The sequence below is a fragment of the Furipterus horrens genome, unplaced genomic scaffold (genome assembly GCF_987537825.1).
Source record: "Furipterus horrens unplaced genomic scaffold, mFurHor1.1.pri manual_scaffold_17, whole genome shotgun sequence".
In the NCBI taxonomy this organism is placed as follows: Eukaryota; Metazoa; Chordata; class Mammalia; order Chiroptera; family Furipteridae; genus Furipterus; species Furipterus horrens.
The window spans coordinates 54,308,462-54,452,640 of NW_028327187.1; the positions used below are offsets into that span (position 1 = coordinate 54,308,462).

At 39.4% G+C, this 144,179-nt stretch overlaps 2 protein-coding genes across 3 annotated transcripts; one reads left to right on the forward strand and one right to left on the reverse strand.

Moving 5' to 3' along the window:
• The first annotated feature begins 299 nt into the window (after positions 1–299).
• MORC4 (MORC family CW-type zinc finger 4) lies at positions 300–91,700 on the forward strand. Of its 2 annotated transcripts, none has more exons than XM_090263978.1 (17): positions 300–646; positions 765–837; positions 9,014–9,146; positions 14,990–15,207; positions 15,924–16,071; positions 18,899–19,031; positions 19,343–19,471; positions 21,955–22,074; positions 23,445–23,545; positions 53,500–53,598; positions 58,122–58,250; positions 60,949–61,017; positions 61,419–61,470; positions 62,851–63,026; positions 88,666–89,359; positions 89,655–89,938; positions 90,252–91,700. In XM_090263978.1, the coding sequence occupies exons 1-17, from the start codon at positions 545–547 to the stop codon at positions 90,403–90,405; spliced, it is 2,814 nt and encodes a 937-aa protein (XP_090120104.1). In that variant the 5' UTR covers positions 300–544; the 3' UTR covers positions 90,406–91,700. The 2 variants fall into 2 exon arrangements, with proteins under 2 accessions (XP_090120104.1, XP_090120105.1); XM_090263979.1 differs by having other exon boundaries at positions 89,655–89,900; positions 90,252–90,406.
• An 11,364-nt stretch (positions 91,701–103,064) lies between these two features.
• CLDN2 (claudin 2) lies at positions 103,065–105,862 on the reverse strand. Its single transcript, XM_090264558.1, has one exon. The coding sequence runs from the start codon at positions 105,722–105,724 to the stop codon at positions 105,032–105,034; it is 693 nt and encodes a 230-aa protein (XP_090120684.1). The 5' UTR covers positions 105,725–105,862; the 3' UTR covers positions 103,065–105,031.
• Between the last annotated feature and the right edge of the window lie 38,317 nt (positions 105,863–144,179).

The window sequence follows — 144,179 nt, forward strand, 5'->3', positions numbered from 1 at the left end:
CATCACGCAAGCCTGCTATCTACCCAGATAGCACAACTATGGTCTTTAGAACTTGTAAGACTTGTCTTATCCTGCCCGTTAGTCATGCAGCCCAAGTGGAACTCCGTTCCAGAAATCCCTACACACTCTCCCTCTCCTCGCCTTATTCCCGCCCCTCCCCACGCACTCGCCCTCCCCCCCGCACGCTTTCCCGCTCGGCGTCCTGGCCTATGGAAAACGCCAAGAATTAATTAGGGGCGGGGATCAAGGAGCGGCTGTCAGGAGGTCGCCATATTTCTGTACGGCCCAGAGGACGACCGGCAATCAGTGGGTCTGGAGAGGTGCTAACAGGGCGGGGCCGCCGCTAAGCTCTGCTGGCCTCACCACTCTTGCCTGGGACAGGTGGCTGGAGCGCGCTCCGCCCCCGCCAGCTGCGGGTGGGAGCTAGGGAGGGCGGGCCTGGGACAGCCGCCGCCAGCTGCGAGTGCGAGTGAGTGAGCTCCAGCCCGGGACGGCCGGGCGAGCAGTCCGGAGGCAGCAACCGAGTATCGTGGCGGCCAAAAAAATGCTCCTGTACCGAGGGGCCCCCGCAGGCCCTGGCGCGCCGGGCAGCGGGCTGGCTCGGCTGGGCGGCGGCCCGCAGGCGTTTGGGATCCGCCTGAGCACTGTAGGTCAGGGACCCCAGGGGGCGGACGCACGCGCGGGCCCCGGGGATGCGGGGGGTTCGCAGGGAGGGCCCGGCGGGCCGAAGCCTCACGCGGGACGGGACCTTCTCTCGCCCCCAGATGAGCCCCCGCTACCTACACAGCAATTCTAGCAGCCACACGCGACCCTTCAGTGCCATCGCGGAGCTACTAGGTGAGTGGCGAGGTGGGCCTGGCCGTGATCGCCCAACGCAGTGGTGCCAACGTGGTGCCGCAGACGCGAGAAGAATGTGCGGAGCCGTGCGAGGTGGGCCAGGGGCGGAGCTGGGGTGGGGGCGTCGGGACTGGTCTCTGCCCCGCCGGCGGGAGGGGGGCAGCTCTCTATCCAGGGACGGAATTCTGCGAATAACGCTGAGGAAACAAGGTGAGTCCAAAGAGTTAGGACTCCTGGGAGGTATTTCTCTCTGGCTTGTGATGTTCCAGACACTTTAGGATAGCTTAGTTAATAATCGAAAGGAGATGAGGCCCTAAGGCAGCTGGGCTCCACGGGACCTGGCTACCGATGAAAGACGTCAAGCTAGCAAAGGGACGTTGTAGTGGACACAGTAGGGTCATGAGGAAAGGTCTGGAAAACAGAGTTCTTTAACTTTGGGGACCAGAGAATCTGGGAATGATGGGACATCTCTTAAGAGATGACACGAATGCACTTGGCTCCCTGTGACTGCGGAGGGCTGGGTACGTGGTCCACGAGCGCCCTCACACCGCTGGAATGAATACTGAGCACTTAACCTCTCTCATTCCACCGATGTTTGCTTTTAAAGCGTTTTGAGTTGATCCCTTGAAGGCAAGTACACCAGCTTTTGCAGTGGTGTCCTTAAATACTATGTGGAAAGCAAAGAAGAGAAGCATTCCTGGATAAAATGCAGCAGTTACAGAGCACACTATAAATGTCACATAACACTTAAAGGAGGGAGAGAGACTTCTGGGGCAAAGTTTGGTTTCAGAACTCCCCAAATGAGACCCAGTTCCTACTTAAGCAATCTCTGTGGCCATGCAATGTGACTTGTCTTGGGCAAGAACTCAATGGGCAGCAAGAGGAGATGGTCATGAGAGTTATTTGGAAGAGTGACAGGGAACTTTGATGATTAGTTTGACCATAAGGCAGAATGCTTATAATATGTATGACTGTCCATTACAAGCTGAAGGGGAAAAAGTGGCAGTGACACATTTTGAATTCTAGAGACCAGAGACTATATCTTTAAAGTTTTGCACCGTGCATTGAGTGAAACTGCACAGTAGAATGAGATCTATGAGCATGTAACTGAAAAAAAGCAAAAAGAGGTAAAAGTAACAACTTGCTTAGTGGAGAAGGAGAGACAAATGTGTTTTTCACTCCACTCAGTTCACAGTGATGCTGTGCAAAACCATCTGTATTGACTATGTACTGAACTTAATGGGTGATCTGTAATTCTATATGCATCTGATTTTTGTGTTAAGTATTAACTGAACCTAAGCCTGACCTAAGATGTCCCACATGAGTACAAATTGTTATGAGTATTATATATACACACACACACACACATAAACACACACCTACCCACACATATACAAAGAGGTTTTAAAACAAAATCACAACTATGTGTGGTCATGTTAATAACAGGGAAAAGGAAGAGCAAAATGTTAACTGGTAATACAAAAGTTTCATTGTAGGTTTCCCTTCGACAGTTTTCTCCTCCGCTTGTGCATTAATTTTCTAGTGAATCATCCATTCCATATTTATTGAGTACTCACTGTGGGCAAGGCCACCATGGTAGGTACAAAAAAGTACTCTTCTAGTAAGGGAGATAAAATGTGTATAAAAGGTTTATGCTGTGTGTAACAACAAAATAAAAAGTGATGTATCAGTAAAGATAAACATATTGATTGCTGTGGAATTCAGTTGAGAGAGTGATGACTTCTTGCTTACCAGGAAGAGGAGGGTTAGAAAAAGCTTTGTAGACATGACATTTGAGCTGAGATTTGAAGGATTGGGACATGTGGATATGGGTGTGGGGAGGGGAGGGCATTTCAAGCAAAAGTAACAACTGCATGAACAAAGGCATAAAGAATACAGAGTAGTTGAATTTAACAAGAGCATGAAGTTCACAAATAGTAAAAACTCTAGGTCCTTAGAGAGTTTACAAAGAACTTTCACAAATACATTTTAACTTTACCCTTTGAGGGTCTTATTATTATTGTTGTTATAATTATTCTCATCACACAGACAAAGATACAGAGGCTCTGAGCATTTAACTGACCTTTTCAAGGTAACATGAGTTACTTGTGTAGTAGATGGCAGATCCAGGTCTTTTTTACACCAAGTACCAAGTAGAAGATGGGGTTAGAAAGGCCCAGTGGGACCAGGAGGTGACTTAGGAGACTTGGACATTTGGACTTTTAGTCTGAAGTTTTCTGAGCAGGGGAATGTCATGATGAGAGCTGTGCTTCAAGAGTTAATCTTGCAGCAGTGTATAAGATGGATTGGCAAAGAGAGAGATATGGCTTTAAAAGGCTGCTGAGGAGTTTATTACAATAATACAGGTGAGGGAATTAACTTTAAACTAAGAAAATGACAATGGGAATAGAAATAGCAAGATCTGAGAGGACTTAGGGATATATAAGGTAAGAAAAAGGGAGGGATAAATGACTTGATTTTCAAACTTGTTGTCATTTGAATGCTGATAGTGTGTGTGTGTGTGTGTGTGTGGCACAGAGGAAGAAGAATAGCTTGTGTCAGAAGATAATGATTTTAATTTTAGATAAGAGAATACTGTTAGATACTTGCAGGATTTCTATAGGCCAGCAACTTGGCCCTGGCAAACTTTCAGGAATCCACATAGACCATCCTTCTGGGACAGGAGAGGATAGAAGACTTGTGAAGCACTACCTCAAAGCCATCTCTCCAGGTGGGATAAATGGGGAAGAAAGGAAACTTGAAGTTGGGGTGGTGAACACACAATACAATATACAGATGATGTATTACAGAATTATACACCTGAAACCTATATAATTTTATTAACCAGTGTCACCTCAATCAATTCGTTTTTTAAAAATCCAGAAAAATAAAAATCCATATCCCCACTCACCAGCCGGTGTCTTGAGGGAGGCTATCATGGGGCAGTTTCTCATTGCCTTCCAGGTTTTGATGAAGAATGAGGCTTCAGTTATAATTCTTTTTTAGAAGATCAGGGATTGGATGGACCAGGTTAGGGAATAAGATAGATTGCCTGCAACCTGGTTTTTCATGTTCTTGCCTAAGAGGTGGGTGAGGAAAGATAGAGAAACTGTCCTCCCACTAGGGGTACAATGGGCCAGGTTAGAAGAGGTAAAACTCCTTGGGATCTGGTAGCATAGGAGATTCTGTGGGCCAGATTAGGGGATAAAGACATTTCAGGATCTGCTAGTGCAGCTCTTTCCTTAGTAGTGGGAAAGGGGAGAGGAGTAGGAATTCTCTCATTGTCCTACCTGTTCATAAGGCTGGGCAGGTTGGTCCATGGGGAAAATAGATTCCCGGGATCTAGCAGCAAAAATTTTTGGAAGGGTAAGCATCAAGAGATAGGATTGAAGTCAGCCATTAAGATTGGTGCTTTATTATTATTATAAGTTCATTTGTTGAGGCCAAGTGAACGGCCACTTAAAACCAAAAGAAAGGGCAACGTTGAATTTAACTGCTGGGACTGCCTGACTGATCTCTTCCCTACTTCTCTAGCTGACCCTGGCCTCTTGCATGCCCTCTCCTTCCCTACTCCATCAGCTTCCAGCCAAGGAGATAAAATATCTAACTGCCCCTGGCAGCTACCTTGTAACTCCTGAAGTGCCTGTATTGAAAATTCTTTAGTGTGTTCCTGTAAAGAAGCACCTAGTAAAGTTTGGGCAAATTTTACAGTAAAGAGGGAAAAAGTAAGATAATTTTATGAGAGACCTGCGAGCTGATTCATTGAATGCACTTCTGTGTGAACACAGAATTGGAATTGATATGTACTATGCATTTGAATCATGAGTGTTCATAAAGTGTTAGAAAAAATTTCTCTACATGCAAATTTTTTAAAGTAGACATGATGTCCTTTTGGTTGACAAAGGTATCACTGTCCATGGCCCCGGCTTTCTGCCAGGACAAGAGACTGATAGATCCTAAAGCAATTCAAGGCCTGCTTGCCAAGTAGTTTCTTGAAACAATGTAGGCAACTTCAAAATGCTGAATTCTTCTGTCAGTGAAAGAAAAAACTGCTGCCTCTTATACAAAGTAAAGCCTGTATTTCTGACGAAGCTGCTCTTGCATGTCAAACTTATAATTCCTGCCAAAGTTGGTCTACTTGATCTGCAACATAGCACAGGGTTTTGGAACCATCTAGTCCTTAAAAATTGACTCCACCCGAACTCTTAACCCCCTTCCGGGACTAGTGGTGATGCCATACTGCTGTTATGACTTTTTAGGGTTACAATCAGTGATAGTGTTATCACTGATTCTGGCAACATCATTGTGGTCCTTGAAATTGGTCCTTGTGTCTTGTTTTATTTGATGGACACTCAACATAAAGAAATGGTTATAACCAATGCTGTTAATTGTAAAAATTGATATTTTAAATGTGTGTAATACTTCTCTTTCTTGATAAGGATGTTCCCAGTGGAGAATTGCCACAATTTGAACAATGATAATGGGACCAGTATACAGCCAGTCCCATGCTGGATCTCTCAGCCCAGGCACGTGTTATCAGTAAAGCAGTATAGGATGCCAGGGAAAAGGAAATAGGTGGAGGGGAAGGTCTCAGTCTTGACTAAAGAGCTAGTAGAGACAGGAGTGCTTAAGGTACCTATACAACAGACTGCACGAATTGCCCTCCCACTCAAGCCAGTGAGTCCCAATGAGACAGTTGCACCACATGTGTCACTGACTGACAGTTGTGTAAACTAGCACCTATGGCAAAAATATGTGGCCACTAGACAAAGGCTCCCCCTGAGGTTGTGGACTTGGCTCATATGTTAGAATATGACTATATTTGATGTCTTTAGAGTCCTTTTTTAAAGTATATTTTATTGATTATGCTGTTACAGTTGTCCCATTTTTTTCCCCCTTTGCTCCACTCCGCCCAGTACTCCCCTTCCCTCCAGGAATCCCACCCCCTTAGTTCATGTCCATGGGTCATGCATGTAAGTTCTTTGGCTTCACTCTTTCTTATACAGTAGTCCCTCGCTATAACACGGTTCACTTATTGCGGCCTCACTGTATCGCGGGATTTTAAAAAATATTGTATTTAATTATTTATCGTGGATTTTTCGCTATATCGCGGGATTTTGCAGTACTGTATATGTATGTTGTTAAAGTTACATAGGTTTAAGAGTGTAGAATAAATGTAAAGTTCCTGCTTCGCGGAGCCGGGGGGCGGGGCGTCTGGAACGTAATACCCACAACAAGTGAGAGAATACTGTACTATTCTTAACATCCCCCTGTCTATTTTGTACCTACCAATTATACTTCTTAATCCCTGCACCATTTCCCCATTTCTCCCCCTTCCCCGCTTCCCCCTCCTAGCTCATATCCCTCCAAATGATCCCCATATCTATGACTGCTTTTATTCTGGTTGTTTGCTTAGTTTGTTTTTGTTTTTTAGATTTTGTTGTTGATAGTTGTAAGTTTGTTGTCCTTTAATGTTCATACTTTTGATCTTCTTTTTCTTAAATAAAATCTCTTTAACATTTCATAAAATAATGGCTTGGTGATGATGAACTCCTTTAGCTTTACTTTGTCTGGGAAGCACTTTATCTACCCTTCCATTCTAAGTGATAGCTTTGCTGTATGAACTAATCTTGGTTGTAGGTACTTGCTTTTCATCACATTGAATACTTCTTGCCAGTCCCTTCTTGCCTGCAAAGCTTCTTTTGAGAAATCAGCTGATAGTCTTATGGGAATTCCTTTGTCAGTAACTCTTCTTTTCTCTTTCTGCTTTTAAGATTCTCTCTCTATCTTTAACCTTTAGTATTTTAATGATGATGTGTCCTGGTATGGTTGTCTTTGGGTACGACTTGTTTGGGCCTCTCTGTGCTTCCTGGACTTGTGTGTCTATTTCCTTTGCCAGAATAGGGAAGTTTTCCTTCATTGTTTTTTTCACATAAGTTTTCAATTTCTTGCTCTTCCTTTTCTCCTTCTGGCACCCCTATGATTCAGATGTTGGTACATTTAAAGTCATCCCAGAGATTCCTAAGCTTCTCTTCATTATTTTCAATTCTTGTTTCTTCATTCTGTACTAGTTGGCTGTTTATTTCTTCCTCATGTTGCAAATTGTTGATTTGAACCTTGGCTTTCTTTCATTCACCATTGGTATCCTGTGGATTTTCCTTTGTTTCACTTAGCATAGCCTTCACTTCTTCCCTTATGCATTTGCCATACTCAATCATGTCTGTCAGGTTTGTGAGCATTGTTATCACCAGTGTTTGGAATTCTGCATCTGTTAGATTGGCTATCTCTTTGTCACCTTAGTCCTCCCACTGGAACTTTGATCTGCTCCCTCTTTTGGGCTATACTTCTCTGTCTCCTCAAGTTGACAGCGTCCTGTGTTTGCCTCTGTATCTTAGGTAGAGCTGTCACACTTGTTATGTTGTAAGGGGTGGAGCTTTAGGTATTCGTCAGTGAGGGGTGACCCGTCAGTGAAAGGCGACCCGTTTCACCATGTTATGGCTCTGTATGCGGGGGAGGGGTCTGAGAAGAAACAATGCTACTTGCTCAGCATTCACCCCTTTTCCAGGCACTTCTCCTGATTCCCATATGGGACTGGCACTCCTCTAGCTGTTGCCCTGGTGGTGGTTCCCAGAGTGGGTGGATTTGTGGACATTCTAGGACCATGGGTGCCCTCTAAACAAATGGATTCTGCTGAGAGACCGGAAGTTTCTTCCACCATCCCAACCCCTACTGGTTTGCACAGTCAGAAGCAATGAGGCATTATTTTCCTTGGCACTGGAACCGTGAGCTGCGCAACTTAGTCTAGTGCTGGGATCGCTCCCCAGGTGTCCCTCCTAACTTTTATAATGTGACTGCACTTTCAGCTGGCCGGCCACAGCCAGTGCCTTGCTGCTGCTGCCGCTGCCACCACCACCACCACTACCACACCGCATCCTTTCCGCCCTGGCTCTGCCCCTTCTACCTGTCTGGATGAGTATTACATTTTTTTTTTTTGTAAAATTGTTGTTCCATTACAGTTTTCCCATTTTCCCCCCTGTTGCTCTCCCCTGTCCTGCCTGAGTATTACTTCTTTATATCTTTATTTGTTGGACTTACACGGTTTGATTTTCTGGTAGTTCTGGTTGTTTTTAGTTTTGAGGTAGTTGTATTCCTTCTTATGGTTGTGGAGGAGGCAAAGCATGTCTACCTATGCCTCCATTGTGACCAGAAGTCCTAGAGTCTTAAATAATTTACCTATTATGAAGAACTAACTCATAAGTAACTGTGAAACATTAGCTCTATATTTTTTTCTACTTTAATTCTATCTTCCCCAGTTCATGAGGGCTGGACAGCCTCATCTTTAAGACTATTACAGAGTACCTAAGCAGAATGACTCTTTCTAAGCAAGCTTGTTACCATCACTGGGATCTAAAAAGGCAATTAAATGCTTTGATTTTAACCTCTAACTCTTTTAATGCCTCCTATTCTATAAACAATGATGGTCATAATATCTGTGTTCTTTTAAAAAATATTTTATTTTTAGAGAGAGGGGAAGGGAAGGAGAAAGGGAGAGAAACATTGATCGGTTGCTTCTTGCACACCACCAACCATGGACCTGGATCACAACCTAGGCATGTACATTGACTGAGAAACAAACTGGTGACACTTTGGCTCAGAGGCCGGTGCTCAACCCACTGAACCACATCAGCCAAGGCACTGTGTTCTTTAACATAGGAGGTGATGTAAAATAGTAGAAACTAAGTTTTTCACAAGTAAGCTGTAATGTGTTTGATATGGTTCTATTTGTACCAAAATTGTGATTGAGCTCTCCTGCAGAGCCACCCTTTACTGTATGTGTTTATGAGCAGTAAAGTGGCTAAAAGGCAAGAAGTAATAAGATGGAAACAGAGCAGATTGCTTTGTATATAAGAAGAGTTATTTTTCTCACAGACCTTGAAGATTAAAGGGAGAGAAGCAGATTGCATATCAGGCATTAAAATCAGCTTATAACCTCATCTGCCATCATATTTATTGTTCCCTATATCCTAGAATGTGCACTAGGCTTCCTGCTCACCTTCTGGGACATCCATGTGAAGGGAATAAAGGACATTTTCTGTGTCTTCAGGGCACTGAACTAGAGATCTTAACAGAATATTAGAAAAAGAGATATAATATCACAGATTTCTATCTTTTGCAGATAATGCTGTAGATCCAGATGTATCCGCCAGGACAGTCTTTATAGATGTTGAGGAGGTCAAGAATAAATTTTGTTTGACCTTTACTGATGATGGATGTGGAATGACGCCTCATAAATTACACCGAATGCTCAGGTAAAAGTGTCTTCATTCTTTGTCTCTTGTCTTGAGTTCAGGAACTATAGTTAAGGCTTAATGATTTTCTTTAATATTTTACTTTCCCTTTATCCACTCAACAAATATTTATTGGGACTCTATTACGTGCCAGGGCACTGGTAATAAAATAGACACTGTTTTTGCCCTCACAGAATATACAGTCCAGCTGGAAATTCAGACAGTTAAGCAGTAATCATAACAAAAATGATAAATATAACAATAGGAAAGTATAGGATGCAATGGGACAGGTCATCAGGGGAACCCAGTCTAACTCAGGAGGTCAGGAAAAGCATCATAGGTGAAGTGATATGTAAGCTGAGATCTAAAGGTCATTAATAGAATTTAACAAGGTAAAGGAACAGGGGGCAAGGGATGAGAGTTCTGGCAAAGAAAAGAGCAAGTGTAAAGATGTGAAGGGCATCACTGGTCCGAAACTTTCTCTAATTTATATATACCTAAATTCACTCTTAGATTAGATGTATTAGAATGTGCCTTGGTATAATCAAGCCCCCTGAAAGATAAATAGAAGACATTTATATGTGCAATCTTTGAAGGTTTTGCAGTAGAATTTCAAAGTCAGGAAATTCTCTTTTCTAGCTGCTGAAGCTGGTGATAATAGGTTTCTGTTGCCACTTTCAGTTCATGTAATTAAGAGGTTTGTAGTTGAAAATGTAAGTTTGTCCTTTATTGTCTTCACATATCACTCAGTGAAAGATGAGTATTTTCTTAACCCTTTCCTTCTCTATTCCTCTTTTTAGCAGATGAAATTGATTACTCTCCATGTGGCTTCCTGAACTAGTTTGTGAAACATGAGTAATGGTGGAGGAGGGAAAGGGTTTCAAACTATAGAAATAGAAAACGTTCACTTTGTTGTAGTTCTCTTTGTAGGTATTCTAATTCTGTAACCCTGTTTGTAGGGAAATCCCATTGATCCATCAAAGAAATGAAATGAAATTTGGGCATAACCAATTATAAATTTGGTTATGTTTTACCACTCAGAAGTCTGTGTACTTTGTATATCTTGTGTCTCAGACCCTCATAATTAGAAGAATATTTGAGGACAGTGTCTAGAAGTGAGATAAGAATGTGGCTAGTTTGTTGGTAAAGTTATGGAGCTGCCCTAATCTTTTAACTTTTATCTTCTAAAATTAATATTTTGTATTAACATAAATACAAGTTTAGATGGGATGGAACCAATATATATATATATATATATATATATATGTCTAATTCTTATGTACTAGTTTTTTTTTTTCTCAATCACTTATCTTGTTACCAACTCCTTCCCACCACACCTTATACCAGTGACATGAGTATCAAATAGTGAGCTCAGAGGATCTTACCACTTTCCATTTTGCCTGTGAAACTTACCAAGCAAACAGGGGCCCATTCACATGGCGCCTTGGTGCATGACCCAACAATTAGTGTTGAGAGAAACAGTCTTTATTTACAATATTCCAACCTTGGTGGGGGTGGGAGCACTCCCACTCAGAACCCTGTTCTCCCATGACACCCAGCACTTCCCTTGCTCCCCAAAAGGCTAGAAGCCAAAATCAAGCTCAGTAGTTCCCCATCCCTTATGTGCCATCTCTCTCCTTCAGGATCTGGAGTACGTTGTCATCAGCCTCCATATAATAGTCCAGGAAAGCATGTGCCATGTTACACTGGATCATGGTGAAGTCCTCTCCATGTGTCCCGAGTTCCAAGAGTCCAGATAGGGTCCAGGTCTGCAAGGCAGAGTCCTTGGTGGCTTCAGAGTCAGCTGGAGCAGGCACGATCAAAGCAGCAGCATGCCTGCTTTCTTACTAGTCAAGGCTGCATAGCCAGATCCTGACTACAAACTGCATAGCTGCTTGCTGCTTCGCACATGGCTGCTACAACATCCTCCTACATCATGGCACGCCTCCATCATGCTTCTCCAACCTGCTCCTTCCCTCAAGGCTGCCTGCCCTTCCTTTTAAATCCTGAAAATCCCTTACACCTTTTTGCCCAGGGGCGGTAGGATTTCTATTATCTAGCTACCTACATGCCATAGATATTCAAAGTACCTTAAATGCTGTATTATTTCCTTCCACCATTCCCCAAACCATGGGCTGTGGGGAAGATCTGTACCCTGTTTTGGAACTACATATGTGAAAGTTGGTGTTTATAGTTAGAAGTCCGGAGAAAGAAAGATAGTTTCAAAATAATTGCAACAATTTTTGTTCCGGATTCATTCAACAAATTTTTACTGAATACCTATGTGAAAGTCATTGAAGATAAAGTGATGGCCCAGGCAGACATGGTCCTTGCTCTCAAAGGGATGACAGTTTAGTGAAAAATATAGAAAAGGATTGATTAGTACTGATACAAGTAAATAGGCTATCCCACCTAGTGGTAACTGCTATGAAGGAAAAGTACAGTTTCTATGAGAACATATAATGGAAGGATCTGCTCTAATTTATGGAAACCAGAAAAGCTTCCCTGAAGAAATGACATTTGAGTCAAAATGTGAAGGATGTGAATCATTCATTTAAAATTTCACTTCTTTCCTGAGGAGCAAAACAGAGCTAAATAGGCAGAAACATCTTTAGACATAGCCTTTTTTGGTATTATCATGCCAAATATGTCTCTTACTAATCTGTACTGCAAAATTGTTCCTCATATTTAAAAATTAATTTTAGAGAATTTTTAATGAATTCTGGCTTATGTATGGTATATGTGCTGGATTTTATTTCTGATTGTATCTTAAAACAAACTTGAATTTGTTAAAAGGCCCCATTTATTTAGAAGAGATCATTTAATTCAATCATACCTTCTAGCCAAGAATTCTACTTTACCACAATTTCTTTTTTAAATAATTGAACTTTAGAGGTAGCTTTGCAAATTAAGTGTTTTATTTTTTCTTTTATTGGTTTGGGGCATACTGCTTTTATATTTTGAAAAATAGTAGAGGTAGTTATGCAAAGTTATTAAGCCTACAGCAACTCTATTTATCTGTAACATTTCTTATAATCCTATCCACATTTCCAGCTCTTTATGCTAATCTTCCTATTTTCAGGGTAATAAAATAGTTATGTAATTGCAGCAACAATTTCTCCCATAAATGCAGAATCTCATGAAAATCAGATTAAAAAGGAAAAGCCTATTATTGAATTTCTTTAAGGTTCACAATTCTCTTTAGATTCTGCAAGTAATGTGTGAACCAGCTAGTCTATATATTCAGCTGCCTTTTTCAGCAAGGTGGAAATCCTATTCTTTCAGAGGTCAAGGATTAAAAGCAGCCACAGATCCATGGATTGAAGGTATTTGCAAAGTCTGCTCAGCAGTGCATTTCCTAGTAGGTTTTTCCTAAACAACAGTCAGAGAATAGTAGTATGCTTAGCTGTCTTTCATTCTTTTATATTGCATATTACATCACCAATATATCTAGGAAACAGCAGTGCCTGCTCTTGTATGTACATGGATTTGCTAAGGTTTGTTTCATTGGTCAGAGTCCCAATTTAAATTTACCTCTTTGGATTGTAGAATCTTAATATTTTAATAAAGTCAGGAGCAAGCTACTATCTTCCTTGATTCCACTCAAAGAGCTGGTATCCAAACACTGTTGTCTCTTACACAGGAGGATAGAACAGGATTTAGTGAAGAGAAACCACCTATCTAAGCCAGGCTATCTCTGTGGAAAATGAGTGAGCTATCCTGAAATATATAAAATTCATCCTACAATTCTATAATTTACTGTGAGGCATTTTCTATTAGGTAGTTATTTGATTGGTATCTGGCATCCATTCTGCAATGTTCAGTTAAGTAGAATACCTAACATGGAACTATTAAGTGATATAAAAGAACACATGGGAGAAATTAAGTGGAACATAACTGCAATATCCGGAAGCTTCCAGATTCTCTCTTCTCATTATTCTTATCCTTTTCTATTTCTGGTTCTGTCCCTACCCTACTACTTACTTTCTCCACCTTCTATAGTCATTTGGTCTTCTTAAACTAAGTAACACAGTCAGGGTTTATACTCACAAAGGGGAAAAAAATGATAGATTGCAGAAAAGGCAGGAATGGCTAGGAAATTAAGAGAATGCTATATAGTCTCTATTTTCACCACTTTCCTAGACTTTGTAATATAAGAGAAAGTTTAAGTTCAACCATACGGATTCATTTCACATGGTAGATTACTGTTTATGAAGACCCCTGAGTTTTAGATATATTAGATCTGAAGTAGAGCTAGAGATAGCACATGACAATTCTCAGAGTGACTTCTAGAGTTAGTTTAAAAATTCAAGTTTGAATACTACTTTATAATGTGGATACAATATATAATTTAATCCTCATAATGACTGCATCTCTTCTAGCCAACTTTTTCATAAGAGAAATAGGAATTCCTGAATCTTACCAACTTCTCTAAGTTTATTTCCTGGACTACTAAGGCCCATAAACAGCAGAAATGCAACATTCTTTGGGGATTTTCAAAAGTACTACTGTGCTAGAAGTTACTTTTCTCTGTGGTTAGATATATTTGTAGGATGCACAAAGCTCTTGTAAATTGTGTACTCTAGAAGGACTTAATGGTATTATTGTATGACACTTTGAAATAGAAAATTGAAAGGTGGGATTCCTTCTTAGGAAATAGACACAAACCATAGCCTTCAGGAAGTGGAAACCAGGCAACTCAACCCTGCTCAAAAGTGTAAGAGCCAAGGCCACACTGCTCAGACATGGCATACAGAGTGTTTATTTTATTGATGTTGGAGAAGCATGTGATATGTAATATATGAAGACTTTCCTTAGACTGTAAACGGCAAGTGCAAGAATTATATCTCTTTTATCAACATTTTTGTCTCCAGGATTTAGCACAATGCATGGCACATAGTAGGTAATTAGTAAATATTTACTGAATGAATGGTGTACAACATTGTAAACTTAGTCAATCTGGAGAGAAACAATCCTAAAATTAGTTTTATTTGTGGTGAGAGAAGATCTATGAGGAGAATAATCATCATGTTCTCGATTTCATATCTTTAAATTTTTGGTTCTGTTATTTTGTTGTATGCTTGAATGGAGAATATGGTAAAGGGAAAGGATCTGGCTCCCAGATTAAGCTGATCATAAGGGGCTACAGAGATTGTTGAGGTGACTCAGTGAAACGCCCTTAATAGAACAAGAGAGACTTTATACTGCAGCTGTTTGCTGATATTCAGAGGCAGAACTACCTATTTTTATCCCTTGGCCACATTCCAATGAGCTGTCCCAGCAGATGGAGCAGAGGGTAAGAATTGGAAGGGTTATCTTTTGGGCGGAGAGTTGAAATTGTTAAGATATATAACCTATGACTCTCAGATTTCTAGAAGGTGATATAACCAGGTTTGGAGATGCCTAGTCTGGTGCCTCTGACCAGTGCAGCTCTCTGGTTCTTCTGCTGCACTCTATCCAGCATACTCAGATAACCACCATTTTCCACCTGCCCTAACCTTACTATTAGCAACCAGACCCATTTTCTCCAGAAAAAAAGGCAGCTACCCATGACCTTCTCCAGCTATCTTTGTTAGTGAAAAGAAACCACCTTTACATTGATAAAATGTGAGTCCAATATACTGTAAGTGTTAATGTACACACAAACCACACAGGAAAATCAGTCCCATCACCCCATAGTAATTTCCTCTGTTTTTAACTTAATAGTTTTGCTCAAAAATATCAAAAGAGAAAAAAAGGAGGGACTTTTTACAAGTGTAAATTCATTTGTAAACTAAAAATATTCTGCCTGTCATCTATCTTAGGATGCTTTTTATGTTTCTGATTTCTTTTTTTCTGATTTCTTTTTTCTTGTGTAATTACAGCTTTGGCTTTACAGATAAAGTAATAAAGAAGAGCCAGTGTCCCATCGGGGTCTTTGGTAATGGTTTCAAGTCAGGCTCCATGCGGCTAGGAAAGGACGCCCTTGTCTTCACCAAGAATGGGGGTACTCTCTCTGTTGGACTCCTATCACAGACCTACCTGGAATGTGTCCAGGCCCAGGCAGTTATTGTACCAATTGTTCCATTCAACCAGCAAAACAATATCCTTTCTGGAAATGGAGAATGTTGGTTAAAAATTAGTCTAATCTGATATTTTAATAGAAACCTATTTTTTCAGGTCAAATACAGCTATCAATTCAATTGTCTGAAATTTAACTTTAATTTCCCCCTATTAAACATTTAAAAATATATAAGTGGACTATTTATAGAAGCTTAGAAATGTTTTTGTTGTATGGGAAATTTCATTGTTATGTTATTGTTCTCTCTCTCTCCCCCACCACCACTCCCTTGGTAAAGTACCCCCCCCTCATTATTTTTCCCCTAAGGGTAGTAACATACTCCTAGAAATATACTATTCATCAGTTTATCTGATAGCAGAATCATTCACTTCCTCATTCCTGGACAAGCTATTATTTCTGTTAGATACCAGGTCATCTTGACCCAAGCAGTGTAGCAATAAAGTTTGAACTCATTGCTTCCAAAGAGTCTAAAAGTTCAGCCCTTGATCTATTTCTTAAATATAGAACTGTCTTTATTTACATTGTATCTTTGAAGCTATATTCTGCATGGGTAACAGATTTTTGTGTTTGTCTCTGCAATATTTCTTCATTTTGCCTTTTTCTTTCATCTATAGCAGTAATGCCCATGTTTTATGTCTCTGTATCTATTTTTATCTAAACATGGAACTCAAATGGAAGATCTAACTAATATCATTCTTTTAAAAGATTGTTTTTTCTTTGACTATATTTGATTTCACAAAAAATGATTGTTACTGAGGATTCCTTGCCCAGCCTAGAAGCCATCTTGAACTATTCGATTTTCAACAGTGAAAATGACCTGCTGTCTCAGTTTGATGCCATCCCAGGCAAAAAAGGCACTCGTGTTATTATTTGGAATATCCGCAGGTATCGTATTCCAAGAGTGATAGATTCTAATAAGTAGAGGTAGTACGATGAAGTACATTGTAATCTGTAGAGAAGTTGAGTAGTTAAATTTTGATAGATATTTGTATCTCATTGCATACTTTTTCTTAACTTTCATACAACCACAGCTCTGTTTGAGATAGTGGTTTTTTAAAAAAACTTTCTCTTAATCCTCACCCAAGGATATTTTTATTGATTTTAGAGAGGAAGGGAGAGAGAAAGAGAGAGAACCATCGATGTGAGAGAGAAACATCGATCGGTTGTTTCCCATACGCACCCCGACTGGGGATCGAACCTGCAACCTAGGTATGTGCCCTGACTGGGGATTGAACCCACAACCTTTTGGTGTATGGGATGACACTCCAATCAACTGAGCCACCCACCCAGGGCGAGATAATGGTTCTTATTAGTAAGATGTAGAGCTTGATAAGGTGGAAACATTCATATTCTGAGGCTATTGCCACAAATAAGACAGTTCAATGCTATTTTAAAATCTTTAGAATCCATTATAAATATATATTTTATATTCATGGATACTCTTCTGAGATAGGTAAATGATAGTTATTTAACTTATTCAACAATGAAAATAAAGTATGAAAAAGAGACATTACGGGTAACAAAGCACAACATGATCCTTAAAACTAAGTACCTCTGTATTAGTGCTTTAGAGTAGTTGAATTAGAAGTAGAAAAACCTTTGAAGTAGATAAATTTGAACTGTATTGAGGCTGGCTTCAGGTCATGTGTTGAGTGCTAACAAAACATTCTAGAAATACTCTAGAATACATGATATGTTTAATCTAGTTATATCAAATGGAATACATTTAAGTGTCCACTAAAACCTAAAGACCTTTCATATAAAACAGAGGTTTTTTTATGTTTAATAGAACAGAGTATTAGGTGTATTTATTCTTTTTCTCTTTAAGTTAAGAATTTTACCTCATTTCTTAGCTGGCTTAAACTTATATAAAAACCATGCTGGTTTGTATAGAAAGTACTTTCAACTAAAAAGAAAAAAAGTAAGGTTTTTCACTCATTGGTAATTTAGATCTTCCTTTGTCCTATTGGGGAAACCTCAAATAATATTTATATTATAAAGGATCTTTTTCCTTAGGTATTTTCAGTGATTTAAACAGATTAAGCAGACTTTTTCCTTTGTACATTGTTTCTCAATCATGTAGATGTAGGTATCATATAAATAAAGGATTCTATGGTCATGTAACTTCAGGAAAAGCTGGCTTAAACTAAGTCTGCCATGTTGCTTTATTGCAGCTCTTCTTAGAGGCTTTAATATGCTAATATTATTTCAATAGGTATTGAAAATACATAAGAGAGCAATATAGTATGCTGTATTACCCAATTTCAAAATTTTTTTCTTCAGACCTCTTTTCCTTGGATGGTGAATGGTGAGGGGCAAAGATAGGAAACCTTCTCAGAGCATGTGTTTGAGTGGGATGAGGTAGAAAGAATCAGGATTATCCTGGAAAATCCAGAATATACTATTATAGTGACATGGGCTTTATAAAAGCTACATAACATAATGGCTCTGGTCCAGCCTTGAAAAAGGAGCTACATTTTCACCACAGCAGCTCTGAGCTTACAAAACCTGAAGTATGAGAAAGGTATCACTAGATCTTTGAGGTGGCTCTGGGGGCCAGGAATTGTTTTTTAATTTTATTCACTCATGCAACCAACCTGCCTTTCCTTCCTTCCTTCCTTCCTTCCTTCCTTCCTTCCTTCCTTCCTTCTTTCCTTCCTTCCTCCTTCCCTCCTTCCCTCCTTCCTTCCCTCCCTCCCTCCCTTCCTTCCTTCCTTCCTTCCTTCCTTCCTTTCTTTCTCCTCCCCTCCCTCCCTCCTCCCCTCGCTCCCTCCCTCCCTCCCTTCCTTCCTTTCTTCCTTCCTTCTTTCCTTCCTTCCTTCCTTCCTTCCTTCCTTCCTTCCTTCCTTCCTTCCTTCCTTCCTCCTCCCCTCCCTCCCTCCTCCCCTTGCTCCCTCCCTCTCTCCCTTCCTTCCTTCCTTCCTTCCTTCCTTCCTTCCTTCCTTCCTTCCTTCCTTCCTTCCTTCCTATTTAAGAGTATTTTGGGGGACTACTATTCCACAGAACAAACTTTGGAAAGTGTTGTTATGATGTATATGTTTTCTTCACAACCCATCAGGAAACAAAGACAGGTCTTGGATTTTTTCCCTAGCTGTTGTTAGTGATATAACCCAGGGTCCGGGAATGGACCACAGCTAAGTGACCCAAAAGGACTATGAGAAGAAAGTTACTTATGGAAACAATATGATTAATATTATATTTAAGTGATAATCCCATAAATGATACTCTAGAGAACCAGCAAATATATGCTGTTTCTATAATAATCTTTTTTTTTTCCTTCTAAGAAATAAGATCTGGGGAAATCTCGGTATCTTATTAGTTCTTACATAATTTATGAAATTAGAAAAGGTAGGTTTTGATTCATCTATTCAGTTAGGGAAAATTATGTTGAATGACCTATCCAGTACTACCCAGAAAGTTGGGATCTGTTTTAAGGTCCTTCTTTGAAGATAGACGACATCCATTTGATTTATCAGATCACAGACACACACTCTCCATTTTTTCCTTGCCTTCTGTCCTTGGGGTTACCACCTCTGTGAAACATTGAATAATTTCTTCAAATTGAATAATTTGTAGTTTAGTACTGGTAGTCAGGAAAAGAAATAGGTATCTGAGTTTTGGCTCATATTGTTTCTTTTCTCTTGGGTTCCTAGTGAATTTTTGTCTTTTGGAATCAGTTTTTGTTAGATTGGTACTTGTTTCTTTTACCTAGAAATAAAGATGGAAAGTCTGAGTTGGACTTTGATACAGATCAATATGACATCCTGGTATCAGACTTTGGCACAGAAGAAAAAGAGATTGGTGGTGTTACCTCTGAACTGCCAGAAACAGAGTATTCATTACGGGTGAGTAAGAGTGCTTTTCCTTCAACAAGGAGAAATAAGATTTCCTATAACATGAAAATCTATATAATAATATCTCATTTTATTTATATAAAAATGACAGCCTTTTACCCCTCTGTTAGGATTCCTTTACACTGTCTCCACTAAAGTAGTTTAGCGAATAGATTCAATATCACTTTCGTATGGTAGTGACATAGTATGGAAACTGAGCCAAATATTTGCTTAGAATGCACCTCAGTTGTTAGCAATGTTTTAAGGGGATGTCAGTAGAATTGGCAATATTGTATTATAACTTTCCCTTCACTGTTCCATAGGCATTTTGTGGTATTCTGTATATGAAGCCACGAATGAAAATTTTTCTGCGTCAAAAGAAGGTGACTACCCAGATGATTGCCAAGAGCCTGGCCAATGTAGCATATGATATATATAAACCTACCTTTACAGTATCCTTACAACTACATAAAATTTACCTCTTTGTTTCAGGATTAGATTTCAACATTGGCACAGAAAAACAAAAACCTTTCATCTGCCTTTTTTTAAATGCCAATCTATGTACTATTTTTTTTTTTTTTAGAAACCACCTGGAAATGATTAAAATAATACAGAGTCCTGAGACTTGGGAGAGTCTGGTTCAGTAGATTCTGAAATCTCTTTTTTTTTAATAAGAAATATTATTTATTTTTACATTCTCAGCTGATTCTAATGAGTAGCCAGGTTTGAGACTCTCTGCTTTAAGGTGCCCACCATTTGGTTTGTATTGGAATTTTGTGATATGTTACATTGCCCGAAATAACCAAAATGTTGTCTAGAAGTTGATAACCTTTTGGACGTAGCATGATTTTTGTCATGACAAGTTCAGACTTATGTTGATTGAAGTTAGGAGAGTGGAAATTAAATCTTCAACAGGTTTGACATGAATTTCCTGGTACTTCTCATAATGGCAGCCACTCAGAGAAGTAAGTACTCATTTTCACTTGAGAAAATTTTAAGATTATGGAAATTAGGTCCATCTTTGTTGACGGTTTTAGGGCAAAAAAAAGTATTTGAGAAGTTGAAAATTCATAAGCAATTATGAAGAATTGTTGTTGTAATTTATTTTCTAGTAAATAAGCACAGTTCCTGGACTAAGAAATGTACTCTGTTTATCAAAGGTGTTATTATCTTGCTTTGTCTTTCTTCCCCTGACCAAAAATTAAAAATTGTTGTTTCCTTTTTAAAAAGCTATGTGGTTGTTAGTCCCAGCAGATTGGTTTTCTCTTTTTGGAAAAAAGACATCATCTATTAAGACAGGTTCTCTTTTTTCTTTTTTCTTGAAGCCCTAAACAAATCCAATTTAACAAAGCCAGAGATAGTACTGTTAGCAGCTATAGTTAAATTAGTTATATCACTGTATGTAGACTAGGATATTGGTGCCATAGTTTTAACAGAGCCAGTCTAAATAATTATTTCCCAACCTCTTTTTCAGAATATGCCACATTTCTGTCACTAACTTTTGTCTTTTATGGGATTATGGGTTTCTATCAGGATGACTCCTATAAATGCATTTTATATGTACCTTAACTCTTCTTAACTGTCCTTCTCATTAAACTAGTTACCTTTTCTACTAGAATTTGGGCTAAACAAATTCACTATAGAGGTGGATAAAATGAAACTCCTAATAATATTTCCCCCAAGGTCACAGAGGGACAATATCACTGATGCTAATTTGTTTATTCCTCAGTTATCAAAAGCCTCTTCTCTCTTCTTGTCCTCTCTAATTTGAGGAACCTCCTTCCCCAGTGTACTGCCTCCCTATAATTTAGAATTTTAAAAGTATACCATATAAATAAAGTATTTGTCAATCTTTACCTTAAGAATGTTAGTTTTATGGTGTAGAGTTTTAGTTTGTTTGGGAGAGGTTTGTTTTTGCATTTGAATAGGGTCTTATTCGTGGTTTAATTTGAGCTTCTGGAGCCCAGAACATTATGTTCTGAGCCAAACATTACTGTGTTCTATCATACCTGGCCCATTTGTCACTTGGGTTTATACAACAGCTTGTTATTTAGAGGGGAATATTGATATCACCTTTTGAATAAGTAACAAAAACAAATTTTTATTTAACTAGTTTGGACATGAAGATTTCTTAGTATTTGTTTTAATGAAAACCTCAGTTACTCAGTCTCCCCTTTATTTTTTTATTTTTATTTTTTACTTTCTTACCTTGGTTTTTAAATCAAATCAGACTTGTTAAAACTCATCATTGTTCATGGTTTATGTATAATAATTAGTACTCTTTATTTCATCTATGCAAGCATGTTACCTTCATCCCATGAAATATATTACAATGGGATTATTCATCATCCTTTACTTTTAAAAGTGATTTGGTTCTTCCACACTTTTGTTGTCATTATTTTATGTGATTAGCAGGACTTATATTATTGCTTATAATTGTGTAGATTTGTGTTGTACCGTTTATAACTCTTATCAAAACCTAGGAGACCTGGCAGAAAATTGATCAACTAGCAAGGGTTAAGACACATTTTAATTATTTATAAATTTTTAAAGTCACTTATGGCATTTTGATATATTTTCTTACAGTCTTTTAATTTTAAAGCTACATTATAGATCATGTTGATATACCAACATTTATTTAATCATTAATGTCAAACACCTAAATTATGTTTTTCTGCCATTATAACTAATTGATAAATATCTGTAACTCATAAAACTTTATGGGCTACCTTGCCTTTTCTATAGGATAAATTTCTAGAAAGAAAACTACTTGGTCAAAGCTTAAGAAGATTTGTAAAGCTATTAATACAGGTTTTTCAAATGTCCACTAGAAAGGTTGTACCAATTTATATCGAATGTTATTTGCTATAGTAGAATGCAAAACTTTTTTCTGCCAAAGCTGCTGCATTTGTCTCCTTAATGATTTTCTTCTCAGAATAAGCAGGTGAAAATAACTTTTGGCTTCTCTTGCAAGAATAATAACCAATTTGGGGTAATGATGTATCACAACAACCGACTCATAAAGTCCTTTGAGAAGGTGGGATGCCAGGTGAAGGTGAGTGGTTAATGTTCCTTTGTTATAGAAGGCTGAAAAGAGTAAGAAGAGGATTTAAACTTTGCATGGGGGATTAAGTCATTAGTGACTTTTACTCCCATCTTATGATGATTGTTAAATCCTAGAATTCTGTTACCAGTGAGCCATCTGTATTGAAAAACTCTACTTCTCATTCTTCATAGATGTCAGTCAACATGGAAACTTTACTGAATGCATTTTCTAGGTAGCTGTTAATAAGAGGTAGAATCAAAACACCAGCAACTCTGTCGTGTGTAAGTGTTTATTAGTGTTGATGGTAACTTTTTATATTTTCATGGGGAGACAATATGACATAGTGGAAGATACATAAAATTTAATGGTTGATGGCCAGGATTTGATTCCTGGCTTTTCCACTTACAAGTTGTGCAACCTAAGCTAAATCACTTAATTTCTCTGAGGATCGATTTCTTACCTGTAAAGTGGTAACAACAACAATAATTTTACCTGCTCTTCCTACCATACAGCTTACAAGGTTGAGAGATTTAAATGGGATAAATTATGTGAAAATACTTTATAAACTGAACTATACAAATATTACCATAATCTTTGATGTTTTAATGACCATTTAAACTGGAAATATCCACCAGTATTCCATTATTCCTATTTTACAGATAAAATTTGCTTTTTATTACACAGCAGGACAAGCTTATATTGGACCCAGGAGAGCTAGATTTTAGCCTGTGTTGATTTTCCTTGCTATATCATCTTCACACAACTCATGTTTGTGTGTTAGTCTAACTACCTGTTGACTCAGTTCCTTTCATTAAAGAATAAAAAAATATTTTAATCCAAAAATATCTTGTATCAACTTCTAATTAATAACCACTGCAAGTCTAACTCACTTTAGTAGTTGATTGGTGGCCTACATACAGAAAAGGTTTATTTTAATAGAACGTGATGATTATGTAGCATCCTTAAAACTTTTTCAGATGAAGTTTGGTTTCAGTTCTCTGAAACAGTAGTATATAACTTTGATTTTTTTAGCAGTGCCATTTATTGTTCTAATGAAATATTATGGCAATCCCAGAATATGAAACATTTGAAAACGGAGGTAGTTTGAGAGAAGTACAGAAGTCTATTAATCCTTGGAAAGTCCTAGAATATCTATAGATCATAGTTTGAAAATTTTACTCTAGAATTTTCCAGAGGTCCCAGTTCAATGTAATATTTTCAGTTTATTATAGTATACTCTGAGTATTTCTCTAGACCTTGCTAGCCTTACTTTGCCAATGAACATTATGTAAGCTTTCTGTTTTTGTTTGGAATCAAAAGGAAATAACTCCAGGCAGTCAACAGTAATGTGAGTGTTTCAATTAAATTTTTTTTCTAAGCCAACTCATGGAGAAGGTGTGGGAGTAATTGGAGTCATTGAGTGTAATTTCTTAAAACCTGCTTACAACAAACAAGACTTTGAGTACACCAAGGAGTACCGGTGAGTCACTCCCAATCTGAGGTGTTTCTGATAGTTTGTTTAGATATGATTCTGTTCTATGAAACTTCTAAAAGCATCTCTAAAACCCAGATAGATAAATTAACTGAGAATGCCTTCAAATCTATTTTCCAGAATGAGAGAAAAGATGATTGAATTTCTTGCCTTTTTTTTTATTGTTGTTCATTTACAGTTGTACCAATATTCCCCCCTTGCTCTCCCTGCCCCAACGACCCCCTTCCTACTCCTAGAGTCAATCCTCACTCTGTGGTACATGTCGATTGGTCATTTATAGTTGTTTCTTCCCCTTCTTTCTCCCCTTATCCCCCTGCCCCTCCCCTCTGATCACTGTTAGTCTGTTCCTTGTTTCCATGCTTCTGGTTCTATTTTGCTCTTTTGTTTGTTTTGTTCATCAGGTTCCTCTTATAGGTGAGATCATATAGTATTTGTCTCTCATCACCTGGCTTATTTCACTTAGCATAATACTCTCCAGTTCCATCCATGCTGTTGCAAAGGTAGGAGTTTCTTCTTTCTTTTGCCGCATAGTACTCCATTGTGTAAATGTACCACAGTTTTTTGATCCACTCATCCACTGATGGGCACTTAGGCTGTTTCCAGCATTTGACTATTATAAATAGCACTGCTATGAACATAGTGGTGCATAGGTTCATTTGAACAGGTGTTTCAGGATTCTTCGGATATAATTCCAGAGGTGGAATCTCTGGATGAAAAGGCAGTTCAATTTTTGTTTTCTGGGGAAATCCGCACTGTTTTCCACAGTGGCTGCACCAGTCTGCATTCCCACCAACAGTGTACTAGGGTTCCCTTTTCTCCACATTCTTGCCAGCACTTGTTCGTTGATTTATTGATGATGGCCATTCTGACCGGTGTGAAGTGGTATCTCATTGTGGTTTTAAATTGCACCTGTCTGATGGCTAGTGATGTTCAGCATCCTTTCATATGTCTGTGGGCCCTCTGTATGTCCTCTTTGGAGAAGTGTATTCGAGTCCTTTGCCCATTTTTTAATTGGATTGTTTGTCTTTCTGGTGTTGAATCATATGAGTTCTTTGTATATTTTGAAGATAAAGCCCTTGTCTGAGATATCATTGGCAAATATGTTTTCCTATACAGTTGGTTCCCTTTTCATTTTTATGACAGTTTCCTTAACTGAGCATAAGATTTTTAATTTGATGTAGTCCCATTGTTTATTCTTTTCTTTATATCCCTTGCCCTAGGAAATGTATCCACAAAAATATTGCAGCATAGAATATCTGTAATTTTACTGCTTATGTTTTCCTCTAGGGCTTTTATGGTATCGCAGCTTATGTTTAAGTCTTTTATGCATTTTGAGTTTACTCTGATATATGGTGTAAGTTGATAGCGTAGTTTCATTTTTTTTGCATGCACCATTCCAGGTCTCCCAACAGCATTTGTTGAAGAGGCTATTTTTACTCCGTTTTATGCTTCTGCCACCTTTGCCAAATATTAATTGGCCATAGAGACCTGGGTTAATTTCTGGGCTCTCTATTCTGTTCAATTGATCTATGTATCTGTTATTATGCCAGTACCAGTCTGTTTTGATTATAGTGGCCTTGTAATATAGTTTGATATCAAGTATTGTGATCCTTCCTACTTTGTTTTTCTTTCTCAAGATTGCTGAGGCTATTTGGGTTCATTTTTCTTTTGAAATATTTGTTCTAAATCTGTGAAATATGTCACTGGTATTTTAATAGGGATTGCGTCGAATATATAAATTGCTTTAGGTAGTATGGACATTTTAATGAGGTGATTTTTCCCATCCATGAACATGGTATATGCTTCAATTTATTTGTATTTTCCTTAATTTCTTTCTTCAGTGTTCTGTAGGTTTCCAAGTACAGGTCTTCTACCTTCTTGGTTAAGTTTATTCCTAGGTACTTAATTTTTCTTGTTGATATAGTAAATGGGTTTTCCTCCCTAGTTTCTGATATTTCATTGTTGGTGAACAAAAATGCCTTTGATTTCTGAATATTGGCTTTGAATCCTGCTATTTTGCCTTATTCACTTATTAGGTCAAGTAATATTTTGGTGAAGCCTATAGTGTTTTCTATGCACACTATCATATCATCTGCAAATTATGACAGTTTTACTTCCTCCTTTCCAATTTGGATGCCCTTTGTTTCTTTTTCTTGTCTGATCACTGTGGCTAGAACTTCCAAAACTATGTTGGATAGAAGTGAAGAGAGTAGACATCCTCGTCTTGTTTCTGATGTTAGCGGGAAAGCTTTTAGGTTTTGCCCATTGTGTATGTTGTTGGCTGCTGATTTCTGGTATGTGGCCTTTATTGTGTTGAGGTATGCTCCCTCTATTCCCACTTTTCTGAGTGTTTTTATCATAAATGGGTGCTGTACTTTATCAAATTCTTTTTTAGCATCTGTTGATATTGATCATGTGATTTTTTGTCCTCCATTTTGTTATATGGTGTATCATGTTGATTGTTTTGCAAATATTAAACCATCCTTGCATCCCTGGGTTGAATCTGACTTGATCATGGTGTATAATCTTTTTAATGTATTGCTGGATCCAGTTTGCCAATATTTTGTTGAGGATTTTAGCATCTATGTTCATCAGCGATATTGGCTTGTAGTTCTCTTTCTTTGTTGACTCTTGACCTGGCTTTGGAATTAGGATGACACTGACTTCATAGAAAGAGTTCTGGAGTCTTCCCTTTTCTTGAATTTTTTGGAATAGTTTCAGAGGGACAGGAGTTTGCTCTTCTGTAAGTGTTTGGTAAAATTCGCCTGTGTAGCCATCTGGTCCAGGGCATTTTGTGCCAGTTATTTTTTTATTACAGCTTCAATTTCACTAGTTCTTATCAGTTTAGTCAGGCTTTCTGCTTTTTCTTGATTCAGTTTTGAAATATATGTTTCTAGAAATTTGGTTTTTTGCCCAGATTGTCAAATTTCTGGGCATATAATTGTTTGTAGTCATTTCTGATAATCCTTTGTACTTCTGTGGTATCCATTGTAATTTCTCCTCTTTTGTTTCTGTTTTTATTTATTTGGGTCCTCTCTTTTTTCTTGATGAGTCTGGTTAAAGGCTTGTTGATTTTGTTTATCTTTTCAGAGAAGCAGCTCCTGGATTTATTGATCCTTTGAATTGTTCTTTTAGTCTCTATGTTATTTAATTCTACTTTGATCTTGATTTTTTCCTTCCTTGTACTTGCTCTGGGCTTTGTTTGTTTTTTCCTTCTTGTTCTTGTAGATGTAAGGTTAGGTTGTTTATTTGCAATTTTTCTATCTTCTTTAGGTAGGCCTGTATGGCTAGGAACTTCCCTCTCAGGAGGGCCTTTGCTGTGTCCCATAGGTTTTGCGATGTTTTGTGTTCATTTTTTTTTGTTTCCAGAAACTTTTTGATTTCTTCTTTGATCACATTGTTAACCCATTCATTATTTAATAGCATGTTATTCAGGCTCCATGAATTTGAATATTTTTGAGTTTTTTCCTTGAGGTTGGTTTCTAGTTTCTTGCTACTGTGAGCCAAGCAGATTCTTGATATAATTTCAGTTTTCTTGAATTTGTTGAGGCTTGATATGTGTCCTACCTTGTGGTCTTTGAAAATGTTCCATGTGCATTTGAAAAGTATGTGTATTTTGCTTCTCTGGGGTGAAAGCTTCTGTATATATCAATGAAGTCCATTTGATCTAGAATGTTGTTCAATTCCATAATATCCTTTTTGAGTCTTTGCTTGGAATATCTGTCCATTGTTGACAATGGGATGTTAAATTCCTCACTATGAGTGTGTTGCTGTCGATATCTTTCTTGAAGTCCTCCAAAATTTTCCTCATATATTTGGTTGCTCCTATGTTGGGTTCATATATATGTACAAGGTTGATATCTTCTTGATGGCTTGTTCCCTTATGTATTATGTGGTGTCCTTCTTGTCTCTTTTTATGGTCTTTGTTTTGAAATCTATTTTGTCTGACACAAGTATTGCTCCTCCAGCTTTTATTTTTCTGTCTGTTTGCTTGAAATATTTTTTTCCATCCCTTCAACTTCAGTCTGTGTAGATCTTTTGTTCTGAGATGGGTCTCTTGTATACAGCATATATGCAGGTCATGTTTTCTTATCCATTCAGTTACCCTACATCTTTTGAATGGAGCATTTAATACATTTACATGTAAGGTTACTATTGATAGGTACTTATTCATTGCCATTTTTTCCCTTTGTACCTGTGTTCTTCTCTCTCTCTCTCTTTTTGTTCATGTTCTTAAAGCAGCCTCTTTAGCATCTCTCGCAATGCTGGTTTGGTGGAGATGTATTTTTTTTAACTTCTTTTGTGTGTGTGAGAAACTCCTTATTTTATCTTCCATGTTAAATGAGAGCCTTGCTGGGTAGAGTAATCTTTGTTGTAGGCCCTTGCTTTTCTTTGCTTGGAATATTTATTGCCATTTTCTTCTGGCTTGTAGTATTTCTGTCGAGTAATTACTTGATAGCCTTATCTGAGCTCCCTTGTTTGTTACTAGCTGTTTTTCCCTTGCTGCATTTAAGATTCTTTCATTGTCTTTGAATTTTGCCATTTGCATTATGATGTGTCTTGGAGTGGGCCTATTTGGGTTCATCTTCATTGTTACCCTCTGTGCTTCCTGGACTTGAGTGACTTTTTCTCTCCTCAAGTTAGGGAAGTTTTCTGTCATTATTTTTTCAAACTTGTTTCCTATCCCTTGCTCCTCTTTTTCTCCTTCTGGGATCCCAGTGATACAGATATTACTACATTTCATGTCATCCTGCAGCTCCCATAAACCCTCTTCATTATTTTTCAGTCCTTTTCTGTTTTTCTTCTCAACCTGGGAATTTTTTTTCTACCTTGTCTTCCAGCTCAAATTTGATCTTGGGCTTTGTCTAGCCTGCTTTTAATTCCTTCTGCTGTGTCCTTCATTTCAGATATTGTCTTCTTAATTTCCTCCTGGCACTTATTTATAGTTTCTGTGTCCTTATTCATTATGTTGTAGTCCGCAGTAAGTTCTTTGTAGCTTCCCTGGAGTTCTTTGTAATTCTCGCTTAGCTCCTTGAGGATCCTTATAACCACTGTTTTGAACTCAATGTCTGATAGTTTGCATGCCTCTATTTCATTTAGGACTCTTCCTGTGGATTCCTCCTTTCTTTTTGATTTTTTTTTTTTTTTGGTCTTCCCTTTTTGGTGACTTGTCTTTGTTTCTGCTTCTCAGATTGATCTGCTTTGACTCCCTGTCTTTGTGGTATGACCCTCTGTTGTAGGAGACCTGTGAGACTCAGTGGTACAGTCTCCTTGATCTCCTGAGCTTGATACTCTTTGAGTCCTCTTATGTCATTTCTGTGGGCTCTCTGGTTGTAATTCGGTTTTGGTTGTTGTTGTTGGATTATTCTTGTGGGCCCTTTCCTCTGGCTAGGTAACTGAGAGTCACTCTGCCCACCACACCTAGTATGTTGTTGTGCAGGTGCACTGTCTTCTCTTTCTGGTTCTTCCCCTAGTGATGTCAGATCATTTCCCAATCTGGGCCTAGCAAGCCTATTTTAGTCTACCAGTAATCCACATTCTGTGGCTGTCTCCTTCAGTTGTTAATCTAATCAATTGGTAATCAGTAGTCAGGCTTAAACACCACAGGGTGGGGCAGGATAATTCCTGTGGGTGGGGAGTGGTCTGCCTGATCAAGATGGCTTCTTCAGTGTGGGGGATGACTCAGCATGGGGATCCCTTTGGCCACTCTCTCAGTTCTCTCCCCAAAGCCTTCATGCCCAAACTCTTCTCAAGTGTCTTTAGTCCACTCTTCCCCCTTTTCCAGAACCCAGGGTGAGTGGCTACAAATTAAATTTTGTGTGTTGGTTCTTTAAGAGGCTCTCCGCATCTCCAGCCATCTCTCCCTGGCAGACAGAAATCCTGCTCCTTTTCACAGGTGTATGTTATCTGGGTTCCTTTCTGGCTCTTGTGCTGTGGGATGCAGACCCCAGCCTGGGTTTTAAAACCCAAACTTCTCAAGGGGAACCCCTGGCTACTGAAATATCCCTCTAGCACTTTAGCTGCTGTCCGTATGAGTCCAGCCAGCCCTCTCGTGTCTCCTTCACACTCTGTACCTGTCATGCTGTGATGAAATGGCTTCTTCCATCTTTCCATGGTTATAAGACTTTTCTCCAGCCACTGCTCAGTTGGTCATTCTGGATGACCTCTCCACAATTCAAGTGAAATTCCAGACTGGTCCTGGGAGGAGGTCATCTCAGTTCTCACTTACTCTTCTGGCATCTTGGATCTCTTCTGGAAAGTCTGATTTGATTTTTATATTAAACAATGATACATGATATGTGGAGCTCAGCTGAGATAAACCTTACCTTTAAAAATTATGTAAAGAGCATAGGAGTCATTTAGTAAAATTCTTCTGGTGAAACAAAGAGCCTTGAAATGATCACTTAAAAATATATCATGTATATATTATATTGTTTCTTCGCCATGCAAAGTCAAATTGATGAGGTTTTTTTTTCTTAATCCCTTCACCTTTTTCACCTAGCCCTCAATGCTGCTCCTCTCTGACAGCTGTCAGCCTGTTCTCTATCTCTGAGTCTGCTTCTATTTTGTTTTAGTTTATTTTGTTCATTAGATTTTTTTAGTTTTTAAATTATATTTTATTGTTTATGCTACTACAGTTGTCTCAGTTTTCCCTCTTTGCTTCCTCTACTCAGTCCCTTCTGCCCCCAACTCCCTCAGGCAATTTTCACACCATTGTCCATGTCCATGGGTCATCCATATATGTTCTTTAGCTTCTCTATTCCCTGTGTTGTACTTTACATCCCCATGAGTATTCTATAATTACCAATTTGTATTTCTTAATCACTTCACCTTTTTCACTCATTCTGCCAAACCCCCTCCCATCTGGCAGCCATTAAAATGTTCTCTGTATCTATGATTCTGTTCTGCTTAGTTTAAAGAAAAGATATAAGTGGATCTGAAGGTATTGAATATGTTTGGGGGGAAAACACAGTTTGAAGTTTGTTCTAAAATGTTTTCTTGAAGCCAGTGAACAGATTGAGAGGAAATTATTGGAGCAGCAGAAAAGACATGTGTGTTTTCATGGAAGCTAATATGTAACACAAATAGGTAAGAATCAGAAAGGAACTGGGCATTGAGGCCAAACCAGCAAGGATATTTTTAGGAGACCAAGAAGGGAGTTGTTGAAGCTGGGATATAATAGTTTATTTTAAAACTTTGGGGAAGGAATGAGTCACTCATTTCTTCTCTCATCAAATATTATGAGATACATCCTATGGACCACGTACTATAGACATAATGATGAAAGAAGAATCCTTGATGTCTGTGAACAAATGGAATGAAGAATATGCAAATAATAAAGTTAAATACCTATAATTTTTTAATGGGGTAATATATGCAAAATGGAAAGATCCTTTAAATATGCCTAAAGGAATTGAGGAAGGCTTCAAAGAATATTATACTTGAGCTTAAACTTGAAGGAAAAATTGAAGTTTGCTAGGTTAATAAATAGGGGAAGGGCATTCTATGCAGAGGGAAGTATATGCAAGGACATGAAAGGGCAAGTGGTATTGGAAGTGTAGAGGGAGAAGATATGAGGACATTTTTGTTTTCCTTGAAGTCTCAGCAGCAATTTTTTAGAATGTGGAAAAAGTAATTCCCCAAATCTCCTTTGTGTGTGTGTGCCCAAAACTATTAAAAATTAGATGTGTTGTGCCTTAATTTATGTGGAACCATAAGAACTTTAGGATTAATGCTTGACTAAGAGTCAACTATTTGGATGGCAAACCCAAATTAATTTTAGGGTAATTGGTTTTTGGTCAGTAGGGCTACTCAGTGCTTATGGTAACTACCTGCCCTCAGTTTTAAGTAAAATGGTCTTTTATATATGAGTCTAGCACATCATGGAGATCTTTGACTGGGACTTGACTCTTAACAGTGAAAGTTTAGAAATGACATCAGTTTGATAGACATCCCAGAGCGAAGGTCATTTTATTTCTCTTGAGTAAAAAGAATAGTGACTTTCTGGTGATTAAGCAAGTAGTTGCAATTTGTGAAATCCAAATATTAGATATAAAAAATTACTTAACATCTTTCTTTAAAAAAAAACTTTTATAATCCTCATGCAAGGATATGTTTATTGATTTTAGAAAGAGTGAGAGAGAGATAGAGGGAGGGGGGAGACAGAGAGGGAGAGAGGGAGAGAGAGCAAGAGAGAGAGGGAGAGAGGGAGAGAGAAAGAAAGAAACATATCAATTCCTCCTGTATGTGCTTCAACTGGGTGTAGAACCCATAACCCAGGTGCATGCCTTGACCGGAAATCAAACCCTCAAACTTTTGGTGTATGAGATGATGCTCCAACAATTGAGCCACCCAGCCAGGGCACTAAACATCTCTCTGGCATCATCTTTGCCAAACTCCCATCTACCTTTTAAATTTTAGAGGTATTAGACCCTTGTTTTGTGGTGTTTAGTTTCAGTATGAGTTTGTGGTGATTGCAGGAGATCCAGGTATATATAGTCCAGCACCAGTAGGTTTATTCAGTTAAACATAAGATTTCTGGCTTAAATAGCTTAATAATCTGCTACACATTTTATTAAAAACAGAAAACTAGTATACTATCCTGCATATAGAGTCTTTTAAGGATAAAACTTTGCATAACTCTTGTTCCAATTCTTGCATCATTTTCCTTTTTCACTCTATATAAAATGAAAAAAAATATTCATTTAAAAAAAATAAGGGAATTTGAGTGGAGCAGTAAAGAGGGTTGTCTGTTATCACAAATTCATCCTAAGAGTATGATAGATATGAGAACTGCAAATGGTAAGAGATAGCAGCCATCATACTGCTGGAATATCTTCAAATAAATCATTTATAATATCAGTTTTAATAGTTGTGGATATCAGATTTCAACTGCATCTATCAGGGCTCAAACTTATAACATTATTAGAGTAAATTTCAGCTTCAGAAGTGTAATCAGCCCTGGCCAGGTAACTCAGTTGGTTGGAGCATCATCCTGTGCACCAAAAGGTTGTGGGTCCGTTTCCTGGTTAGGACGTGTACAACAGGCATCCAATCGAAATTGATCTCTCTCTCTTTCTCTCTCTCTCTCTCCCCACTTCCTCTCTCTCTAAAATCAATAAACATATCCTCAGGTGAGGATTTAAAAATGCAATCAACACATACTGAGTACCCCACTTTTACATCGTACAGTGGCTAGGCTTTGTGGAATTTTCTAAAGAAATTCAAGATATAGATCCTGTCTTTGAGGAGCTTATAATCTATTTGTAATAGTGGGTTGTCACACACATGAAACAATTTAGAGTAATAAAATTGCTGTTTGATCAATCAAAACCTAATTGGTATGGTATAGGAAAAATGTCCTGAGAAAAGAGATAAGGAAGGTTTTTGGTAGAAAGTATGTCTTAAGATTTGCCTTAAAGGACACAGGATTTAGAAAGGTGAGGGAAGGAAATTCCAAGGTGGAATTATAGCATGAGCTAAGGTAGTGACAAGAATTCAGAATGGTAAAAATATGGGGAGTAAGAGTAAAGGGATAATAACTGGGAGCAAGGGAAATAAAGGCAAATGGATAGAATAGGGCCATATTCTATAGCATGGGTTGGCAAACCTTTCCTGTGAAGGGGAAAGAGGTAAATATTTTAGGCTTTATGGGCCATATGGTCCCTGTCACAACTACTTAATTTTGCTATAGTATTAAAGCACCCATAGACAAAAACAGGCATTGGCCTGGATTGGCCCTACAGGCTGTATTTTGCCAACCCCTGTCTTAGAGCCATAGTTACCAAACTATGTGCCAAGCTATACATAATGAACTCACATGGGAACCATAAGATATTTGAAATTTTTGAAGGAAATGCAGTCATACTTGACTTATGTTTATACACAATAGCAATTGTTTTCTATTGCTGTCATAACAAATTACCACAAACTTAGTGGCTTAAGACAGTGCTAATTTTATCTTAAGAGTTCTGTAGGTTAGAAGTCCAACATGGATCCCACTGGACTAAAATCAAGGTGTTGGCAAGGCAGCATTCCTTTCTGAAGGCTTTAGGAGAGAATGTGTCTCTTTGCCTTTTTCAGCTTCTTGAGGCTGTCAGCATTCCTTGGCCCATGGCCCTCTTCCTCCATCTTCAAAGCCAGCAATGGTAGATAGAGTTCTTACTTCAGATAACTCCAGTGACCTTGCTTCTATCATCATGTCTGTGATTCTGACTCTTTTACCATACTCTTCCACTTTTAAGGACACCTGTGATTACATTGGATAATTATATATATATTTTAAGGCCAGCTGATGAGTAACCTTAATTTCAGCAGCAATCTTTTTTTTAAAATTATTATTATTTTTTAGATTGTATTTATTTTCAGAGCTAGGGGAAGGGACAGAGAAAGAGAGGGAACTATCAATGTGTGGTTGCCTCTCATGCGCCCCCAACTGGGGATCTGGCATGCAACCCAGGAATGTGCCCTGACTGGGAATCGAACCAGTGACACTTGGTTCGCAGGCCGACACTCAATCCACTGAGCCACAGTAGCCAGGGCCCAGCAGCAATCTTAATTTCCTCTTTCTGTGTAACCTAATATATTCATAAATTTCAGGGATTAGATGTCTTTGAAGGGCCATTATTCTGCCTATCACATTACACCCTCTGGCCCCCTAATATCTCACATGCAGAATACATGCCATTCCAGCATTCCCCAAAGTCTCAACTACTACAGCAATTCAAAGTCTAAACTCTCATTTTAAATTCCAAAATTTCATCTAAATCGGGTATAGGTGATTCTCTGAATCTGATGCATCATGGAGTAATATCCCTCTCCATCTATAAGTGTGTCTTTTTTATTTTCATGTTTTGCTTTCAAAACACAATGGAAGGACAGGCATAGGATACAAGTAATAGGTATTCTAGTTCAAATAGGGAGAAAATTGAAGGAAAAAAGGAGTCTCCGGTCCCAAGCAATTTCAAAATTGAGCCAAGCTAACTCCATTAAATTTTAAGGCCTGGGAGTAATCTTTGGGGGCTTGCAGCTCCACCCTCTTGATTTAAGGTTCTGCTTTCTGGGCTGATAGCTCCACACTCACCATCATCTTTTATTTTTCATGAAGGGCAGCATGTATTTACAGCTGATATGTTTCATCAGCCTGTTTCCTGACTATAGACTTTGGAGGCCTAACAGCCTTCTTTCATTTTATACTCTCTTCATCCCTTTCAGTCAAATCTAGCAGTTTTTATGCTAGTATGCCATTATCAAGAACCTTGTGGGTCTCATATGTATGTTATGTATATTCAGTCCATCATACAAGAGGTTTCTGACAGGTCTTTCCTAGATAATCCTACTACTTTTTATAAGCTTCACTGAGATGGCTGTAGAGATTTGAGTCACATGTTTAATTTTTTAAAAAAGAGCTTTCTGTGTGACTGAATACTTTGACCCTTTGATCTTTCTGATATATTGGTAAAAGGCTGTCCAGTCACAGCCTTTTCTTTTGCTCTAAAGCATGCTTTCCTGACAGCAAGTCACAAAATTTTAGCATCTTTTATAATCTAAAGAGGCTGTAACTTTCCAGTCATTAAGTCCTAATTCCTTTTGGTTGAGTTTATCTCCTTCCTCTCACATTTTACATAGGCAGCAAGAAGGCACCAGGCTACACTTTCAACACTTTGATTGGAAATCTAAGCTAAATGTTTCATCACTTATAAGTTCTGCTTTCCGCATAACTGTAGGACACAATTCTGCTAAGCTTTCTGCCACTATATGACAAGAACCACTTTTCCTCAAGATTTCCAATAACATGTTCCTCATTTCCTTCTTAGCCTTTACCAGCAACATCTTTAACATCCATAATTCTACTAACAGTCTGTTTACAATAATTTTGGTATTATCTAAGGGAATTTTTGTTTTCTCCACTATGCCCCTTCCTTCAGAGTCCTCAAAGTCTTCCACCCTCTGCCCATTTCTAAAGTAATGTCCACATTTGTAGGTATTTGGTATAGCAGCACCCCAATTTCCATGTACCAAAATCTGTTGCATTCCTTTTGATTACAACATATCTTTGTGAATCTTGGCTTTCAGTGGTTGCTGTGATACAAAGGAAGAAATACATGAAAATCAATGTTGACTAAGAAATAAAGAAAGCTGTGTCCAATTTGATTCCATGGTTTGAGAAGTACAGCACCCAATCAGGCATATACATCCCACTAGTAAATAATTATGGTTACTTAAGAATAAATACTTTTTAACTTCTATATATTATTTTTTAACATTGGATTCTAAATCTTAGTTCATAAATACTTACTAAATTGTTTATACCTACTGAACAAATGGAACTAGTACATATTTATTTTGACTTGAGTGCCATGAAAAACTTGAGACACTAAGGGTGCCATGAACCTAGGAGGTTTGAGAACTTCTGTCTTAGAGTGACATTAAGTAGAGTGGTTGATGCCTTAGGCAAGAAGACTTCATTGTGTGTTCTTAAGTAGGGGAGTGAATTGAAACAGTATCTTAAGAATCTAATGCAGCTGACCCTTCAATAATGAGGGAGTTAGAGGCCCAGACCACCCATGCAGTCGAAAACCTGCATATAACTTAAGTCGGACCTCCAGATATACAAATTCCCAACTACGGATCAAAATTACAGTTGGCCCTTGAACAATGCAGGTTTGAACTTTTCAGGTTCACTTATATATGGATTTTGAACAATGTGGGTTTGAACTGAACAAGTCCACTTTAATGCAGATTTAAATTTTAATTTTTTACATCCATGTATAAGTGGACCTGCACAGTTCAAACCCACATTGCTCAAGGGTCAACAGTACATTATACTTATGTACAGCTTTATGGTTTATACAGTACTTTACATAAATTATGTCAGTTGACGAATCTGGCAACAGGGTATAGGATGCGTTGAAGGAGGAATTAAAGGTTACTAGATTAATCTAAGTGTGAGGTAAAGGTGTGAAATAAGAGTAGCTGTATAAAAGGAAGTATATGACAGATTTTATGGAAGAAGGTCAAAAGAATTTGGTACTTTATTGATAATGGGATATGGGAAATAAAGGAGAAATAAGAATCAATGATCACTTCCAGTTCTTAAATTTAGTAGACAGGATCATTAGTAAAATAATGAGGTTGGGAAAAGGAACACTTTCGTGGAGTGGTCATGGTAGAAACTAAATTGCACATGATTAAGACAGGAGAATGAAGAAGAGGTAATGCATATAGACCGTCTATACCAGGATTAGGGAAGTAAAAGGAAGGAGAGTAATAAAACAGCAGAGTAAAGCCAGGGTTTTTATCAGAAGGAATAGGGTTTCAAAATACATGAGAACAGCATGTTAATTGAAGGTAAGTGATGGATGGTTACATGACTGCATGCAATTGTCAAAACTGATAGAACTACACACTTAAAAAGATGATTTTTACTCTATGTAAATTATATCTTAATAAATTCTACATGAGTACTTGAGAACAGAGGTTTATTTTTATTTTTAATTGAGATATAACTCATATACCTAAAAGGTCACGGTTTTTTTTATAAGTATATTTTATTGATTATATTGATACAATAGTTTCAATTTTTTCCCCTTTGCTCCCTTCCGCCCAGCACCACCCTCCCCCAACAATCCCCCCTCCCCAAGTCCATGCCCATGGGTCGTACATACAAGCTCTCCTGCCTCATCCTTTCATATATTCTTCTTCTTATTTTTAAAATTAATTAATTAATTATTTTAATAAAAAATAACAATCCCTCCTTCTCAGACTTAAGACCCTTTATAATCTTATAAAGGACAATGGGCGAAGGTCTCGAGCTCCTCTAGCTGCTTCAAGCTGGAAATGGTCTTCGTCCTACCTACCCTTGGGTCCAGAAATCCCTAATAAGAGTGGGGGTGTGGAGGTGGAGGTGGCCTTCCCACATGTGGAAGGATCATGCAGACTACAGGTCGGTTGGCTGTCCCCGGACAACGGCATGCGTGGTTTAACAGGCTGGCATCCTGGTTGTATTCTGGAGGCAACAGAATTGGCAACAGGGTTAAAAGATATCATTCAATCCATAACCACTACATGACAAAAGGCAGGTATTAATTTTTCAATGTCCCACATTAGGGAAAAGAAGCGCTTCTTTGGAGGAAGGTGTGCCAGGTACATCTTACCTGTCCAAAACCCTTTTGCCCATTATACTTAGTTTGGGCTGAGGGAAATAGTTTAGGTTTCCCCCCTCTCAGACCTCTGGGCTCTTACTGTCCAAGCCATTAGGACAAAAAAGAGAAACCAGTTTTAAAGTGAAGCCCACAGACCACCCCGTTCTTCACCAACCCAACCACTTAGTTCAGCCAAACCATTGAGTCTCAGGAGGCAGTGATGCAGACAGGATTATGTGAGGCCTATACGTACAGACAATCACTCAGGTAAAGCGGTCATAGGCTTATGCCCTTTGAAAACAGAAAACACATGTTAATTTATGTAACATAACCCACATACAAGTCTCTAAATCTGTAGGACTGTCTTATCGGAAAGACATCCAGTTGCAAGGCATTTGACATTCTTCTTGCCTGTGATAATACCACAGACATAGTTTAATTTTCAAATCAAAACAAACTTTAAATGAAGATAAACTTTAAAGACGGTTAGGTGCACTACTTTACAGTCTACCACTGATTATTGTGATTTTCCTTGAATCACGATTTTTCTCCCTAAGATTACCCTCCTTGTCATTAAAGGGACTGCATTAAGTCCATTTTTAATTTATCCTGTTCATTTGCATAAACACAATAAGAGCAGCAAATGATCACTTATGATGTTTAGTTCTGCTTTGCTGGAACTTATGCAAGGAATATTTAGGGTGACCTTCAGTCTGCCCTTCAGGGCACATAAGCAGAACCACATACCTGGCATTCAGCCTTGCCTGTAAACACCTGTCTTTTCCAAGTCCTTCTGGTTTTCCATTGTGCCTGAAGGTCCCTTCTAGCCGTCTTTCAGGAAAACAACCTTCATTCCTTCCCTGGAAAGATTGCCATGGACCGCACGTCCAACCAAGGTACCAGGCCTTTTATCTCGTATGCTTTTATTACCTTTGAAAGTCAATCCCAGTTACTCAGTGCTTTTTGGTAACAACCAGAGCCCAAGCATGTCTCCTTTAGGCATGACATTCCAGTCAAAGTCTTAGTCAAAAAAGCCTCTATTAACAACTGGTCTTATTAGTTTTATGCAAAGAAACTTATGTCATTACTTAGTTCTTTAGAATGCCAAACTCTGGAGGGATCAGATAGGGAGAAAAATGTACAGTGTGAAGGAAAATCCTTGTCCTAATATTCGCTGAACTTGCATTTCCATTCTTTGTATTTTTTCACCCACTAAATTTTTTTTTTGTTTTTTTCATTATAGTTGTCCCACTTTTTTCTCCCTCTTGCTTCCCTGCACCCTGCCCCCCCTTCTCCCACATTCAGTCCTCACCCAATTGTCCATGTCCATGGGTCATTTATACATTTTCTTTGACTAGACCCTTCCTCTTCTTACCCCTTCTTTCCCTCCCATCTCCCCCTTTGTTATTGTTAGTTTATTCCTTGTTTATATACCTCTGGTTCAATTTTGCTCATTTGTTTGTGTTGTTCATTAGTTTCCCATAATAGGTGATAGCATAAGGTATTTTTCTTTCATTGCCTGTCTTATTTTGCTAAGCATAATTCTCTCTAGTTCCATCCATGTTGTTGCAAATGGTAGAAGTTCCTTCTTCTTTAGTACTTATTCATTGTCATTTTCACCCTTTGTCCTCGTGTTCCTCTCTGTCTCTCTCTCTTTCTTCATTTTCTTAAAGCAGACCCTTTAGCATCTCTTGCAATGCTAGTTTGGTGGAGATGTATTCTTTTAGCCTTCTTTTGTCTTGGAAACTCCTTATTTCACCTTCCATTTTGAATGAGACTCTTTCTGGGTAGAGTATTCTTGGTTGTAGGCCTTTGTTTTTCATTGCTTGGAATATTTTTTTACCATTCCCTTCTGGCTTGTAGTGTTTCTGCTGAGAAATCTGATGATAGCCTCATTGGAGCTCCCTTGTATGTTATTAGTGTTTTCCTCTTGCTGCTTTTAGGATTCTCTCTTTGTCTTTGAATGTTGTCATTTTAATTATGATGTGTCTTGAAGTGGGCCTGTTGGCGTTTATCTTCATCGAGACCCTCTGTGCTTCCTGGACTTGCGTGACTCTTTCTCTCCTCATGTTAAGGAAGTTTTCTGTCATTAGTTTTTCAAAGAGGTTTTCTATCCCTTGCTCTTCTTCTTCTCCTTCTGGAATTCCAATGATACGGATATTATTATGTTTCATGTTGTCCTGCAGCTGTCTTAGAGCCTCTTCAGTTTTGTTCAGTCTTTTTTCGTTTTGTTGCACTGTCTGGGAGTTTTTGTCTACATAGTCTTCCAGCTCGCTGATCCAATCATTTGCTTCCTCTAGCCTGCTTTTAATTCCTTCTATTGTGTTCTTCAATTCAGAGAACGTATTCTTCATTTCCTCCTGGCTCTTATTGATAGCTTCTATGTCCTTTTTCATGCTGGTGTAATTCTCAGTAAGTTCCTTGTAGTTTTTCTGGAGTTCCTTGTAGTTTCCCTGGAGTTCTTTGTAGTTTCCGCTGAGCTCATTGAGCTTCTCCATAATCCATGCTTTCAATTCCATATCTGAGAGTTGGCTCCCCTCTATTTCATTTAACACTCTTTCTGGGGATTCTACCTTTCATTTCTATGGGGGGTTGTTTCTCTGTCTCCCCATTTTTGTGACTCCTATTGTTTGTTGGCGCTTCTTAGAATGATCCGCACCTCCTGGATCTGCTCCTGGTGGCATCAGATCCTGTCTAAAGGTCACCGTTTTAAAGTGTACAACTCAGTGGTTTTTAGTGTATTCACAAAATTATGTAACCATTATTACTAACTCCAAAACATTTTCATAACCACCAAAAGAAACCCATTGTTCATTAGCAGTCACTCTACTTTTCTCCTCTTCAACCTCTGGCAACCACATACCTACTTCAATTTTTTTTTTTACAGATATTATTTATATATTTGGTTCGGCTCAGTGGATTGAGCATCGGCCTGCGAGCTAAGTGTCGCTGGTTCGATCTTCCAGTCAGGGCACATCAGAGAAGGAAAACTCTGACCCCAAAAAACCTCCGCTGCCTTGCGGCATACCTCTTCAGGGGAAAGGCTAAGGGAGTAAACCCCGACAGAAAATCCGGAGCCGGAGTCCCTAAGGCGGTTTGACGTTGTAGTCAACACCGGCAACTCCTGCGGCGCACCTGAAGCCAAGCTGTATTGACTCCGTCTTTCCCTTGGACCCTTCAGCTGCGAAGAGAGGGGGGGTCTGCTGCATGGGCAACAGCAGACCCTCCATATCACCCTGCCCAGGCTCTGTAGCTTCAGCTTCACTGGAGAGGACACTCCAGCGTCATCGCAAGATGTCGATTCAACACGGGAGGAGACAGATACCGTGTCACTCCCGAGTCGGACTGCACAACCATTCTCGGCGGTGCAGATAGACTCTTAATAAGCTACACCATCGTCTCTCGAGACGGACGGCTGCCGACGATGTTTAGAAAGAAGGGAAGTGAGGGAGGAAGAAGGAGAGAAACATTGATGTGAGAGAGAAACATTGATCAGTTGTCTCTCATATGCGCGCTGACCAGGGACCAAACCTACAACCCAGTCATGTGCCATGACCGAGAATTGAACCAGCAACCCTTTGCTTTGTTGGACAATGCCAAACCAACGGAGCCACACCAGTCAGAGCTTAACTATTCATAAGTGTTCAGTTCATTGGTATTAAGTGCATTCATATTGTTAAGCAACCATCACTGTCCATCTCTAGAACTTTTCATCTTGCAAAGTGAAACTGTATACTCATTAAACAATAATTCCCCAGGCCCCCCAGCTCCTGACAACCACCACTCCACTTTCTGTTTTTGTGATTTTGACTATTCTAAATACCTCACATTAGTTAAATCATACAATATTTGTCTTATGTGACTGGCTTATTTCATTGAGCATAACGTCCTCAAGCGTCATTCATGTTGTAGCATATATCAGAATTTCCATCTCTTTTTAAAACTGAATATTTTATTGTATGTATATACTACATTTTGCTTTTTTCATTCTACCATTAATGGACATTTGGGTTGTTTCCATGTTTTAGCTATCATGATATATAGCCTACAGTAGTTCCCCCTTAACCACAGGAGATAGATTCCAAAACCCCCAATGGATACCTGAAACTGTGAATAGTAATGAACCCTATAAATACTATGTTTTTGCCTGTACATATATACCTATGATAAGGTTTAACTTATAAATTAGGAACAGAAAGAAATTAACAACAATAATAGAACAATTATAACAGTATACTATAATAAAAGTTATGTGGATGTGCTCTCAAAATGTATAATTGTACTCTACATATAGTTTGGATATGCTAGACAAAAGGATGATTCATGTCCTGGGTAAGATGGAGCTGGACAGTACAAGATTTCATCCCACTACTCAAAACAGTGCACAGTTTAAAACTTATCAATTGTTTATTTCTGGAATTTTTCATTTAATACTTTTGGACCACAGTTGATCTCAGTAACTAAAACTGTAGAAAGCAAGACCACAAATAAGGGGTGGGGTACTACTTTATTTTGTCTAATATATATTAATTAATATAGCCATCCTTTCTGTTCTTGGGTTACTATTCACATTAAATATCCTTTTTCGTCCTTTAATTTTCTACCTGTTTGCGTCTTTGAATTTAAAATCAGTCTCTTGTAGACATGGGTGGTGTGTATCAGTTGTTGGGCATCATCTTGTGAACCGAAAGGTCGTGAGTTTTATTACAGGTCAGGGCACATGCCTGAGTTGCAGGTTCAGTCCCCAGTCAGAGTACATGTGAGAGGTGACCAATCCATGTTTCTCTCTAACGTCAATGTTTCTCTCCTTGTCATTCTCCCTCCCTTCCCCTTTCTGTGGAATCAATAAAATAAAATAAAAAACATTTTTTTAAAAGTAATAATGTTAGTCTCCTGTTGACAGTATATATTTGGACCATGTTTTGACTCAACCAATCTCTATATTTTGATTGGAGAATTTAATCTATTTACATTTAAAATAATTACTGATAAGGAGGTACTCCTGTTATTTTACTCTTTGTTTTCTCTATGCTTTAGAGATGTGATGGGATCCTTGTTTCCCACATTACTGTCTTTGTGTTTAGTTGATTTTTTTATAGTGAAACATGTAAATCTTCTCATTTCCTTTGTGCATATTATATAGTTGTTTTCTTCATGGTTACCATGGGGATTACATGAGCCGATGATCAGGAGCAGCATACAGCTGTAAGAGCACAGAGCCCTAATATTTGGAGGACAGTTTTTTTGCTCACCCTGGCTCCTGTAAGCTGCTCTTAGGACACCTGTGTGTCACTGGGCGGAGGTAAAGGATGGAATCTCCTAGTGTGCTAAGAGCTAAAATTTGCCAATTTATCATCTAAGCCTTCCCCTGGAAGTTTCAATCCTTCAGTAGATTCCAGTTCCAAATAGTTACATCATACAGATTCAGGCAGTGCAATGGTTGTCTAGGTAGAGAATAAGATTCTTTGTGCTTTCTACTTCACCATCTTCCCAGATTATTGTCTAATTTACTGTTTTTAAAGTAGATTTAAAGTAGAATATTAAGAGAAAATAGGGAATAGTTCTTTATCTGTGGTTTTTTAAAATTGTTTTTCAATTACAGTTGTCCCATTTTTCCCCCATTGCTCCCCCTCAACCAGCTACCCCTTCTCCCACATTCGCTCCCCACCCCGTTGTCCATGTCCATGTGTCATTTATACATATTCTTTGATTTGACCCTTCCCCTACTTATCCCTCTTCTCTCTCTCCCTGCTCCCCCCTGATAACTGTTATTCTGTGCCTTGTTCAATTTTGTTCACTTGTTTGTTGTTCATTAGTCTCCTGTATCAGGTGATATCATATGGTATTTTTCTTTCATTGCCTGGCATATTTCACTAAGCATAATTCTCTCTAGTTCCATCCATGTTGTTGCAAGTGGCAGGAGTTCTTTCCTTCTGCTGCATAGTATTCCATTGTGTAAATAGACCACAGGTTTTTGATCCACTCATCTACAGATGTGCACCTAGGCTGTTTCCAGCACTTGGCTATTGTAAACAGCACTGCTATGAACATAGGAGTGCATGAATTCTTTTCAATTGGGGTTTCAGGATTCTTCAGACATAATCCTAGCAGTGGAATCGATGCTTCAAAAGGCAGTTCCATTTTTAGTTTTTTTTTTAAATATGTTTAATTGATTATATTGTTACAGCTGTCCCAATTTCCCTTCCCTCTGCTCCCTTCCACCCAGTGTCCCCCCTCCCTCCAGTTGTCCCCCCTTTTAGTCCATGTTCATTAGTTGTGCATAAAATTCTTCTCAACCTCTTCCTGTCTATTCCATTCCCTCCTACTATGCTTCTTAATTCCTGTATTATCTCCCTCCCTCTCCCCCTTACACCCCTGCTGACCTCCCCCCAGTATGTTCCCTGTACCTGTAGTTCTTTTTCCACTCTCATTGCGTATTTAGTTTGCCTTTGTTTCGATTTCCTAGCTTCTGTTATTGGTTCTCATGATGCAGTTTTCATTTTAATGTTCATAGTTTTGATCCTCCTTTTTCTAAACCAGTGCCTTTTAACATCTCATATAACAGTGGTTTGGATCTAATGAACTCCTTTACTTTTACTTTGCCCTGGAAGCGCTTTCTCTGCCTTTCTATTCCTAATGACAGCTTCGCTGGAAAGAATATTCGTGACTGTAGGTTTTGGATTTTTATTACTTTGAATATTTCTTTCCAGTCCCTTCTTGCCTGCAGGGTCTCCCTTGAGAAGTCAGCTGATAGTCTAATTGGGACCCCTTTGTACATGATTCTTTTCTTCTCTCTGCTGCTTTTAAGATTCTCTCTTTATCTTTAATTTTTGAGAATTTGATTATAATGTGTCTTGGTGTGGTTCTCCCTGGGTCCAGTTTTTCTGGAACTCTCTGTGCTTCCTGGACCTGTAAGTCTATTTCCTTCCCCAAGTTCGGGAAGTTCTGCTTCATTATATTTTCACTTAATTTTTCAATTTCTAGTTCTTCTTCTTCACCCTCTGGCAATCCTATAATCCGTATGTTCGGTCTCTTATAGCTGTCCCAGAGGTTTCTGATCCTCTCCTCACTTTCCTTACTTTCTGTTTCCTCTTTCCGCACTGGTTGACTGTTTGTTCCTTCCCTGTGTTCCGGTTTGTTGATTTGATCTCTGGATTTTATTTCCACACCATTTTCCTCGTATGTGTTTTCGTTCATTTCAGTATGAGTGGCTTTCAATCCTTCCTGGTCTTGTTCGAAATCTTTTGTTAATTCTGTAAGCCACCTAATAACTATAGCTCTGAATTGAGCCTCTGAAAGGTTTCTTATTTGTTCGTCTGTCAGATTCTTCATCTGCTGCCTGGTGAGCTGCATCACTGGGATTGCTATAGTTGTCTGCCTCATTTTGAGAAATTTGTGTTTTGCTTTGTTTCTGGGTAGGCTGTAGGGGACGGCCCCCTGTGTACTCGTCACTACCTGGCAACCAGCGGCGATCCACAACCTTTTTTGCCGCACTATGGTGCTTTGAGTGGGGGCAGGTGTCCAAGATGGATTCCTGCTGTTATTCTCCACAGGGAGACTGGTATCTATCCTCCCGCGCTCTGGGCCTCACCGTCTGAGGCAATGGGGGGACTGCCTTTCCCAGCGTTGGGGTCGCGAGCTGCCTGGGCTCAACTACATCCAGGATCTCTCCCCCTGCCGGTGTCCCCACTGCTACCGCAAACAGCACTGCCCGATTTTGCCACTGCTACCTGTCCGACGAGCACCACTGGTTTATAACTTCGTACGTTGGGCTTCTCTGTAGTTTTATTTCCTGAAATTTCTACTTATCTTTTGTTTAGAGGTAGTTATATTCCTTTCTAGTTGTAGAGGGAGACTGAGCGTGTCAGTCTAAGCCTCCATCTTGGCCAGAAGTCCCATTTTTAATTTTTTTTAGGAAATTCCATACTGTTTTCCATAGTGGCTGTACCATTCTGCATTCCCACCAACAGTGCACTAGGATTCCTGTTTCTCCACATCCTCGCCACTACTTGTTGTTTGTTGATTTGTTGATGATGGTTATTCTGACAGGTGTAAAGTGGTATCTCATTGTGGTTTTAATTTGCATCTCTCTGATGGCTAGTGATGTTGAGCATTCTTTCATATATCTATGGACCCTCTGTGTATCCTCCTTGGAGAAGTGTTTGTTCAGGTCCTTTGCCCATTTTTTAATTGGGCTTTCTGTCTTTTTGGTGTTGAGATGTATAAATTCTTTATATATTTTGGAGATCAGTCCCTTTTCTGAGGTATCATTGGTAAATATGTTTTCCCATATGGTTGGTTTCCTTTTCATTTTGCTGATGTTTTCATTTGCTGAGCAGAAACTTTTTAGTTTGATGTAGTCCCATTTGTTTATTCTTTCCTTTATTTCCTTGACTTAGGATATGTATCAGTGAAGATATTGCTACGTGGGATATCTGAAATTTTCCTGCCTATGTTTTCCTCTAGGATTTTTATGGTGTCACGTCTTACATTTAATCTTTGATCCATCTTGAGTTTATTCTCGTGTGTGGTGTAAGTTGGTGGTATAGTTTCATTTTTTTGCACATCCCTGTCCCGTTCTCCCAGCACCATTTGTTAAGGAGACTCTTCTCACTCCATTTTATGCTCCTCCCCACTTTGTCAAATGTTAGTTGACCATATAGACCTGGATTTATTTCTGGGCTCTCTATTCTGTTCCATTGATCTATATGTCTGTTCTTATGCCAATACCAGACTGTCTTAATCACAGTGGCTTTGTAGTATTGTTTGATGTCTGGTATTGTGATACCTCCTGCTGTGTTCTTCTGTCTCAAGTTTGCTTTGGCTATTCGGGGTCTTTTTTGGTTCCATGTAAATTTTTGAAGTATTTGTTCTAGGTCTGTGAAACATGTCATATGTATTTTAATAGGGATTGCGTTGAATCTGTAAATTGCTTTGGGTAGTATGGGCATTTTAATGACGTTGATTGTTCCCATCCATGAACGTGGTATTTGCTTCCATTTATTTGTATCTTCCTTAATTTTTTTCTTCAATGTTATGTAGTGTTCTGAGTACAGGTCTTTTGTCTCTCTGGTTAAGTTTATTCCTAGGTACTTTATTTTTCTTGTTGCTATAGTAAATGTGATGTTTTTTAGTTACTATCTCTGATATTTTATTGTTGGTGTATAGAAATTCCTTCGATTTCTGTATATTGACTTTGTACCCTGCTATTTTGCCAAATTCACTTATTACGTCGAGTAGTTTTTTAGTGCAGTCTGTAGAGTTTTCTGTGTACACTATCATGTCATCTGCAAATAATGACACTTTGGCTTCTTCTTTTCCAATTTGGATGCCTTTTATTTCTTTTTCTTGTCTGATTGCTGTGCCTAGAACTTCTAAAACTATGTTGAATAGGAGTGGAGAGAGTGGACATCGTGTTCTTGTTCCTGATCTCAGGGGGAATACTTTCAGTTTTTGTCCATTGAGTATGATGTTGGCTTTAGATTTCTCGTATATAGCCTTAATTATTTTTTATTTTTTAGTACGCTTTATTGATTATGCTGTAACAGTTGTCCCAATTTCTTTTTCCTTTGTTCCACTCCATCCAGTGACATCCATCCCTCAAGTGTCCCCGTGCCTCAGTCCATGCCCATTAGTTGTGCATATAGTTCTTCTCAACATCTTCCTATCCACTCCACTCCCTCCTACTATACTTCTTAATTCCTGTACCATCTCCCTCTCTTTCCCCCTTCCCCACTCTCTGCTGACCTTCCCCCATAATGTTCCCCATACGTGTAATTCTTTTCTCACTCTCGTTACCTACTTAGTTTCCCTTTCTTTCGATTCCCTAGCTTCTGTTGTTGGTTGTTGTGATACAGTTTTCATTTTAATGTTCATAGTTTTGATCCTCCTTCGCCTAAACAAGTCCCTTTAACATTTCATATAACAGTGGTTTGGATCTGCTGAACTCCTTCAGTTTTACTTTGTCCTGGAAGCACTTTCTCTGCCCTTCTATTCTGAATGACAGCTTCGCTGGATAGAGTAATCCTGGTTGTGGGTTTTTGCTTTTCATTACTTTGAATATTTCTTTCCAGTCCCTTCTTGCCTGCAGAGTTTCTTTTGGGAAATCAGCTGACAGTCTTATTGGGACCCCTTTGTATGTAATTCTCTTCTTCTCTCTTGCTGCTTTTAAGATTCTTTCTTTATCCTTAATTTTTGACATTTTGATGATAATGTGTCTTGGTGTGGTACTCCCTGGGTCCAGTTGTTTTGGAACTCTCTGTGCTTCCTGGACCTGTAAGTCTATTTCCTTCTCCAAGTCCGGGAGGTTCTGCTTCATTATTTTTTCACATAGTTTTTCCATTTCTAGGTTGTCTTCTTCACCTTCTGGCAACTCTATTATTCTGATGTTGGCCCGCTTATAGCTGTCCGATAAGTTTCTGAGTCTCTCCTCATTTTCCTCACTTCTCGTTTCCTCTTTCTGCACTGGTTGACTGTTCCTTCCCTATGTTTCGATTTGTTGATTTGATCCCTGGTTTTCTTGCCTTCACCACTGGTTTCATATGTGTTTTTGTTCATTTCAGCAGGACTAGCCTTTATTCCTTCCCTCTCTTATTTAAGATCTGTTGTTAGGTCTGTAAGCACTTTTATAAGCAAAGCTCTGAACTGTGCTTCAGAAAGATTTCCTATCTGCTGCTTCATTAGATTAGAAATTTGCTGTCTGGTCAGATGCGTCACTGGGATCTCTTATCATGATCTGTGCCTTCCTGAACAGTTTTGTGTTTACCTTTGCTTCCTGGGCAGGGCTGTCACACCTTCTATGCTATGGGGGGTGGAGCCCTGTGCACTTGTCACAACCAGGCGTTTTCTGCAGGGGTGGGGTTCCAAGATGGATTTCTGCCGTTCAATCTCCACTGAGAGACTGGGAGCCTCCTCCTCTGTCTCCACCCCCACCAGGCTGATAGTCGAAGGCAATGGGGGTCTGCCTTCCCCAACTTTGGAATCGCAAGCTGATGGGTCTGGTCTGCAGCCGGGTGTGCTCCTCAGGTGCTTTTTGCCTCCCCTTAAATATGGGTGTCTGTGCTTACCGCTTTCCTGCCACTGCCACTGCTGCTGCTGCAGAATAGCACAGCTTGACCTCTCGTCCCCGGCTTCGCCCCTCCTACCTGTCCAGATTAGCACCACTTCTTTATAACTTCATATGTTGGACTTCCATTTATTTTCTGGAACTTCTGGTTATTGCAGGTTTTGTGGTAGTTGTAGCGCTTCTTAGTTGTGGAGGGAGATGGAGCGTGTCAGTCTACACCTCCATCTTGGCCAGAAGTCTCCTGTGTTTGTTTGTTTCTGTGTCCCAGGGAGAGCTGTCGCTCCTACTATGTTGTAAAGGGCAGAGCCTTATATATTCGTCAGTAATGGGCGGCTATTTCACCACGTTGTGGCGCTGTATGCGGGGGAGGGGTCTGAGAAGGAACAATGTCACCTGCCTAGCACTTGCCCCTTTTCCAGGCACCTCTGCCACTTCCACACCAGGCTGGTGCCCCTCGAGCTGCTGGCCTGGCCGTCATTCCCAGAGTGGGTGGGCCTTCGGATGTTCTATGACCATGGGGGCCCTTTAAACAAACAAGCGGACTCTGCTGAGAGATCCGCAGTTTCTGCCTCTGTCTCAACGCCCACTGGTTTGCACAGTCAAAAACAATGAGGCTTGATTTCCCCCAGAGCTGGGACAGTGAGCTTCTTTGGTGAAGAGCTGGGACTGCTCCCCAGGTGTCCCTACTGACTTTTAAAAACGTGTAACTGCATTTTTTGCCGCCCCACCGCTGCTGCTGCCACCACCACACTGTGTCCTCTCCTCCTGGGCTCCACACCTCCTACCTGTCTGGATGAGTATTTCTTCTTTATATCCTTGTTTGCTGGACTTCCATGTACTTTGATTTTCTGGAACTTCTGGATGTTTCTAGTTTTGAGGTAGTTGTATTCCTTCTTAATTGTGGAGGGAGATGCTGCATGTCTGTCTATGCCTCCATCTTGGCCGGAAGTCTAGCCTTAATTATTTTGAGGTATGCTCACTTACATTTACATTTAAGGTTATTACCGATAGGTACTTATTCATTGTCATTTTCCCCCTTTGTCCTCGTGTTCCTCCCTGTCTCTCTCTGTTTCTTCATCTTCTTAAAGCAGACCCTTTAGCATCTCTTGCAATCCTGGTTTGGTGGAGATTTATTCTTTTAGCCTTCTTTTGTTTTGGAAACTCCTTATTTCACCTTCCATTTTGAATGAGAGCCTTGCTGGGTAGAGTATTCTTGGTTGTAGGCCTTTGTTTTTAATTGATTGGAATATTTTTTTTGCCATTCCCTTCTGGCTTGTAGTGTTTCTGTTGAGTAATCAGTTGATAGCCTTATCGGAGCCCCCTTTTATGTTATTTGCTGTTTTTCTCTTGCTGCTTTTAGGAATCTCTCTTTGTCTTTGAATGTTGCCCTTTTAATTATGATGTGCCTGGAGTGGGCCTTTTTGGGTTCATCTTCATTGGGATCCACTGTGCTTCCTGGACTTGCATGACTTTTTCTCTCATCAAGTTAGGAAAATTTTCTGTCATTTCTTTTTCAATCAGGTTTTCTATCCCATGCTCCTCTTTTTCACCTTCTTGTATCCCTATGATTCAAATATTTTTTCATTTCCTGTTGTCCAGCAGTTCTCTTACACCCGCTTCATTTTTTTTCAGTCTTTTTTCATTTTGTCGCATTGTTTGAAAATTTTCTTCTACATTGTCCTCTAACTCACTGATACGATCCTCTGCTTCATTTAGTCTGCTTTTGATTGGTTCTACTGTGTTCTTCAGTTCAGAAATTGTATTCTTCATTTATTCCTGGTTCTTATTGTTAGTTTCTATGTCCTTTTTTATGCTGGTGTAGTTCTGCATAAGTTCCTTGTAGTTTCCTTTGAGTTTTTTGTAGTTTCCCTGGAGTTCTTTGTAATTTCCCTGGAGTTTGTTGTAGTTTTCTTTGAGTTTGTCAAGTTCATTGAGCTTCCTTATAACCATTCTTTTGAATTCCATGTCTGATATTTGGCTTATGTCTGTTCTATCTATCTCTCTTTCTGGGGATTCCTCTTTTCCTTTCATTCTGAGGTTGTTTCTGTGTCTCCCCATGTTGAGTGTCTCTTGTTTGTTTTTGTTTCTTAGATTTGTCTGCTTTGATTTCCCACCTTCGTGGTATGAGATTCTGTATAGGAGACCTGGAGGGTTCAGTGGTGCAGTCTCTTTTATTTCCTGAGCCTGATGCTCTTAGGATGCCCTTTATGACATTTGTTTATGCTGTCTGGTTGTATTTCAGTTACTCTTTGGTGGATCCTTCCCTCTGGCTAGTTGATTGAGAGTCACTCTGCCAACCTTGTCTTGAGTTCTTTTGTGGAGATGCTGTTAAAACATAAACACACAACTCAGGCAAGAAACCCACACCCTCCAAAATATCCCCCACCCACAATCACACTATCAGCAGCAAATGAGCCAGTATTAATATAGATGTAAAGAGATTAAGACTATTGTACTATAAGAGAAACAGATGAGTTATTTTAAATGAAAGAAAGATGATTTTTGAGAAGGAAGATGATAGAATAATAATAGTAGCAAGTAGGTTCAAGGCTATGTGAGACAATAAGTAATATTTACATTGTATGTTGAAAAAGGAAGGGAAGGATGCAGAATGAAGTGAGAAAGTGGAAGTGTATGGTATTAGGTTTATATAGCAGTTATATGCCATATGTTTAGTGTGAGAGGAAGGATAAACAAAACCAAGAAACAAACAAAAAATTAAAGAAGAAGAACAGGAGGAAGAGAAAGTAAGAAACAGATCAAAGAAAGAGTTTTTATCTAGTACAACCTTTGGGTACTGTCTTCTTTTTCTGGTTCTGCCCCTGGTCATAATTTCATGGATTTCAAATCTTTTCTGACTAGGTTGCTGTGATGAGATCTAGCTTTATTCTGGGGTTTCTGTTTTCTCACTCGTGGGCCTGCTGCAGCTTTGCTGTTAGCCGCACTTAGTTGCATCCCTCTCCCCTGGTCCTGCAGCACCCTCAGCCCTCCTCAGGCTTGTCTAGCAATGCTATTCTGCTGGTGGGCCAGTGCGCGCATGTCAATAATCTCTGCCCAGCCTCAAGTCCTGTCTCCATGCCTCCAGAAAAGTCTCTGTGTTGCCTCCAAGCTGTGTCACCAGCCTGCGTCCCTGCCTGTATGCCTGCATTTGCTACTTTTCTGCCTGGGGTCCCTACTGAGTCTGCAGTTCTGCTGCAGCTTTCCCGTATGGGCCCCTCTCCCAGGCTCAGTTCTGCTTTTTTGGTTTGTGGAGCCTTGGTGCAAACGCCCTGTGCACAGAGTTGTCAGCTCAGGGTTGCCAGCCAAGGGAGTCCCCACCTAGACTCAGTTCATACAGTTTCTCACAGTCCAGGCTGTTCACTCTCTTCCCACACCTCTGGCTGTTTCAACCAAACCCTCTTGCTGACTCCCTCAGGGACTTTGCTGGTCGGTGCACCTATGGCAGGGGGAAGCTTCCAAGCAGATCATGGCTAATGAGCTGGTCAGCAGCTGCCCCTTTTTTTGTGAGCTGCGGCAGAGGCGCTGGGCTGGGATTCCCAGTGATTCCACTTGGAGAGCGTTGGCCGAGCTTTCTGCCCTCTTTCATGCCACTCCCAGACCCCCTTTCCTGTTCGCACTATCTGAAATCCGCACTCACTCACTACTCTCCCTGTTTGTACTCCATGTGCTTCTGCAATGGGAGCAAGCAGACAACACTGCTACCTACTCTGCCGCCATCTTTTCTCCTTTATCTGTGCTTTGAAGGAAGGATATAAACATAGAGGTATGAACATTAGTTCGTTGGAGGGTAAAATGGGAACTCATATATAATTACTTAAATCTTCTCTGTGTAGTCAGAATCTAATTTAATATGAATAAGGTGAGGGTAAGCAAAAATTCCTCTCATGGAGAGAAAAGGTCTGTAAAAACCTTGGGAAACAATCCAGAAACTCAGGAGATTTTAAATATACTAATCATGTATTATTTCATTTGTGCACAGTTGTACATGAAGTTGTAATCCTGGGTTGTAGGATTAAATAGGAATTAGGCATTAGAAATTAACAGTTTTTAAAGGTAAAATTCCAGTTTTGAATTTATACTTGTTACATTTTTTGACGCTGGGTCTACTGTTGTTAATTTGGGAAGAGAGATAAAGGAAAAATAGTGACAGCCAGAACTGGAGTATAGCTTCCACTAACAGCTGTGTAGTATGTAGTAGAAGGTTGAAGGCATTTTATTGTCCATTGGTGCTATAACTGCTCTGATCAGCATTTGCATGAAGAGAACTGTGTGGACATTTTTAAGTTTGTATTTGATTGACTGATAATAGATAAAGTGCAGTATTAGATCCTCTGACTTCCACCTTGGTCCTGAATCTTTATCTGTAGTCATATGACAACCAAATAACTTATCAGTATTTGACTCTCTCCTATCTCTGAAATTTAGTCCTTTTTAATTTCTATAATGTGAACTCCTCAGTCCCCTATGATTCTAATAGCCTCAAAAATTTGGAGAACACAGCACTTTTTAGGACTTGTGACCATTTTACCTTTTCAATTAAAATGACTATTCAGCATTTTGACTGTCACTTTGACATGTAATTTGAAAGGTAGTGAAGTCCCATCCTACTTGCTGTAAGTGTAGATGTTCAAACCTAAATTGTTGGCTTCTGTTAGATGGGAGTATCTCATATGTTGCAAAGTTGTTCAAGCAATTCTCACCATTGACACGTTTCTTCTTGCTTTTTCTTTCAGGTTGACAATAAATGCCCTTGCCCAGAAGCTCAATGCTTATTGGAAGGAAAAGATTTCCCAAGAGAATTTGGAGACCTCAGCCATAGCCAGGACAATGCCGTGAGTAGTAATTATAGAATATAAAAGCATTAGGCATAATGTCCATAGAGCAAATGGAAGGAACAATAATAAGATGGTGTTTTTCAAATAAGGAAGTTTAATTAAACTGGGAAATCACAAGTACTAATTTTATCATTCTTTAGATCTCTTCATTCTGGTTTAATACTTGTGTGGTTTGGATTATAAATATGAAGAATTTAGTATGTTCAGTTTATCCGATAGGAAGTATGATATAGAAAATGATGGCCATTTAAATTAGGTACTCTTGGGTTGAAAATCTGATTCTGCTTCTTAATAGTTGAGTGAGTTTGGGTAAGTAAGTCACTTCTCCTCTGAGTATAATAAATTAGATGTTATAACATTTTTAGCATTTGGCATATAGTAGGTATTCAGAAATGTTAGAAAACTTTCCTTCTCTTTATTCCTAGTGGACATTGTTGAAATTATACCACGAAATTTGACAGCAGAAGTAGAGAACCCAGCATATCAGAAAAAAGGTAGAATTTATTAAATCTAAGACAGGGAATTACACACAAAACTACCATCAAGATGAACCGCCTCAGTAGGCCAGGAAAGGAACATAATACAGAAGATAGAATGTGCAATACATATACACAGTCAGTTACACCACCATCAAGGCAAAGATTAGAGTATTAAAAGTTCATTTTGAGGTAAGTACCTACCCGTTTTTTTAGTGGAAATTATCAGGAAAAGGTATGATGTAAAATTTTGTTTCAAATGCAGCCTGATTTCTGTATAAATATCGCTATCATATTATAATATCTTGTTCATGTCCAACCTTCATGGTTTTCAAAGACATGAAAATTAATGATATGCTATTTTTTGCCCTTTCAAATAAGCAATGATAAATGCAATAAAACAGATGTTCATATATTGCTGGAATGCATATATGTATGTTGCATAATGTTCCTGGAAGCAGAATTATTATAATGATTATTCTTTATTGACTACTTATCTATGTACCAGACACTGGTCTAAATTCTTTACTTGCATTTACATGTATTGTTTCATCAAACAATCATATGAGATAGACAGATATTATTACTTCTTTACAAATGTAGACAGTGATACATTGAGAGCTCAAGTAACTTGCTCAGGATTAGACAGGTATAAAGCGGTAGAGGTTCAAATATAGGCAGTCGGGCTCCCAAACCCAAGTTCTTAACCATGATGCTCTTCTGGAACAATGCAATGAGGGTAATATGGTATAACCCCTTCAACTATCTATGTATTGTAAGCCCAAGCTAAAAAGTCTTTGCTGTCTGTCTGGATAGAAGTATCTACTATAGTCTGCATATAACCTGAGGCAGGGAGTTTTTGTCTTCAATGTTTGTCCCCGAGAGAGTAATATTGACATGCTTCTGCCAAAGACTCCTCTGTGCATGTGCATGTAAAACTAAAGTAATATGACTTTTCTCTCCACTCCCACTACTGCTGAAACTGCTTTTTGCTGTTCTGGCTTTGAACAAAACAGTGGTTGTATAGAAATATATAGACACCAGAGGTCAGGCCTGAGCTTAGAGCTTAGAGGTTGCAGGGCTGGAACAGCCTGAAGCTGGGAGTTAGGAAGCTGTATATCCAAAAATATGTATGAACTCTCTTTTTATAACCAGTTTTAAACAAGAGGAGGATATTTCATTTGAGTACTAGAGCTATGAGTGTCTTTTCTTTTTCTATCTTTCTGTATGTCCCAGTTTTTTTTTTTCTATAATGAGTTGATACTATTATTTTAACTAGGAAAAAAAACACTATAAGGATGAGAAACATTGAACTAAGACATAACAAATCACATCACTATTGAAATGTCTAGTAGAAGAGCAATATAAATGTAAGCTAAATTATGTTTTTCAAATTGGTCCTAGGTTTCCCTCTGCCCTCTTTCTATGTCTTTTCTCCAGCCTTCCCCTTCCTACTCTTTCAAACCTTAGGTGTTGGATATTTCTATTATACATGGACCACCTTCTTTCACAGAGAAACAAATTAACTCTAGGGTGAAGGTGACTGGATACACTTCCTGGGCAGGGGTGGGGAGGGGAGAGGGAGAAGGTATGTGTATTAAGAGTAGAACTCTAGAAGAATTTATCTTAATAATTTAACCCAATTGTTGGGCTGGAGCCACCATTTGTAGTTATGAAATTTAATGAAATTTATATTAGTTTTTATGATTAACCTTGAGCATATTGACCTAATAACATTTTGATTAAAGTATACACGAAGACTGGTTTTGAAAGGAAAAAGGTATAGGGAGCCTGTAGCAAAATAGAGAGGGAGTAGTTTTGATGCTGATTCTTCAGTGACTCCCACAAATTCATTTTAAACTTGTCACAGGATTGCATAGAACGAAATAAAATGATTCTGTGTGTCTTATTTCTTTTAAATTTTTCTATTAATTTTAGAGTTAAAATTATCCTCTTGCTTGCTAACTTAGAATAAGATTCTAGGATAAATATTACTGACCTCCATAAATAATGGTGGCTCACCATGTTAATATTTGCTGCTACTTTTCATGTCCATATCTGGCATAATTCTGTCATTTTTTTCTGTGAAATTCGAGATATATACATTTTAACTTTCGGCCAAGATGGAGGCTTAGACTGACACACTCTGTCTGCCTCCACAACTAAGAAGGAATACAACTACCTCAAAACCAAAAATAACCAGAAGTTCCAGAAAATAAAACTACATGGAAGTCGAACGTATGAAGTTATAATCCAGTGGTGCTCATCTGGATGGGTAGGAGGGGCGAAACCAGGGCGGAGAGGTTGGGCTGTGCTGTCAGCGGCAGCAGTGGGGATAGCAAAGGGACTGAGAGAAACGCCAGGGGAGCAGTCCTGGTGGCAGTCGAGACCCGTCATCTTGCGATTCTAATGCCGGGGAAGGCAGACCGCCATTGCTTCAGACGGTGAGGCCCAGAGGGTGTGGGGATGGAGGAAGAGGCTCCCAGTCTCTCAGTGGAGAATAGCAGCAGGAATCCATCTTGGACCCCCGCCCCCACACAAAATGCCACAGTGTGGTGAAAAAGGTCGCCGGGTTGTGACGAGTGCTCAGTGCACTGCACCCGATAGCATAGGAGGTGTGACAGCCCCACCCAAGAAGGAAAGAGAAATGAAAACGGTCAGAATGACAGGAATAATGATTGAAATACCAGTCATGAAGCTAACCAAACAGCAAATAAAGGAATTAACCGATGAACAAATAGCAAAACTTTCTGAGGCTCAGTTCAGAGCTATAATCATAAGGCAGCTTACAGAATTAACAAAAGATATTGAACATGACAGGGAAGGAATGAAGGCTAGGCCTGCTGAAATGAACAAAAAGACATACGAGACAAGTGGTGAGGAAACGAAAACGAGAGATCAAATCAACAAATTGGAACATAGGGAAGGAACAGTCAACCAGTGCGGAAAGAGGAAACAAAAAGCGAGGAATATGAGGAGAGGCTCAGAAACCTCTGGGATAGCTATAAGCGAACAAACATTAGAATTATAGGTTTGCCAGAAGGTGAAGAAGAACTAGAAATGGGAAAATTATGTGAAAAAATAATGAAACAGAACTTCCCTAACTTGAGGAAGGAAATAGACTTACAGGTCCAGGAAGAACAGAGAGTTCCAGATAAACTAGACCCAGGGAGAACCACTCCAAGACACATTATAATCAAATTGTCAAAAATTAAAGATAAAGAGAGAATCTTAAAAGCAGCAAGAGAGAAGAAGAGAATTATGTATGAAGGGGTCCCAATTAGACTATCAGCTGATTTCTCAAAGGAGACCCTGCAGGTGAGAAGGGACTGGAAAGAAATATTCAAAGTAATGAAAATCAAAAACCTACAGCCACAAATACTGTATCCAGCGAAACTGTCATTCAGAATAGAATGGCAGAGAAAGTGCTTCCAGGACAAAGTAAAACTGAAAGAGTTCATTAGATACAAACCACTGTTATATGAGATGTTAAAGGAACTGGTTTAGAAAAAGGAGGATCAAAACTATGAACATTAAAATGAAAACTGTATCACAACAACCAACAACAGAAGCTAGGGAATGGAAACAAAGGCAAACTAAGTAGGCAACGAGAGTGGGAAAATAATTATAGGTATGGGGAACATACTGGGGGAGATCAGCATATAGTGGGGAGGGGGACAAGGGAGGGATATGATGCAGGAATTAAGAAGCATAGTAGGAGAGAATGGAGTAGATAGGAAGAGGTTGAGAAGAACTACATGAACAACAAATGGACATGGACTAAAATGTGGGGACAACCGGAGGGAGGGGGGTCACTGCGTGGAGGGGAGCAGAGGGAAAAGAAATTGGGGCAACTGTAACAGCATAATCAATAAAACATATTTTAAAAAAGATATATACATTTTAGACACCTAAACTATAACAGTTATAGCACATTTCATATATAAAATTATGTTCTTTCACTTTTAGGGTGTGCCTTTCTAATGTAAGACACAGCACAGAGCTAGGATACACACAATAATACTTCTGTTTTCCTTTATTCAGGAAGATTCCTGACCAGACATGGGTACAGTGTGATGAGTGTCTTAAATGGAGGAAGCTTCCTGGAAAGGTTGATCCATCTACATTACCTGCAAGATGGTTTTGTTACTATAATTCCCATCCAAAGTACAGGTAAGCTTAGGACGCAATATTGTGCCAGAAATAACTCCTGATTTGTCTCTATATTCTAAAACATTTTTCATCTCAAGTCCATACTCTTCAGCCTGGCATTCCAGTCTCTGTGCCAACTGGTCCCACCCTACCTATCCAGCCTTATTTTTCATTGTATGTTAACACAAACCCTGTGCTTTAGCCAAGCCTGTGGCTTCACTATTCCCCACACATGCTGCACTTATTTCCTCCTCCATGACTTGATAATGTCATTCCATTTGCTTACAGTGACTTTATGCATTCTATCTGCCTACCCAAATCATATTCATCTGGGATGCTTAAGTATTTTGTGTAATACTTCTTCTGTCGACACTAGTTTACAGTATTTTGCTCTGGCTTCCTGTGATACTTAATTTCTGACTTTTGTTCACATATTGTTTTATAATTTTTGGATGTTTTTCATATGTCTATCTTTGGCACTTCAAGAGATTGTAAGCTTTTCGAGAACAAGGGCTTTACATTTTGGGTCAAGTTGATGATTTTCTTCATATGCTTCCTATACCTGAATCTGTTGTAGTACCTGTTGTACATTCAATGTTGTTTGTTTACATGTTTGTCTTCTTAAAACACTGTATATTTCTTGTATCATTGAACATCTAGATAGTACCTGGCATATCCATGGGCATTAATTTCAACTTAACTAATCTTTTTTTATTTGATTCAGTGGTCTCATAGGTTTAAAATAATAACTCAGTTTGCTTCATTTAAGCTGCAATGTAATTTTTTTCTCCTCAGGATGAATGCTGATAGAGAAAAAGGTACTAGGCACTCTCCCTCCCAGGAACATACCCAGTGCATCTCCTAAACTCTAAGTGTTCCCATGAGACTTGCAGCCAAGGGAACAATGGGTAGTGGCAGCTCATCATGGGCTAACCCCCTGAACCTGTCTCCAGGGCTCCCTTTTTCTCTGAGTTTCCATTGAATAAAAGCAGCCCTGCCTAGGCTCTCCTGTTGCTTCTTCTATCCCAAGGCCTTCCTTTGTTTCACTGTCCCCAGCTTTAATAAGAGTACAGTACTTCACCTGGCTGCTGTGGCTCAGTGGATTGAGCGTCGGCCTGCGAGCCAAGTGTCGCTGGTTCGATTCCCAGTCAGGGCACATGACTCGGTTGTACGTCAAGTCCCCAGTTGGGGATGCAAGTGAGAGGTAACCACACAGTGATGTTTCTCTCCCTCTCTTTCTCCTTTCCCATCTCTCTAAAAATAAATAAATAAATAAATAAATAAATAAATAAATAAATAAATAAAATAAACAAATAAATAAATTATTTTAAAAAAGAGCACTCCCTCACTTATCGCGGGTATTACATTCTAGACCCCCCATGATAGGTGAAAATCCACGAAGTAGGAACCTTACATTTATTTTAGTATTTATATATAGAAGGCTTTATAAACCCTTCCCCCACACTTATAAATCATTCCCAGTCCCTTATTAACGTGTCCCACTTATTAACCTTTTCCACACTTTTATAAACACTACTTATGTTCTTAAACATATTCTACACTCTTAAACCTCTGTAACTTTAACAACGTACATATACAGTACCGCAAAACCCCGCAATATAGTGAAAAATCTGCGATAAATAATTAAATATAATATTTTTAGAAATCCTGCGATACAGTGAGGCCACGATAAGTGAACAACGATATAGAGAGGGACTACTGTATTCTGAAAATGTTTTTTAAAAGAAAAAGAAAAAAGTTACTAAAACAGAGCATGCTTTTTAGAAAAAAATATTTAAAATGGAGGAAATTAAATAAATGAAGTCTAGGTATGTAATGAGTAAGCATTCCTTCATATTCTCCAGCTGTGCCTAAGCACCTCTCCATGGAGTGTAACTAGGATTGATTAGAATATGGGACCGAGTGCTTAGAAGTCTCATTTTCACCTATGGGTTTACACTTGGTCCAGGAGACATAGCCTTCCAGGATACTTTGCCCCCTTATAAAATGGGTATAGCATATGTTTCCAGTTATTATTGATTTTTAGTTTTTTCTAGGATTATTGTTGACCATTGAATGCTTTTTCTAGTACTGCTTTCAGTTTTTACTCCTCTAAAATTCTCTTCCTTGTGCTTCACATATAGCAAATATATGTATACATTTTCATTTATAGAATCCTCCTTTTTCTTCTCTTTGCTAGTCTCTGTTCTATTCTTTTTATGATGTAAGCTCCTACTTTCTTATTGCTACTTTCTATCATAACCTTTCATTTTTTTCTTCAGGCATCATCACCTGGTTTAGGAATTCTCATGATTCTTGACTGCATCTTGGGAATGACTTTTTAGTAAATGAGAGGCAAAAATAATACTCACTCTCTTTACAGAACCTCAAGCAAGTCTCTCATGTGCTTGAACTTCACTGTGTGGGAAGACATTATGATTTGTGTTGTCCATCATCATATGAATTTTGTAGCTGTCAAGTACTTTGAATGTCTTGGGAGAGAAGTGTTATACGCCCCCAAATAATTAGATGATGAGATGCCTTGAAATAAGAATTGCTACACACTAACCTACATGCAAGTTTTGTAATATGTTTGGAATCTGAGCTTTATAAGGTTAGAGGGTTCTTAAGCTGCCTTGTTACAATTGTGCAGAAAGGAAAGAGTAAAAACAAAGGACACATTTTGTTTCCAAAAGATAATTTCTTCTCTATACTGCAGGAGATGCTCTGTTCCAGAGGAACAAGAACTCATTGATGAAGACCTGTACTTGAACAAAGCTAAGAAACAGTTGAGTATACCAAAAGTGATATTCTATGTCACACAGTAGAGGAGGCTGGCCCTTCTTAATAGAACAGGGGAGGTTTGAAAAGAGGGATGATATTTTTTCTTTTTTGGTTTTTAATGATTTCTTTCCTCACCTTCCTGTTCTCCCAGTTCTTTATTCCTTCTAATCATCTCCTGAGTTTCTCAAGCAGTGATTTTCTTTAGTATCTCTTCCTCCTCCCCCCATCTCTCTTTCGATGGGGCGTCTGAAACCGCTCTTTAGTAGCAGAGTTTAGGAAGGCATCCTGAGCTTGAACTCAATGAAGCCCACACTATTTATAATTTGGAAGGAACATTAAAACCTAAATCTACAATTGGTAATCCATTTCATGACTGAACTAAATAGCACTTTTATCTTCTCCTAGAGATCAAACTGTTGAGAAGAAGAAGGTGCCAACGGAAAATGAGAACTACCAGGTGAGAGACAGTGCACCCTCTTCCTTTTCTCATTCAAAAATTTCCCCAACAGAGGATATAGGTTGAAGGAAGCAGCAGTCTTGAAAGCTGCGTAGAAATAATGAACCATTTCTTCTGGTGGTCTTTATTTTTTTCCATTGGATCTTTTGATTATACTTTGATCTGTTGTTGCCGATGTTCAGATCACCAAAAATAGAAGAGTCAAATTATTTATTTCCCAGATTTGGATTCAATACTGATTCTGGACAGTGTTAATGTCACCTTCAGTGTAAGAATTTTCAGGGTTATTTTCCATCCTCATAAGGCTGTTCCTGTTGAGTGTCTTGTTTTCCTCATTTTCTTTCTGCCAGGATTCAGGAGTGATTATTCCTCCTTCCTTTTGGGAAGAAAGGGTGGTTCTTTGTGCCCTCCCCCCATCCCTGCTTTCAGGCTGGCTGGCTTTATAAAGACTCTGCTGTTTTGAATTTTCAGGAGCACTGTCTCTCGGACATGGTTGCCCAGCTCCGGACGCTGAAGGGTGCAATAAGGTTGGCCGTCCTTTCAGGGACACTTCTTTCCTGACAGCCACCATAGCACCCATCTCTCTCTCCCCCCAAACCTTGCCTTTCTGCATGAGTTTCTTGTTGACCCTTTTTCCCAGAGATATCTATTAGTCGCATGTTATATTCACCTTCCACCCTCTCAATCAGGGTAGGTCAGACTGGTGAGGATAGAGGCAATTTAATACTAATTCTTCTTCTGGCAGTCTACTGAGACCCAGGTATATGAATATTCAGGTTTTATGCCCTACTGTCTTGGCTTACTAGTCTGATCTAGTGATTGGGAGAGTTCCTGGGACTGCCCTGTCCTCATTCAGTTTACCTCTCCTTTATATTCCTTTACCTTCATCATTCATACTATTTTCATGGGCTGGCTCTCCCACAAGATCCCAGATGCATGTCTCTGTGTGTGTGTACTATGAATAAGTGTTAATGTATTGCATGCATTTTTCCAAAACCAGCACCGACACATGCTGCAATGCTTCTTCCTTCCATCCGTACCCTCATCACAGATCTTAAAGGAGTGAAAATCAAGCCTTAAAATGGGTCACAAGAGAATTAGACACACTGACTAGGGGACCTGGGTTTATGTTGTGGGTGGGATGACTCTAGGAGCCAATAAGTGAGTTGGGAAGGTCTGTTGGCCTCCAGCTGATAAGGTTATAATTGAACGTGCCTGGGTTCAGTTTTCTAGTGTACATTACTGTATGCTGTTTGTTATGTGTAGGAAACAGTCTTTTTATTTGGCTAAGTGTTCTTTCCTAGCATCAGAAGGATAACTCATCCTTTGGTATTTAGTTTGAAATTAGGATTTTTATACAACAATTTTTTTCTTTGCTAGGTATTCGCTAACCCACTGAAGATCCCTACTATTCAAGATATGGATGAATTAAATAATAAAACAATTGGATATGAGGAAATTGATAGCCTTAGTCAGCTTCCATCTGTTGGGGAAGAAAGCAAAACACCTATTCTTCAACTTAAGCCTCTGGATTCCAGTGTTTTTCAGTTTTCCAGGTGGGTAGAAACATAGTCTCTCTTCAACAGTAAACCTCAGGGCTTGTTTTCCTGTAAAGTAAGTTGGTATGGTTATCATGTTTACATTTTTACTAAGGCATGGCATGAAATTCAGAAGGATAAACACCATTTTCGGTTGACAGAATTCTGTGTTGCATGTACCCCCAATTACTCAACATTACATCTGCTATGTCAAATCTGTCTATCTGTTCTTTTTATTTACTTTTTGGAGATGGTCATTTGACAAATACTCTTTTATGTATTATATATTCACATTATGTTGGGAATTGTGTAAGTGAAATAATATACATGAAAACTCTTTGGAAAGCATAATGTACTCTACAAATGTAAGCTAAAGTTATGTAGATAAGCATTATTTCTTTCCTTAAATTTAGGAATATTGAAGTCCTGAGAGTCTCTATAGGTCTAGCACATGTTGACACATATAAAAATAACCATTAGAAGTTTATGCCTTTAAGTAAGCCTTGTAGTTCTTTGTTTCCTAGAGTAAATTATTAGTATAAATTTAGTTTTTGGCTTTACTTGCTCATCTTATAGCTCCTCGTCAATATTATTTTGTTAGTCTTTATAACAGGAAGGAACATACCTTTTCTTTTTAAAGATTTTATTTATTTATTTATTAATTTTTTAAGTATATTTTATTATGTTGTTACAGTAGTTCCAATTTTTCCCCCTTTGCTCCCCTCTGCCAGTATCCCCCTTCCCTCCAGCAATCCCACCCCTCATAGTTCATGTCCATGGGTCATGCATTTAAGTTCTTTGGCTTCACCCTTTCCTATATTATTCTTAACTTCCCCCTGTCTATTTTGTACCAACTGATTATGCTTCTTAATCCCTGCACTATATCCCCATTTCTCCCCCTCCCCCCTCCCAGCCAATAACCCTGCAAATGACTCCCCATACCTCTTATTCCGTTCCTATTCTGGTTTGCTTAGTTGGATTTTGTTTTTATTTTTTAGATTCAATTGTTGATAGTTGTGAGTTTGTTGTCATTTTAGTGTTCATAGTTTTGATCTTCTTTTTCTTAAGTAAGTCCCTTTGACATTTCATATAATAATGGCTTGGTGATGGTGAACTGCTTTAGCTTTACCTTGTCTGGAAAGCACTTCATCTGCCTTTCCATTCCAAGTGATATCCTTGCTGGATAGAGTAATCCTGGTTGCAAGTTGCCTTTCATCACATTGAATATTGCTTGCCAGTCCCTTCCTGCCTGCAAAGGTCCTCTGAGAAATCAAAGGCAACTCTCTGCCTCTCTCTTACTGCCCTGAGGACTCTCTCTTTATCTTTCACCTTTGGCATCTCAATCATGATGCATCCTGGTTTGGTCCCTCTGGGTCCAGCTCGCCCAGGACCCTCCGTGCTTCCTGGACCTGTATGTCCATCTCCTTCACAAAATTTGGGAAGTTTTCCTCATTTTTTTCAATTCTTGCTTCCTCATTCTGCACTGGTTTACTGTTTTGTTTTTTTTTTCCTTATGTTCCAAGTCATTAATTTGAACCCCGGTTTCCTTCCCTTCACCATTGGTTTTGTGGATTTTCCTTCGTCACTTAGCATAGCCTTCACTTCTTCTCTTATGTGTTTGCCATACTCAAGCATATCTGTCAAGCCTGTGAGCATCTTTATCACCAGTATTTTGAATTATTCATCTGTTAGGTTGTCTATTTCCTCATTTGTTAGGTTGACTATCTCCTCGTTGCTTAGTTCTCCCACTGGAACCTTGATCCGTTCCCCTTTTTGGGCCATACTTCTCTGTCTCCTATGTTTATTTGCCTCTGTGTCCCAGGTAGAGCTGTCACTCCTGTTATGTTGTAAGAGGTGGAGCCTTAGGGATTCATGAGTACAGGGAAACCTATTTCACCATGTTGTGGCACTGTATATGGGGGAGGGGTCAGAGATGGAACAATGTCACTTTCCCAGCACTTGCCCCTTTTCCAGGCACTTCTTCCACTTCTGTATGGGACTGGCACCTCCCTAGCTGTTGCCCTGGCCATCATTCCCAGAGTGGGTGGGTCTGTGGACATTCTAGGACTGTGGGGGCCCTTTAAACAAGCGGACTCTGCTGAGAGACCAGCAGTTTCTGCCTCCATCCCAATCCCCACTGGTCTGCACAGTCAGAAGCAATGAGGCTTGTTTTTCCCCAGTGCTGGGACAGTGAGCTGGGAACGCTCCCCAGGTGTCCCTCCCAATTTTTTTAAAAGGTGTGACTTCACTTTCTGCTGGCCTGCCACTGCTGCCACCACATCGTGTCCTCTCCGCCCCGGCTCTGCCTCTCCTACCTCTCTGGATGAGTATTTCTTCTTTATATCTTTGTTTGCTGGACTTTTTTGCAGTTTGATTTTCTGGAACTTCTGGTTGTTTCTAGTTTTGAGGTAGTTGTATTCCTTCTTAGTTGTGGAGGGAGATGCGGCATGTCTGTCTACGCCTCCATCTTGGCCAGAAGTCTAGATTTTATTTATTTATTTTTAGAGAGAGGGGAAGGGAGGGAGATGGAGACAAACATTGATTAGTTGCCTCTTGCATGCCCCCAGCCAGGGACCTGGCCCACAACCCCAGGCATGTGCCCTGACCAGGAACCAAACTGGTGACCTTTCCGTTCACATGCCGCTCTCAATCCCCTAAGCCACACCAGCCAGGGTGGTCTTTTTTTCCCCTTAAATATCAGGAGTGTTTGAAGCACTGAAAGATATTACTGCTCCTATAATGCCATGAGACTGGATGGAACTCAAGTCTCTTGAATAAGACTTGCTTTCTCCTCTCTGTTATGCCTCTCACTTCTGGCAGAGTCAAGCCATAGGGCAGGTAGAGCTGTTCTCTAATAATAGAAACTTCTACAGTCATCAGTAATGTGACTATTATATGGTGAGTTGTGAACTTTCAGTTGACCCTCTTCACTTTGGCTATCTTCTTAACTAAGGACAGATGCAATGGAATACGCAATATGGTAAAAAGGACTTCCATTTTTTTCCCCAGTGTTACTAAAATTTGTCCTTGTTTCTTGCTTCTTAGATGGATCTTTTCAGCTTCTCATCTAGACAAACATCTCTACATGTGGGCAAGTCCCCTATTCAGTGATTCTTCCATAATTAAGCCCTATAGATATTGAAAGAACCCAATGACTGCCCCGCCAAAACGAACAAAAAGTCTCAAGAGGAAGTAAACTATTAGGAGCAAAACTAATAAAACTCTAAAGATATTAAATGAGAAATTATAAGAAAGAATTTAAAGGTACTCAATAACTAATGATTGAATTTGAGTCATATTAAAGGACCAATTTCTAAGATTGAACTATAGCAAGGGGTAAGAATTATAGCCTAGTCATTATTGGGGGCTTGAATGTAATTCTAATCTGTTCCCATCTGTAGTTTTCCAGTTCCCATTGTAGGTTGGAAAGGTTGTATAGTAAAGTACTGTGTGTCTTTGAAGCGCATTGTTACGTTTCTACCTTAATCTCCTTGAGATGGTCATGTCTCAGAACTGCCACTGGAGTATCAAGGTATCATTGCTCTTGAAGGCTATACTTTCCCTGATGTGACCAATTTTCCTTTTTCATCAGTGTATCTTTCATTACTATGTACTAACTCATTGTAACCTGAAGGAGATTACAAATGGTGACCTATGCATGTATGTATTTTATGAGTGCAGTATGTCAATACATCCATTGGGTGGCATACTTTATCAGTCTTAATTGAGATTTCTTTTTTTTGGCAGTTTTTAAAATATCATTTCTTAATTTTTCTATTCTTGTTTATTCTACTACAGTTTTCCCAATTTTTCCCTCTTTGCCCTCCTTTATCCAGCCCCCACCCCACAGTCCATCCCCACACCGTTCTCTGTGGGTCATTCATACATGTTCCTTGACTAGACCCTTCCCTTTCTTTCCATTATTCCCCCCACCGCCCCCTTCCTCTGGCAACTGTCAGTCTGTTCTGTTTCCATGTTTCTGCTTCTGTTTTGGTTTGGTTGTCAGTTTATTTTGTTCATTAGATTCCTCTTATAAGTGAGATCATATGGTATTTGTCTTTTGCCACCTGGCTTATTTCACTTAGCATAATTAATAGTCTCCAGTCTCATCCATGCTGTCGCAAAGGGTAGGAATTCCTTCTTCTTTCTTTCTGCTGCATAGTATTCCATCATGTAAATATACCACAGTTCTTTAATTCATTCACCTGCTGATGGCCACTTAGGCTGTTTCCAACACTCTTATTGTAAATAGCGCTGCTATGAACATAAGGATGCATAAGTTCTTCTGAATTGGTGTTTTGGGATTCTTAGGGTATATTCCCAACAGTAGAATCTCTGGGTCAAAAGGCAGTTACATTTTTAATCTTCTAATTTCTACGAGTCTTTGTGGAACTACCATGCTAAGATTTGGGTTTTGCTATAGAGGACAGGTAAAGTACTTTGATTCTGCATGTGTAGTTTTAATTTGAGAATAATATTCTTTCTCTTAAGAGAAAGAGGTATATGATAATTGATGTTGGAACTGATGTCATATGTCTTATATAAGGTCAGTAAATGATAATTATGTCATGTCAAACTACATATATAGAAGGATATTGATTGGAAGGAGTCTGCCTTTTTATAAGGGAAAATGAAAGTGCTCAGGAGATCAGTGAAATATACAGGGTTTCTTGATAAACAATGTTAATGTAATTATCAATTTAGCCAAGAGTCACAAAGGTTTCCTTTGTTATTATCAAAACCTGAAGGTGATAAGGGGCCTTGGGTCATGTGGTACAGCTCTCTAACTCTAGATAAAATAAAGCCTACACTATCCTAGAAAGGTTTTAAAATTTCCAGTAGGGTAGGTTATATGACCTAATAAGGCCTCCTAAACTGTCATTGGAAACAGTTTTATGAGTCTCATAACTCTAACAAGGGCGGGGAGCACCTGCAGTAGGTAATAGGTTCAGCCAGTATGAAATAGACATAACTATTTCAGGAAAGATAGCTTATTTCTTTTAAAGGAAATCATTCCTTTCTGATCACTAATTCTACATATATTTAAGTACTTATTATATGAAAGACACTGTTCTAAGACAGTGATGGAATCAAAGATGAAAGTATTCAAAGTTTTATGTGTAAGTATCCCCCAAAATGCTATGTTCCATAATAAGTAGTACCAACTAAGGGCTATGGTAGGCATAAGCATATGGGCAAAGGAGAGAATTGGTGGCTGTAATTTATTTAGATATTTAGAGAGCCTTTGAGTAAGTAATATCTCAAAGGCTAATTAATTTTTGTTTAAGAATACAACAAAAAAAACACATCCAAATTACATTATAATGGTGGAAATAAAAGAGAGACATTCTAGTATGTTAAAAGGAATATTTGAAAAAACAAATATGAGGTATAAATTTAAAAAAATCAATTTTTCTAATGAATAAGTTGATTCAGGGACCAGTATTAACATTTTAAAATATGTTATTCGAGAGCTATTTCCAGAATGGAGAAATGAAGAGTGTAGTGTTCACTTTTACAACAAATAATCATTTAACTGGAAAAAGTTATTAAACCAAAACAATTCTTGAAGATTGCCCCAGGGTCATACAGAAAATGAAGAAACATTTATTAAATTTCAGAAAGAACAGTAAGAGTCTTTAGCATTTAGCCTGCTCCCATCTTCCTCCAAGCTGTGTTTTGTGAAAACTACTCAGGGACCTCTAATCCAGGTAGATGTGGTCAAGAAATTGGTAGCTCCATCTTCCCCTAGCTCCTAGTCTACAGTTATGGTTTCATCTGTGAGGGGCAGGCCTCTGAAATTTCTCATCTCCCCCAATTCCATCTTGCAGAAGTTCTTTTCCAGACAGACTCAAGAAGACTGGGTCTCTCTTCTCCTAAGCCAGCTTTCTCTTCCCCAATCCAGCCTCAAGTCAGGGTGAAAGCACTCATTTAGGGAAAACATGGTAACAATACTGGAGTCCTATTGCTCCAGCCCCAGCTTGCTTGTATGGCAGAGATTCATGCCAGAAGTAGCAAGCCAAAACCCATCTGAGCACCTATTTATAATAAAAGGTTTCACTCTTGCCCTGGCTGGGTAGCATATTTGGTTAGAAAGTCATCTCGATACACAAAGGTTGTGGGTTTGATCCCTGGTCAGGGCATATACAAGAGTCAACCAATGAATGTATAAAAAGTGGAACAACAAATTGCTGTTCTCTCTCTTTCCCTTCCTCACTCTCATTAAAATCAATAACTTAAAAAAAAGGTTTCACTCTTAGAGAAGTGGGCCGCTTTCCCTGCCCCCACCTCTTCCTTAGGGTGAGAGGCAGGCCTTAAATATGAACTTCTTAGCTCCACCTGAAAGAACTGACTTTATGTGGAAAAGGTCATGGAGAATTCCATTCCTAAGGGCATTGCCAAAAATAAATGAAATCTTGGTGGAGAACAATTAAGGGGATACTCATAGGTCCCCAGTACAAGTTACAACAAGCAAAATAGCCGAGCAATCAGATGTTTGGTAACAGAGAGAACCAAGGAAACAAGATAATCAAAAAGAGCTCTCTTGGGGTCTTAGTCAACCCTGGGGGTTTGGAAGGCCATGCAGAAGCACAAGGCTACACTCCCTCAGACCAGGGAATATGGTAGATTTGAAATCAATCCCCAAACCTCATACAGGTCAAACAACAAAGAGCAGCAGCCTCAATGGCACTAGGGCCTTAAGCACAACCTCTAACCAACCATTGGCTGCATAATAAGGTACTCTGACCCAGTGGCAACTCCTGGCAAGCCAGGCTAAAAATAAAATTACACATACCTTTGGCAGTCTGGAACACTATGTGCATGCTCAAGACTGTGCCTTCTCAGTGGTGATTGGAGAGGGAAAACCCAAACTACCACTATATGGACGAATGTGGGGCAGAAACATACATTTCTTTAACTGTGATAGCAGCCTTTAAGCCACACACACACCCAGTGATAAGGGTAAAACTCCTAACTAGCTAACAGAGCTTAGGCACAACCTTTGACCAATAAGTGGCCTATGCTGACCCCAGGGTTACTCCTAGGTTTCTAGATAAAAGATAAAAATCAAGAAGAAATCTCAGCATGATACTTCAGGACAAATAGATTTCATGGAGTCAATTCAACCAAGTCAGTAAATAAACAACCAAGCAAATAAATCAACCATTCAGGGGGGTGGATTCAATGTCCAGCGTTGCTGTGCTATATTATCTAAAATATCCAATTATCAACAAAAATTTGTGAGACATGTAAAGAAACAGAAAAATGTGACCTGTACATAGGGACAAAAAAACAAAAACAAAACAAAAACAGGCAATAGAAACTGCTCTTGAAGGGCCCCGGTTGTTGCATTTAGCAGACACACTTCAAAGCAGCCATTATACATATGTTCAAAGAACTAAAGGAGATCATGTCTCATAAAGTGGACAATATCATAAAGGGACAGAGGTTATTTTTTGAAGAACCAAATGGAAATTCTGGAAGTGAAAATGACAAAAATCAAAATGAAAATTTTACTAAAAGGACTCAAGAGCACATTAAAGTTGGCAGAAGGAAGAATCAGCAAACTTGAAGCTATGTCAATTATAGATTTTGCTAAGAAAAGAAAAAAAATGAAATGGACAGAATCTCAAAGAAATGTGGGACATCATTATGTGTTCCAAAATCTGCAAAATTGGAATACAAAAAGGAGAAGAGAGAGAAAGGAGTAGAGAAATAGTCAAAAAAATAATGGCTGGAAACTCCCAAATTTGATTTGAAAACAATCTACAGATCCCAGAATCTCAGCAAACTCAAAATAGGATTCACAAAGAGTTTCACAGCCAGAAATATCATAGTGAAAGTATTGAAGGCCAAATGCAAAGAGAAAAAACCTTAAACACAGAGAAAAAAAAAACAAAACACATCACATACAGGAGAATCCTACTAAGAATAATAACAAACTTCTCATCAGAAAAACAATGGGGACCAGAAGGCAGTAATGACATTCAAAGTACTGAAAGATTGTCAACCAAGAATCCTTTTTATTAATTTTTGTTTATTTTTATTGTATTTTTTTTAAATTTTATTTTTTGGTTTTTCAATTACAGTTGTCCCATTTTCCCCCCATTGCTCCCCCCCACCCCGCCCACCCCTTCTCCCGCAATTATATCCCTCCCCGTTGTCCATGTCCATGAATCATTTTTGCACGTTCCCTGACTAAACCCTTCCCTTATCACCCTTCTCTCCCTCCCGACTCCCCCCTATTGACTGCTATTCTGCTCCTTGTCCTATTTAGTTGGTTTGTTTATGTTGTTCTTTAGTTTCCTGTATTAGGTGATATCTTATGGTATTTTTCTTTCTTTGCCTGGCTTATTACACTAAGCATCATTCTGTCTAGTTCCATCCATGTTGTTGCAAAAAGCAAGAGTTCCTTTTTTCTCTCTGCTACATAGTATTCCATTGTGTAAATATACCATAGTTTTTAGATACACTCATCTACAGGTGGGCATTTAGGCTGTTTCCAGCACTTAGCTATTGTAAATAGTGCTGCTATGAACATAGGGGTGCATAAACTTTTTTGAATTAGGGTTTTAGGATTTTTCGGGTATAACCCTAGCAGTGGAATCGCTGGTTCAAATGGCAGTTCCAGTTTTAGTTTTTTGAGGTAATTCCATACTGTTTTCCATAGTGGCTGCACCAGTCTGCATTCCCACCAACAGTGCAGTAGGGTTCCCTTTTCTCCACATCCTCACCAGCACTTGTTGTTTGTTGATTTGTTGATGATGGCCATTCTGACAGGTGTAAAGTGGTATCTCATTGTGGTTTTTATTTGCATCTCTCTGATGACTAGTGATGTTGAGCATTTTTTTCATGTGCCTATGGACCTTCTGTATGTCCTCTTCGGAGAAGTGTTTGTTCAGGTCCTTTGCCCATTTTTTAATTGGGTTGTTTGTTTTCTTGATGTTGAGTCATATAAGCTCTTTATATATTTTGGAGATCATTCCCTTGTCTGAGATATCATTGGCAAATATGTTTTCCCATATGGTTGGTTTCCTTTTCATCTGGCTGATATTTTCTTTTGCTGAGCAGAAACTCTTTAGTTTGATGTAGTCCCATTTGTTTATTCTTTCCTTTATTTCTCTTGCCTTAGGAGATGTTTCCATGAAAATATTGTTATGTGGGATATCTGAAATTTTTCTGCCTATGTTTTGCTGTAGGACTTTTATGGTTTCATGGCTTATATTTAAGTCTGTGATCCATCTTGAGTTTATTCTCGTGTGTGGCGTAAGTTGGCGGTCTAGTTTCATTTTTTTTGCATGTCCCTGTCCAGTTCTCCCAGCACCATTTGTTAAAGAGGCTCTTCTCACTCCATTTTATGTTCCTTCCTCCTTTATTAAATATTAGTTGACTGTATGTTCCTGGACTTATTTCTGGGCTCTCTTTTCTGTTCCACTGATCTATATGTCTGTTCTTATGCCAGTACCAGATTATTTTGATCACAGTGGCTTTGTAGTATTGTTTGATGTCTGGTATTGTGATTCCTCCTGCTGTGTTCTTCTGTCTCAAGATTGCTTTGGCTCTTCGGGATCTTTTTTGGTTCCATATGAATTTTTGGAGTATTTGTTCTAGGTCAGTGAAATATGTCATTGGTATTTTAATAGGGATTGCATTGAATCTGTAAATTGCTTTGGGTGATATGGCCATTTTGATGATGTTGATTCTTCCCATCCAAGAATATGGTATTTGCTTCCATTTATTTGTATCTTCCTTAATTTCTTTCTTCAATGTCACGTAATTTTCAGAGTATAGGTCTTTTATCACTTTGGTTAAGTTTATTCCTAGGTACTTTATTTTTACTGGTTGCTATAGTAAATGGTACTTTCTTTTTTGTCTCTGTCTCTGATATTTTATTGTTGGTGTACAGAAATGCCTTAGATTTCTGTATATTTATTTTGTACCTTGCGATTTTGCCAAATTCTCTTATTATATCAAGTAGTCTTTTAGTGGAGTTTATAGGGTTTTCTATGTATTCTATCATGTCATCTGCATATAATGATAGTTTTACTTCTTCTTTCCCTATTTGGATCCCTTTTATTTCTTTTTCTTTTCTGATTGCCGTGGCTAGGACTTCCAACACTGTGTTGAATAGGAGTGGAGAAAATGGGCAGCCTTGTCTAGTTCCTGATTTCAGGGGGAATTCTTTCAGTTTTTGTCCATTGAGTATGATGTTGGCTTCGGGCTTCTCATATATAGCCTTAATTATGTTAAGGTATACTCCCTCTATTTTCATTTTGCTGAGTGTCTTCATCATAAACGGGTACTGTACATTATCAAATGCTTTTTCTGCATCTATTGATATGATCATGTGATTTTTGTCTTTCATTTTGTTTAGGTGATGTATTATATTTATTGATTTGTGTATATTAAACCATCCTTGCATCCCTGGGATGAATCCCACTTGATCGTGGTGTATGATCTTTTTGATGTATTGCTGGATCCTGTTTGCCAGTATTTTATTGAGGATTTTAGCTTCTATGTTAATCAGTGATATTGGCCTGTAGTTTTCTTTCTTTGTTGTGTCTTGACCTGGTTTGGGGACTAGGGTACTACTGGCTTCATAGAAAGAGGTTGGGATTTTTCTCTCTTCTTGGATTTTTTGGAATAGTTTGAGGAGGGCAGGAGTTAATTCTTCCCTAAATGTTTTGTAAAATTCACCTGTGAAGCCATCCGGTCCAGGGCTTTTGTGTGCAGGGAGATTTTTGATTACTGTTTCAATTTCCTTCTTTGTTATTGGTCTCTTAAGACTTTCTACTTTTTCTTGGTTCAGTTTTGGAAGGTTATATGTTTGTAGAAATTTGTCCATTTCTTCTGGGTTGTCAAATTTCTTGTCCTACTGTTGTTTGTAATAATTTGTTACAATCTTTTCTATTTCTGTGGTATTCGTCATAATTTCTCCTCTTTCGGTTCTGATTTTGTTTATCTGGGTCTTCTCTCTTTTTCTTGATGAGCCTGGTTAAAGGCTTGTCGATTTTGTTTATTTTTTCAAAGAACCAGCTCCTAATTTCATTGATGTTTTGAATTGTTTGTTTGGTCTCTGTCATTTAATTCTGCTCTGATCTTGATGATTTCCTTCCTTCTTCTTGCCCTAGGCTTTGTTTGTTTTGTTGTTCTAGTTCTTTTAGCTGTAGGGTTAGGTTTTTTATTTGAGATTCTTCTGGCCTTTTCAGATATGCCTGTATTGCTATGAACTTCCCTCTTAGGACTGCTTTTGCTGTGTCCCATAGGTTTTGGGCTGTTGTGTGTTCATTATCATTAATTTCCAGAAATTTCTTGATTTCTTCTTTGATGTCATTGTTAACCCATTCATTATTTAATAGCATGTTGTTCATTCTCCATGAGTTTGGATGTCTTTGATATTTTTCTCTGAGGTTGATTTTTAGTTTCAAGGCATTGTGGTCTGAAAAGATGCTTGATATGGTTTCAATTTTTTTGAATTTGTTGAGGCTCATTTTGTGTCCTATCATGTGGTCTATCTTTGTAAATGTTTCATATGCATTTGAAAAGAATGTATATTTTGCTTCTTTAGAGTGAAAAGTTCTATATATATCAGTTAAGTCCATGTGGTTTAGTGTGTTGTTCAATGCCTGTATATCCTTGGTCTTTCTTTGCCTCGAAGATCTGTCTATTGTTGATAATGGAGTGTTAAAGTCCCCTACTATGAGTGTGTTTCTGTTAATATTCTTCTTGTGGTCTTCTAGCATATTCTTTATGTGTTTGGGTGCTCCTATGTTGGGTGCATATATGTTTATCAGTGTTATATCCTCTTGATGGATTGTTCCTTTAAGTATTATGAAATGTCCTTCTTTGTCTCTTTTTATTGCCCTTTCTTTGAAATCCATTTTGTCTGACAAGAGTACTGCTACCCCAGCTCATTTTTCATGTTCGTTTGGTTGGAATACTTTTTTGTATCTCTTTACTTTCAGTCTGTGTAAATCTTTTGTTTGGAGGTGTGTTTCTTGTAGACAGCAAATATGTGGGTCCTGTTTTCTTATCCATTCCCGTACCTTATGTCTTTTAATTGGAGCATTTAATCCATTTACATTTAAGGTTATTATTGACATGTATTTATTCATTTCCCTTTGTACCTCTGTTCCTCTCCTCTTTCTTTCTTCTTTTTCTTTTCTTTTTTTTTTTTTTTTAATTTTGGTTTTTCAATTACAGTTGTCCCCTTTTCCCCTAATTTCTCTCCCCCACCCAACCCACGCCCTCTCCCGCAATCATATCCCTCCCCGTTGTCCATGTCCATGAGTCTTTTATATGGGTTCTTTGACTAATCCCTTCCCTTACTTATCCCCCTTCTCTCTCTCTCCCCTCCCCCCTATTGACTGCTATTCTGCTCTTTGTTCTATTTAGTTCCTTTGTTTGTGTTGTTCTTTAGTTTCCTGTATTAGGTGATATCATATGGTATTTTTCTTTCTTTCCCTGGCTTATTTCACTAAGCATAATTCTCTCTAGTTCCATCCATGTTGTTGCAAATGGCAGGAGTTCCTTCTTTCTTTCTGCTGCATAGTATTCCATTGTGTAAATGTACCACAGTTTTTTGATCCACTCATCTACAGATGGGCACTTAGGTTGTTTCCAGCACTTAGCTATCGTAAACAGTGCTGCAATGAACATAGGAGTGCATAAGTTCTTTTTTTTTTTTTTTAATTTTTTTATTTTGGTTTTTCAATTACAGTTGTCCCCTTTTCACCCAATTTCTCTCCCCCACCCAACCCACCCCCTCTCCCACAATCATACCCCTCCCCATTGTCCATGTCCATGAGTCTTTCATACAAGCTCTTTAATTAAACCCTTCCCTTACTTATCCCCCTTCTCTCCCTCTCCCCTCCCCCCTATTGACTGCTATTCTGCTCTTTGTTCTATTTAGTTCCTTTGTTTGTGTTGTTCTTTAGTTTCCTGTATTAGGTGATATCATATGGTATTTTTCTTTCTTTGCCTGGCTTATTTCACTAAGCATAATTCTCTCTAATTCCATCCATGTTGTTGCAAATGGCAGGAGTTCCTTCTTTCTTTCTGCTACATAGTATTCCATTGTGTAAATGTACCACAGTTTTTTGATCCACTCATCTACAGATGGGCACTTAGGTTGTTTCCAGCACTTAGCTATTGTAAACAGTGCTGCAATGAACATAGGGGTGCATAAGTTCTTTTGAATTGGGGTTTCAAGATTCTTCGGGTATAATCCTAGTAGTGGAGTCGCTGGTTCAAAAGGCAGTTCCATTTTTAATCTTTTGAGGTAATTCCATACTGTTCTCCATAGTGGCTGCACCAGTCTGCATTCCCACCAACAGTGCAGTAGGGTTCCCGTTTCTCCACATCCTCGCCAGCACTTGTTGCTTGTTGATTTGTTGATGATGGCCATTCTGACTGGTGTAAAATGGTATCTCATTGTGGTTTTTATTTGCATCTCCCTGATGGCTAATGATGTTGAGCATTTTTTCATGTGTCTATGGACCTTCTGTATGTCCTCTTCGGAGAAGTGTTTGTTCAGGTCCCTTGCCCATTTTTTAATTGGGTTGTTTGTTTTCTTGATGTTTAGTCGTATCAGCTCTTTATATATTTTGGAAATCAGTCCCCTGTCTGTGATGTCATTGGCAAATATGTTTTCCCATATGGTTGGTTTCCTTTTCATCTTGCTGATGTTTTCTTTTGCTGAGCAGAAACTCTTCAGTTTGATGTAATCCCATTTATTTATTTTTTCCTTTATTTCTCTTGCTTTAGGAGATGTATCCGTGAAGAGATTGTTACGTGAGATATCTGATATTTTCTTGCCTATGTTTTCCTCTAGGACTTTTATGGTGTCACGGCTTACATTTAAGTCTTTGATCCATCTTGAGTTTATTCTTGTGTGTGGTGTAAGTTGGTGGTCTAGTTTCATTTTTTTGCAGGTCCCTATCCAGTTCTCCCAGCACCATTTGTTAAAAAGGCTCTTCTCACTCCATTTTATGTTCCTTCCTCCTTTATCAAAGATTAGTTGACCATAGAGGCCTGGGTTTATTTCTGGACTCTCTATTCTGTTCCACTGATCTATATGTCTGTTCTTATGCCAGTACCATACTGTTTTGATTACAGTGGCTTTGTAGTATTGTTTGATATCTGGTGTTGTGATTCCTCCTGCTGTGTTCTTCTGTCTCAAGATTGCTTTTGCTATTCGGGGTCTTTTTTGGTTCCATATGAATTTATGGAGTATTTGTTCTAGGTCTGTGAAATATGTCATTGGTATTTTAATAGGGATTGCATTGAATCTGTAAATTGCTTTGGGTAGTATGGCCATTTTGATGATGTTGATTCTTCCCATCCAAGAACATGGTATTTGCTTCCATTTATTTGTTTCTTCCTTAATTTCTTTCTTCAATGTTATGTAATTTTCAGAATACAGGTCTTTTATCTCTTTGGTTAAGTTTACTCCTAGGTACTTTAATTTTCTTGTTCCTATAGTAAATGGTATTTTCTTTTTTGTCTCTGTCTCTGCTATTTTATTGTTGGTGTACAGAAATGCCTTAGATTTCCGTATATTTATTTTGTACCCTGCGATTTTGCCAAATTCACTTATTATATCGAGTAGTCTTTTAGTGGAGTTTATAGGATTTTCTAGGTATACTATCATGTCATCTGCATATAATGAAATTTTTACTTCCTCTTTCCCAATTTGGATGCCTTTTATTTCTTTTTCTTTTCTGATTGCTGTGGCTAGGACTTCCAACACTATGTTGAAAAGGAGTGGAGAGAGTGGACAACCTTGTCTAGTTCCTGAGTTCATGGGGAATGCTTTCAGTTTTTGTCCATTGAGTATGATGTTGGCCTCAGGCTTCTCATATATAGCCTTAATTATGTTAAGATATGCTCCCTTTATTCCCATTTTGTTGAGTGTTTTCATCATAAATGGGTGTTGTACATTATCAAATGCTTTTTCTGCATCTATTGATATGATCATGTGATTTTTGTCTTTCATTCTGTTTAGGTGATGTATTATATTTATTGATTTGCGAATATTAAACCATCCTTGCATCCCTGGAATGAAGCCCACTTGATCATGATGTATGATCTTTTTGATGTATTGCTGGATCCTGTTTGCCAATATTTTATTGAGGATTTTAGCATCGATGTTCATCAGTGATATTGGCCTGTAGTTTTCTTTCTTTGTTGTGTCTTGACCTGGTTTGGGGATTAGGATAATACTGGCTTCATAGAAAGAGTTTGGGATTTTCCCCTCTTCTTGGATTTTTTGGAACAGTTTGAGGAGGATAGGAGTTAGTTCTTCCCTGAATGTTTTGTAGAATTCGCCTGTGAAGCCATCCGGTCCAGGGCTTTTGTGTGCCGGGAGATTTTGGATTACTGTTTCAATTTCCTTCTTTGTTATTGGTCTGTTGAGACTTTCCACTTCTTCTTGATTCAGTTTTGGAAGGTTGTATGTTTCTAGAAATTTGTCCATTTCTTCTAGATTGTCAAATTTCTTGTCATACAGCTGTCTGAAGTAATTTCTAACTATCATTTGTATTTCTGAGGTATCAGTCGTGATTTCTCCTCTTTCATTTCTGATTTTGTTTATTTGTGTCTTCTCTCTTTTTTTCTTGATTAGACTGGCTAGAGGCTTGTCGATTTTGTTGAATTTTTCGAAGAACCAGCTCCTAGTTTTGTTGATCTTTTGGATTGTTTGTTTAGTCTCTATGTCATTTAGTTCTGCTCTGATCTTGATGATTTCATTCCTTCTTCTTGCCCTAGGCTTTGTTTGTTGTTGTTGTTCTAGTTCTTGTAGCATTGTGGTTAGGTTTTTTATTTGAGATTCTTCTAGCCTTTTCAGATATGCCTGTATTGCTATAAACTTCCCTCTCAGGACTGCTTTTGCTGTGTCCCACAGGTTTTGGGTTGTTGTGTGCTCATTATCATTAGTTTCTAGAAATTTCTTGATTTCCTCTTTGATGTCATTGTTAACCCATTCATTATTTAATAGCATGTTATTCAATCTCCATGAGTTTGGGTGTCTTTGATTTTTTTTTCTGAGGTTGATTTCTAGTTTCAAGGCATTGTGATCTGAAAAGATGCTTGATATGATTTCAATTTTCTTGAATTTGTTGAGGCTTGTTTTGTGACCTATCATGTGGTCTATCTTTGAAAATGTCCCATGTGCACTTGAAAAGAATGTATATTTTGCTTCTTTGGGGTGAAAAGTTCTATATATGTCAGTTAGATCCATGTGGTTTAGTGTGTTGTTCAATGCCTGTATATCCTTGGTGTTTCTTTGCTTTGATGATCTGTCTATTGTTGATAATGGAGTGTTGAAGTCCCTTACTATGAGTGTGTTGTTGTTGATATCCTTTTTGTGGTCTTCTAGTATTTGCTTTATGTATTTGGGTGCTCCTATGTTGGGTGCATATATGTTTATCAAAGTCATATCTTCTTGATGGATTGTTCCTTTAAGTATTATGAAATGTCCTTCTTTGTCTCTTTTTATTGCCCTTGCTTTGAAATCCATTTTGTCTGATATGAGAACTGCTACCCCGGCTTTTTTTTCCGGTCCGTTTGCTTGGAGTATTTTTTTATATCCCTTTACTTTCAGTCTGTGTAAATCTTTTGTTTTCAGGTGTGTTTCTTGTAGACAGCAAATATGTGGATCCTGTTTTCTTATCCATTCCGTTACCCTATGTCTTTTAATTGGAGCATTTAATCCATTTACATTTAAGGTTATTATTGATGTGTATTTATTCATTTCCCTTTGTACCTCTGTTCCTCTCCTCTCTTGTTTTTTCCTTCTTTTTTCTTAGAACACTCCCTTTAGCATCTCTTGCAATGCTGGTTTGGTGGAGATGTATTCTTTCAGTCTTCCTTTGTCTGAGAAACTCCTTATTTCACCTTCTATTTTGAATGAGAGTCTTGCTGGGTAGAGTATTCTTGGTTGTAGGCCTTTGTTTTTCATTGCTTGAAATATTTTTGACCATTCCCTTCTGGCTTGTAATGTTTCTGTTGAGAAATCAGTTGATAGCCTTATCGGAGCTCCCTTGTATGTTATTTGCTGCTTTTCTCTTGCTGCTTTTAGGATTCTCTCTTTGTCTTGGAATGTTGCCATTTTAACTATGATGTGCCTTGGATTGGGTTTTTGGGGTTCCTCTTAATTGGAACTCTCATTGCTTCTTGGACTTGCATAGCTTTTTCTCTCATCAGGTTCGGAAAATTTTCTGTCACTATTTCTCCTATCGGATTTTCAATTCCATGTTCCTTTTCTTCTTCTTCTCGTATTCCGATGATCCTTAAATTATTTTTCCTAATGCTATCCTGTAATTCCCTTACATCTTGTTCATATTTTTTCAATCGTTTTTCATTTTGCTGTATTGTCTGGGAGTTTTTCTCTACATTATCTTCTAACTCACTAATCCGATCCTCTGCTTCGTTAAGTCTGCTTTTGACTGATTCTACTGTGTTTTTCAGTTCAGAGATTGTATTCTTAAGTTCTTCCTGGTTCCTGTTAACAATTTCTATGTCTTTTTTTATGCTGGTGTAGTTCTCTGCAAGTTCCCTGTAATTTTCTTGGAGCTGTTGGTAACTTCCTTGAAGGTTGTCATAGTTGATTTTAAGGATGTCGAGTATATTGAGCTTCTTTACCACCATTGTTTTGAATTCCATGTCTGACATTTGGGCTATGTCTATTTCATCTATCTCTCTTTCTGAGGATTCCTCTTTTCTTTTCATTGAGGGGTTATTTTTGCGTCTTACCATGTTGGATTCTTTTTGTTTTTATTTATTTATTTATTTTTTGGGGGGGTAGTCTGCTTTGACTTCCCTCCTTTGTGGTGTAATATTCTTTATCGAAGGTCTGGGAGTTTCAGTGGTGTAGTCTCTTTGATATCCTGTGCCTGATGTTCTTGAGTTACCCTTTATGTCATTTGTTTATGCTGTTTGGTTATATTTCAGATGTTCTTTTATAGGATCTTCCTTCTGGCTAGTTGGTTGAGAATCACTCTATCCGCTTTGTCTTGAGTTCTTTTGTGGATATGCTGTTAAAGACATAAACACACAGCCCAGGCAGGAGACCCACACCCTCAAAAAGTATCCCCCACTCTATCCTGCTATCGTTAGCCAACTAGCCCGTATTAATATAAATGTAAAGAGATTTGAGCTTTTATACTATAAGAAGAATAGATAAGAGTTGTTTTTGGGGAGGAAATATATAATTTTTGATAGAGGGGGTGATAGATTAGTAATATTTGAGACTGTGCAAGCCAGTTAGTAATATTTACATTGTATGTTAATAAAAATAGAAGAAAAGGATAGAAAAATACATAATATAGTAAGAAAGTGGGATTGTATTGTATTTGGGTTTATATAGTAATTATATTATATTATTTAGAGTGATAGGGGGGCTAAGCTAGACACACAAACGAATAAACAACGATTAAAGAGAAAGGATGAGAAGGAGAGGTTATATGCAACACGTTAGAGATAAAGTTTGTTATTATTGGAAGAGGTGAAGGAAAAACACCCCCCCCAAAAAATCCCCAAGAAAATAGAAGAAAAGAAGAAAGAGAGAAAGAGAAGAAAATAAAAAATTTACCACAAACCCCCCCAGAAAACCCCAAAAGGTAAGAAAGAAAGGAACAAAGAAAGATAGAAAAGAAAGAATAAAGAAGAAAGAAAGAAAGAAAAAAGAGAGAGAAAAAAAATATTGAAAAAAAATATATATACCCCCCAAAAAAACCCCAAAAAAAGCCCAGGAAAAGAATAAAGAAAGAAGAAAAGAAAAGAAATGATTAAGAAGAAAGAAAGAACAAGGGAGAAAAAATGTGGGAGAAAAAATTTGGAAAAAAAAAATTTTAAAAACGATGTTTTTACTCCGTTTTAGCCTTGGTGTGTTGCCTTCTTTTTCTGGGTCCGCAGCTGGTCTAGTGTGGCAGGTCAGAGGTTCTTGTTTTTTGCAGGACTGGTGTGCGCCCCCGGTTGCCGCTATGGTGCGCGCCCGCGGTTGCCGGCACGGCGAGCTCCCTTGCTGCCCGCTGGAGCCAGTTGAGGTGCCCTTGCGCTCGAGCCCTTGCGCGCGAGCCCCTGCGTGCTCAGGCGGCCCAAGAGTTTGCCCCGCGGTTGGAGCCCACTGCTGCCGGGCCGCGGTGGTTCCCCGTTCGTGCCGAGGTGTCCCTGCGCGCGACCCTGCCTGCGCGGGCGGCCCGAGCGCTTTCCCCGGGATTGGCTCCTGCTGTTGCTGGGCTGCGGCAGTTCTGCGTTCGCGCCGAGGAATCCCTGCGCGCATCCCTGCACTTGCGGGCGGCCGGAGAGCTTTCACCGGGATTGGCTCCTGCTGTTGCTGGACTGCGGCTGTTCCGCGTTCGCGCCGAGGAATCCCTGCGCGCGTCCCTGCACTCGCAGGGGGCCCGAGAGCTTTCCCCGGGATTGGCGCCCCCTGACCCCGGGCTGAGGTGATTTCGCGCTCGCGCGCCGCCCCGTGCCCTCAGTCCCGCTTAGCCGAGCACAGGGAGTTGGTCTCTTGCCTCTTAGGGCAGGGCCGGGGACACTTGTGCTCAGTGGAAGCGAGCATCCGTGGGTCGCCTCCTCCCGCTGTTCCCGTGCTGCAGCCGCACGCCTTCCCTCACCCGTCTGGGCGGGCACAAACAGAGCCTGCGCTAGTGGTCTGCTTTCCGGCCTGGCGCCCTGCGCCCACGGGAGCTGTCTAGGGGTGTCTGTGCATGGTTCTCTGCCTGTTCAGTGGGCCCTCCCTGTGCCCGTAGGGGCACTGATCTTATGTCCGTTGGGGAGTGTCCGAGGGACGCCTGGACTCACGGCCCCGCGCACCTGGGCCAGTGAGTGAGAGCACTTCCCTATGCGCGCCCCGCGACCCAAGGGTAGGGTTGGGGAGTGGATGAGCGCGCCTCTGCGCCTGGCCTCCTCCAGAACGGCCTACCACCCCCAAACTTTCCTCCCCTCTCCACCGTCCACTAGAGAAAAATATAAAGGAGAATTATGTTCTCACTTGCCCGGCAGCACGCTGTCTCCTGTCCTTCAGCGCCAATGCCACTTGGTCGAGTCCCGTCTCTGCCAGCGGGCAGAGATCCGCTTTCCGCCTGCCTCCTCTCCGGGCAGCCTGTGGTCGCCAAAAATCCTTTGTGTGCTTCCCGCCGCAGCTCGGGCAGCCGCCCCAGTCAGGAATCCCGTTTCGTCCCCTTTTTCTCCACTATCCTCACTAAACAGGTTGTTCCCAGATGGATTTTCTCTAATCCAGCAGTGCCTTGGCTCAACTCCTACCAATGTCCAGCTGCTCACTGAGATGTTCTGTCTGCAATTAGCCCAAACTGCAGACGGGTCTCCGGAGCCTAAAACCGCAACCTCTCCTCACCCCTCCGCCATCTTACCTTCTCTGCTCTTCTTTTTCTTAAAACATTCCCTTTAGCATCTCTTGCAATGCTGGTTTGGTGGAGATGTATTCTTTTAGTCTTCCTTTGTCTGAGAAATTCCGTATTTCACCTTCCATTTTGAATGAGAGCCTTGCTGGGTAGTGTATTCTTGGTTGTAGGCCTTTGTTCTTCATTGCTTGAAATACTTTTAACCATTCTGTTCTGACTTGTAGTGTTTCTGTTGAGAAATTGGTTGATAGCCTTATCGGAGCTCCCTTGTAACTTATTTGCTGTTTTTTCTCTTGTTGCATTTAGGATTCTCTCTTTGTCTTTGAATGTTGCCATTTTAATTATGTTGTGCCTTGCAGTGGGTTTTTTGGGGTTCTCTTTCATTGGGACTCTCTGTGCTTCTTGAACTTGCATAACTTTTTCTCTCCTCAGGTTGGGAAAATTTTCTGTCAATAGTTCTCCTATCAGCTTTCCTATTCCACGCTCCTCTTCTTCTCTCTCTGTTACTCCCATGATCCTGATATTATTTCTTCTCATGCTATCCTGTAATTCCCTTACATATTGTTCATATTTTTTCAATATATTTTCATTTTGCTGTATTGTCTGGGAGTTTTTCTCTACATTATCTTCTAACTCACTAATCCGATCCTCTGCTTCATTTAGTCTGATTTTACTGTGTTTTTTAGTTCAGAGATTGAATTCTTCATTTCTTCCTGGTTCTTCTTAATAATTTCTATGTTTTTTTTTTTTATGCTGGTGTAGTTCTCTGCAAGTTTTCTGTAATTTTCTTGGAGCTGCTGATAACTTCCTTGGAGGTTGTCATAGTTGTTTTTAAGGTTGTCAAGTATATTGAGCTTCTTTACCACCATTGTTTTGAATTCCGTGTCTGACATTTGGGCTATGTCTATTCCATCTACCTCTCTTTCTGGGGATTCCTCTTTTCTTTTCATTGAGAGGTTGTTTCTGCGTCTTACCATGTTGGATTCTTCTTGTTTTTGTTTTTTGGATTTGTCTGCTTTTACTTCCCACCTTTGTGGTATGAGATTTTTTATAGGAGATCTGGGTTTTCAGTGGTGCAGGCTCTTTGATCTCCTGAGCCTGATGTTCTTGGGATACCCTTTATGTTGTTTGTTTATGCTGTGTGGTTATATTTGAGATGCTCTTTGGTAAGATCTTCCTTTTGACTAGTTGAATGAGAGTCACTCTGTCCACTTTGTCTTGAGTTTTAGTTCAACGTTTATGTGTTGTCTTCTTCTTCTGGATCCACAGCTGGTCTATTTAGGCAGGCCAAAGATTCCTGTTCCTTGCAGCAGCGTTGTGTGCCCGCAGTGGCCAGCATTCCTTTGGCGCCTTTTGGAGCCAGCCGGGGTGCTCGTGAGCACGTGCACATCGCACGCAAGGTGGCCTTCGTGCTAGCCTCAGGACTGCTGAGCCGCGACCTGGGCGTTGGTCTTTCGCCCCTTGGGGCAAGGCCCCAGACACTGGTGCACAGTGGAAGTGAGCGTCTGTGAGTCGCCGCCGCCTGCTGTTCCCGCGCCACAGCCGCCCGCTGTTCCCGCGCCACAGCCGCCTACAGTTCCCGCACCCGCCTGGGCGGGCACAAGGATAGCCTGCGCAAGTGGTCTTCCCTCCAGCCTGGCGCCCACTGGAGCTGGCCAGGGGTATCTGCGCACTTATTGTATTCTTTCATTACCATTTATCCCTTTATCCCTCCTCCACCACACTGTTGTCCTTGTCCATGAGTCCTTTTTCCTTTTTGTTCAATCCCTCCACCCCCTAACCATCCACCCCAGAGCGCTCAACCTGCTCTCCATCTATGAGTCTGTCTCTATTTTGCTTATTAGGTCAGTTTGCTCATTAGATTCCACATATGACTGAAATCATATGGTATTTATCTCTCTTTGACTGGCTTATTTCACTTAGCATAATGTTCTCCAGATCCATCCATGCTGTTGCAAAGGGTAAAACTTTCTTCTTTTTCATGGCTAATTTATATTCCATTATGTAAATGTCCCATAGTTGTTTTATCCAGTCATCTACTGACAGACACTTGGGCTGCTTCCAAATCTTGGCTACTGTAAATAATGCTGAAATGAACATAGGGCTGCTTGTATTCCTTCAAATTAGTGTTTCAGATTTCTTCGGGTATATTACCAGAAGTAGAATTGCTGATTCACAAGGCAGTTCCATTTTTAAAATTTTTGAGGTATATCCATACTCTTTTCTTCAGTGGCTGCAGCAGTCTGCATTCCCACCAGTGGAGCAAAATGGTTCCCCTTACTCCATATCCTCACCAGCACTTGTTTGTTGATTTATTGATGATAGCCGTTCTGACAGGTGTGAGATGATACCACATTGTGGTTTTACTTTCCATTTCTCTGATGATTAGTGACATTGATCATTTTTTCTTATGTCAATTGGCCATCTATATATCCTCTTTGGAGAAGTGTCTATTCAGGTCCTTTGTCAATTTTTTATTTGGATTGTTTGTTTTTTGGGTGTTGGGTTTTGTATGTTCTTTATAAGTTTTGGATATTAACCCTTTATCAGATATATTACTGATACATCTCCCCTTGTGTGGGTTGTCTTTTTATTTTGTTGATGATTTCTTTTGCTGTGCAAAAACTTTTTAGTTTGATGTAGTCTCATTTGTTTATTTTTTCTTTTGTTTCCCTTGCCTGAGGAGATATATCAGAAAAAAATATTGTTACAAACAATGTTTTCTTCTAAGATTGTTATGGTTTTGGTCTGACATTTATGTCTTTAATTCATTTTGAATTTATTCTTGTGTGTGGCATAAAAAGGTGACTTAGTGTGTTTATTTCTGCACGTATCTGTCCAATTTTCCCAACACAATTTCTTGAATAAACTATGTTAGCCCATTGTATGTGCTTGTTTCCTCTGTCAAATATTAACTGACCATAAAGGTGTGGGTTTATTGCTGGGCTCTATATTCTGTTCCATAGATCTATGTGTCTTTTTCTGCCAGTACCATGCTGTTTTGATTACTGTGACTTTATAGTATAGTTTGATACTAGGTAGCATGAGTCCTCCAAGTTTGTTTTTCTTTCTCAGAATTGCTGTTGCTAATCAGGGCCGTATTTTAGTTTCATATAGATTTTTCAAATATTTGTTCTAGTCCTGTGAAATGCATCATTGGAATCTTGATAGGAATCACATAATTATATAGATTGCTTTGGGTAGTATGGACATTTTAATGATGTTAATTCTTCCTATCCATGAACACGGTATGTGCTTCCACTTATGTATCTTCTTCAATTTCTTTCTTCAGTGTCTTATAACTTGCAGAGTACAGGTCTTTTACATCCTTGGTTAGGTTTATTCCTCGGTATTTTATTCTTTTGAAGCAATTGTGAATGGGATTGTTTTCTTAATTTTCCTTTCTGTTAGTTCATTATTGGTGTATAAATATGCAACTGATTTCTGGATATTAATTTTGTATCCTGCTATTTTTGTTGAACTTACTTATCAGTTCTAGTAATTTCTTGGTGGAATCTTTGGGATTCTCTATGTAAAGAATCATTTCATCTGTGAATAAAGACAGTTTGATCTCTTCCTTTCCAATTTGAATACCTTCTTTTTCTTCTTGTCTGTTGTGGCTATGACTTCCAGTACAATGTTGAGTAAGAAGGGTGAAAGCAAGTATCCCTGTCTTGTTCCTGATCTTAAGGGGAACACTTGTAGATTTTGCCTGTTGTGTATGATGCTAGCAGTGGGATTGTCATATATGGCCTTTATTATGTTTAGGTATGTTCCCTCTCTTCCCACTTTGCTGAATGTTTTTATCATAAATGGGTGCTGAGTTTTATCAAATGCTTTTTCTGCATCTATTGATATGATAATTTATTTTTATTCTTCATTTTGATTGTACTCTATTACATTACATTTATTGATTACAATCAAGAATATTTTATCCAGTGGACGTATCTTAAGAAATGAAGGTAACATATACAGGATAGTTCACTCTCAAGCAGTACAATATATATTCTTTTCAAGTGCACTTGGAATATTCTCCAGGATAAAGCATATGTCATACCATGAAACAAGCCTAAATAAATTTGAAATGGTTGATTGATATTATACAAAGGATGTTCTCCAAATGTAATTGAATTGAATTAGAAATCAACAACAGAAGGATATTTGAAAATTCACAGCTATGTAGAAATTAAATAACACACTCCAAAATAACAAGTAAGTAAAAGATGAAAATGGAAATTTAACAATATCTTGAGAAGATGAAAATGAAAACAAAATATCCCAAAACTTATGGGATGAAGCTAAATAAATACTCAGAGGGAAAATTCTATTTGTAAAGGCTTATATTAAAATTGAAGAAAGATCTTGAATTAATAACCTTTAGAAAATTTGCAAGTCAGTGTTTACCTTGAAGTTTCTTGGGTTTCTGCAGAGACAGCAGAATAATTGTAAGGATTAAAATGACGGTCCCATCCTACTGCATGATATAAAATTGCCTGTGGATTTCACTGGTTACAGTTGTTTTGTTTGTTCATTCAACCTTTAGTGCATGTAGCAGCCAGAAACTGAAGGTGATTGAGATCACTACTTTGGGCTTTCCTGAAAAACTGAGGGAGTGCCTATTTATCCCAACAGAAATGAGATATTTTTTGTCATAGGGGGAAATGACTTAAATTGGCTGTATCAGTTTTCTTGTGTATGATCAACACCCTGTGTTTTAACAATCTTTTACAAGTGAATAATGGGCAATAGCCACAATCTAGTTGACTGGTAAAAGAATTGTATGGTGTTCACTGCAGTATAAAAAAATGTGCATAAGTCTTTGATACTGGAAGGTTTTGGTGACACTTTAAAATTGATGAGCTGGCTCAGTTCTCCTCCACATACTCCACTAGGATATTTATTACGTTATCTTCCAATTCTTGAATTTGCATGTGTATTTTTTGTTTTTCTTCCTTGACTTGCATTTCTGAAACTTCTAAGTCAGACTGGTTTCAATCCGATTTTCAGAATTCTTATCAGGGTCAACCTGGTCCTGTTATATCCAGATGCTGACTCTTACACTTTTTTATTTCATTTCTCCCTTAAGACCAATTGCTGTCTCAGCAAACTGCATAGGTGGAAAATTAGGGGTTTGGGGGTAAAGTTGTATTCCTAAACTGAAATGAGCTATGGATAACAGCTAGAGTCAGTTTTAATATGGGAATTTTTGAGGAGGGGCTCTATAGGATAAGAATATAGGTGGTCTATATTTTGACAGCCTAAATTTTAATTTCCTCTTCTTCTTACAGTAAGTACAAATGGATCCTAGGTGAGGAACCTGTGGAGAAACGAAGAAAGCTCCAGAGTGAGATGACAACACCTCCTCTAGATTATTCCATGTCTGGCTCTTACAAGAGGGTAGAGGCAGCTGTTGCTTACCCAGAAGGGGAGAACAGCCATGATAAATCGAGTTCTGAGAGAAGCACACCACCGTACCTTTCCCCAGAATACCCAGAAGCAAACAAGACTACCAGTCAAAGTAGAGAGGTTTCAGTTCTGTATTCAGGGGCCCAAGAACAACACCAGGGGTCCCTGCTCCCTGAAGAATTAGAAGATCAGATGCCAAGATTGGTAGCAGAAGAATCTAACAGAGGTGGCACAAATATACACAAGGAAGAAGTAAACAAGGGACCTTTTGTAGCTGTTGTTGGTGTTGCAAAAGGTGTTCGAGATTCAGGAGCTCCCATTCAGCTGATCCCTTTTAACCGAGAGGAGCTTGCAGAGAGGAGAAAAACAGTTGACTCCTGGAACCCACTGCCTTATCCTTCTGTGGCCTCTTCTACAACCCCTGCTATAGCCCCTGGGGAAAAAGGAAGAGGCTATGAGGAGAGTGGAGGTTGTCATACACCAAAGATGAAGAACCAAAGACAGCTGGAAGAACTGAAAAGAATCACAGAAAAATTGGAACGTGTTCTGGCTGAAAGGAATTTGTTCCAGCAAAAGGTTAGTGTAGCACCTTACCACTAGGAATAAGAAGGCATTGTAACCAAGGGACCAGAGAGTTAGAGCTCTGATGATTTCATGTTCTGAGGCCTTCAAACAGGATAAGCCATTGAATCATTCTGTGGTATGTTTCAGATTGGGTGAACCCTAATAGGCTTCCCTCCCATATTTTGGGATTGAAAAGGTCCATAACTAGAGGAATATATGCAGAGAAATAACTGAGTGAATATATTAGGGACAATTTTTGGCACTTGTAGCATGTAAAGTCATTGAATTTCTATTTCTTGGAATGCAGGTGGAGGAGCTGGAACAGGAAAGGAACCACTGGCATTCTGAATTCAAGAAAATTCAGCATGAATTGGTGACCTACAGTACGCAGGAAACGGAAGGCTTGTATTGGAGCAAGAAACACATGGGCTATCGCCAAGCTGAATTCCAGATTCTGAAAGCTGAACTAGAAAGAACCAAAGAGGAAAAGCAAGAACTAAAAGAGAAACTGAAGGAGACAGAGACACACCTGGAAGTGCTGCAGAAGGCTCAGGTCTCCTACCGGACCCCAGAGGGAGATGACCTAGAAAGGTTAATTACTAGGGTTTAGTTATCAGCTTGTGAGTGCTAATGGGAAGTATCTCTTAGGACCCCAGTTACTGGTCATAGATAAGGGAGGAAGTCTGAATCAATTTGTAGGCCACCAAGGATAGAGGAATTACTTCTTAGAGAGCTGCAGGCAGTCTCCCTGTGCTTGGTGGCATTGTGCTTTCTTCTTTTCTTTGTAGCTAATGGAAACATAATTGTTGAGCAATGTAGGCCCATTTTTAAGGAGCTTCATTTTGTTCTGTTGGCTAATGACTTCATGTCATTTCTTCTCCTGCCCCCTCACTCCATCATACAGGGCTTTGGCAAAGCTTACGAGGCTGCGTATCCACGTCAGCTATCTCCTTACTTCTGTCCTCCCTCACTTGGAGCTTCGTGAGATCGGGTTTGACTCAGAACAAGTGGATGGGATCCTGTGTACGGTGCTGGAGGCAAATCACATACTGGATTGAGCACTAGACTATATACTCTATCTACCCTTCTCTTATCTCCCTTTTTCTTCTTTCCCCTCCTCTTCTCTTTTTCTCTCCTCTTCCCTTTCCTTTCCTCCCTCCTTGTCCCCACTTTCCTCATGCTCTCTCTCACTTTTATGCCTTATATAGAGAATCTTTGAGTAAATCTTGGCTCTTAACCGGTCTGCTTCTTATTCAGTTTGGTGTGAGGAAAGAGATTAGTTCAATAGGCTTTTAAGAGTTCCGGAAACAGAATAGCAATAGTCACCAAACCAGGTGACCTGAAAGTTTTAGCTTTCATAACTTAGATACTTGACCTATTTTATATCCTTTCTGAAATGGCTTGTATTCACTTAGGTTAAATAAGTCAAGAAATACTGGGTCCAGTGCATTGGGTTGGCCAAAAAGTTTGTTTGTTTGTTTTCCCGGTATGATGGCTCTAGTAGCATTTAGTTGTCTTTAACTTCATTTAAAACAATTTTGTTAGATTGTATTGTGACAGCTGTCATATCAGCATTCATTTAAAAATTTTCTCAGAATTGGTGAATTTTTGTGTAGCCATTTTAATATTGAAGATGGAAGAAAATACATAAAACTGCTTGCCATGTTATTCTTTGATTTCAAGGAAGGTAAAAATGCAACTAAAACACACAAAAAATGATTTGTGCAGTGTATGGAGAAGGTCCTGTGACTGATCAAACATGTCAAAAGTGGTTTGCAAACTTTTGTGCTGGAGATTTCTCACTTGACAATGCTCCATGGTTGTGTAGACCAATTGAAGTTGATAGCGATCAAATTAAAACATTAATTGAGAACAATCAGTGTTATACCATGCAGGAAGTAGCCAATACACTCAAAATATCCAAATCAATAAAGTGATTGTAAAAATGAAAAATGTGTCTTTTATGGAAAAAACTAAGCAGACTTTTGACCAACCCAATATGTGTTTTGGGATAAATTAAGAAATATAACTCATGGGTTCAGCCTTCATGGATCTAACAATCTAGTTGGAAACACAAGACATACACCAAGTTAACTTGTTCAAGACAGTAGTACAAGCATGTTAGGGAAGGTCTGGAGGAGGAAATTCAAGGAAGACATCACATCAGCAATGGGACCTAAACTAAGGTTTGTTTAAAGAACAAGGATAACCACACTTAACAACAGTTGTTCTTTAGGTGGTAGGACTATGGTTGATATTTTTTTCTTCTTGCTATCTTCCTGCCTTTTTCAAATTTCCTGTAATAAACCTGTTATTCTTCTTACATTGGAAAAATAAATCATTTTTAAAAGAATGAGTAGGCTTGGGTTTAGATATCAAATGAGAGACTGTGTGAAACTATTAAGTTAATTTTATATTTATAATTTGTTATATTTTGCATTACTTCTGGAAGAATAGCATGAACAAAGGCATGGAAAAAGCTGGAATGTGAAAAATGTGTTTAGTAAGAGTGATGGGTTCATGTAAAGAGAACTAAGGTTAAATTGTGACCCATCTACCCACCTCCCTCTGTGGTGTTTGCATTTTAATAAGGAACTCTTAAAAGAAATCTTCAAGGCCCAAATTTTAAAATGTATATATTACCAAACTGGGATTTCAGGCAGTAGGGAAGCTGTTTTAGAGTAGGGAGATCTATTTGATATTCCTCACAATATACCACCTACCTATTCTTCAGGCTAGTGCTGAGTGAGGGGTAGATCTCATATTATCAGAAATAGTAAAACTTACACTCTTATAAAAGTAGACATTTTGTTTATTGATTGCTTTATTGTATTTATATAGTACATGTTATCCAAAGAGTTCAAGGTACTCTTCAAAAGACATTGAACATTGAACATATAAAAAACATAGCAACAGTGAAAACTTAAAGTAAAGGAGAAATAATAAAAGGGAAGCAGGATCAAGCAATCACAAAAGGATTAGTTAATCCAGAGGAATGTTTTGGATATTTGTTCTGTTTCTCTTCTGCAGTTACTTCAGAAGATTCTCCTAAACTTATTTGATCTCCTTTGAAAGGAGGCCCATCATGGATATTCTAGTGAGACTGCAAGGAATAGGGGGAGGCCAGAACCAGCCTCCACCATCAGAATGAGTACTTAAAAACATCCCCTGCTCCCTTACCTTTATCTCACTGTGGCTTTAGCCTACGACATGATTATTCTCATGTTAGATGTTTGGACTATAATGTTGAGGGCCCAGTTGTCTAAATATTACTCAGAGAAGGGGGCAGCACATCAGCCATTCTCTCAGTGATACTTGTCCTTCACATGGGGGCGATGAGAAGATGGGGCTTTGCACAGATATGGACAATATGGATGAGAAGGTGGTGTAGGAAAAACTCAGAGAATTGAAAGTTCAGTGTGTGTGTATGTAAGAATGAAAGAGAGATGTATGGGTGAGTGAGTAGGCAGAGCAGAAAGGAGTATAGGCAATTGGGCTTTAAAAAGAAAACGGTGGAAAATTTTACTAGTGCTTATTTTTCGTCCATTTCCTTGTCCCAACCCCATATTGCTTCTTCCAGCAACAGTTACCTGTGTGAGTCTGTTTACTACAATACCAGAGGTACCTCTTTGTTACCCATTTACAATGAAATCCTACCAGATGAGGTCCCTTTAACCAATATTAAATGCCACGGTAGAGAAACTGAAAAGTGTCACTCAGTCTTACCAGAACTTATAAAACAGTGTGGAAGCAAAAGACACTCAGAAGTAAAAAGTGGGCACCTCCTCCTATCATGTTAGGTTAACATAAGCATAATTCTCTTTTCAAATGTCTCTAACATTTGCCCTTTAACTTTTCACTTTCACAGTTAACATTTAGGTTCTTATTACCTCATGTCTTGATCATTGAAATAGATTCTTAACTGGCCTCTCTTGCTTCCTGTTCTCACTCCTTCCATGCACCCTACTCACTATCACAAAATTGCTTTTAATCTTATCAGGTTATGCCTCTGCTCAGACGTGCTAGTGCTCCCAGTTGCCAACCAAGCACAATACAAAATCCCATCTTGCTTCAACCATGTTTTCTAGATTCATCTTCCAAAATTTCATACAAATCGTGTTCCATCCAAAACAGACTTTTTCAGTTTCTGAACCTGCCTTAAGATTTTTCCATCTATTATCTTACCTTTGCTATTCCATTCCCTTTGTGTGGGATGTTCTCTCTTACCATATTTCTTTTGGCTCAACTGTCAACTTTTTTCCCTGAAAATTCCTCTGATTAACCCAGCCAGACATGACTTTATTTTTAATATGTAAGTTTTGTGTCATTTATAAGGGTCTTATCACAAACTCCCTTGTCCTGTCTTTCTCCAAATGCACATATTCAGCTGCCTAGTTCACATTTACACTTACATGTCTCACAAGCACTTCAAATAAAACATGTTAAAAATAAACAGTGACACACCCCCAGCAATGTTCCTTCCCTCAATTTCCCTGATTTCAAAAATGACACCTCCACCCACCTAGTTGCTTAAGCTAGAAACCTGGAAGTCATCCTTAATTTTCTTCTTCCCTAGTCCCCCATGTCCAGTCTGTCAATTCTAACTCCAAAATATATTTTGACTTCACTTACTTTTACCATAGCTACCTTAGTCCAAATACCATAATCTCCCATAAATAATTGCAACTTCTAACTGGTGTTCTTGCTTTCATTCTTGTTCCCATGATTGTCTTATTAGTATAGCCCTTCAATGACTTCCTATTGCACTTAGGATAAATCCATACTCCTTACAATGTCTTACAAGACCCCTACCTACTTCCCCTTTATCTCTTGCAACACCTCATCATATCTCACTTTTCCCCTTGCTGACTGTGGTCTTACCACTGAAACATGTCAGTCTCTGACTTACCACAGAGTCTTTATCCATACTGTTCCCACTCCTGAAGTGGTTGTATCTCCCGTCTTGGCAGGACTCATCTTTCAGGTCTTAGTGTAAGTGTCAACTTTCTCAGACAGGTCGTCCTGGCAACCTTTTTTTCTCTACCCTATTCTATCACTATTTCCTATTGTATTTAATTCATAGCACTTTTCACAATTTGCAATTATATGTTTGGATGTTAACTTTCACTCATTCAACAAATATTTATGAGCTAGCTGCTATGTATTGTATGATATACAGTGGTGAACACAGCACATGTGGTCTCTGCCTCTTGCTAATTTCCATGAGGGGAAGGGTCACGCCCATTTTTGCCAATCACTATATCCCTGAGCTTATCGTAGTACCTGGTATATAGTAGGTAATCAATAAATAATTGTAGTGGTGGGGACTGTGTTTTATTTATCTCTCCATCTTCCTCAATAACCTAAAATGGTGCCTCATTCATAGAAGAGATTGGATACATACAGTATGAGTAAGGTAGATAGCAATCCTGGACATTAAATTCTGAAAATGAAAGAATGAGACAATAAGTTCTACAAGTTACGGGGGACAATCAGCATGAGCTGGAGTGGCCTAGTGTTTCTCTTTAGGTGAACTTTGATTTGAATAATTAAAAAGGCTATCAAAGGAGAAAGGAATACGGGTTGTTTTTGTTTGTTTTTACCACAGACATTCTTTTTTTATTGAATTTATCAGGGTGGCACTGGTTAGCAAAATTATACAGGTTCCAGGTGCACAATTCTACAACACTTCATCCATACACTGTATTGTACCACAGATATTCTGAATATCATCAAAAGGAAGCTCTTTAGCATGCAATTTTGAAATACTGTTAATTACAGAATATAATCAAGAGAAGTCTGTAAAGGCCAGATCTTGACAGTAAGAAGTAAAAGGAGAAAAAAATTTCTGAGGAGTCTTTTGTTTACTTTTTCTAAGAGTAGTGACAGTTCATTTTAAGAGAAGAAAGAGGAACTATCCATAAGCAAAGAACGGAACAAGCTTTAAGAAAATAAGTTCCTGGCACATGTTAGGAAGGCAGTACAAGCTTGTTAGATGAACAAATTGGCACCTAGCAGAGGACTAGGTCAGAGACTCTTTGGCTCCAGGGTGCATGAAGATTTGCTTATCCATGCCTAGTGATTGCAAATAATCGGGGTAACAATTAGAGGCAGAGGCTTAATTGTCAAGCTCTCAGTTCCCAAGGCCATGTCCAGATAGAATGTGTTTCAGAGTTTTGTGCCATGAATTAGTACAATATTAAAGTATGCTCAGGAAAGCTTCAGGGGGTAAGCTTAGGTTAAGTCAAAAGAATAATTTGTTCTTGGTAACACGGACATTCCTAACTCAGGACTTATCTTAGGCAGAGAGGACATTCAGGAAGCATACTTTCTGAATCAAAAATTAGGGCATATGGTTAGTTTATAAATTAGATAATTTGACAGGACTGACTTAAATGGTTTGGGGTATATTAAAGCTTTAGTCATTAAGTGACTTCTAATAAAATATGCAGAAGAAATGTGTTTTGTTACTTGCCTCCATCCCCAAGCCCAAAGTTTTCATGTGAATCACCAGAAATCCCAAACTTTTATATAAGAATAGTTCAAATGTTTTGGGTGCCTTCTATGTGCCCACACATTCCAGTTATCTGCCCACTGAGTCCTCAGGGGAAGGCAAAATGACTAGGCAGAAGGTCAGAAAGTGTTCACCAAAGGCCTGATCTTCCAGTTGGGCTATGGAAGCTTATAAGGACTGGGAAGGTAGAGGTATGTGGGGAGAGTTTTCTAGGTGTAGGCAATAGTATAAGGAAAGTCACAAGTCTAGTTGGAAGGGGAGGGTGTGAGGAATAGTGAATTACTCAATTTGGAGCATAAGGAACAGAGTGGACCAAGGACTTGGGAATGCCAGCAAGAGGGAGGTTATGCTAAATTTGCTGAACAATGGAGATTTATAAGCTATGAATTAGGAAGTGGCTATTGAAATCTCCCCAGTTGTCCCTGAGTTTGGGAAATTAATCCCAATTTGCAGTCCTCTTGGACTAAGTGTTTTTCTAGTAGTGGGATCTCATTGATTGATCATGGTTCTTTTTCATCTCAGATTTTCACAGATCTGAACAAAGGTCAAAGAGCCTTGACACCCCCTTTACTTTCAAGTTTCTAGAGTCAGCTCTTCCCCTGGCTTCTTCTGTTAATGGAATCTGAATAATAGAAGCTTGTTCAAGGTCTTCAAAGTATTCAGACTTTTGGGAAGAATATTGAGAAATTTTGGTGTGGGAATGAATATTGCCTTGCTTGTGTAGGTTCAGATCTGTTGGTAGAAAATATACTTTGTCATTTGCCCCCTTTCTCCAAAGACACACATTTTGCAATCACTTTGACAATACCCTCTAGGTCACCAATATGCTTAGAATACAGTTAACCAGGACCTATCTGCCATGACCACACTGATAGTCAGGTGTCATTCTCATTTTACAGATGAGCAAACTAAAGTGTAAAGAATTGAAGTGACACTCCCAAGTTACACAGAGTGCAGAGCCAAACCAAATCCTTGTCTGGCTCCAAAGCCAAGCTCCTTTTCTTGTCACACCATTCTGCTTATCTTGAAAATGATTAGTCTTGGCTTCCTCCTTTTGATAAGAAAATGTTAAATGTACCACAGCTTTTTATCCACTCATCTACTGGTGGGCATTTGGGCTGTTTTCAGACCTTGGCTATTATAAATAATATTGCTGTGGACATAGGGGTGCATATATTCTTTCAAACTGGAGTTTCAGGATTTAAAAGGCAGTTCCATTTTTAGTTTTTTGAGGAAACTCCATAGTATTTTCCACAGGGGCTGCACCAGTCTGCATTCCCACCAACAGTGCACTAGGGTTCCCTTTTCTCCACGTTGAATTTCCAAGGAAGAAAGTTCTACAATCCCACACAATGTTTAACTGCCCTCATGATCAGGAAATTGTTCACTTATGTAAGAAATATCTCCCCAAACAACATAGACATGTATTTCCTCTTGACTGGGTTTTTCACTCAGGGCTGTCACTTGGCAGCTTTCCTGATATCAAAACAGCCATCAGGAGGTCTTGGACTTGCTGGCCTCTGCCTTGTAGTTTTCTCACTGGCTCCTTTGCACCATCCCCTACCACCCTACTCCCACCCCAAGAGTGCTGAGTTAAGCAAGTCTCTAGGGGAGTGACACCTGAGAACATACTAGTTTATTATTACACACAGATGAGTAAAATTAACCACATGAGCTACCTCTGAAATTGCCAAGAGGAAGATTGTTACAGAACCACTGGGCTGCTCCAATTGAAAACAAACCCACGGGCTCTTTAGTTAGGGGCCTGATTGCCCACTGCCAAAATTATAACTCTCAATACCAGAGTTTAGTGAAAAGAAAAAGAATTGTTTATTTAACAGTTATACAGATTTAGTTATTTGTGGATTTCTGTTAAGTCTTATATTCTTTAAAACACCCATAAACACATATTCTTGCCTCCCCCCTACCAAACCAGGCTAGCTTTAGAAAAGTTAGAGAAACTGTTTCCCTACTTTCCAAACACAGTTCAACTTTACCAGCAGCTGCCAATCACTCAATTCTGATTGGAGAGGTCCTTTCTGTGCTGTGGTGCCCTCCAGCTCTCAATGCAGAACCGCCTGGATTCTCAGCCTCCTTGCAAACTGCTTTCTTTGTGCAAACCGCATGGATCTCCTCTCCTCAAAACCGCATGGTGAGAGCCTCTTAAAGCAGCCTGGAGACCCCTTCTCCAAGCCACATGGAGAACTTAGCTTCTTTATTCCGTATGGAAAAGGCCCCTTCACCAAGCCGCATGGAGGGGGCGAGAGAGCGAGCGAGAGAGAGCGTGCGAGAGAGCCAGAGAGAGAGAGAGAGAGAGAAGAGAGAGAGAGAGAGCGCTAAAATGTCCGCAGCTGCTTATATATCTCTGACTGCGTCCTCTGACGCAGTGGGCGTTGCAAAAAGTTCTGACCATTCACAGAACCTTACATAGGCTCTGTGTGCTTTTTCCATACCGTCCCCTGGTTCAAGACTCCTCCCATCTACCTGAGGCTTTGGATACATTAAAGCCATTTTGCATAAAAAAGACACTAGCCACCAGCCTCAGGCATGTGGAGGCATTCTAAAAGCTGCTTCCTTTTCCTCATCCCCCAGCCGCAAACTCTGGGGATTTTTGGACTCCCCTGTTTCTGTAACAAGATGGCACCACCTTTCTCATCTCTTCTGCCTTTTTTTGCGGGGGTGGGGGGACGATTCTACTTTGTCTCCATTCCTGAGGCTGTTAAATCATTTAGTTGAAGGGTGCATGTGGTACTCAGGGAAGTCTCCTGCTCCCCAAAACCCCAGTAACCATTATCTCTGAATCAGTGTTCTTTATTTTAAACTCATTGGTCCCATCGAATCATTCTGGCTGCTTTTAAGGCTAAATCAAGGAACTAGGGAAAATTCTGGTTTGGATGGCTAATCTTTGTCTAAATGTGTTTCTCTTTCCATAAAATATATTTGCTTTTAAACCAAGGCATTCGGTGCCTTTAACTCAAGGAAGTAAGGTCTTCACAATATCATCAGATACCCTTTGTGGGGGGATGCTGATATACCTTCTTGTATCCCACTGGGTCATTTCAGAAATAAATTCAAACAAAAGGCTGCAAGGAGCATCTTCTGTTTGTATTTTTTGGTGTGACTGGCCTTTCTCCTGAGCAACCCAACAGAATTTCATCAAATATCACAGACTCTGAAAGTGCTATTGGAGAAAAGGAGTTACCTGCCACAGTACTCATAATTATTTGGCATCTAATTTCACATCCCATTATACTTTCTAACATCTGTTTGAAAGCATTTGAGTTTTTTCAATGTTATCTCTAAAGGACCATGTTTGTAAATAGAAAATTCTTCAAAGCCCTCCTAGGAAGTAATTTGACAAGTGGTAAGGGTGCTATTGTAGAGAAAGGGGACTTGATGGATGACAGACGCAGGACCTGATGATTTGTCCTTGTATAGTGACTTCCTGCTTTGTCAAGCCCTAAGACTTGTTTTGTGGAAAAATTGGGCCCAGAGCAGGGAGTGGTAGACAAGAGTTAAGGAAGAATTCCTGAGTTGCAATTCCAAGAAAAGTGGAAGGTTGTGTGAGGTGGAGGGGATGATTAGATTACACCTTCTGTATTGCTGTGCCTGATAACAGCCTGTTAATATTCTATCAGTGATCACATCATAGCAGGCAATGAGCCACCACTTCAGGCAAAAGAGAGAGATAATTTGCTGGACTTCCTGTTTGAGGATCCCTGCACCCCTCCCCAACCTATCTCAACCTGTTGCGATAACAGAATTTCTCATCAAAGTTAAGAGCCACCTGAGTTGGGAGACCAAGTTGGGTGTAAGCCAGGCTTCAGCCAGCTGAGGAGGAGCACAGGCACTCTTAGCCTGGGGCCTCTATATCCTAGAGTGGGCAGCTGAAGTCACAAAAAGTCACCTGCCCATGGCCCAGGACTGAGTGGGAGGGAACTGTTGATTCTGCAAGGCCTCATTTGCCTTCCTTTACCATTGGACCCCATTTCCCACACCTGTGTCTCTCCTCTGGTCCAGAGCCAAAATGTCTCAGCATACTTCGGTGGGCCCTATCTCTGCTGTCCCCAGAAATTGCCCTAGGCCTGCCCAAGAGAAGGAAATGAGGGAGAAAAGGCTAAGCCCCAGGGTCACTCTCTTCATTAGAGCCATTTAGGAGTCTTGTGAGGTAAACTCAGAGGTGTTCTCAATTAGTTGAGTAGTGTCTCCCTGTTTCTTCCTTAGCACTGCTCTCTACCATATTCTCTATTTCTGTGGTCCTTCGACTAGAGAAGCATTTTCTTTTGATCATTCTTCCCCTATAAGCTCAAATAGTGCCACAATCTCATTTCATATGAATTGGGCTTTGGAGGATGTACATACCTTTTTAAACTAGCCCCTGATACCCCAATTTTTCGCACTTTCCCCTTCTCACAAGACAGACTATATTTTGCCATAGACCACACTTCGGTGTGCATGTCTTATCTTCCATAGATCAACTATCAGCTCATATAAGGCACAAACTACCCTTGTTCACCCTTGTAGCCCTCAAAGCACACACTGCCTGACACAGACGAAGAGTGCAGTTGGTGTGGGCGGGCTGGCTAGAGAGCTAGTTGAATGGATGTTTAACTGACTGGATAAAGGTCTCACAAAAACTTGGACTTACCTTTCCACCAAGAAACTATTTTTAGCCTCCTCCTCTCCATTAATGATTGCATAGCAGTGGGTCACTAGGTCCCCAAGGGGGAGAAAACATGAATCACCCTATTATGAAAGGAATGAAGGAGACTAGAACCATCTCTCCTTGTACAAGGGTCAGAGCTATTAGGCTGAAGCATAAACACAATGGCCTTCCCTATCCCCTTAGTCTATGGCTAATCTAAATTATTTTACGACGCAAGACAATGGGGTTAAGCTGAAAGCTGTTTAACATGGACCCAGACTCAATGAGATTTCTAAGAAATTATTTAGATCAAGGCTTTTCTTGCTCAACAAACCAAAGGGAAAACCAGTCTAAGGTTTTTTCTTGTTCAACCAGTTGATCTTTGTTGGGCTTGTCCTAGTTTCTATAGTTGAGGGTAAATTTCTAACTGCTTCCATAGCATCCTTCCATATTAAAAGGAAGGAGGAAGCTTCTTTTTGGCTGTAACCACCATCTTCCAGTAATTCGCCAAAATGACGAGCATAAAGGGAAACAGGAGAGGCACCTGCTATATGTTCTCTAGGCCTTTGGAAAAACATGGAGTTATCCCTTTGGCCACATACATATGAATCTACAAGAAATGTGGCAGTGTAGACATCAAGGGAATTGGCACTGTTCAAAAAGGAATACCCCACAGTCTTACCATGGCAAAACTGGAAGAGTCTACAATATCAACCAGCATGTAGTGGGCACTATTCTGAATAAACAAGGGCAAGATCCTTGCCAAGAGAATTAATGTACATACTGAGCATATTAAGCACTCTAAGAGCTGAGTTAGCTTCCTGAAACATGTGAATGAAAATGATCAGAAAAAGAAGGAAGCCAAAGAGAAAGGTCCCTGGGTTCAGCTGAACCATCAGCCTGCTCTACCCAGAGAAGCACACTCTGTGAGAATCAATGTAAAGTAGCCTGAGCTCCTGGAACCCATTCTCTATGAATTCATGATATGATAACTGTGAAAACAAACAAACAAACAAATAAACAAAAACAGGAGCTCTGTACTGACTTAAAATTTAAAAAAAGGAAAGAGGAACAGCACTTGAGATCTTGTGCCCTGGCATATGTCATCAGTTTAGCTCAAATAAACTCTTATTTAAATAATAAAAAGGAAGGAGTGCCTCCAAGGTCAGCCTCTTCCTAAGAGGAAGGGAAGGTCTGTGCCCCCTTTCCCTCAAAGTCCTTAGATTCCAGTAGCAGACAGGGGCAGGAGGGCTGCAGGAATCTGAAGAGCAACAGGCACTCTTATACCTTTGAGCAGAATCTCTGACCCTGAAGGAGGTTTCCAAGCTTGTATTCAGCCTCTGACACTCTGTGACTTTAGGAAAGTTACCTCTCTGGGCCTCCATTTTGTTTCCTGTAAAAGACCTGTTTTATTGGGGTATTTGGAGCATGCAGTGAAATTGGTGGATCTGAAAGTCCTTTGGGTGGCAGGTGGTGAGACATCCGAGCTCATACCAGACTGCTGCCCACTCAGCATAGCAGAGTCAGCAAGGCAACCCCGTCTTCTAACCTCCAGTGGCCCCCAGGTCAAGAGCACTTAGGTTCCTGGTGCTACACCAGAGACATGACCTCTTAATAAACTTGTGTTCATAGAGACCCCTCTCTCTACCCTTATTTCTGCCTACAGCCATTTCTTCTAAATGGGCTTGGATGTTGGGGTCCTAGCCTCTGCACCAAAGAAAGCCCACTTCAGGAGTGCAATGATAGTAGTGGCTATTATTACAGGCTACTGGGTGCCAAGGCCCACTAAGTCCAGGGGCTGGGTAACCTAAATCTCGTAAGACTCCATTATGGTCAGCTCTTCATGAATTAGGCTTTGTTAATTCCAGATGACTTTGAAACAGGGCAAAATCATTTGCTTCCCAAACTCCCACACCTCCAGAGTCAGGAAAATTGGAACTGAGGTGTCGTGACTTACTCAAGTATAAGCTTGGCATCTCCCCTGATAGGATAGTTAGCTGGGCCCAGGTTGGCTAGCCTGGTATACTCAGATCCCCCTCACATGGGACAAGGAGAACCTATGTGTCCCCAGTGTTACATTGTTGTTCACTTGAGTATCTTGAGGACCTCTGGCAGGCTCTTCCAATTGTCTTTTAATAATGATGGATCAGCAGAATCTATTTTGGGAGTCAAGATATGGGGTACTAACACCAGCTGTGTGACCCTGGGAAAATCTCTTTATTTATGTGGGTCTTAGTTTTCCCTTCTGAAAAATGGAGATTATCAGGTCTATTTCACCTTTCTTACAATGGCGAATCAGAGAATGAAAGGAATAAACATATAGCAAACTTAGTAAATAACTTAAATGAAACAATTACTGTGAAAAGGAGGAGTCCTGGGCAAGATGAAAAGATTATAGTTTCCCTGGGGGAGGGGTTTCTTACTTTCTTAATTTCTTTAGAACAGTCTAGAATTTTTTTATCCACCCCATTGGAAGAAACACCAGTTTCCATCCTATCCACCCCTTAGCCCAATACTCTCCATCCCACCTACCCTTTGAATGAATAAAACAGTTATTCAATCAACAAATGTTTATTGATTATCTTCTGTGTGTCAAGCACTCTTACAGATTGTCTTTGTTTGTAAGTCTTAAGGATACATAGAGATCTAACATAAGGTCCCTACCCTCCAAAAGTTTACAATGTACTTGAAAAATCAGATATTCACACACGAAATTATAACTATGCATCAAAATTGTAAAGGATAAGCATTAAAGATGTGATTTGTACATTGAGGGAGGAGTGGTAGGGGTATGGAGTGGTCAGAGAAGGCTCAGTGAAGGAGGTGGTGCTGAGCAAGTTGTTCAAGCACAAGGGAAACTTGGCAAAAGGGATAGGGCTTTCCAGTTTGGAAGAACAGCTTAACCATGGGCAAGGAAGTAGAAAACATGCAAGGCATGCTAGAGATAATCAAAGGACCCCTTCTGCTGACACTGAGGTTTGAGGGGGTGTACTGGAGTTTGTCAGAAGTTGGTCATGCCTAGGCTTGTGAGGGAAAATGCCTTTGGTTTCTTATGGCTTCAACCCCTACCACCACCCCAGGGAAAATGGAGCATTTTTAGGTCTTAGAGCTGGAACTGTCTGCCTGGGGACCATTGTGTACTTTCCCACCTCACCTGAAATCCCAGGCAGCAGCTCAGCTATCACTTAGATCAGGGCCATAACACCTTGGGCCTGATTATTCCATGCTTAAGCCCTTGGATGCCATTTAGCAACTCTGGAATGTCTGGTGAAGGATGGTGGGGGGAATATGAAGGGTGATCAAAGAAGGCCCACCTTGTGCTGTGGTCTTTCAGAGGCTCTATAGTGTGCTCTGTGGGTAGACCCCTGGGGGTCCGATCTCAGCCTTTGGGCTGATTTTCTATTATGCTTGAAGACTCTCTGGGGTTATGACTCTCTCTGGCTCAATAGAAACACCTACTGGAGCACCACACATGTCCACTCAGCTTCTTAGATACCAAAATTCTTATTCTTTCTTGGGCAGCAGCATTAAGGAGTGATATCTTTTGCAGTCCACCACAGCTACCATACTGTCATGTCCCAGCCAAGGGCCATCTCTAGAAAAGCGAGTTTCCCATTCCTAAGGGACCCTTAGCTTTTTTGTTTAGCAGACCAGGTCAGGTGCTCCAGAGGGAGGGAGGTAAGAACTTTAGTGAAAGTTGGAGCTGCAGCTTCTGAGTCTGCCACTGCCTGGAACTTTTTCACCATTATTGTCTTTCTTTCTGCTTCCCTTTAGCTGTGGGCTAGAACCCTAACCCACAAGTGTGAGGGAATTCTGAGAATTGCTCTAGGCAGTGGTTCTGGTATTTTTGTGTCCTCAGCTACCTTCCCTTCCTCTCATCCTGCACCCAGTTGGTCTCTATTCCCTCAGTACAGTGGGATGGCTCTATTTCCATTCATGCATCAATCAGTCTGGACACTGTGAAATTTAACAATAGTGGGATGGAAGCTCCAGGGCCCATTAGTGTCCAGTCAGTTTATTTGGAGGAAAGCTTAAAAAAGAGATTAGAGCCATCTTCATAAAAGCCACCACTCCTTCTGTCAACTTTCAGCAATGAGCTGAGAGCCGACCTTGGCCAGAGAGAGAGTCTTTGGTCACAGAAAGGGTCAGTCTGTGGGATTTAGTTACTGGGTTTATGGATGCACTGGCAGGTAAAGCAAAGGGTAGAGGGGAGCCTGTGGAGTCTGGCCTAGACTGGGTAGGTTTGGAGTTGAGGGTTGGGGGACTCCGGGTGTGGGGTGGGGGACCAAGGTGAAGGAAACAGAAAGGCTGGTTGGTATGCCTCTTGACAGTTCAATCTGGACACTGTCACACCAGCACCCATTTTTGCTTTCTCTTGATCCTGTGGCCAAAGTCAGTCTATCCTCGGCAGCACCTTCTGATATGATCCAGTAGGAATGTCCCTCATCTGTGGCCCTGGGGCAGGGTCTGTCCACTGGTTTTCGCAGACCTAGCCACCCCCCTCCCAGCTCTGGCCCCTGGTTCTTCACACATACCCTGTCAGGTTGTAGGAGTTAAACTCATTCTTGGCTTTGGGCGGTTGACCTGGTCTTGGAGAGCTCCTAGTAGCAAGGGGCTGGGCCTGGTAGGCATCGAAGTAGTTGGACTGATTTCTCTGGGGTGAAGAGGAAAAGCAGAGGATGACTCCAGCTACCAAGGAGAACAGGGAGGAAATAATGCCCAGGTAAAGAGCCTCTCCGATTTCAAATTTCATGCTGTCAGGCACCAGTGGGGAGTAGAAGTCCCGTAGGATCCCATGAAGATTCCAGGCAACAGGGATGAAACTCAGGAGACCTCCAAGGATGAAGAAGACTCCACCCACTATCGCAACTCGGTCTTTGGCTCGGGAATCCTGGCAGAAGACTGTGCATCTCATGCCCACCACAGAGATAATGCAGGCCAATGAGGAGATTGCACTGGACGTCACCATCGTGGCCTGCGCAGCCTGGATATCAGGGGGCAGGCCCAGAAGGGTGCTGTAGATGTCACACTGAGTGATGCCTGTGCTGTGAGTTGCACACTCCATCCAGAGGCCTTTGGAGAAGCCGACTGCTGTCACAATACTGGCACCGACATAAGAACTTGTTCGCCAGCTGGGAAGCAGCATAGCCACCAGGGTGCCCAACAACCCCAGAAGGCCCAAGATATAGCCTATAAGTTGGATGCCAAGAGAGGCCATATCAGACCTCTCAGTAGAAGTGTCTTCAGGGCTTGCTCTCTTGTGTTCTGGCTACAGCTCTTGCTCCTTGGATCCCAGCCTCTATTTCCTCATTTCAGAGTATCTCTAATACACCAACTTCTCTCCTCCTTACAAGTGTCTGCGAGTGGCCACAAGCAGGCTCAGGAAGGCATCTAGAAGACCTAAAAAAAATCCATAAACCAGATTAAATATTGACCAGAAGCTGATGAGAAACCAGAAAATACTGGGTGCCTTTTGACCTTTGTTATCTTCAGTAATAACACATGAGAAAGGAAAAATAACTTTGAAAGTGGAGCCAAAATGTCATCACCTCCTGCATAGGCACATGCCTTAGATTGGCAGCTCAACAAAATCAGGGACCAGACAGGTGGCTACTTTCTGAGAAGGTGGTTATGGCAGTGGCAATTGTGGTAGCTGTCTTTATTCCAGGTTAGGCTATTGGCTGGAGTAGTTCTGTCTCCAAGGCTTTCTGTTTAACACATTGCCCAGCAACAGTGCCACAGGGCCCCTCAGTTGTAGACTGAGGCCAAACTCCAGGAGACTGATGAGGAGGAACAGCTCCTAGGATATAGCCTTGGAATCCAAGTTATTAGAGGCCTCTTGAATCTTCAAGGGCCTAGAAAGCAGTAGTTTAGTTCTGAGTCCCTGACCATGGTGAAAATCTACTCCAGGGAAGGTAACAGTCTTCTGTCAATACTTTGAGAGTTCAGGTCCTCCAGGCTCTACCCAAATGCCCTTCCACAGGCTGGCCTAAAGCCTCCTGCATATATAATACACCCAGACATTTTCTATTTGCTCTTCTAATAGATGGCCACAGCAGCCCTCAACCTCTCAGATGATGTGGAAGGACTCTGGAGCAAACATTGTTCTAGGGCCTGGATGGAGCCCTACAACTCCCTGTTAGGGTGGACAGAGGAAAGGGAAGCTGATTAGAGGACTTTGTAAGGGGAAAACATCTAAGAACATCCTATAGAATCTCAGAGCTGTCCATGATTTTGCAGTTTTAAAGGAGCCCCTACTTTTACCAGGGTTCAAGACACTAAGGTTCAAGGACACATCCCTCCTCCCATTCTCTACAAGACCCTCCAGCCCAATCACTTTTCAACCCACCATAATCTGGCTATTTTAGCCATCCTCAAAACTTCTTCTTACTCTAACCATCTCTTAACTGTGAGTTTTCCTTAGAAGTCCATCCTTTTTCTCAATCTACACTGTCCCTGAGCACACTTATGCACCTCCATGACTTAATCTCACACCCATACACTGGCATTCCCCAATCTCTATTTCCTTCCAGCATTGACCTTCCTCCTGAGCTCCAACACTGCCAAAACAATGACCTATTTAAAATGTCCATTTGAAAATCTCACAGGCACCTCAAATTAAATGTGTTTAAAAGAAAAATCATCATCTCTCCCAACGCACCACTTCCCAAAGAGTTCTTCCCTGGGTTCCCTATGGACATCAAATGATACCGCTATCTATCACCTTCTACTGGACCAAAATTCTGGGAGTGACTTTATGCCTCTCTCACACGTATCCCTCACTCTGTATTGTCACCATCTCACCAGTTCTACCTCTTGACTATATCTCAAATCCATCGTACCCATTTCTCCATCCCCATTGCTACTTCCCTAGTTCAGGACTTTTTCATCCTCTCTCCCCCCGGACTATAGCAATGACTTCCTGACTAGTTTTACTTTCAATATTGCCTCTTATAATTCATTCTCAATGCTTTTGCTCTGGCTGAACTAATTTATTTTCAGTTCCTCAATCAGATCATATTATCTTTACTTAAAAATCTGAACACAGGCTTCTCCTTCTATGCAGAATGCCCAGCATTCTTCTCCCTCTGTTTAGCACCTTTTCATGCTTTAGGATTCAGGTCAGATGTCTCTTACTTTAGCCAATATCAAGTGTTCCTCTTCTATGTTCTTACAATATCATGTGTTTACTTACGTCCATCATAGTAATAAGAATAATAGTAACACTTATGTGGTGTTTCCTGTGTGACCATTATAACCACTTCACAAATGTTAACTCATTTAATATCACAGTAATGCTTTGTGGTACCAAAATCCCTATTATACAGATAAGGAAGCTGTCTAAATTTCTTGTTGAAATCCTTATTCTCCCCCACTAATCTGTGAGCTACTTGAAGCCAAGGACTGTATCTTATTCATCTCTGTATCTCAGGTGCCTTAGAACCCCCAGAGTGGTGACAGAGAGACAAAGAGAGAGATACAGAGAAAAAGAGAGACAAAGAAAAAATATTTCACCATTTTATGTGTTGTATATGCATTTGTTGAATATCTTGTCTCTTCAACCAAACTATAAACAATTTGAGGAAAGAAACCATATATTAAACTTCTCTTGTGCCTCTGCAACATTGGGCACATAGTTGATAGTTATTGTATTTATCCATGATGGATATGACAATGCCAATGTTGATGCACAGCAATACAGAGCAGGGGCTAATAAACACTTGATAGGAGGTGAGAAGGGAAATCTAGTTTGAATCTCAACTCTGTCACTTACCAGCGACCACCCTGTGTGACTCATTTTCAGGCCTTGGTTTTCTTATTGCTAGATATGGCATGACTCCTTATCCTGACTATGCATCTTACTGGGCTTTCAGTGCTGCCTGAAAGTCCTTCTGCATCTACCTGGTGAGCACCTCTGGGTGACTACTTCAAATACTTATCAGTCTTTTTGAGCCACTATTCCTTTACCCTTTATGGCTATTACCCTATTCAGAGCATTCTCTTTGCAGTCAAGATTCTTAAACAAGCCATTTAACATTGATGTGTCTACTTCTCCCCTCTCCCACTCATTTCTCAACCCTCTGGAGATTTACTTTTACCTTTAGCCTTCCACTGAAAAAATGTTCACTAAGATTAACAACAATTTTCTTATCCCCAAATCCAATGGTCATATCTCTAATATCTCACCTTGTCCCTCTCCTTCAGAAAGCTTTCTCCCTTGTTTTCAATAACACCACTCTCAGTTTTCCCTGCCCCTCAAAATGATTTTTCTAGATCTCCTTTATAAGTTCTTCTTCTGCTCATTTTATAAATCTGACTATTCCACCTAGGGTTTCATCAAGACTTCTAGATTTTTTTATTCTTCACATTCCCCATAGGTGATCTCATCTAGTCTGTTTCTGTCAATGACTTCTAAGTCTAGATCTCTAGCACAGATCTCACTTGTGAACTCAATATTTGTATATTAACCTGCATTTGGAATGGTATGAGTCCATCTGAATGTCTTTTTTTTAATTTAATTTATTTATTTATTTTAATTTTTTTTTGTTTTTCAATTACAGTTGTCCCATTTTTCCCGCATTTCTCTCCCCCACCCAGCCCACCCCTTCTCCCACAATCATATCCCTTCCCATTGTCCATGTCCATGAGTCATTCATACACATTCTTTGACTAAACCCTTCCCTTACTTATCCCCCTTCTCTCCTTCCTCTCTCCCCCCTATTGATTGCTATTCTGCTCGTTCTTCTATTTAGATATTTTGTTTGTGTTGTTCTTTAGTTTCTTGTACTAGATGATATCACATGGTATTTTTCTTTCTTTGCCTGGCTTACTACACTAAGCATAATTCTCTCTAGTTCCATCCATGTTGTTGCAAATGGCAGGAGTTCTTTCTTTCTGCTACATAGTATTCCATTGTGTAAATGTACCACAGTTTTTCGATCCACTCATCTACAGATGGGCACTTAGGCTGTTTCTAGCACTTAGCTATTGTAAACAGGGCTGCTATGAACATAGGGGTGCATAAGATTTTTTTAATTAGGGTTTTAGGATTTTTCGGGTATAATCCTAGCAGTGGAATCGCTGGTTCAAAAGGCACTTCCAATTTAATTTTTTGAGGTAATTCTATACTGTTTTCCATAGTGGCTGCAATAGTTTGCATTCCCACCAACAGTGCAGCAGGGTTCCCGTTTCTCCACATCCTCGCCAGCATTTGTTGTTTGTTGATTTGTTGATGATGGCCATTCTGACAGATGTAAAGTGGTATCTCATTATGGTTTTTATTTGCATCTCTCTGATGGCCAATGATGTTGAGCATTTTTTCATGTGCCTATGGACCTTCTGTATGTCCTCTTCAGAGAAGTGTTTGTTCAGGTCCTTTGCCCATTTTTTAATTGGGTTGTTTGTTTTCTTGATGTTGAGTCGTATAAGCTCTTTATATATTTTAGAGATCAGTCCCCTGTCTGTGATATCATTGGCAAATATGTTTTCCCATATGGTTGGTTTCCTTTTCATCTTGCCGATGTTTTCTTTTGCTGAGCAGAAACTCTTTAGTTTGATGTAGTCCCATTTGTTTATTTTTTCCTTTACTTCTCTTGCCTTAGGAGATGTATCCGTGAAGATATTGTTACGTGGGATATCTGAAAATTTTCTGCCTATATTTTCCTCTAGGACTTTTATGGTGTCACAGCTTACATTTAAGCCTTTAATCCATCTTGAGTTTATTCTCGTGTGTGGCGTAAGTTGGCGGTCTAGTTTCATTTTTTTTGCATGTCCCTGTCCAGTTATGATGTATTATATTGATTGATTTGCGAATATTAAACCATCCTTGCATCCCTGGGATGAATCCCACTTGATCGTGGTGTATGATCTTTTTGATGTATTGCTGGGTCCTGTTTGCCAAAATTTTATTGAGGATTTTAGCATCTATGTTCATCAGTGATATTGAGCTATAGTTTTCTTTCTTTGTTGTGTCTTGACCTGGTTTTGGGATTAGGGTAATACTGGCTTCATAGAAAGAGTTTGGGATTTTTCCCTCTTCTTGGATTTTTTGGAATAGTTTGAGGAGGGTAGGAGTTAATTCTTCCCTAAATGTTTTGTAGAATTCGCCTGTGAAGGCATCCTGTCCAGGGCTTTTGTGTGCAGGGAGATTTTGGATTACTCTTTCAATTTCCTTCTTTGTAATTGGTCTGTTGAGACTTTCTACTTCTTCTTGATTCAGTTTTGGAAGGTTATATGTTTCAAGGAATTTGTCCATTTCTTCTAGGTTGTCAAATTTCTTGCCATACATTTGTTTGTAGTAATTTCTTACATTGTTTGTATTTCTGAGGTATCAGTCGTGATTTCTCCTCTTTCATTTCTGATTTTATTTATTTGTGTCTTCTCTCTTTTTTTCTTGATGAGCCTGGCTAGAGGCTTGTCGATTTTGTTTATTTTTTCAAAGAACCAGCTCCTAGTTTTGTTGATTTTTTGGATTGTTTGTTTAGTCTCTGTGTCGTTTAATTCTTCTTTGATCTTGATGACTTCCTTCCTACTTCTTGCCCTAGGCTTTGTTTGTTGTTGTCGTTCTAGTTCTTGTAGTTTTAGGATTAGATTTTTTCTTTGAGCTTCTCCTGTCCTTTTCAGATATGCCTGTATTGCTATGAACTTCCCTCTTAGGACTGCTTTTGCTGTGTCCCATAGGTTTTGGGCTGTTGTGTGTTCATTGTCATTAGTTTCTAGAAATTTCTTGATTTCCTCTTTGATGTCATTGTTAACTCATTCATTATTTAATAGCGTGTTATTCATTCTCCATGAGTTTGGGTGTCTTTGATTTTATTCCCTGAGGTTGATTTTTAGTTTCAAGGCATTGTGGTCTGAAAAGATGCTTGATATGGTTTCAATTTTCTTGAATTTGTTGAGGTTTGTTTTGTGTCCTATTATGTGGTCTATCTTTGAAAATGTCCCATGTGCCTTTGAAAAAAATGTATATTTTGCTTCTTTGGGGTGAAAAGTTCTATATATATAAGTTAACTCCATGTGGTTTAGTGTGTTGTTCAATGCCTGTATATCCTTGGTGTTCCTTTGCTTGGATGATCTGCCTATTGTTGATAATGGAGTGTTGAAGTCCCCTACTATGAGTGTGTTGTTGTTAATATCCTTCTTGTGGTCTTCTAATATTTGCTTTATGTATTTGGGTGCTCCTATATTGGGTGCACATATGTCTATCAGTGTTATATCTTCTTGATGGATTGTTCCTTTAAGTATTATGAAATGTCCTTCTTTGTCTCTTTTTATTGCCCTTGCTTTGAAATCCATTTTGTCTGATATGAGGACTGCTACCCCAGCTTTTTTTTCAGGTCCATTTGCCTGGAATATTTTTTATATCCCTTTACTTTCAGTCTATGTAAATCTTTTGTTTTGAGGTGTGTTTCTTGTAGGCAGCAAATATGTGGGTCCTGTTTTTCTTATCCATTCCGTTACCCTATGTCTTTCAATTGGAGCATTTAATCCATTTACATTTAATGTTATTATTGACATGTATTTATTCATTTCCCTTTGCACCTCTGTTCCTCTACTCTTTTTTTTTTTCTTTTCTTTTTCTTAGAATATTCCCTTTAGCATCTCTTGCAATACTGGCTTGGTGGAGATGTATTCTTTTAGTCTTCCTTTGTCTGAGAAACTCCTTATTTCACCTTCTAATTTGAATGAGAGCCTTGCTGGGTAGCGTATTCTTGGTTGTAGGCCTTTGTTTTTCATTGCTGGAAATATTTTTGACCATTCCCTTCTGGCTTGTAATGTTTCTGTTGAGAAATCGGTCGATAGCCTTATCGGAGTTCCCTTGTAAGTTATTTGCTGTTTTTCTCTTGCTGCTTTTAGGATTCTCTCTTTGTCTTGGAATGTTGCCATTTTAACTATGATGTGCCTTGGAGTGGGTTTGGGGGGGTTCCTCTTTGTTGGAACTCTCTGTGCTTCCTGGACTTGCATAACTTTTTCTCTCATCAGGTTGCGAAAATTTTCTGTCACTATTTCTCCTATCAGTTTATCTATTCCTTGTTCTTCTGATCCCTCTTTAATTCCGATTACTCTTATATTGTTCTTCCTTATGCTATCCTGTAACTCCCTTACCTCTTCTTCGTACTTTTTAAATCTTTTTTCATTTTGCTGTATCATCTGAGAATTTTTTCCTACATTATCTTCTAACTCACTAATATGACCCTCTGCTTCGTTTAGTCTGCTTTTGACTGATTCTACTGTGTTTTTCAGTTCAGAGATTGCATTCTTCATTTCTTCCTGGTTCTTGTTGATAGTTTCTATGTCTTTTTTTATGCTGGTGTAGTTCTCTGGAAGGTCTCTGTAATTTTCTTGGAGCTGTTGGTAACTTCCTTGGAGGTTCTCATAGCTGTTTTTAAGGTTGTCGAGTATATTGAGCTTCTTCACCACCATTGTTTTGAATTCCATGTCTGACATTTGGGCTACGTCTATTCCATCTTTCTGGGGATTCCTCTTTTTTTTCATTGAGAGGTTGTTTCTTCGTCTTACCATGTTGGATTCTTCTTGTTTGTTTTTGTTATTTGGATTTGTCTGCTTTGCCTTCCCACCTTTGTGGTATGAGATTTTTTATGGTAGATCTGGGGGTTTCAGTGGTGCAGTCTCTTTGATCTCCTGAGCCTGACGTTCTTGGGGTACCTTTTATATCGTTTATTTATGCTGTCTGGTTATATTTCAGATGCTTTTTGTTAGGATCTTCCTTCTGGCTAGTTGATCAAGAGTCACTCTAGCCTCTTTATCCTGAATTCTTTTGTGGAGATGTCAGTTCGGCCTTTGTGTGTTGTCTTGTTTTTCTGTATCCACAGCTGGTCTAATGAGGTGGGTCAGAGGTTCCTGTTCCTTGTAGCACTGGGCCCCCGCACGGCTCGTTCCTTAGGTGCCTGTTGGAGCTAGCCAAGGTGTCCTTGCAGGCATGCCTGTGAGCCGGTAAGGGGGCCCGAGAGCTTGCCTCAGGCCTGCTGCGCAGTGCTCCGGGAGTTTCCCAAGGTGGCCAGGGAGCTAGCCTCAGGCCTGCGGCACTGTGCTCCGGGAGTTGGTCTCTCGCCTGCCAGTGCTGGGCCCCAGACACTCATGCACAGTGGAAGTGAGCGATTGGTGCCTATTGATGTCGGCGAGGTGTTTTTGCGCTGGTGCACCCGTGCTAGCCCAAGGCGGCCAGGGAGCTAGCCGCAGGTCTGCCACACAGCGCTCTGAGAGTTGGTCTCTCACCTCTCAGGGTGGGGCCCTGAACACTTGTGCTCAGTAGAAGTGTCTGTGAGTCGCTGCTGCCTGCTGTTCCGGCACTGCAGCTGCGCACTGTTCCCGCACCCGCCTGGGCGGGCACGAGCAGAGCCTGAAAAAATGCTTTGCGCTCCGGCCTGGCACTCGGGCCTGGCGCCTGCTGGAGCTGGCCAGGGGCGACTGCGCACAGTCTTCTGCGTATCCTGTTGGCCCTCCCTTGCCCTTTGGGGCACTGATCTTATATCTGTTGGGGTGTGTCCGAGGGTCACCTGGACTCGCGGCCCTGCACACCTCGGCCAGTGAATGAGGGCACTTCCCTATGCGTGCCGCAACCCAACGGGGGGGGGGCGGTTGGGGAGTGGGCGAGCGCACTTCTGCGCCTGCGCTCCTCAAGAATGTCCTATCACCCCCAAACTACCCCCCCTCTGCAGTTTACAAGAGAAAAATACAAAGGAAAAATTACAATTTCACTTGCTCAGCAGCACGCTGTATCCCGTCTCCCAGCGCCAATGCCGCCTGGTCGAGTCCGGTCTCTGCCAGCGGGCAGAGATCCGCTTTCCTCCTGACTCCCCTCTGGGGAAGCCTGTGGTCGCCAAAAAGCCTTTGTGTCCTTTGAGCCGCAGTTCGGGCAGCCACCCCAGTCAGGAATCCCGTTTCGTCTTTTTTTCTTCCACTATCTTCACTGAACAGGTTGTTCCCAGATGGTTTTTCTCTAATCCAGTGGTGCCACGGCTCAACTCCTGCCAGTGTCCAGCTGCTCACTGAGATGTTCTGTCTGCAAATAGTCCCAACTACAGACGGGTTTCGGGAGCCTGAGAGCGCAGCCTCCCCTCATTCCTCCGCCATCTCCGCCCCCCCAAAAAAGTTTTTTTTATTTAATCTTTATTGTATTTTTTCCATTACCCTTTAGTCCCCTTATACCCCCTACCCCCTAGTAATCACCACACTGTCGTCCATGTCCACGAGTCCTTTTTCCTTTTCGTTCAATCCTTCCACCCCCTAACCTCCCACCCCCCACTAGCTGTCATCCTGCTTTCAATCTATGTGTCTGTCAAAATAATGAAGCTGTGACTAACCAATTTCAAGATAAGCAGCATGGTGTGGCAGGAAAAGAGCCTGGACTTTGAATCAAACAAGGATTTGGGTTTGCCTCTGTGCTCTCTAGCTGTGTGGACTTGAGAGAGTCACCTCAATTTTTTACACTTTAGTTTCATCATCTGTAAAATGAGAATGACACCTGCCTCTCAGTGTGGTCATGGCAGAGAGAGTAGGTCCTCAACAAATGGTTAACTGTTTTCTAAGCATATTGGAAACCTAAATGATAGGATCAAAGTCACAACAAAATTGTGTGTCTTTGTTCTTCCTAGAACCTGTTCAGGAAGTCCCTTAACATCTCCAGGCCCTGGTTTGCTCACCTCTAAGATTTTGAGTCTCAAGTAAGGTAATGGGGACAAGAAGCCACTTTGACAGATACAGATGACTGAACAGCTATTAGTAGAAGTATACAGCTCTAAAAGAAACTTTTCTCTATGAAGGACTCTCCTAGAAGACAAGCCCCGGCTATGCTGGAGTAACAGAGAACTCTAAGCCTTGCCAGCTGAATTTGTTTTCTGGGCATAGGACCCATACACTCCATGGCCCAAAGGTGGGACAAGAAGACTTCATTCAGAAGTTTCTGAATTAACCACTTCTTTCCTGGATACCTGCTCCACTAGTTCTCCCATATCTTGCCCAAGAGTTTTCTGAATGGTACCTAGACTTTGGGAGCACCTTCAGAAGACTAAGTGAAACAAGATAGGTGGGGTTCTTACACTCAAGGAAAGACCTCATGTGGCATTTTGAGGGTGATGGAAGCCACCAGAACCCTCTTCTGCCAATCAGCTTCATTTTTCCATCCTTTGATCTCATATCCCATCATAAGAATCTGAGACACTTTCTCTCCTCTGTGTACCCCACACCCAAGCTGCTGAGGGCTCTACTAAGTGGTGAAGTCATTCCTTTGAAGCCCTACTTTCTGGAAATTTTGTCCTTGGAGCAGTTCACCTTCCCTTCTGTATCAATTGATTAATGACAGCTCAGTGAACTGCAACTGGATTGAGAGATCTTCTGAATGCTTTAAAAATAAGTTTACTTTTTTCCTCTATTAAATATTAATTAACTATAAACGTGTGTATTTATTACTGGACTCTCTATTCTGTTCCATTGATCTATGTGTCTGTTTTTATGCCAGTACCATGCTGTTTTGATTACGTTGGCCTTATAGTATAATTTCATATTAGGCAATGTGGTTCTTCCAACTTTGTTCTTTCTCCGGATTGCTGTTGCTATGTGGGCCTTTTGTGGTCCCATATAGATTTTTGAAATATTTGTTCTAGTTCTGTGAAATACATCATTGGAATCTTGATAGAAATTGCATTGAATCCACAGATTGCTTTCGGTAGTATGGACATTTTAATGATGTTAATTCTTCCTATTCACTAACACAGTATGTGCTTCCACTTATTTGTATCTTTATCAGTTTCTTTCCTCGGTGTCTTATAGTTTTCCATGTACAGGTCTTTTACAACCTTGGTTAGGTTTATTGCTAGGTATTTTATTCTTTTTGAAACAATTGTTAATGGGATAGTTTTCTTAATTTCCCTTTCTGTTAGTTCATTATTGACATAAAAATGCCATTGATTTATGGATATTAATTTTGTGACCTTCTACTTTGCTGAATTCATTTATCAGTTCTAATGTTCTTTTGGTGGAATATTTGGGGTTTTCTGTGTACAGTATCATGTCATCTGCAACTAATGACAGTTTTACTTCTTTTTTTCTAATTTGGAGGCTTTTTATTTCTTCTTCTTTGATTTCTGTAGCTAGGATTTCTAGTACTATGTTGAATAAGAGAGGTGAAAGCAGACATCCCTGTCTTGTTCCTGCAAGGAAGCAAGCACATATAATGGGATAAAGATAGTTTATTCAATAAATGATGATGGGAAAATTGGACAGATACATGCAAAAAATGAAACTAGACCACCTTCTTACACCACACACAAGAATAAATTCAAAATGGATCAAATACTTAAGTGTTAGACCCAAAACCATAAAAATCCTAGAATAAAACATAGGCAGCAAAATCTTGGACATTGCTTATAACAATATTTTATTGGATATTTCTCCCTAGGCAAGGGAAACAAAGAAAAAAAAAAACAAATGTGACTACATCAAACTAAAAAGTTTTTGCACAGCAAAGGAAATCAACAAAATAAAAAGACAACCCAGAGAATGGGAGAACATATTCTACATTAAATCTGATAAGGGGTTAATATCCAAATTTTATAAAGAACTAACAAAACTCAACACCAAAAAAAAAAAAACAAAAACCAACCCAATTAAAAATGTGCAAAAAACCTGAATAGACACTTCTCCAGAGAAGACACATGGATGGCCAATAGACGTATGAAAAGAGGCTCAACATCACTAGTCATCAGAGAAATGCAAATTAAAACCACAATGAGATATCACCCCACACCTGTCAGAATAGCTATATCAATGAATCAACAAACAACAAGTACTGGTGAGGATGTGGAGAAAGGGGAACCCTAGTGTACTGTTGGTGGGAATGCAGACTGGTACAGTCACTGTAGAAAGCTCTATGGAGATAATTCAAAAATTAAAAATGGATCTGCCTTTTGATTCAGCAATCTCACTTCTGGGAATATATCTGAAGGAACCCAAGACACTAATTCAAAAGAAAATAAACACCCTTGTGTTCATTGCAGCACTACTTACAATCACTGAGAGAGGGAAGCAGCCCAAGTGTCCGTCAATAGATGAGTGGATAAAACAACTATGGGGTGTTTACACAATGAAGTACTACTTGGCCATAAAAAAGAAGAAAATTTTCCCTTTGCAACAGTAGGGATGGACCTGGAGAACATTATGCTAAGTAAAATAAGCTAGTCAGAGAAAGACAAATACCATATGATTTCTCTCATATGTGGAATCTAATGAACAAACTGAATTAACAAGGGAAATGGTGACAGACTTATAGATGTAGAACAGGATGACAGCTAGTTGTGGGGGAGGTAAGGGAGTAGAAGGATTGAGCAAAAAAGAAAAGGGACTGATGGACATGGACATCAGTGTGGTGATTGCTGTGAGAAGGGGGAGTATAAGGGGACTAAATGGTAATGGGAAAATACAATAAAGATAAATCAGAATAAATAAATAAATAAATAAATAAATAAATAAATAAATAAATAAAAATAAGTTTACTTTTGTCCTGATCAACAAAGTAAATCACTCTCATTTTGGAAAGCTAGAACATTCAGTAAGGAAGAATTTAGAGAACAGATATTACCAACAATCTCCCCAGCTAAAATGCTATTAATATTTTGGTTCAACCTCTGTTTTCAAGGAGAATACTCGAAGAGAATAATGTCTCCATCCAAAGAAAGAATTTCTTCTGATTTTATTGAGATATAATTGACATATAACTTCGTATTAGTTTTAGGTATAGGATATAGTAATTTGATATATGTATACATTGCAAAATAATCGCCACAGTAATTTTAGTTAATGCCCATCACCGTATAGTTACATTTTTTTCTCTTTTTTATTGTGATAAGAAATTTTAAGATCCACTATCTTGGTAACTTGCAAATATACAATACAGTATTAACTATAATCACCATCACTGTACATTACAGTCCCAGGATTTATTTAACTTATAACTGAAAGTTTGTACCTTTGATCCCCTTCAGTCACTTCACCCACCCACACGCACCCCACCCCTGCCTCTTGCAACCACCAATCCACTTTCTGTATCTGTGAGCTCATTTTTTTATTTTTAGATTTCACATATAAGTGGGTTCATACAGTATTTATCTCTGACTGGCTTATTCCACTTGTTATAATGTGCTTAAGTTCCATCCATGCTGTCGCAGATGGCAGGATTTCCTTCAAAGAAGGAATTGCTAATGACAGATTTGCAGACCATTGGAGGAATTTTATTTAAGGACTTAAAGGGGAGATTTTATGACTTCACTCAAATTCCACCTTCTGCTGACCTCCTGAACCTTCATGCTGAGGAAGGCACTGATCCAGATTATGAAGGATAACCCTTTCCAATGCTCCTTAGCCACTCCCCAAGTTATACAGAGGGGTAAACTGTAGTTCCTTTCCTCCTGTCCTTTATCTCAGTCCTTTTGCCCTCAAAAGCACCATTCAGAAATTATCTGATTTGGACAGTGCTTCTTCTAGCCCTATAGTTTCCAAGACTGGAAGATTTATGGTAACCTTGAGGAAACACATACTACCAACTCATGTACTACCTGAATTTTCCCTCTCATGCCCTTCACTCAGAAACCCAAGGTGGTCCAGTGTGACTCTGCCATGGGCTGAATTGATAACAACTAGGAAGCAAGGGACTGCCTAAATGAGCTTTAAGGGCAGCAAATAAATCAGAACTGAGACACTTACAAAGAACTTCTTTGCAGAGTCTTGGAGATGCATGACCCTGGAGACAGTCCTAAGAAGATCCTGAAGGAAGTGAGCAAGGTGCAATGAGTCCCAGGCTGAGGTGATAAAGGATTTCTAATTGTTAGCAACAGCTTTGCAAAATCCATCTGCCAATCTTAGCCTTGGGTCAAAGACTTATTACAGATCAGAATTAAACCCCTGGAGGCTGTGGAAGATTGAGGTACTTAAAAAAAATTGGTGAGTTTGTTATTTTTCCTGTCAAAAACTCCAGCTGGGCTTTTGTGTGGTGACCTCTGTGAGCCCAGGAGAAACTTCAGGGGGAGAACAGTTTGGCCCAAGGAGGAATTCAGAATATTTCAGCTTTGGGAATAGGGAGAGGAGGGGGTTCTCTTATGCCCATTAGGTGTTCCTGGTTAGTGGACTTTCAGCCCAGTAAGAAGTAAGCCTCATAACACAGCCAAGTGAACTACTACTCAAGCAACCCTATGATGCCTATAGCTCACCGATTCTTCCACTCAGATTTGTTTTTCAACAAGCCCCCAGCCCTATCCCACTCCTCAGGTTGACCCCAAGACACAAGGGCAAACGTGTTTACTGAAGGTAGGTTCAAAGAGCAGGTTCCTACAAAGTGGGACAGAGGTGGCTATGAAAACCATGGGCCTCCCTTTTGTGCCATACACGGAATACCATTCTCTATATCATTTCAGTCTCCTACAAAGTCTCTGGAGTGGAGTGCAGAGATCAAGTTTCCTCTCCAAATGGAAATAAAAGCTTTTATGTTTTTTTTTTCTGATAAAAAAATACTAGATACTATTGTAAAGAATTCAGAAAATAAGTTTGAAGAAGAAAATAGAAATCTTGATAATACCATCAGCAATAGGTATAATGTTAATCATTGTTAACATTTTGATGTACTGTTAAAGACATGAATAGAAAAAATATTTATAAAATTAAGTTGTTATACCCTATAATTTTGTAACTTATCATTTCTAAATAATGTAATGATATGACATTGACATGGTCCATTGACATTGTCTTAATTCCATGGCCATTTAAAAAGAGACCTGGATCATTCTCTTACGGTTGCATTGCATTCTATCGTATAGAAATATAATTTAGGTGCTCGAGCCAAAAAAACACCTGGAGGGCTTTCCTGGAACTTGGCGCGGCCTGCTTTCTAGGAGCACGGTGCGGCAGGCCTGAGCTTAGTTCCCCAGCTGCCTTGGGCGTGCACTGATGCTTGAGTGAAAAAAAAACAAAACAAAACACCTTGCCAGCTTCCCCAAAGTGCAGCGTGGCCTGCTTTCCTGGAGCGCGGTGTGGCAGACCTAAAGTGGGCTCTTGGCTGCCTTGCATTGCGCCTTGCCGGCCACCTCGCGCACACCACTGCTACAAGGAATAGGAATCTCTGACCCATCACATTAGACCAGCTGTGGACGCAGAAAAAGAAGACGACACAAGAAGGCTGAATTGACATCTCCACAAAAGAATTCGAGATAAAGTGGATAGAGTGACTCCCATCAACAAGCCAGAAGGAATATCCTAACAACAACAACAACAACAACAAAATCTGAAATATAACCAGACAGCATAAACAAACGATATAAAAGGTACCCCAAGAACGTCAGGCTCAGGAGATCAAAGAGACTGCACCACTGAAACCCCCAGATCTACCATAAAAAATCTCATACCACAAAGGTGGGAAGGCAAAGCAGACAAATCCAAATAACAAAAACAAACAAGAAGAATCCAACATGGTAAGACGCAGAAACAAACTCCCAATGAAAAGAAAAGAGGAATCCCCAGAAAGAGAGGTAGATAGAATAGACATAGCCCAAATGTCAGACATGGAGTTCAAAACTATGGTGGTGAAGAAGCTCAATATGCTCGAAAACCTCAAAAACAACTATGACAACCTCCAAGGAAGTTACCAACAGCTCAAAGAAAATTACAGGGAACTTGCAGAGAACTACACCAGCATAAAAAAAGACATAGAAACTATCAACAAGAACCAGGAAGAAATGAAGAATGCAATCTCTGAACTGAAAAACACAGTAGAATCAGTCAAAAGCAGACTAAACGAAGCAGAGGATCGGATTAGTGAGTTAGAGGATAATGTAAGTAATAATTTTCAAATGATACAGCAAAATGAAAAAAGATTGAAAAAATATGAACAAGATGTAAGGGAATTACAGGATAGCATTAGAAAAAATAATTTAAGGATAATCAGAATACGAGAGGGGGAAGAAAAGGAGCATGGAATTGAAAATCTGATAGGAGAAATAGTGACAGAAAATTTTCTGAACCTGATGAGAGAAAAAGCTATGCAAGTCCAAGAAGCACTGAGAGTTCCAATCAAGAGGAACCCCCCAAAACGCACTCCAAGGCACATCATAGTTAAAATGGCAACAATCCAAGACAAAGAGAGAATCCTAAAAGCAGCAAGAGAAAAACAGCAAATAACTTACAAGGGAGCTCCAATAAGGCGATCGACCAATTTCTCAACAGAAACATTACAAGCCAGAAGGGAATGGTCAAAAATATTTCAAGCAATGAAAAACAAAGGCCTACAACCAAGAATACTCTACCCAGAAAGGCTCTCACTCAAAATAGAAGGTGAAATAAGGAGTTTCTCAGACCAAGGAAGACTAAAAGAATACATCTCCACCAAGCCAGCATTGCAAGAGACGGTAAAGGGAATATTCTAAGAAAAAAGGAAGAGAAAAAACAAACAAAAAAAAAGAGTAGAGGAACAGAGATACAAAAGGGAAATGAATAAATACATGTCAATAATAACCTTAAATGTAAATGGATTAAATGCTCCCATTAAAAGACATAGGGTAACAGAATGGATAAGAAAACAGGACCCACATATTTGCTGTCTACAAGAAACACACCTCAAAACAAAAGATTTACATAGACTGAAAATAAAGAGATATAAAAAAATATTCCAAGCAAACGGACCTGAAAAAAAAGCTGGGGTAGCAGTCCTCATATCAGACAAAATGGATTTCAAAGCAAGGGCAATAAAAAGAGACAAAGAAGGACATTTCATAATACTTAAAGGAATGATTCATCAAGAAGATATAACACTGATAAACATATATGTACCCAACATAGGAGCACCCAAATACATAAAGCAAATACTAGAAGACCACAAGAAAGATATTAACAACAACACACTCATAGTAGGGGACTTCAACACTCCATTATCAACAATAGGCAGATCATCCAAGCAAAGAAACACCAAGGTTATACAGTCATTGAACAACACACTAAACCACATGGACTTAACTGATATATATAGAACTTTTCACCCCAAAGAAGCAAAATATACATTCTTTTCAAAGGCACATGGGACATTTTCAAAGATAGACCACATGATAGGACACAAAACAAGCCTCAACAAACTCCAGAAAATTGAAATCATATCAAGCATCTTTTCAGACCACAATGCCTTGAAACTAAAAATCAACCTCAGGGAAAAAAATCAAAGACACCCAAACTCATGGAGAATGAATAACATGCTCTTAAATAATGAATGGGTTAACAATGACATCAAAGAAGAAATCAAGAAATTTCTGGAAACTAATGACAATGAACACACAACAGCCCAAAACCTATGTGACACAGCAAAAGCAGTCCTAAGAGGGAAGTTCATAGCAATACAGGCATATCTGAAAAGGCTAGAAGAATCTCAAATAAAAAACCTAACCATAAAGCTACAAGAACTAGAGCAACAACAAACAAAGCCTAGGGCAAAAACAAGAAAGGAAATCATCAAGATCAAAGCAGAATTAAACGACATAGAAACGAAACGAACAATCCAAAAAATCAACAAAACTAGGAGCTGGTTCTTTGAAAAAATAAACAAAATTGACAAACCTCTAGCCAGGCTCATTAAGAAAAAGAGAGAGAAGACCCAAATAAACAAAATCAGAAATGAAAGAGGAGAAATCACGACTGATACCTCAGAAATACAAACAATTATAAGAAATTACTACAAACAACTCTATGGCAAGAAATTTGATAACCTAGTAGAAATGGACAAATTTCTAGAAACATATAACCTTCCAAAACTGAATCAAGAAGAAATAGAGAGTCTCAACAGACCAATAACAAAGAAGGAAATTGAAACAGTAATCCAAAATCTCCCTGCACACAAAAGCCCTGGACAGGATGCCTTCACAGGCGAATTCTACAAGACATTTAGGGAAGAACTAACTCCTACCCTCCTCAAACTATTCCAAAATATCCAAGAAGAGGGAAAAATCCCAAACTCTTTCTATGAAGCCAGTATTACCCTCATCCCAAAAACATGTCAGGACACAGCAAAGAAAGAAAACTACAGACCAATATCACTGATGAACATAGATGCTAAAATCCTCAATAAAATTTTGGCAAACAGGACCCAACAATACATCAAAAAGATCATACATCATGATCAAGTGGGCTTCATCCCAGGGATGCAAGGATGGTTTAATATTTGCAAATCAATCAATATAATACATCACCTAAACAAAATGAAAGACAAAAATCACATGATCATATCTATAGATGCAGAAAAAGCATTTGATAAAGTACAACACCCATTTATGATGAAAACACTCAGCTAAATGGGAATACAGGGAGCATACCTTAACATAATTAAGGCTATATATGCAAAGCCCGAAGCCAACATCATACTCAATGGACAAAAACTGAAAGCATTCCCCCTGAAATCAGGAACTAGACAAGGCTGTCCACTCTCTACACTCCTATTCAACATAGTGTTGGAAGTCCTAGCCACAGCAATAAGACAAGACAAAGAAATAAAAGGCATCCAAATTGGGAAAGAAGAAGTAAAACTATCACTATTTCCAGATGACATGATAGTATACCTGGAAAACCCTATAAACTCCACTAAAAGACTACTCGATATAATAAGTGAATTTGGCAAAATAGCAGGGTACAGAATAAATATACAGAAATCTAAGGCATTTCTGTACACCGACAATAAAATATCGGAGACAGAGACAAAAAAGAAAATACCATTTACTATAGCAACAAGAAAAATAAAATACCTAGGAATAAAGTTAACCAAAGAGATAAAAGACCTGTACACTGAAAATTATGCAACAATGAAGAAAAAAATTAAGGAAGATACAAATAAATGGAAGCAAATACCATGTTCTTGGATGGGAAGAATCAACATCATCACAATAGCCATACTACCCAAAGCAATTTACAGATTCAATGCAATCCCTATTAAAATACCAATGACATATTTCACGGACCTAGAAGAAATACTCCAAAAATTCATATGGAACCAAAAAAGACCCCGAATAGCAAAAGCAATCTTGAAACAGAACACAGCAGGAGGAATCACAATACCAGACATCAAACAATACTACAAAGCCACTGTGATCAAAACAGTCTGGTACTGGCATAAGAACAGACATATAGATCAGTGGAACAGAATAGAGAGCCCAGAAATAAACCCAGGCCTCTATGGTCAACTAATCTTTGATAAAGGAGCAAGGAACATAAAATGGAGAGAGAAGAGCCTCTTTAACAAATGGTGCTGGGAGAACTGGACAGGGACGTGCAAAAAAATGAAACTACAGCACACACGAGAATAAACTCAAGATGGATTAAAGGCTTAAATGTAAGCTGTGACACCATAAAAGTCCTAGAGGAAAATATAGGCAGAAAATTTTCAGATATCCCACGTAACAATATCTTCACGGATACATCTCCTAAGGCAAGAGAAGTAAAGGAAAAAATAAACAAATGGGACTATATCAAACTAAAGAGTTTCTGCTCAGCAAAAGAAAACATCGGCAAGATGAAAAGGAAACCAACCATATGGGAAAACATATTTGCCAATGATATCACAGACAGGGGACTGATCTCTAAAATATATAAAGAGCTTATACGACTCAACATCAAAAAAACAGACAACCCAATTAAAAAACGGGCAAAGGACCTGAACAAACACTTCTCTGAAGAGGACATACAGAAGGTCCATAGGCACATGAAAAAATGCTCAACATCATTGGCCATCAGAGAGATGCAAATAAAAACCACAATGAGATACCACTTTACACCTGTCAGAATGGCCATCATCAACAAATCAACAAACAACAAATGCTGGCGAGGATGTGGAGAAACGGGAACCCTGCTGCACTGTTGGTGGGAATGCAAACTATTGCAGCCACTATGGAAAACAGTATAGAATTACCTCAAAAAATTAAATTGGAAGTGCCTTTTGAACCAGCGATTCCACTGCTAGGATTATACCCGAAAAATCCTAAAACCCTAATTCAAAAAAACTTATGGACCCCTATGTTCATAGCAGCCCTGTTTACAATAGCTAAGTTCTAGAAACAGCCTAAGTGCCCATCTGTAGATGAGTGGATCGAAAAACTGTGGTACATTTACACAATGGAATACTATGTAGCAGAAAGAAAGAAGGAACTCCTGCCATTTGCGACAACATGGATGGAACTAGAGAGAATTATGCTTAGTGTAGTAAGCCAGGCAAAGAAAGTAAAATACCATGATATCACCTAATACAGGAAACTAAAGAGGAACACAAATGAATGAACTAAATAGGACAAAGAGTAGAATACTAGTCGGTAGGGGGCAAGGGGGAGGGATAAAAGGGGGATAAGTAAGGGAAGGGTCTAGTCAAGAAGCGTGTATAAATGACTCATGGACATGGACAATGGGGAGGGATATGATTGTGGGAGAAGGGATGGGCTGGGTGGGGGCAGCAATGGGGGAAAAATGGGACAACTGTAATTTAAAAAAATGTCAAAACAATAGGGATGGATAACAATTTAGTGGTTGCTAGGTTTTGGGGATAGTGGAAGAAATTGCCCACAATGGTTTGGCACAGAGACTTATTCTGGGTGTTGGGACTTCAATAGTTGTTGCATAACTCTATGCATTTGTCAAAATTCATAGAACTATACATCCAAAAGAATGAAGTTTATGTGTTTTTCCACATTTTGTCACACAGGATATTAAAATGAGATGCATATACACTTTAAACAAATAAAAGTTATTAGTTAAAAATTTTTTAAAATTGAATATTCCAAAGAACTTTCATTTTTCTGAGTTATATCTATTGATATTTAACATATTGAAAATAAAATTAATAAATTTATTTGTTTCCTTTCTCTTGTTTTCTTTTTAATTTAACCTTTTTAAAGTATTTTTTGGTATGTTTTATTGATTATGTTGTTACAATAGTTCCAATGCTTTTTCCCCTTTGCTCCTGTCCGCCCAGTACCCCCCTTTCCCCCAGCAATCCCATCCCCCTTAGTTCATGACCACGGGTCATGCATACAAGTTCTTTGGCTTAACCCTTTCTTATATTCTTCTTTTTTTAATTATTAATTATTTTTATAACAATAAAAAATAAAAAGTCCCCTCTCTCAGACTTAAGACCCTTTCTATCTTATAAAGGACAATGGTCGAAGGTCTTGTGCTCCTCTAGCTCCTTCAAGCTGGACATGGTCATCGTCCTATCTACCCCTGGGTCCTTAATAAGAGTGGAGGTGTGGAGGGGAGGGTGGCCTTCCCACATGGGGAAGGATCTTGCAGACTCCAGGTCAGTTGGCTGTCCCCGGCCCACGGCATACTTGGTTTAACAGGCTGACATCCTTATTGTATTTTGGTGACAACAGATTTGGCAACATGATTAGAAGGCATCATTCAATCCATAACCACTAGATGACAAAGGTAGGGATTAATTTTTCAATGTTCCATATTAGGGGGAAAGAAAGACTCTTTGGAGGAAGGTGTACAAAGCACATCACACCTGTCTAAAACCCTTTTGCCCACTGTATGTAGTTTGGGCTGAGCGGAATATTTTAAGTTTTTCCCTCTCTCAGACCTCTGGATCCTTTCTGTCCAAAACTTTAGGATATAAAAGAGAAACCAGTTTTAAAGTGAAGCCCACAGACCACCCGATACTTCACCAACCCAGCCACTTAGTTCAGCCAAACTGCTGAGTCTCAAGAGGCAGCAATGCAGACAGGATTAAGTGAGGCCTATACATACAGACAATCACTTAGGTAATGAGATCATAGGCTTATTCCCTATGAAAACAGAACACACATCTTAATTTATGCAACATAACCCACAAACCAGTCTCTGTATCTGCAAGACTCTCTTATGGGAAAGACATCCAGTCGCAAGGCATTTGATATTCTTCTTGTCTGTAAATTAAGCATCTTTGATGTCTAAAACCTAGTTTAACTTTCAAATGAAAACAAACTTTAAATGAGGATAAACTTGAAAGACAGCAGCACTACTTTATAGTCTATCACTAAGCATTGTGGTTTTCCTTGAATCGTGAATTTTCTCCTTAAGATTCCCCAACTTGTCATTAAAGGGACCGCATTAAGCCCAGTTTTAACTTTTCCTGTTCATTTGCATAAACACAAGAGCAGCAAATGATCACTTATAATCTTTAAGTCTGCTTTGCTGGAACTTACACAATGTACATTTAGGGTGACCTTCAGTCTGCCCTTCAGTCTGCCCTTCAGGGCACAGGAGCTGAGCCACACAACTGCCATTCAGCCTTGCCTGTAAACTCCTGTCTTTTCCAAGTCCTTCAGGTTTTCTATTGTGCTTTAAGGTCCCCTCTAGCCATCTTTCAAGAAAGCAACCTTCCTTCCTTCCCTGGAAAGATTGCCATGGACCACACAACCAACCCAGCTACCAGGCCTTTCTTCTCGTGGGCTTTTATTACCTTCAAAAATCAATCCTAAGAGAGGGATCCAAACTGGCGGAGGAGTAAGTGGAAGCTACACTAACCTCCTCCCAGGACCAGTCTGGATTTACAACTTAATTTTGGAGAAATCATCTGGAATAACCAACCGAACACTAGCTGGAAAGAAGTCTTATGACCACAGAGAGACAGAAAAGGCCGCTACATCACAACTTGACCGGTAGTGACTGCAGAGACACAAAAGGGCTGGATGGGTTCCCACGGGTGGCAGCTCTAGGGACTGAAAAACAGCTCAGCAGCCGGGGATTCCCCCTGAGAAGGGCAGGGTCTAAACATCCAGCTGGGCTTCCTAGCCTACAGCAACAGAGTGAAAAGTAAAATAGTATCAGCTGTGAAAAGCGAAAAGCCACAGGGTTTCTTGCTAGCCAGAGAGAAACAGCTGGAGAAAAAGAGCTCTTAAGCGGATCACATATGAAAATATTTTGCCCCCACTTACCCTGGGCTCAAGCAGAGGGAAGGCAGAGAGGACTGGAGATGCTTGGGGAGAATTTGGTGTGGTGGCTTTGAGGGGAGAACTAGGGGAGCAGCCGACCAGGTCCCAGTGCTGACTCATCCCCAGTACTGCGGGTAGACCATTCCCCTCCAAGTGGCATGAGCCTGAGGGGAAGCAAAGGCCCTGCCTACAGGAATTAAGCTGCCACACACAGTCATTAAGCCTGACGGCTAATCACAGATTGAATAGATTAACAATCAAAGAAGACAGACAACAGCAGTAGATCCCTGGAAGTCTCCAACAGGCTGCCTAGGCCCAGACTGGTACAGGAAATGACGCCACCAGGGGCAGATCCAGGAAGTGCAGATCATTCTAAGAAGCACCAACAAACAATAGGAGTCACAAAAATGTGGAGACAGAGAAACAACCCCCCATCGAAAGGAAGATAGAATCCTAAGAAAGAGTGCTAAATGAAATAGAGCGGAGCAAACTATCAGATATGGAATTTAAAACATGAATTATGGAGAAGCTCAATGAGCTCAGTGGAAACTACAAGGAACTCCAGAAAAACTACAAGGAACTTACTGAGAATTACACGGGCATGAAAAAGGACATAGAACCTATCAATAAGAGCCAGGAGGAAATGAAGAAAATGAGCTCTGAATTAAAAAACACAGTAGAAGGAATTAAAAGCAGGCTAGAGGAAGCAGAAGATCGGATCATCGAGCTGGAAGACAATGTAGACAAAAACTCCCAGACAGTGCAACAAAATGAAAAAAGACTGAACAAGACTGAAGAGGCTCTAAGACAGCTGCAAGACAACATGAAATGTAATAATATTTGCATCATAGGAATTTCAGAAGTAGAAGAAGAAGAGCAAGGGATAGAAAACCTCTTTGAAAAACTAATGACAGAAAACTTCCCTCACAGGAGGAGAGAAAGTCTCGCAAGTCCAGAAAGCACAGAGAGTCCCAATGAAGATGAACCCCAACAGGCCCACTTCAAGACACATTATAATTAAAATGGCAACATTCAAAGACAAAGAGAGAATCCTAAAAGCAGCAAGAGAGAAACAACTAATAACATACAAGGGAGCTCCAATAAGGCTATCATCAGATTTCTCAGCAGAAACACTACAAGCCAGAAGGGAATGGCAAAAAATATTCCAAGCAATGAAAAACAAAGGCCTACAACCTAGAATACTATACCCAGCAAAGCTCTCATTCAAAATGGAAGGTGAAATAAGGAGTTTCCAAGACAAAAGAAGGCTAAAGAATACATCTCCACCAAACCAACATTGCAAGAGATGCTAAAGGGTCTGCTTTAGGAAGATGAAGAAACAGAGAGAGACAGAGAGGAACACGAGAACAAAGGGGGAAAATGACAATGAATAAGTACTTCTCGGTAATAACCTTAAATATAAATGGATTAAATGCTCCAATCAAAAGACATAGGGTAGCTGAATGGATTAGAAAGCATGACCCACAAATTATGTCTACAAGAGACCCACCTTAGAACAAAAGATCTACACAGACTGAAAGTGAAAGGATGGAAAAAAGTATTTAAAGCAAATGGACATGACAAAAAGCTGGGGTAGCAATACTTATATGAGACAAAACAGATTTCACAGCAAAGGCCATAAAAAGAGACAAAGAAGGATATTTCATAATACATAAGGGAAAAATCCATCAAGAAGAAATAACCCTTATAAATATATATGCACCCAACTTAGCAGCACCCAAATATGTAAGGAAATTTTTGAAAGATTTCAAAAAAGATATAGAGAGCAACAAACTCATAGTAGGGGACTTTAACACTCCATTGTCAACAATGGACAGATCTTTGAAGCAAAAAAACACCAAAGATATTGAGGCAGTGTACAACGCTCTAGATCAAATGGATTTAGTCTACATATATAGAACTTTTCACCCCAAAGAAGGAAAATATACATTCTTCTCAAATGCGCATGGAACATTTTCAAAGATAGACCAAATGGTAGGACACAAAACAAGAGTCAAAAAATTCAAGAAAATTGAAATTATATCAAGCATCTCCTCAGACCACAATGGCATAAAATTGGAAATCAACCTCAAAAAAAAAAAAAAACGCAAAAACATTCAAATTCATAGAGAATTAATAACATGCTATTAAATAATGAATGGGTTAACAATGAAATCAAGGAAGAAATCAGAAAGTTTCTGGAAACTAATGATAATGCACACCCAACAACCCAAAACCTCTGGGATACAGTGAAAGCAGTCCTGAGAGGAAAGTTCATAGCACTACAGGCCTACCTAAAAAAGCTAGAAGAATCTCTATTAAAAAATTGAACTCTACAGCTACAAGAACTAGAGGAAGAACAACAAGAAAAACCCAGATCAAGTAGAAGGAACGAAATTATCAAGATCAGAGCACAATTAAATAACATAGAGATTAAACTAACAATTCAAAAGATCAACATAAGTAGGAGCTGGTTCTTTGAAAAGGTAAACAAAATTGACAAGCCTTCAACCAGGCTCATCACGAAAAAAAAAAAGAGAGGGCCCAAATAAGTAAAATCAGAAATGAAAGAGGAGAAATCACAACCGATACTACAGAAATACAAAGAATTGTGAGAAATTATTACGAACAAATATATGGCAAGAAATTTGACAACCTAGAGGAAATGGATAAATTCCTGGAAACTTAGTCTTTCAAAAGTGAATCAAGAAGATGCAGAGAGCCTGAATAGACCAATAACAACTAGTGAAATTGAAGTATTAATCAAAAAGCTGCCAGCACACAAGCGCCCTGGACCTGATGGTTTCACAGGTGAATTCTACAAAACATTTAGGAGAGAACTAACTCCTATTCTCCTCAGACTATTCCAAAATATCCAAGAAGAGGGAAGACACCCAAACTTGTTCTATGAAGCCAGTATTACCCTAATTTCAAAACCAGGTCAAGACACAACAAAGAAAGAAAACTACAGGCCAATATCGCTGATGAACCTAGATGCAAAAATCCTCAACAAAATATTAGCAAACCGGATCCAGCAACACATTAGAAAGATCATACACCACAATAAATTGTGACTAATCCCAGGGATGCAAGGATGGTTTAGTATTCGCAAATCAATAAGCGTAAAACACCAGATAAACAAAATGAAAGAAAAAAGCCACATGATCTTATCAATAGATACAGAAAAAGCATTTGATAAAGTACAACACTCATTTACGATGAAAACTCTCAGCAAAATGGGAATAGAAGGAGATACCTCAACATAATAAAGGCCATATACCAGAAACCGGAAGTCAACGTCATACTCAATGGGCAAAACCTGAGAGCATTCTCCCTGAGGTCAGGAATAAGACAAGAATGTCCACTCTCTCCACTCCTATTCAACAGAGTCTTGGAAGTCCTAACCAGAGCAATCAGACAAGAAGGAGAAATAAAAGGCATCCAAATTGGAAAAGAAGAAGTTTAACTGTCATTATATGCAGATGACATGATTGTGTACATAGAAAACCCTATAGACTGCACAAAAAAAACTACTCAAACTAATGAGTAAATTCAGCTAAATATCAGGGTACAAAGTCAATATTCAGAAATGTAAGGCATTTCTGTACACCAAAAATAAAATCTCAGAGATAGAAACTGAAAGAAAAATGTACAGTGTGAAGGAAAATCCTTGTCCTAATCTTCACTGAACTGGCATTTCCATTCTTCATATTTTCATTTTTCCCCCACTAAAATTTTTTTGTTTGTTTTTCCATTACAGTTGTCCTTCTTTTTTCCCCTCTTGCTTCCTTGCACCCTGTCCCCTCCTTCTCCAACATTTAGTCCCCACTCCGTTGTCCATGTTCGTGGGTCATTTATACATGTTCTTTGATTTGACCCTTCCCCTTCTTACCCCCTTCTTTCCCTCCCGCCTCCCCCCTTGTTACTGTTAGTCTACTCCTTCTTTACATACCTCTGGTTCAACTTTGCTCATTTGTTTGTGTGGTTCATTAGTTTCCTGTAATAGGTGACAGCATAAGGTATTTTTCTTTCGTTGTCTGGCTTATTTCGCTAAGCATAATTCTCTCTAGTTCCATCCACGTTGTTGCAAATGATAGAAGTTCCTTCTTTCTTTCTGTTACAAAGTACTCCATTGTGTAAATGTACCACAGTTTTTTGATCCACTCATCTACACACGGGCACTTAGGTTGTTTCCAGCACTTGGCTATTGTAAATAGTGCTGCTATGAACATTGGGGTGCATAGGTTCTTTTGAATTGGTGTTTCAGGATTTTTTGAATGTAATCCTAGCAATGGAATTGCTGGTTCAAAAGGTAGTTCCATTTTTAGTTTTTTGAGGAAATTTGAGACTGTTTTCCATAGTGGCTGCACCAGTCTGCATTCCCACCAGCAGTGCACCAGGGTTCCCATGTCTCCGCATCCTCTCCAGCACAAGTTGTTTGTTGATTTGTTGATGATGGCCATTCTTACTTGTGTGAGGTGGTATCTCATTGTGGTTTTTATTTGCATCTCTCTGAAGGCTAGTGATGTTGAGCATTCTTTCATATGCCTATGGATCCTCTGTATGTCCTCTTTGGAGAAGTGTTTGTTCAGGTACTTTGCCCATTTTTTAAATTAGGTTGTCTGTCTTCTTGCTGTTGAGTCATATGAGTCCTTTATATATTTTGGAGATCAGTCCCTTGTCTGAAAGTCATTGGCGAATATATTTTCTCAGATGGTTGGTTTCCTTTTCATCTTACTGATGTTTTCTTTAGCTGAGCAAAAACTTTTCAGTTTCATGTAGTCCCATTGTTTTTTTGTTTGTTTTTTTTAATTTCCCTTTCCTTAGGAGATATATCAGTGAAATTGTTGCTGCGTGGGATATCTGAAATTTTCCTGCCTATATTTTTCTCTAGGACTTTTATGGTGTCACGACTTACATTTAAGTCTTTGATCCATTTTGAGTTTATTCCGGTGTATGGTGTAAGTTGGTGGTCTAGTTTCATTTTTTTGCATGTTCCTGTCCAGTTCTCCCAACACCATTTGTTGAAGAGACTCTTTTCACTCCATTTGATATTCCTTCCCCCTTTGTCAAATATTAGTTGACCATATAGACCTGGGTTTATTTCTGGGTTCTATATTCTGTTCCATTGATCTATATGTCTGCTCTTATGCCAGACCAAGCTGTTTTGATTACCGTGGCCTTGTAGTATAGTTTGGTATCAGGTATTGTGATTCCCCCTACTTTGTTTTTCTGTCTCAAGATTGCTGTGGCTATCCAGGGTCTTTTTTAGTTCCAGATAAAGTTTTGAAGTATTGCTCTAGTTTTGTGAGATATGTCATTGGTATTTTAATAGGGATTGCATTGAATCAATAAATTGCTTTGGGTAGTATGGACATTTTAATGAATTTGATTCTTCCCATCAATGAACATGGTATATGCTTCCATTTATTTGTACCTTCCTTAATTTCTTTCGTCAGCATTGTTTAGTTTTCTGAGTAAAGGTCTTTTACCTCCTTGGTTAAGTTTATTCTTAGGTACTTTATTTTTCATGTTGCTATAGTACATTGGATTTTTTTCCCTAGTTTCTATCTCTGATATTTTATTCTTGGTGTACAGAACTTCCTTCGATTTTGAATATTGACTTTGTACCCTGCTTTTCTGCCAAATTCACTTATTAGATCAAGTAGTATATTGTGGAGTCTATAGGGTTTTCTATGTACACTATCATGCTGTCGGCAAATTATGAACGTTTTGCTTGTTTTTTTCCAATTTGGATGCCTTTTATTTCTCTTTCATGTCTGATTGCTGTGGGTAGATCTTCCAAGACTCAGTTGAATAGGAGTGGAGAGAGTGGACATCCTTGTCTTGTTCTTGACCTCAGGGAGAGTGCTCTCAGGTTTTGCCCATTGAGTATGATGTTGACTTCAGGTTTCTCGTATATGGCCTTTATTATGTTTAGGTATCTCCTTCTATTCCCATTTTGCTGAGAGTTTTCATCGTAAATGAGTGTTGTACTTTATCAAATGCTTTTTCTGCATCTATTTATATGATAATGTGGGTTATTTTCTTTCATTTTGTTTATCTGGTGTATTACATTTACTGATTTGTTTATATTAAACCATCCTTGCATCCCTGGGATGAATCCCATTTTATTGTGGTGTATGATCTTTCTAATGTGTTTCTGGATCCGGATTGTTAATATTTTGTTGAGGATTTTAGCATCTATGTTCATCAGCGATATTGGCCTGTAATTTTCTTTCTTTGTTATGTCTTGACCTGGTTTTGGAATTAGGGTAATACTGGCTTCATAGAATGAGTTTGGAAGTATTTCCTCTTCCTGGATATTTTGGAATTGTCTGAGAAGGATAGGAGTTAGTTCTTTCCTAAATGTTTTGTAAAATTCATCTGTGGAGCCATCCAGTTCAGGGCTGTTCTGTGCCTAGAGTTTTTTTATTACTGTTTCAATTTCACTATTTGCTATTTATCAATTCAGGCTTTCTTCTTCCTCTTGATTCAGTTTTGGAAGATTATATGTTTCCAGAAATTTGTCCATTTCCTCTAGACTCTCAAATTTTTTGCCATAGAGTTGTTCATAATAATTTCTTTCAATCCTTTTTATTTCTGTTGTATCAGTTGTGATTTCTCCTCTTTTGTTTCTGATTTTATTTATTTGGGCCCACTCTATTTTTTTCTTAATGATCCTGGTTAAATGCTGGTTGATTTTGTTTATGTTTTCAAAGAACCAGCTCCTACTTTTGTTGATCTTTTGGTTTGTTTAGTCTCTATGTTATTTAATTGTGCTCTGATCTTGATGAGTTCCTTCCTTCTACTCGCACTGGGCTTTGTTTGTTGTTCTTCCTCTAGCTGTATGATTAAATTTTTTATTAGAGATTCTTCTATCCTTTTCAGGTAGGTCTGTATTGCTATGAACTTTTCTCTCAGGACTGCTTTCCCTGTATCCCATGTGTTTTGGTTTGTTGTGTGTTCATTATCATTTGTTTCCAGAAACTTCTTGATTTCTTCCTTGATGTCATTGTTAACCCATTCATTGTTTAATAGCATGTTATTCCTTCTCCATGAGTTTGAATGTTTTTGTGTTTTTTTCTTGATGTTGATTTCCAATTTTAAGCCATCGTGATCTGAGGAGATGCTTGATATAATTTCAATTGTCTTGAATTTGTTGACGCTTGTTTTGTGTCCTACCATGTGGTGTATCTTGGGGGGGATTTCTGGGGGAGGGGGGTGCTGGGTGCAGGGGAGCAAGGGGGAGAAAATTGGAACTGTTGTAACAATATAATCAATAAAAAACATTAAAAAAAGAAAAATAAATAAAATGCATCCTAATTGGAAAAAAAAAAAAGAAAGAAAATATTCCATGTTCACTTGAAAAAAATGTATATTTTGCTTCTTTGGGATAAAAGGCTCTATGTACACCAGTTAAGTCCATTTCATGTATCTAGAGAGTTGTTCAGTGCCTCAATATGTTTGATTTTTTTTTTCCTTTGAAGATCTGTCCATTTCTGACAATGGGGTGTTAAAGTCCCCTACTATGAGTGTGTTGCTGTCTATATTCTACCTGAAGTCTATCAAAATTTCCTTACATATTTGGGGGCTCCTATGTTGGGTGCATATATATTTACAAGGGTTATTTCTTCTTGATGGAATTTTTTCTTACGTATTATGAAATGTCCTTCTTTGTCTCTTTTGATGGACTTTGCTGTGAAATCTGTTCTGTGTGATATAAGTATTGCTACCCCAGCTTTTCATTCATGTCCATTTGCTTGAAATATTTTTTTCATCCCTTTACTTTTAGTCTGTGTAAACTCTTTTGTTCTAAGGTGGGTCTCTTGTAGACAGCATATATGTGGTCATGCTTTCTAATCCATGTAGCTACCCTATGTCTTTTGATTGGTACATTTAATCCATTTACATTTAAGGTTTTTATCAACAGGCACTTATTCATTGTCATTTTCCATTTTTGTACTTGTGTTCCTATCTGTTTATCTGTTTCTTCATCTTCTTAAAGCCGACCTTTTAGGAACTCTTGCAATGCTAGTTTGGTGGAAATGTATTGTTTTAGCCTTCTTTTCTCTTGGAAACTCCTTATTTCACCTTCCATTTTGAATGAGAGCCTTGCTGGGTAGAGTATTCTTGGTTGTAAGCCTTTGTTTTTCATTGCTTGGAATATTTTTTGCCATTTCTTTCTGGCTTGTAGTTTTTCTCCTGATAAATATGATGACAGCCTTATTGGAGCTCTCTTGTATATTATTAGCTGTATCTCTTATGCTGTTTTTAGGATTCTCTCTTTGTCTTTGAATGTTGCCATTTTAATTATGATGTGTCTTGGAGTGGACCCTTTTGGGTTCATCTTCATTGGGACACTCTGTGCTTCCTAGACTTTAGTGACCCTTTCTGTAATGAATTTAGGGAAGTTTTCTGTCATTACTTTATCAAAGAGGTTTTCTATCCCTTGCTCCTCTTGTTCTCCTTCTGGAATTCATATGACATGGGTGTTATTATGTTTCATGTTGTTCTGCCGCTCTCTTAAAACCTCTTCATTCTTTTTGTCTTTTTTCATTTTGTTGCACTGTCTGGAAATTTTTTTCTACATTGTCTTCCAGCTTGCTGATCCAATCTTCTGATTTCTCTAGCCTGTTTTTACTTCCTTCTACTGTGTTCTTCAATTCATAAATTGTATTCTTCATTTCTTCCTGGCTCTGTGTCCTTTCTTATGCTGGTGTAATTCTCAGTAAGTTCATTGTAGTTTCCCTGTAGTTAATTGTACTGTTCTTTGAGCTCGCTGATCTCTTTGAGCTTCCCTATAATCTGTATTTTGAATTCTATGTCTGATAGTTTGCTTCCCACTATTTCAGTTACCACTCTTTCTGGGGAATCTTCCTTTTCTTTGATTGGGGGGGGGTTGTTTCTCTGTATACTTGTTTTTGAGACTCTTCTTATTTGTTGCTGCTTCTTAGATTGATCTGCAGTTCCTGGATCTCCCTCTGGTGGTGTCAGATTGTGTACCAGTCTGGGCCTAGGCAGTCTGTTGGAGACTATCAGAGATCTACTGACTTTGTCTGGCCCCTTTATTTGTAAATCGATTCAATCTGTGATCAGCCGTCAGTCTTAAGGACCGAGGGTGTGGCAAATTTATTTCTGTAGGTGGGGTTTTTGCTTCCCCTCAGGCTGACTCCACTTGGAGGAGAATGGTCGGTCACGGTGTGATAAAGCAGCCCTTTCTGTCTCTCCGTGGTTTTAAGACTTCTCTCCAGCTATTGTTCAGTTGATTATTCCACATGATTTCTTCACAATTAAGTTGTACGTCCTGACTGGTCCTGGGAGGAGGTTAATGTAGCTTCCACTTACTCCTCCACCATCTTGGATTTCTCCTAATCTTTTTTAAATATATTTTATTGATTATGTTGTTACAGTAGTTCCAATTTTTTCCCTTTGTTCCCCTTTGCCCAGTACCTACCTTCCCTCCATCAATCCCATCCCCTTTAGTTCATGTCCCTGTGTAATGCATATAAGTACTTTGGCTTCACCCTTTCCTATATTTTTCTTAACTTTACCCTGTCTATTTTGTTCCTAACAATTACAATTCTTAATCCCTGCACCATTTCCCTATTTCTCCCCCTTCCCCCTCCCAGCTGATTACCCTGCAAATGAGCCCCATATCTTCAATTCTGTTTCTATTCTGGTTTGCTTAGTTATATTTTGTTTTTATTTTTTGGATTCAGTTGTAGATAGTTGCGAGTTTGTTGTCATTTTAATATTCATAATTTTGATCTTCTTTTTCTTAAGTAAGTGCCTTTGACATTTAATATAATAGTGCCTCGGTGATGATGAACTCCTTTAGCTTTTCTTTGTCTGAGAAGCACTTCATCTGCCCTTCCATTCTAAATGATAGCTTTGCTGGATAGAGTAATCTTGGTTGTAGATTCTTGCTTTTAATCACATTGAATACTTCTTGACAGTCCCTTCTTGCCTGCAAGGTTTCTTTTGAGAAATCAGCTGATAGTCTTATGGGAATTCCTTTGTCATAGATACCCCTTTGTAGGTAACTCTCTGCTTTTCTCTTGCTGCTTTTAAGATTCTCTCTTCATTTTGAACCTTTGACATTTTAATTATGATGTGTCTTGGGTCTAGCTTCTTTGCGTCTCTCTGTGCTTCCTGGACTTATATATCTATTTCCTTCTTCAAATTTGGAAAGTATTCCTTCATTATTTTTTTACATAAACTTTCAACTTCTTTTTTTTTTCTCTTCTCCTTCTGGCACCCCTATGATTTGGACATTGGCATGTTTAAAATTGTCCCAGAGTTTCTGAAGCCTGTCCTCATTTTTTTTTTCAATTCTTGTTTCCTCATTCTGTATTGGTTGACTGTTTTTGTCTTTCTTATGTTCCAAATGAATAATTTGAACCCCAGTTTTCTTCCCTTCCCCATTGGTTTTGTGTGGATTTTCCTTCATTTCACTTAGCATAGCATAGCCTTCACTTCCTTTTTTTATTAGTTTGCCATACTCAAGCATATCTGTCCAGCCTGTGAGCATCTTTATCACCAGTGTTTTGAATTCTGCATCTGTTATGTTGTGTGTCTCCTCGTGTGTTAGGTTGACCATCTCCTTGTCACTTAGTTCTCCCACTGGAACCTTGATTTGTTCTCCGTTTTGAACCATACTTTTCTGTCTCCTTATCTTGACAGGCTCCTCTGTTTGTTTGCCTCTGTGTGTCTTAGGAAGAACTGTCGCACCTGTTACATTGAAAGGGGCATATATTTAGTATTTGTCAGTATAGGGTGACCCATTTCACCACGTTGTGGCACTGTTGGGGGGGGCGTCAGAGAGCTAACAATGCCGGTTGTTCAGCACTTTCTCCTTTTCCAGGCACTTCCCCCTCTTACCTATGGGACTGGCACCTCTCTAGCTTTGCCCTGGTTGTATTTCCCAGAGTGGGTGTTTCGGTGGATGTTCAAGGACTGTGGGAGCCCTTTAAACAAGTAGACTCTGCAGAGAGACCGGCAACCCCCACTGGTTTGCACAGTCAGATGCATTGAGTCTTTATTTTCCCTGGCACTGGGACTGTGAGCTGCACGGTCTGGTCAGGAGCTTGGAACGCTCCCCAGGTGTCCCTCCCAACTTTTTAAAAACATGTGACTTTGCTTTCTGCTGGCCTGCCGCTGCCGCCACTGCTACCGTCACCTCACCGCGTCCTCTCCGCCCTGGCTCTGCCCCTCCTACCTGTCTGGGTGAGTATGTCTTCTATACATCTTTGTTGGACTTCCATGCTGCTCGGTTTTCTGGAACTTCTGGTTTTCTCTAGTTTTGAGGTAGTTGCATTTCTTCCTAGTTGTGGAGGGAGAACCAATGTGTCTGTCTAAGCCTCCATCTTGGCCAGAAGTTTTTACTTTAATCTTTATTGTACTTTTTACATTACCTTTTAATTCACAAACCATCTCCCACTCAGTAATCACTGCACAGTTTTCCATGTCCATGAATCCTTTTTCATTTTCTTTTTTTTTTTTTGCTCAATCTCTCCATCCCCTTACCTCCCACCACTAGCTGTCATCCTTCTCTCCATCTATGAGTCTGCCACCATTTTCCTCATTAATTCAGTTTGTTCATTAGATTCCACATATGAGTGAAATCATATGGTATTTGTCTTTTGCTGACTAGCTTATTTTACATAGCATAATATTCTTTGGGCCCATCCATACTGTTGCAAAGAGTAAAATTTTCTTCCTTTTTATGGCCAAGAAGCATTCCATTTTGTGAATGTCCCATAGTTATTTTATCCACTCATCTATTGATTAACACTTGGGCTGCTACCATATTTTGGTGATTGTAAAGAATCCTGAAATGAACACAGTGGTGCTTATATTCTTTTTAAATTGATGTCTTGGGTTTCTTAAGATATATTTCTGGAAGTGGGTTTGCTGGGTAAAAGGCAGATCCATTTTTAATTTTATGAGGTAACTTCATAATGTTTTCCACAGGGGAATGCACCTGTCTACATTCCCACCAACAGTGCACTAGAGTTTCCCTTTCTCCACATTCTCACCAGCACTTGTTGTTTGTCAGTTTATTGATGATGGCCATTCTGGCAAGTGTGAAATGATATCTCATTGTAGTCTTATTTTTTTTATTTTTGAGTGTATTTTATTGATTATGCTATTACTGTTCTCCCACTTTTTCCCTCTTAGCCCCCTCCACCCAGTACCTCCCTTCCCTTCAGTAATCGCTCCCTCAGTTCTTTGGCTTCTCGATTTCCTAGACTATTCTTAACATCCCCCTGTCTATTTTGTGCCTACCAATTATGCTTATTAATCCCTTCACCTTTTCCTCCTTCTCCCCCTTCCCCCTCCCATCTAATGACCCTCCAAATGGTTTCCACACCTGGTATTCAGTTCCTGTTCTGGTTGTTTGCTTAGTTTGTTTCTTTTTTTAATATTCAGTTGTTGATAGTACATTTTTCTCCCTATCTGATCCCTCCAGAGTTTGACATTCTAACGACGTTAATAATCAAAACAGCCTGGTCTGGCATAAGAACAGACATATAGATCAATGGAACAGTATATAGAACCCAGAAATAAACCCAGGTCTATATGGTCAACTAATATTTGACAAAGGGGGAAGGAACATCAAACGGAGTGAAAAGAGCCTCTTCAAAAAATGGTGTTGGAAGAAATGGACAGGGACATGCAAAAAAATGAAACTACACCACCAACTTACACCATACACCATAATAAACTTAAGATGGCTCAAAGACTTAAATGTAAGCCGTGACACCATAAAAGTCCTAGAGAACACATAGGCAGGAAAATTTCTTATATCCCACAAAGCAACATTTTCACTGATATATCTCCTAAGGCAACGGAAATAAAGGAAAAAATAAACAAATGTGAGTACATCAAACTAAAAAGTTTCTGCTCAGCAAATGAAAACATCAGAAAGATGAAAAGGAACCAACCATATGGGAAAATATATTTGCCCATGGTACCTCAGACAAGGGATTGATCTCCAAAATATATAAAAAACTTATATGACCAACAGCAAGAAGACAGACAACCCAATTAAAAAATGGGTAAAGGACTTGAACAGACACTTATCCAAAGAAGACATACAGAGGGCCCATAGGCATATGAAAGAATGCTCAACATCACTAGCCTTCAGAGATACCAAAATGAGATACCACGTCACACCAGTCAGAATGGCCATCATCAACAAATCAACAAACAACTTGTGCTGGCAAGGATGCAGAGAAAAGGGAACTCTGGTACACTGCTGGTGGGAATGCAGACTGGTGCAGCCACTATGGAAAACAGTACGGAATTTTCTCATAAAACTAAAAATGGAACTGCCTTCTCAACCAGAAATTCTACAGCTAGGATTATATTTAAAGAATCCTGAAACCCCAATTCAAAAGAACCTATGCACCCCTATGTTCACAGCAACGCGATTTATAATAGCCAAGTGCTAGAAACAACCTAAGTGCCCATTTGTATATGAGTGGATCAAAGAACCGGTACATTCATACAATGGAGTACTATGTAGCAGAAAGAAAGAAGGAACTTCTACCATTTGCAACAACATGGATGGAATTAGAGAGAGTTATGCTTAGCAAAATAAGCCAGGGAGTGAAAGAAAAAAACTTATGCTGTCACCTATTACAGGATACTAATTAATAACACAAACAAATGAGCAAAATTGAACAAGAGGTATCTAAGCAAGAGTAAACTAACAGTGACAAGGGGAGAGGGGGACGGACAGAAGGGGGTAGGAAGGGGCAGTGTCTATTAAAAGAACCTGTATAAATGACCCATGGATATGGACAACTGGGTGGGAACGGACTGTGGGAGAAGGGGTGGGCAGAGTGCAGGAAAGCAATAAGAAGAAAAGTGGGACAACTCTAATAGGAAAATAAACAAACAAAAAATTTAGTGAGGGTAAAAAATGAAAGCAAAATAAATTAATATATAAGCCAGCAACCCCTCACATGTAGGACAATGAACAACAACAACAAAAAAAATAAAGTATGAAAATGCAATTTTAGTAAATATTAGAAGAAGAAAGATTTCCCTTCACATTGTATATATTTTCTCCCTACCTGATCCCTCCAGAATTTGGCATTCTGAAGAAGTAAGCATTGACATAAGTTTCCTTGCATAAAACTCATAATACCAGTTGCTAATAGAAGTTTTGTTAACCATGACTTTGACTGGAATGTCATGCCTAAAGGAGACATGCTTGGGCTCTGGCTGTTACCAAAAAGCCCCAATAAACTGGGATTGACATTTTTTACTTTATTTTTTATTTTTAAATTATATTTTATTGGTTATATTGTTACAATTATTCCAATTTTTTACCCTTTGCTCCCCTCCACCTAGCACCCCCCTCACCTAGCAATCCCCCAACAAATCCATGCCGATGGTTTGTACATACAAGCTCTCCTGCTTCACCCTTTCATATATTCTTCTTATTTTTTTAATAATAAATAAATGATTAATTAATTATTTTAACAATAGAAAATAACAATCCCTCCCTCTCAGACTTAAGACCCTTTAAAATCTTATAAAGGACAATGGGCAATGGTCTCAAGCTTCTCTAACTGCTTCAAGCTAGACATGGTCGTTGTCCTACCTACCCTTGGGTCCAGAAATCCCTAATAAGAGTGGGGGATGTGGAGGGGAGTGTGGCCTTCCCACATGGGGAAGGATCGTGCAGACTGCAGGTCAGTTGGCTGTCCCCAGACAACGGTGTGCTTAGTTTAACAGGCTGGCATCCTTGTTGTATTCTGGAGGCAACAGAATTGGCAACAGGGTTAAAAGATATCATTCAATCCATAACTACTACATGACAAAAGGCAGGAATTAATTTTTCAATGTCCCACATTAGGGAAAAAAAAGGGTAGGCTTCGTTGGAGGAAGCTGTGCCAGGTACATCTCACCTGTCCAAACCCCTTTTGCCCATTATACTTAGTTTGGGCTGAGGGAAATATTTTAGGTTTCCCCCCTCTCAGACCTCTAGGCCCTTTCGGTCCAAGCCATTAGGATAGAAAAGAGGAACCAGTTTTAAAGTGAAGCCCACAGACCACCCCATTCTTCACCAATGCAGCCACTTAGTTCAGTCAAATCATTGAGTCTAAGGAGGCAGTGCTGCAGACAGGATTAACTTAGGCCTATACATACAGATAATACCTCAGGTAATGAGATCATAGGCTTATGCCCTTTGAAAACAGAAAACACATGTTAATTTATGTAACATATCCCACATACAAGTCTCTAAATCTGTAATACTATCTTATTGGAAAGACATCCAGTTGCAAGGCATTTAACATTCTTCTTGCCTGTAAATTAAATATCTTTGATGATACCACAGACATAGTTTAACTTTCAAGTGAAAAGATATTTTAAATGAAGATAAACTTTAAAGACGGTTAGCCGCACTACTTTATAGTCTACCACTGATCATTGTGATTTTCCTTGAATAATGATTTTTCTCCTAAGATTACCCTCCTTGTCATTAAAGGGACTGCATTAAGTCCATTTTTAATTTATCCTGTTCATTTGTATAAACACAAAAGAGCAGAAAATGATCACTTATGATCTTTAGTTCTGCTTTGCTAGAACTTATGCAAGGACCATTTAGGGTGACCTTCAGTCTGCCCTTCAGGGCACACAAGCAGAACCACATACCTGACATTCAGCCTTGCCTGTATACACCTGTCTTTTTCAAATCCTTCTGGTTTTCCATTGTGA

What these genes read in the sequence shown, in the direction of transcription:
- MORC4 (XM_090263978.1), top strand. Translation starts at nt 545, where the DNA reads ATGCTCCTGTACCGAGGGGCCCCCGCAGGCCCTGGCGCGCCGGGCAGC. An exon ending in AAACAGAGTATTCATTACGG is followed by an intron (nt 19,032 to 19,342) that starts GTGAGTAAGAGT and finishes ACTGTTCCATAG; the next exon opens with GCATTTTGTGGTATTCTGTA. An exon ending in AGGTGGGATGCCAGGTGAAG is followed by an intron (nt 22,075 to 23,444) that starts GTGAGTGGTTAA and finishes TTTTTTTCTAAG; the next exon opens with CCAACTCATGGAGAAGGTGT.
- CLDN2 (XM_090264558.1), bottom strand. Translation starts at nt 105,724, where the DNA reads ATGGCCTCTCTTGGCATCCAACTTATAGGCTATATCTTGGGCCTTCTG.